Here is a 144179-nt window from a genome sequence, read left to right as displayed (position 1 = left end):
AAGTGACTTGCATCTCAATGTACAGTCTTCCACAGAGCAATGAGTTACCTTACGCACATGTAGAGTTTCTCAATTTGAATATTATCACGCCGTTGCTTTAGAAAAATCTTGACATTATACGTACATAGATATTTACCTTTTGATGAAAGTAAATGTAAATTAATTCAATCTGAACTTGAACAATATTGACTCAGGACAAATAAATTGATATTTTGAAGATAACTTTACCCCAGTCCATTATTTCTTCCCCTTCCATTACAATAAACGTCCTCAGAGGATTCTAGGGCACTGAATTGCACTCTCACTGTGACTGTTTCTAATGAAACACAGGTACCGTTAAGAGAAACATATTCTTTCCTTTTAATCTGGAAAGGGAGCGGGATACTTTTCTATTATAAGAATTTAATTGAAATTTATTTAGTTGACAATGAACCTTCAGCTCCATTAGCATTAAGCAGTATGAATAATTATCATTGTAACAATTGTACGATTGCGTTGTTCTCTATCAAGACACAGAAGTGCTTGTTTGGTCATTTGTGTATTGAATTCGCGAGTGTGCCAGCCAGCTCACACGAACGACTGCTGAACTCCACTTGACCCGCACACTGCACAGCACGAACCCAATAAACATATATTATATGACATGCCACACTTGAAAAATTAGTTTATCGTGAAAAAAAATAAAGAAAAAGAACTTTAGCAAGGAATTTAATTAAAACCTGTCTCTTTCCCAGCAATGTGTGTTCAGTGTCACTTAGCTATTATGTGTCGACCATTTATTGTCACAAGGGGTACGGGTTTTCTGAGAACTACTGGAATTTATAAAATCCCAGACTGAAACGTCGCAATTCTTACCAAACTGGAAAAGAGAAATCCCATCACAGATCTGTTGGAAACTAATCTGTACATAAACGAACGAGTCCATATGAATAAAAATGTGCCATTTATTTCGACTTAAGCCAAGCTCCACAAGTTAAACAGTGAGCTTGAAAAGCATCAAAGAAACTCCTAGGTGAATTGTAAGTCGGTAAAACTGCTTATACAGAAAAATAGAAGTCATCAACTCGAGGGAAATACGGAAAAAGAAAATTGATCTAGAGCATAATTTTCACCTCTATAAAGATAAATTTTATTCCAAAAAATTAACAGACCCATTCACAAGCAATAGATAATCAGAACTTATGTAACGCAATAAGAACAAACGAAAAATTCCATTTCCAATTCTCCTAAAATGAAGAACTCAGAGATCAGAAACTCATTGTATCTGAAAAAATTTTTCGCTGAAAAAATTTAAAAAATAGATTTTGGAACTAAATGAGTGTAAGAAGGTCCTGAAAAATCTGAATAGAAGGGGGTTGAAAGTGGTGTTTCAATAAAAACGATTATTTTGTGAATTTAAATTCCCTGTAGCTATATTGGGAGACACATGCTGAAACTCAAATCTAAAAATTTGATATGTTTAACTTAAATCAGTGGATCAGTATTTCTAGGGAAATAAGAACTCAACACTTTACATGGCATCTCAAAACAAACTCTCAAAAATCCAACAAGGATCTGCTTTAGTAAAGAAAACCTGTAGGCAGCTATAAATAACAGGGAAGAAGTAAAATGGTAGTCGAATATTTCGGCCATATTTTAAACTATGTAAAAACAGTCGAAAGGTTCACAGACAAAACTTTCAATATAAAGCATTCTGACTCAAATCAGCGAGATAGATAATAACTACAAGAAATGATTCACATTATCAAACCTATTAAAGCAGCTAGTGGAGATGAAACAGTCGATAGGCAATGCATAAAGACTAACTTATACTTGTTGCTGACGTCAAAGAGAAATTTCGGCAGCACCTAAAACACAAAGTTAAGACATGAAGACTCTGAGTGCGGATACACTCCCGCGATGCAAAAGCGTCCCGAGATAGATGACAAACAGCATACCAAAATAGCGCAAAGCTCATACCGAGCAAACAATAGAAGTCATACCGAGCAAACAATAGAAGTCTCCAAGGAAAAAGAAACGCATGATATCTATTGGTTTATAGAAATAATGGAAACTGTCACAATAGCAATAGCAGAAGACGAGGGAGAGCAATCGCGAATGTAAGCCTAATAATCTGACTGGCACACAAACCCCAAAAAAGGAGATTCGAAAGAAAGCTAAACGCGGCAAATTGGAGTTCTGCACGACTGGTCGACTGTATGATTAGGGCAGTCAAATTGGAGGACTGTCTGGAATTAAAGTTTGAAAATAATGCGATAGAGTTTACGTTTCTCATAGCAGAGGATCTGTTGGTTGGGTGCATTGTTACTGGGAGTAGATATTCTGACAGAGAAAATTTTACAAACTGACGGGCAGGAAGTGATAGTGAGTTAATTACGTCTGGTACAGGTTATAGTAGATCGTGCAGACTTTTAAAGACAAGTGGCAGGGTTTTGGTCCACATTATTACACCACGCCAACAGAGATGATGGCATAAATGTGAAATTATCAACAGAAGAAAACATAAGCGATTGAGCTTGTTTGGATGTAAAATAGAATTAAAAGAAATGTATGCTGATGTATTTGAAGAAAAATCCGACGACAAAATGATGTAAACAATGATGACAACAAACATGATGTAAATCCTCATTAACTATCTTGCCTTCGAACCTACTCTATTCGACGGTCCAAAAGAACAGCTGATAGTAAGGAAATTTGGTAAATGCAAGTAGGGGCAGTCATTGAAGAATTATGAAGTCTCCATAACACTCCATTACTTGCAGCGATAAAATCAGAAGGAGGAGTAACATTAACACTCGATGCATGGGTGATCAAGGACGTGTTGGTTTCAGAGAATGCTTAGGAACAGCTAATGTGTTATCATGGTGCAAAACATCTTACCTCAGTACGTCGTATTGGAATCATATTCCTTAGCTAGGGACTCACACTAATACAAAACATATACCTACGCTAACGTTGAAGAAAACTTCGGATAATATAATGGAGACAATGTCAAGCACACGACAATCTAAGTGTCGATCAGTCCACTCCTGAAAAAGAAAGGCGAGGCAGACATAGAACTCGTTAATACTCGCATACTAGCCCTTTTCAAATATGTAGTGTAAATAAAAAAATTGAAAACATCGGGCTGAATTTAAATGGAAACATACATATGCATCTTGACGCAATAATAAGAAACAGAACTCCATGGAAAGCGCCCTAATATTCTGTGTCTAAGATCGACTCAGCTGATGGATTTTCTATGTTTCAGATATTCTAATTGTTTTCCGTGTACAATAAAACTAGTAATACGACCCAGCAAACGGCAGTAAGTGCAAAACACAAAGTGCAAATGTTAGAAGAAACATCTGTGGGTTTTACAATTGGAATATGTGCCCGACAAGGCGAATGCTATCCCTATCCGCATTACCTGAAGGATGATTCGGAAACTGGAGACAGAACTGGAAATCTGAGTCTGCCACATCCGTAAAAATCAAAACTTTGAAATGAATTCTTTGAATTTTACTGCTATGTTGCATTATTTCCTATAAAGAAAAATAACAGCAGTAAAAGAGAAAACGACGGTAGTCAATTGCTCTCAGTTGACTATCGTCATTCAGTGGTTCCTGTTCCATACGTAGCGATTGTCCATCAAAATGGCTGTAGGTCTGAAGATGATCATGTGATGATGGAAACTGGTCACCTTTTAATAAATTTGCCTTGCGATCTAGGCTGCCATAATTATTTTCAAAGACTGTGTTCGGATCACTGATATCTCCAGTAACGTTATCAAAACTAATTTATAAAAATCGTTAGTATTTTTCCAGCCGTTCACAAGTAATTTACGTTAAGAGGAAGCACAAGAAGGCTAAAGCTAAGTAATAGTTCTATGTGCTCTTAAAGAGCCAAAGAAAGTAATATTAATAATAAAAGCCCCTTCGTCGAGAGAAGCAACATTGAGTGGACAGTATGTTCCACCTGGTGTAATTCACTTGTCCAGATATAGGCCGAACTGATAAAAGGAATAATAAATACCTCAGACTTTGCCTTCCCGTATCGCAATATCCTACTGTATGTGCTGTTTGATATTTTCTATTTTCTGTAGTTCCTCTTTTGATGATTTTTTCGAGGCAGGCGTAGCTATAACGATGTGCTATTTTCCACCTTGTCGTACAGAAGCACTCTCGGATCCTCCTCTCTGCCGGTTGGGAAGTCTCGAATTCCAGCTGCGCGGCAGATTTGCTACGGCTATGAGCGCGCTGCGGGTTGCCTGCGCTACCGTCTCGCGGGGGTCGTCCAGGACCGAGCTCCGTACAGCAAACGACCAAAGACTATCAGAGCGTAGTCTGATTCACAGCAGCTTACACTTCTGAAAGAACAACGTGAGACATATCTGACATCATATTAAACAACGACAATAATGAACACATGGTTGGAAGGTGTCGATGTCGTGCTTCATGAAACGCAGCTATACAGTCGCAACAGTCGGATTATGGAACTTAGGATCCTTTCGCCAACATCAACTGTACTACTGATTCTACAGTTTGATCTCCACTATTATTCTCCCACATTACAGTGAAGGAGATTCAGCTCACTTGCAAGCGAAAACATTAACAGTGTTGCTCAGTGGCTCATTTATTTTACTTATTGATTTATTCATGATGATTAATTTATCTCTTACAGCTAATCATGTATTCGTCATATATTACCTTATTTTCATAACTACACATATGGAATGAGTTATGTTTAAAATGGGATAGACACACGAATTTTGCCATGCTGTGCCATCATTGACTTGTTTTTAAAGTGAGTGTTATCAGATAGTGTAGAGTATTATCTTTTATGTTTATGTTGTATATAAACTATGAAAATGTTTCTACTGATCTTGTAATATATTTCAAACTTATGGCGAAAACATTGGCACAATAGGACCTGTTCCGAATGAATTTTCACTCCGTAGTGGAATATGTGCTCTCTTGAAACTTCCTGGCAGATGACAACTTTTTGCCGGACCAGGACTCGAAACAGAGACCTCTGCTTTTCAAGGGAGAGTGCTCTGCCGACTGAGCTGTTCAAGAACGATTCATAACTCTCCCCTTTCATATCTTTATTTCTGCCCGTTTAGCTTGATGTCGACGGGACGTTAAACCCAATCTTCCTTCCTTCATCTCCTACTTTCTAAACTTCGTAGAAGTTCTTCTGCAACCTTACGGTACTAGCATACCTGGAAGAAAGCATATTGTGGAGACATCGCTGGATAACTCTGTCGGTAGAACACTTGTTCTGTTCGAGTTCTGGTCCGGCATACAGTTTTAATCCACCAGGAAGTTTCAGATCAGCGTACACTAGACTGCAGAGTGAAAATTCGATCTGGAAACAGTCCCTCAGACCATGGCTAAACCATCTCGCCGCAATATCCCTTCTTCCAGAAGTTCTAGTTCCACAAGGTTGCAGGAGAACTTCTGTGAAGTTTGGAAGGTTAGAGATGAGATACTGACGGGCGTAAATCTGTGAGAGTGGTTGACGATCGTGAATCGTGCTCGGATAGCTCAGTTGGTAGAACAGTTGTCGCCAAAAGACAAACGTCCCAGCTTTCAGTCCTGGTTTGGCATATAGTTTTAATCTGCCGGGAAGTTTCAAATCAGCACATATTCATATTTTCGTAATAAACGAAAGCAAAAGCATTATCTCAAAATGACTGGAAAACCATTAGTATGAAGATTTTTTTATGAGGTCATCTTCGACGTTTGATATGCACTGCGCAACAAAATTAAAGGATCACTTTTTCGAAATCCCGTAATTGACTCCGTTTCTGGCGCGTAGGTTTGGAATTTGGCCCAACGGTGCAAAAGCGTGGAGCCCTGCAACGTCATCCTTGGGTTCGAAGACACTTCATACAGCAAGGCGTCAAAGTATCCGGAAAAAAAATCCACAGCTCAGAAGCTCATGTGAGCTTTAAGGGGAGTTATTCACATTGGCAGAAAATTTTACCATAAGTCTGCCGAACACCTTGAGACATGTCATACGATGGAAAGGCCGTGAAACCCTATCTTATCCATATTTCACTGGGACGGACGTCAGAACCGCGATACACAGCGTTGATATGACGTGGTTTTCTTATGGGTGGCCGAGGAAAACATTTCAGACACTCCGCCGCTCAGAATCGGCACGAAAAGGCCTAAGTGGATGACATAAAAGGTATCAATGGAACCCCCCCTTTCCCAGGGACGTTAATTTTCAGATTTTTAGCTGTAGAAAACCACAGTTTGCAGTGTGATGGGCGACAGGAGGACGTTATTGACAATTTTCGTAACTGCTTCCAGGCTCTGGGGTTTTCAGCCCTACTCTAAGGACATCGTGGGTCTGCAACCCTATTGAACGTGATCTGACCTCTGTGGAGCGTAGCAATTTTTGCTATGGTATACAGGGTGGAATCACTAGGGACCATTCATAACCATTCGAAGAAATCTTAACTGTATCCAAAGTAGTAAAGGAGGTTTATGCTTTTTCAGCGCTCCTGTTTCGTGCATTCCTGCGGTGTGATCGTGCAGGGAAGTGGGGAGATGCAGCATTAACATGTGCTTGAGTAAGACGGCAAAGGGTCCCTCTAAGAAACCCCACCCTCCACCCCCTAGTTCCGAAATATCATCGGTGGCTCCCATGCACCTTTGTTGAACACTTTCAAAATGTACCTGTCGGAAACTTCGACACCGATTCAGTCTCGTGGCGCCTGAAGGTTAGGCAACTCCTTCGTCACCCCTCAGGTGCGGTTTGCCTATCTTCAGGCGCTAGAGCAGCAGCGAGACTGAACTGGTTTGAACTGAGAATCTGCCCAAATCATGAGGAACATACCCTTACTTAGTTTCCTGTTTCATCCACAAGTTTTGAGACTTCCTGGCAGGTTAAAACTGTGCACTGAACCGGGACTCGAAAATGGAAGCTTGCATTTCATAGCCAATGCTCTTACCAACTGAACCTTCCAGACGGACACGGTTTGTAATGAAGACAGCAAACACACAAACAAACACTTCATCCGTCGAAACAGCTGCTGTGTTTACTATCATAATTATCTCTCGGAGCATAACGTAGTTCACATAGAACAGGGCCTGGAAATCCAAGAAATAGAAAATTATGGACGATAATGTAAGTAAGTCTAAGACGTCTTTCATCTTGTGGTCACATGAGAGGAAGCAGAGATATCATATGACGACCAAAAGACAATTTTATTTACGGAAAAATAAAAAAAACATGAGCGAATTGAAACCATTGGTTAATATTGAGAGGCACCCACATGCCACTGTGGCATCAAGCAGTCAGGCCTGCAAGATGAGTGGTCTGCCAAGCGAGTGGATTCATTCTTATTTATCGAGTAACATGAGCTCTAGTACTCACAATTAAGTTACAAATTATTCTCCTGTATGAATATTACGCAACGGAGACGGATAACCCACATCTGACTATTAGTAATTTACACAACTCTGTTCACTACACACTGACAATACCACATTTTCTTTCTTACCCAACGGCTTTGATAAACACGTGGCCTTCGCACTGAATATGAATGGCGCACACATTATAAATTCTGGATATCATGACAACATACTATTCGAAGGAAAAGGCCACCAATCTTTTTCTTTTCACTATCTTTTTTATTCCGATAAATTCTATAACCTAAACACACCATTACATTTTCTACAACAATTGCACATGAGAAACTCCGCCCAGTGGGCATGGCTTTACATTGGTGATTCTCTATCTTATGGTCTCGTAATTATCTAACACTACAGTGCACTTTCTGGATAGGATGGTGGATCTTTTGCTATATCTCACACTTCGACTCTCACACCCATCATCACGAAAATTTCCTCCAGACCGAGCGGTACAAAAAGGAACATGCATAACCCACTGCCTCTGAACCTATCTTGCTACTCTCCCATGCAAACCACACATACTTAAATTACATGAAATACACCACACTGGCAACATGGGATACAACACAAGGAATAGTCACAACGTTCTAATTACATCACTCTCAGCTTTCCCACTTCAATTAGTATTCATCCAAGTTTCACACGACACTGCCCCACTTCGTAACTTTTCTTTCCTACTATGAACTCTGGAGGATATATGCACGTCTACCTGTGCAATGCAAGCCAAGAGGCGTTGCTGGATAGACGGCTGACTCACCTTGCTTAACTCTCAGAGTATTATAGTTTGAATCAAGCGTCACACGGAAACATAACACGCAAAGTAATATCAAGAACATATTCATCACACACGCGAGTCCCCAGTTGATACCATGGACGTTTACTTCTCCTTATCCTTTGTCTCATACACAGATTGAGACTCACACGGTACTCACCACGTGGAAGTACTCGTCTCTAACTTCAAGTGCTGCACACGCCATTTCTTAAATATTTCCAACTTATAGTACATACGCCAGTAATTCAGCTTAACTTATGCACTCGTAAGTATTTCAACTTATTGCTACACGTGGTTTCATTGTGACCGTTGGTCACTTCCGACGATTACTACCTGCCTGACATTTAATTCTCCCCATAAAAGTTCCTGAAATAGAGAAATTATTATTCGAAACTACTCTTAAGTATTCCACATGCATACCATTCTCTCCACTCTTTTGTCTTTATGGAGCACACCTAAGACAGGTCTTACCATCACAAGATCCAGCGCCGGAGTGATGAAACATGGCCGTCCTTCAGGTCATCTCGCACCTCCCTCAAGGTGGGGGAGCACCATGCTACCGTATTGGCCAGCACAAAGCTCAGGTAAATTTCATCTCTTTGGTTCCACCAAAGGTGACCAAAGGACCGTCTCAAAGATGATCAAATATTGCACATTCACTATCTGCTGTTAGCAGACGACCATACATTCATTCATTTCACAGATCTCACCAAATTGGCTGTAGGGATTTATTTTGTGGGAGTGCACATGTGATCAATGAAATAAATAGTCATTCTTTCCTACAGTGGTATCCAGCTTCGGTGTATTAAGTGAAATTGAGTTATTATTACAAAAAATATGTTGTTCTGACAAGAATAACGAAGAATATTGTACCTATTTTCAATGTCGGGCGGTACTGTACGCTTTCAATATGTGGGGTGAGGCAGTTAAGACCAGCCATACAAAATACATCCACAATGAGTAAATAAGTGGAAGTGCTGTTTTTTCTTGGTTATAACAGACAGTATCCTCACATCTGGACTTTTACTAGCAGTGAAATTAAAACAAGAGGTCTAGGGTATGTGGAAGTTTGGCTGTCGGCAGTAGGATGCAGTAGGATGGTATAACCGATGTTAGTAATCCACTTTCCACCTTCCCGAACATGGATGCGTAAAGATTCTAAGTCCTTGACCGTGTGCAGCACCAATTAAAGGGGCCTAAAGTAAATGTCATGAGAGTAGGCAAGGAACAGTAGGTAGAAGAACACTGATAAGAATATTCAACTAACTGCCTGAGATTCACGTAAAAGTTCATAACGGCTCACAGTGGGTTAAAGTTCAGTCTACAGAGATTATATAAATATGTAAGATAATTATTGCACTACAAAATTCACGTAATTAATCTCACTCGAAACTGAATTAAAAGGCTTCAGAGTAACTTATTTTCTTCGGCAATCACAGATAACGACATTCACTTCTAAGGACCAACTAAAAATCACAACAATGAGAACTTTAGCAATGCACAACAATTATATTCTTGATTCAAATGTTACGAGATATGTGCCGTAAAATTTCCTGTCTAACTTTAAGTATTTTCGACTGAGACAAATACAATGTTCACCCAGTTAAACAGTCTTACATGGAGCATCGATTTTTACTGTACACAAAAAAATTCAGAACTAAAATCTCACGATCGCCATTTCGAGGCCATCAAAACGCTGCACTGGCGCCTGGCTCTCGATGGTGGCTGACATATTGCTGGCCAGCTGTCGCTTCTACATCTACATCTACATCTACATCTACATCTATACTCTAAGAACCACTGTGAAGCGCATGGCAAGACTGATGTCCCACAGTAACAGTTATTAGGGCTTTTTCTTGTGCCATTAATGTACGGAGCGCGGGAAAAATGGTTGTTTAAATGCCTCTGTGCATGCTGCGAGTAATCTAATCTAATCTTATCGCCGGCCGCGGTGGCCGTGCGGTTCTAGGCGCTCCAGTCCGGAGCCGCGCTGCTGCTACAGTCGCAGGTTCGAATCCTGCCTCGGGCATGGATGTGTGTGATGTCCTTAGGTTAGTTAGGTTTAAGTAGTTCTAAGTTCTAGGGGACTGATGACCACAGCAGTTGAGTCCCATAGTGCTCAGAGCCATTTGAACCATTTTTCTAATCTTATCCTCTCGATCTCAATGGGAGTAATATTTAGGGGGTAGTAGGATATTCTTAGAGTTATCATTTAAATCCATTTCTGGGAAACTTTCTTACTAGACTTTCTCAGGATAGTTTCCGTCTATCTTCACAAGTGCACCAGTTTAGTTCTTTCAACATCTCAGTGACACTCTCCCGCGGATCAGACAAACGTGTAGGCAGTAGTGCTACCCTTCTGTGTTTACGTTCAATATCCTCTGTAAGTCCTATTTGGTACAGGTCCGGCACGCTTGAGCAGTATTCTAGGACGGGTCGCATGAATGATTTGCAAGCGACTCCATTTGTAGACTGGTTGCATTTTCCTAGTATTCAGCCAATAAAGCTAGCCTGCTACCTGCTTTACTCACCACTGAGCCTATATGATCGTTTCATTTCATGTCCCTACGAAGTGCTGCACCCAGGTCTTTGTATGAGTTTACCGATTCCAGTGTGACTCACTAATGTAGCACTCATAGGATACTACGTTTTTTGTTTTTTAAAGTGCATAATTTTACATTTACAAACATTTAAAGCAAGTTGCTAATCATTTGCACCACTTTGAAGTCTTATGAAGATCTGACAGAATATTTGTGAAGCTTCACTCCGATTGTACTTCGTTGTAGAGAACTACATCACTCGCGAAAAGCCTGAGGTTAATATTAATTTTGTCCACAAAATCATTAATATACAACATTAACAACACGGGACACAACATACTTCCATGGGATACACCTGAAGTTACTTCTACATCTGTCGATGACTCTTCATCCCAGGTAACACGCTGCGTTCTTCCTGCGAAAAAATCCTTAATTTAGTTACATATTTCATATGACGCAACCTTGGCTAGATGCTCTTAATTCCTTCAGCTCCTCATGGTATAGTGTGGCGTCACAATAAAAATATTTTTGTGACCTTGTTAGCAGAGACATTAGTACAAATACAACACCTTGCCAGTAGCATGCTTGTCCGCTCAGGAGTAACAACTGCTTCAACGTTCCTACACTTAAACCAATTTTGGGACTTAGAAATGAACATTTACGATATTTCCATCACAAGCGAAATAGGGACACGCCCCAAAACGTGAAATGCCCTATACCACAGGCCAGTGCTACGGTAAGATCAGATGAAATTCAACGTGCGGTATTGTCTGTCCAGAATCGCTTTGTTGCATGTATGAATACTCACTGTCCACATTTGGAACCACCGATATTTACTACAACCGTTATAATACTACTATGTAAATTGTAGGTCTAGCGGAGAGAAAGGAAACCAGGAAACCAAAGTGAACGAACGGATGATATCAGTTGCACTGGGACTTAATGCAGAAACAGCAGTGTCGAGTGAAAATGTGAGGCGGACTGGGACTCGAAACTGGAATCTCCTGCATACTAGGCAGTTATGGTAGCCAGTGCGCCACCTAGGCGCAGTATTCACCGCAAATGTGCGAACTATCTCAGCACGCTCCTCGGCTGTTCACACTCACACCTTGCGCCACTACTTACCCGTAGGCCCCGACCATGTTTTCGGAACTCGTTAATTTTAGATTCCTGCTAGGGGTCGAACTTAAACGCGCAACCACACTGATGATGGTGAATTCATAGCCTATCGAGGCGTATTAATTATGTGAATGTGTGTTCTTTCGGGAATGTCCTCTAACATTCTGCGTGGTGTCTGTTCGTTCTAAGTCGTCTCCTCCTACCACTTTCGCGCAACGACGCTCTGAGCGTGTTTTTTAGGGAATTGACTAGTTTGAATGTGGGACCTGTTGCTGGTAAGGAGACGCCAGACCACACATGACATGTAGAATTCGGAACAGTTCAGTGAGACTAGCGATGATATAATCAAATACTTAATTATTTCAGCGTCAGCTCCACTGCACTCCCTGTAAAAGAATCTTAGTACTAACTAAATTTAGTGCAAGGGGTTCAAGGCTTTTCTATTTTTAGTTAGCTGGTAGAATAACGTCGAAGAAGCAGTTAAGTTTACCATTGGAATTTTTATTCTACTCACAAAACATTGTTTATAAATTGCACTGTTGATAAAAGGAAATATTTTAATACAGGATGATAAAAACCAACTGCGTTCAACAAACATGTGAACGAATATTCCCTGAATGGGTTTCCAAGTTCTACAATGGATCGAAGGATGACCTATGCCATATCACGTCTATAATCTAGATTTAAGTTAAGTTTCATAAAAGAGAAAACTATCAAAATGGTCTACAGTGACCCTCAATTATCTTTAATTACTTATCTAACTTTTCGTAAATTACAGTGGCTGATGTGGCTTCTCAATAATTATATAACAGAAAAATCATTGCGTTTCAGATTTTAACTTCTCGTAGCAACTGTGAATGCCATGAGCTTTAATTGACGATCGACACTAGTATTACGCAAAAAGGGGATGTAACAGATGAGACTTCTGCAGTTCTGAGTGAAGCCTTATGCGCTCAAAAATGCGGCATCGCGTGCGTTCATTACCTTGTCGGTGGTTAGGCAGCGTCAGCAGGTGACGGGCGGCGCAGCTCCATACACCTCGCCGACTCGGAAGCAACTCCTCTCTAACTTCTCCTTACTACAATTTACCGAAGTTGGTTTAAGAAAAGCTATCTGGCTGTGTTTTCAACTGACCAATCAGGGTCTCAATGTTAACCTTAAGCTCCGCCTACAAAACTTCTGTCTATCCAATGAGTAACTTTATACTTTTCATGGTAGGGCAATGATTTTATTGTTTGCAACGTAACAGAGTTACACACATGTGTCAGTAAACCCCGCTTCGAAGACTTTTTACAGTGGCGCAGCTGTGGCTGTTGTTGTACTTTTCAGTCCGAAGGCTGGTTTTATGCAGTTTTCCACGCAAGTGTGCCCTGTGCAAGCCTCTTCATCTCTGAATAATTACTCTAACATACAGGGGCTACAAAAAAGTATGGAAATACATGCTTGAACATAAATGTAGATGCTAGCGAAGCCTGCGGGGTACTCCGTTGTATTTGACGATGGACGGCACTTGTCCAGTGTCCTCAATACTTTGCAAGTGTCATTCGTGGTCAGAATAGTTTTCTACACTACTGGCCATTAAAACTGCTACACCAAGAAGAAATGAAGATGATAAAAGGGTATTCATTGGACAAATATATTGTACTAGAACTGACATTTGATTACATTTTCACGCAATTTGGGTGCATAGGTCCTGAGAAATCAGTCTCCAGAACAACCACCTCTGGCCGTAATAACGGCCTTGATACGCCTGTGCACTGTGTCAAACAGAGCTTGGATGGCGTGTACAGGTACAGCTGCTCATGCAGCTTCAACACGATACCACAGTTCATCGAGAGTAGTGACAGGCGTATTGTGACGAACCAGTTGCTCAGCCAGCATTGATCAGACGTTTCCAATTGGTGATAGATCTGGAGAATGTGCTGGCCAAGGCCCGTACAGGACATGCAACATGCGGTCGTGCATTATCCTGCTGAAATGTAGGGTTTCACAGGGATCGAATGAAGGGTACAGCCACGGGTCGTAAGACATCTGAAATGTAACGTCAATGCGAACAAGAGGTGATCGAGACGTGTAACCGATGGCACCCCATACCATCACGCCGGGTGATACGCCAGTATGGCGATGACGAATACACGCTTCCAATGTGCGTTCACCGCGATGTCGCCAAACAGGGATCCGACCATCGTGATGCTGTAAACAGAACCTGGATCCATCCGAAAAATTGACGTTTTGCCATTCATGAACCCAGGTTCGACGTTGAGTACACCATCGCAGGCGCTCCTGTCTGTGATGCAGCGTCAAGGGTAACCGCAGCCATGATCTCCGAGCTGATAGTCCATACTGCTGCAAACGTCGTCGAACTGGTCGTGCAGATGGTTGTCTTGTAAACGTCTCCATCTGTTGACACAGGGATCGAGACGTGGCTGCACGATCCGTTACAGCCATGCGGGTAAGATGCCTGTCATCTCGACTGTTAGTGATACGTGGCCGTTGGAATCCAGCACGGCGTTCCGTATTACGCTCCTGAACCCACCGATTCCATAGTCTGCTAACAGTCATTGGATCTCGACCAACGCGAACAGCAATGCCGCGATACAATAAACCGCACTCGCGATAAGCTACAATCCGACCTTTACCAAAGGCGGAAACGTAAAGGTACGCATTTCTCCTCCTTACACAAGGCATCACAACAACATTTCACCAGGCAACGCCGGTCAACTGCTGTTTGTGTATGAGAAATCGGTTGGAAACTTTCCTCACGTCAGCGTGTTGTAGGTGTCGCCACCGGCGCCAACCTTTTGTGAATGCTCTGAAAAACTAATCATTTGCGTATCACAGCATCTTCTTCCTGTCGGTTAAATTTCGCGTCTGTAGCACGTCATCTTCGTGTTGTAGCAATTTTAATGGCCAGTAGTGTATGTAACTGTGAGTGCGTTATGTCAGAGTTAAGTGAATTAGAACGTGGGACAATTGTTGGTGCTCGTAAGGTGGTTGCTTCCATAACCAAAGGAGCCTAAGTATTTGGTATTGCATTGAAGATTTATACCGCATACAGGGAACACACTGAATCATCATCCGCTTAGATACAAGGCGGAGAAGGTGTGTGTTGTCTGATCGCGGCACTGAATGTCCCACTCGCGAACCCTATTAGCAAAAAAAAAAAAAAAAAAAAAAAAAAAAAAAAAAAACAAAAAACACCAAAGGTGCTCCATAATAAAAGAATTGCAGGGCGAGCTGGATTCCCAAAACTATTCAGTGATGCAAATGCCCATAAAAGGAAACGTAGTGCTGAAGTAATAAAACGTCGACTATGGAGCAGTGGAAGAATGTCACTTGGTCGGATAAGTCCTGTTTTACACAATTGCCAACTTTTGGCTGAGTTTACGTCCCAAGAGTGAAACATGTCAGAGGTTCGATAATTATTTGGGCAGCCATATCGTGATATTCCATTGGTCCCATAGTTACTCCGCAAGGTCGTACTATGTGATCATTATGGCTGTTCGGATCCATCCCATCATATTACATTCGTTCACCAAAGGTGATGTTGTGTCCCAAAACGACAGAGCCCCTATTTACAAAGCTCGCATCGTCCAGTACCAGTTTTGTGTGTACGAGGATGACCCGCCGCCTCTCCACTGACCACCACAGTCCCCAGATCTCAATATAACTGAACCTTCGTGGTGTACTTTGGAGAGAAAGGTGTGTGATTGGCACCCACCTTCATCGTCGTTACCTGAATTTGTCACAATTTTTCGGGAAGAAGGGTGTAAAGTTCCTTTCTAACATTCTGCGTGGTGTCTGTTTGTTCTAAGTCGTGTCTCCCTACCACTTTCGCGCAACGACGATCTGAGCGTGTTTTTTAGGGAATTGACTAGTTTGAACCTGGGACCTGTTGCTGGTAAGAAGACGCCAGACCACACATGACATGTAGAATTCAGAAGAGTTCAGTGAGACTAGCGATGATATAACCAAATACTTAATGATTTCAGCGTCAGCTCCACTGCACTCCCTGTAAAAGAATCTTAATACTAACTAAATTTAGTGCAAGGGGTTCAAGGCTTTCCTATTTTTAGTTAGCTGGTAAAATAACGTCGAAAAAGCAGTTAAGTTTACCATTGGAATTTTTATTCAACTCACAAAACATTGTTTATAAACTGCACTATTGATAAAAGGAAATGTTTTAATACAGGATGATAAAAACCAACTGCGTTCAACAAAAATGTGAACGAATATTCCCTGAATGGGTTTCCAAGTTCTACAATGGATCGAAGGATGACCTATGCCATATCACATCTATAATCTAGATTTAAGTTAAGTTTCATAAAAGAGAAAACTATCAAAATGGTCTACAGTGACTCCAATTATCTTTAATTACTTATCTAACTTGTCGTAAATTACAGTGGCTGATGTGGCTTCTCAATAATTATATAACAGAAAAATCATCGCGTTTCAGATTTTTACTTCTCGTAGCAAATGTGAATACCATGAACTTAAATTGACGATCGACACTAGTATTACGTAAATAGGGGATGTAACAGATGAGACTTCTGCCGTTCTGAGTGAAGCCTTATGCGCTCAAAAATGCGGCATCGCGTGCGTTCATTACCTTGTCGGTGGTTAGGCAGCTCCTCACAGCTCGCCGTCTCGGAAGCAACTCTCTCCTAACTTCTCCTTACTACAATTTACCGAAGTTGGTTTAAAAAAGCTATCTGGTTGTGTTTTCAACTGACCAATCAGGGTCTCAATGTTAACCTTAAGCTCCGCCTACAAAAATTCTGTCTATCCAATGAGAAACGTTATACTTTCCGTGGTGGGGAAATGTTTTTAACGTTTGCAACGTAAGAGAGACGCGAAAAAGTCTCACGCTAAAACTTGCAGCTGGTGTGGCCCTTTTAGTGTTATCGTAAGATCTATACTGTTCTTCTGGAGGGCTTTATCTTTTAACATGGGCTGGGGCGTGGTTTTGGCAATCGGCTAGCGACGTGGGTGTCCGTCCCTTATCGTAGGGCCTCCTAGCCTACACGATTCTCCTCTCGGCTTCTGTTCTCGTTTCGTCCCTCGGAACTGCGTCTGTTTCACGGTGGGAAGGTATGACATGCCTTTAGGCGTTCTTGTTTTAGTCTGTGGTATTCCATTTGCTCACTCGTTACTCGTATTACTTTGGTTAATTTAATGTCAGGATTTATTCGGAGCTATGTGACATACTGCCGGATTTGCTTATCATGTCAGGGTTTTCATGGAAGGTGTTGGATTTGCCTGACACCTTACACCTTCGAAAATCAAGTAGGACCTGTATTGATTCATTACGAGACGACCTGAAGCTGTTTTGAATGCCAAATGGTTTCCTACACCGTATTAAGTGTGCAAAGGTATTGCGTTTTTGGTGTCTCCATGTTTTTGACCAACCACTGTAGATCCTTTTGAAATTGCCTACTATGTTCCTGCCTAGGTGTCCCTCGGTTTTACACTTTGCACTTCCTTCTATTACCAAATATACTATTCATCAGTGTGTGGCATATCAAGTAGGACATGTATTGATTCATTACGAGACGACCTGAAGCTGTTTTGATTGGCAAATGGTTTCCTACACCGTATTAAGTGTGCAAATGTGTTGCTATTTTGGTGACTCCATGTTTTTGACCACCTGCTGTAGATCCTTTTGAAATTGCGTTCTGTATTCCTGCCTAGGTGTCCCTAGGTTTTACACTTTGCACTTCCTTCTATTACCAAATATACAATCATCAGTGTGTGGCATATCAACATATCCCTTCTTTTAGTCAACTGGCGCCAAAAATTTCTTTTCTACTCAGTTTGGATCAGTACTTCCTCATCTATTTTTCCATCTACCCACTTAATCATCACTATTCTCCTATAGCAGCACGTTTGAATAGTTTCTATTTTCTTCTTGTTTGATCTGCTTACTGTCCACTTTTCTCTTCCGTTCAAGGCTACACTCTAGACAAACCCTACATGGATATTAAGGAATTTCCATTTTTCAGAATGTCTTTTCTTCACATTGGCAGTCTGCACTGAACATTCTCCATAACCCGCCTACCGTCAGTTATTTTGTTTCGTAAGTGGTGAAACTCATCTACTCCTTTTAGTGCCTCATTTCCTAATCTAATTCTCTCTAACATCTTCTGTAGATACTATTCATTCCGTTCAACTGCTTATCCAAGTCCTTTGCCGTCTCAACAGACCGAAAATGTCATCGGCAAATCCCAAACCTTTTATTTCTTTTACCTGAAAATTAATTCCTTTTCCAACTATTTCTTTGGTTTCATTTATGGACTGCTCAGTGTACAGATTGAATAACATCGGAGACAGGCTACAAGCCTGTCTCACCGCCTTACCAGCCACTGCTTCTCTTTCGTGCTCTTCGACACTTATAACTAGAGTCTGGTTTTTATACAAGTTGTAAGTAACCTTTTGCTACATGTACTTTATACTTGCTACCTTCAAAACTTCAAAGAATGAAGTTAGCAGTGTCAAAAGCTTTCTGTAAATATACAAATGCTATGGACATAGGTTTACCTTTCTTCAAGTCATCTTCTAAGATAAGTTGTAGGGTCAAAATTGCCTCGCTTGTTCCAAATTTGTCATACTGTTCTTCCTCAAATGCTAGCTCTACCAGTTTCTTCATACTTCTGTACATAATTCGTGTTAGTGTTTTGCAACCATGCCTTCTTAAACTAATGGTTCGGAGGTATCCATGCTTGTAAGCACTTGCGTTTTTGGAACTGGAATTATTACATTAATCTTAAAGTCTGAGGGCATGTCACCTGTCTCGTATATCTAGCAAACCAAGTGGAACACGTTTGTCGTGGATGCCACATATAAGAGTTTACAATTCCACCTATAAAATCCAAGTGTTTGTCATAATTTGGTAGGTATAAACGTTAAAAATTACTTGCATCCGTTCAGACAATTAGCCGCATTGTCCGCTACGACTTAGAGAAAACGGAGCCTATATATATTTACTTGTTCTGGTTAGATTTTGCTTGGAGTATCTCAGTTGCTTCAGCATCTATGTAAAACTATAACTACATAAACTCTAAGGAGGAAAAATAAGGAAGGAAATCGCTAAATGTCATGTGCATGTACAGACAAACAAATGATCACAATTTTAGAAAAATTGGATGAAGGAAATGGCACCTCAGACTATCCCGCCTGGTTGTGGCGGACGACGTTTGTGCTGGTATCCTAACGCTGTCCAGGGCGTCTCCTGACACTTCTTCGCTAGTCATCGTGACTCAGTTCGAAGCGGGACTCATCTTTGAGAACAATTCTTCTCCAGACAACGAGATTCCATGCCGAAGATATGTCTGGTGACGCCCTGGGCAGTGATGGGATACCAACCTGACTGTCACCGGCCATACAGCCTGACAGCTAGGAGTGATACTCTGGAGTGGTATTTCTTTTCATAGCATGACCCTTTGGTTATCACTCGTGACATCCTTACAGTACAGCGGTAGGTCGACGGTATTCTACTCCTCGTTTTGTTGTCCTTCATGGTAAGCCATCCTGGGCTTACATTTCAGAACATGACAGCCACCCGCGCCGGCAAGTGTTTCTACTGCTTGTCTCTGTGCTTGCCAACATTATGGTCATGGCCATCCAACCATATCTGGATTTTGACGATATAACGAGCCAGCTGAAGAGAATTTAACACGGTATCCTTCAGGAGGACATCAAACAACTAATATCAATGAATGCCAAACCGAATAACTGCTTGTATAAGGGCCGGAGGTAGAGCAACGCGCTATTCACTTGGTCAGTTTATGAAACTCTTTCTCTTGAAGAACTCAGGCAATTTTTCCGAAATTGTTATCAGTTGTTTGTCTTTACATCTACATTACATCTACCGATTTCTGTCCTATTCGGACAACTCCTTCGTGGGGCCTCGTTTTCTTTTTGTCTTACTGCGTACTACTCCAGAGAGTTCATTAAATATGTCTTTCAGGTAAAAGGCGAAACTCGTCTGGGAAATTAATTACCAGTACTGCAGCTAGAAAAAATGCGTTTACTTTATAAATGGATATTTATACATCATTAGCCTTTTCTGGAAAACATAAGGGAAACGTGGGAGCGAATATAGAAGAGTTTTGTGGTCACAGAATCTAGACCGGTTAACATTTCGGACATCAAATCTCGCTTAGAACAGCTGTAGAGAGAGAAGAAGACTCCGTGATGGTTACCAACCTTGTGTAAGGAGACGTGGTCAAAGAACAGGTGGACTTTTTCTGGAAAGCTGCGCATGATCTTGCGGTACCGTAGTCGTGATGTACAAGCGTACGTGAGGCGACTGGGGAGTGATCGGAAAGCTTCGGTTTCAGTCGGTGTGTGCTTTCCGCGTCGCGTCGTCTGTCGGGTGGACTGTGCGGGTGGTCCCTCCACTGTCCTTCGCGGGCAGGAAGCCGTGCCGCGCCGCGCCGTAAAGGAGTCTCCTGGAGAGATATGTACACTCACGCTCACGCCCGTTCCCGCCCCAGTCGGGCCACCAGCTGGAGAGCCAAAGGGCGCCGTGCATCAGCGCGCCCCACGTTCAGGTCTGTGTCCGGTCGACGAGTCTCGACATCAGTGGGTGTCACACCGACCCCACAACAAGAGGGCCACAACATCACTGGGCGTACGGCGGACGTTTAAGGGCTTTTGTGACAGCTAGTTAAAAGGGGCATTGTCTCAAAGCACGTTCCCTCTGAATAAAGGTACCGTCAAGTGGGGCTTTTTTGCCACGCGAGACAAATTGGCCAGTTTTTGAAAACGATGGTATCAGGCGCTCTGCAAGTTGCTGAGCTAACCAACTGTGGCACCACTGTTTTTATGGCACTCATAAAACATTTAACGATCACTATTTTGGACGTTTTCAGCACTTCACACACTGACGGAAAAAAACCGCAGCAGCAAGAAGAGGTTGTGTGACATAAACGAAAGTTGGTAGGGGTGTCTCTAAAGTTGAAAAATGATACCTATTAAAATATTGAGCCAGTGGCATAAGAGTGGCACTAGTAGCGATACTACATGGGTGCAAATGAGATTTTCTCTAAATTCACGTTGTAACGGTCGTGAGCGTTAGTTACCTTTGAGATTGAACATGGTGAAATGATGTTAGCTAAGAACGCCTTTATGGCGTCAAAGACGCCATTGGCACCTCGCTGAGTTTGAACGAGATCGTGTAACAGGGCTACGAGAATCTGGATGTTCCTTCTGCGATATTGCAGAAAGACTTGGCAAGAATGTAGCCACTGTACATGATTGCTGGCATAGTTGTTCAAGAGAACGTATGATCACAAGAAGACCGGGGCTATGGACGCCCACATGGCATTACCGAGAGGGAAGACCACCGTGTTTGGTGTATGGCTCTGGTGAATCGTTCAGCATCTGCAGCAGCAATTTGAGCCGCAGCTGGCACTTGACACAACGAACTGTTAAAAGTCGGCTACTTCAAGGACATCTCTGAGGTAGACACCCTCACGTGTGCATTCATTGACCCAAACCACCACCATTTGCGACTTCAATGGTGTCTAACGCGAGCTCACTGGATTGCTAGGTGGAAGTATATTGCGTTTTCTGTCGAAAGCTGATTCTGTCTGGTTGCCAATGAAGGAGTCCAGTTGAAGGCCTGCTATCTACCTGTCTCTATGCTGGCCACTTGGACACAGTGGATATGCACATGGAATTATGTTCTGGAGTGTGATTTCGAATGACAGCAGGAATATCCTCGTGCTTATCGCATGCACCCTGTCTGCAGATCTGTACGTCAGTGCGGTTACTGGACCCGTTGTTGTGGCATTCATGAACAACATTCCATGGGATGTTTTCCAACAAGTTAAAGCTCGCTAGTATGCCGCTTTTGTAACCCAAATGTTCTACAATTGTCGACATGTTGCTTTGGCCTGCTCGATCACCAGATCTCCAGTCGAGCACATTTGGGACACCATCGGACGGCAACTGCCGCGTCATCCACACGCCGCATTAACCGTTTCTGTATTTATCCCCCAAGAACAACAGGCATGGAACTCCATCCCACAAACTGACATTCGGCACCTGCACAACACAATGCATCCACGTTTGCATGCTTGCATTCAACATTCTGGCAGTTACACTGGCTATTTGTGTACCAGCATTTCACATTTGCAACGGTTTACCTCACGCTTATATTAACCTATCATCTTGTAACGTTACATATATTATCTAGACAAACGTATTCCCGAAATTTCATTACTCTACATTAATCATTTTTGGATGCTGCGATTTTTTTCTGTCAGTGTTTGTCTACTAGACTTTATCGGTATTTTTGCTTTCGTCTTGCAGGAGATGGTTTGTTTGTATTTTACCAAAATGTTTCGCCCTGCTCATTCATCCAGCATCTCAGAAAGAAACATTTATTTTTCTTAATAGAGCATTATCACTTGGCAATGTTGCACTGGGGAGCCTGGGGGTAACGGGACAATTGTGCGAGTCTAAAATTTCGTGATTTTCTGGATATTTGTCGTACTCGTTTCCAGATTTTGTGTTTTTCGTTTTGTTTTATGTACTGTTAAAAAGTCAGAACGTTGAGAGACGCGGGTATAAAAGTTATAACGATATTATTCTGCGACGTGCTATTTCTGCAGTAGTTAATAAGCAAATGAGCAATGGAACTAGCTGATACGTATAACATTACATTTAAAAACACAGAAAACGTTTTACAGATGATGCTGTTGCCTATAATGAAGTGCATCTAAAAGAAACTGCACGGATGTTGTCATATCTTGATAATATTTGAAAGTGGTATAAAGATTGGCAGCTTTCTTTACCTATTCATAAATGTAAAGCTGTGCACTCAAAAAACGAAAAAAAACGTAGTATCCTGACTATAGCATGAGCGAGCCACAACTGTAATCGTAAACCCTTATAAATATCTGGGTGTAATACATTGTAGGGACATGAAATGGAACGATCACATAAGCTGAGTCATGGGTAAATCAGATAGCATGGTGTGAACGTAGATGTAGGTGTAAAATGTCTTCTGACGACCCACACCAGCTTGAGATACAACTTGTGTAGGATGGCTTGGCTATGAGAGTCACAAGGTTGCGATTTCTGTAGCTCAGCTTCCATAAGCCAGTTCGTGTGAGAAGAACAGTACTGACACGCAAGTATTTCCTCCATAACCGTCTCTTAGAATATATTTAATGAAATCGAAGCTCACAAACTTTTATCTCCCATAAAACTGGACACAAACAGCAAGAAAAATGTGCAGTGTATTCTTTGCCGATCTGTGGTTACCTTACTAAGCGTAATTGCTTGAGAATTCATGTAAAGTACGTAATCAAACATAAACTGAATTTTCTTTTACTTGTCGTAACTCAGTGAAATTAATCCAATTATTATTCATCTTTTATACTTTTAGTTCCTCAATGTACGTTTCAGAGTAATTGTCACGTCAAAGCCAACAACTTGTTTGTTTTACTGAAATGGAATATAATTCGAAGAAAAGTGCCAGGCAGTTTCTTTTTAAATTTCGTCACAAAATCGTTGAACGGTTGTGAGTGGGAAAGTCTTGATCCAGTGAGAATTCCGGACTGTCTCTTAATTCACCAAAGAAATCGGCACCCGTCGTAGTAATGTTATAATCTAGCACAGCGGTTCCCAACCGTTTTCGACTCGCGAATCCCTTCTACAACGATCTGATTTGGGTGATCCACTGACTTTTCAATATAAAACAGTAGACATGCACAAAATTGAATTCCAAAAGCTTTAATAACCTTAAATTAACTTAATCCTTAAAACCTAAGTTACTCTAGTTACGGCTTAAGATTTACACAACATGTAAGCATAATTGTAATAATAAATACAAATTTTCATTGTAATTACTCACCTCTTCCTTGGAATGCAATGAGAAGGTTTATCTTACAGAAGGTAAATAAAGTCTCAAATCACTTTCAGCACAAAGACTGTTTCTGCATTTATTTTTTAAATAGGCATATGAAGTTGTAACGCTACCGCCCTTTAACGGACGTGCGTTAGCTGTATAAAGCCTGTACTGTAATAAGTTCACGGGCTTCACCTTATAAACAAGGATTTTAGTACATAAGTTGACCGTGTGTACCTAATAGAAGCAAGATCGGACTTGTAATCAGTCAATAACTACAGTGATTCATCAAGCATATGTAAAGTATAATTGCTCGTTCGCATGGACAAGAAGTATACACAGTAGATGCTACCTATAATTAATGATTCGGTCGCCAGCCTACTTAGGCAATGAGTGAGCTTTTCCTTGTACAAGTGGGTGTATGTACAAGCATATTAACACGTAGTAATGATGCTTTATATGGCAAAGTTTAGACCCGGAAAAATCCACTGAACTAAAGCTTTCTCTTATTGTACTAATTTGGACGAGCTAAATTCACACAACACCACACAGCAATGATTATTACGAACTGCATTTCGTATATTGATCAGACTGAAATCGGGCATAGATTTTCCTAGAGTGCACAGTTTTGAAAGCACACATACAATGTTACTATTAAAATTGGAAAACAACACTAATACACTTAGGATTTAAAAGTACCTTGACTTTACTGGTTAAATCTGATCAGCACATTTCAAGGTTTGAAAGAATGAACAAGAAAAGAGGGGGGGGGGGGGCTGAAACTATTATGGTCGTTATACTGAAACTGTTAAGTACTAAAAGGCAAATTAACACTCAAATTTATCAATCAATGGATAACTACTCTTTTGTCTTACTTCTGAATAATTTAACTGTCATTAGTTCTGTCTCAAGTTAATTAAATTGCATCGCTAACTCAATTCAAAAAACTCTCTTTCAGTTTAGTCATACTTTTGTCCTTTACCAACATTTGCAATAATTCACAGAACTTTTAAATTTCTTTATAGCAAAAGTTTGACTGCTGATAATTCTCATTTACACTAATTATAAACTTTCAGTTCAGGATACTCGGGTTGCACAATACGAGGTAAGGATCCTGTCTAGGTCAGTGATCAGGAAAAGTCATGGCTAAGGCAATTCTGGTAAAAGTCACGTTATTATTGAACAGTTAGAAACATTTCGACACTGGTCCACACAGATACACTTCTAAAGATGAAATAAATGTTTGACCTGTGCAAGTCGTTGCGGCGGTTGGCGGGCAGCGAGGTAGCGGGCAGCACGGCACACATACAAGCGCGGCTAAGGCTCACGCTACATAGGCACTTTCCATCTTCTTAGCGTCGTAATCTTTCCAATTTTGTGCCTCAGAATATAGCCATGCCAAGTAGTCGTCGGAATCGGTTCATCCGAGGCTCAATGGAATCCACTTTTCCTGGGTAGCCGCCTCGGTACAGTACGTGTTCCTCTGACCGATTCACAACTCCGACTCTTACTGATGCTCGCCTCCGACTGACTACTGAGCCCGTTGTGCCGAACCGCGCCCAGTGTGCGTTTTCCCGCGCTCGCCTGCCTCCACCTTTTCCCGCTCCCCTACAGGTAGGGTATTCACCACAGGTTTTCTATTACATATATTCTAATGCATTACCTACGTATGGACCAAGTGTTTAAATTACAATTTCCACATTTTACAATAGTTTTAACATTAAGTACACTTTCTTTTGATTATCACATCATTTGAAATCTAACATAATTAATAATATTCATTTCAAAAGTTACTCACAGTTTCTTTAACATCACGAAAAGAGCAAGAAATTAAATCAACCATTTTTCACACTAATTTAGAGAAATTCATAAAGAAAAAAATTATTATATGTACAGTTGTCGTTACACATGCCCCTGTTTCCAGAAATTTTTGCTTAAGTCCAAATTTTATGGGAACACTTAATCTTACAATTATACAGTGGTTCTGAATCTTTACTTAAATGTCCAAAAGGTTTACACTACATATGTCCTTCTACTCCCTGTATATAAATTTACACTCTCTTAACACTTCCAGAATAATTATTTATCATTTACTCAAGTGCCTTTTGCACAGTCCAACTTCTCATCATAACATTACTAAAATAGTAATTTAATTAATTCTTCTAATTTTCTCAAAGAAATAATTTAAATTTTGGAATACAAACATATAACTACAAAAACAATTGCATATTTTGTACACACTATTAGATAATTTGTCGCTGCTTGCTTTGAATAGCAGTCTATTTCCTTACTTACTAAACAAAATACACACACATATATTCAAAAAAAAAAATTAACTACACATATTTGCTGCCTATTGTGCGGATTTGGGCAGTCCTTTTCACTTCATATTATCACATCTCCTGGATCATATTTACAATTTTCCATCGACTATTTATCTGCCCTCATTGGTATTTGGCAGTCCTTCATATCATGGTTCATACACTGCCCATTTTCATTTTTGACAGTCTCATCTTTTATCTGGCTGATAGCATTTATCCTTTCATTTCAGTCCCTTTCTCCATATAATTTTACAGTTACAGTACAATTGGTAATCTGAAACTCACATAACTACATTAGCACACTTTCAAGGGTATACAGACATTTACAAAGATTAGTTATATTTAGAATAACTTGGGTTCAGCATAAGATACAGCACAATTACTCGTTTCTAGGAACATACAGTTTCAGGTCCACAATATTTCTTACACCTAAAGGTCTTTTGGATTTTGGGTAGATCAGGTAGTAAGCATTGTCGTGTGGAATATTCTGTATTATATATGGTCCATTATAAATATATTTAAATTTGGAAATTTCATGGTTTAGTTCACTAGACTTTTCGTGGGTTTTTAAAAGAACATAATCTCCAATTTTAAATTTCGAAACTTTTAAATTTTTATTGTGTCTTTTAGATCTAGATTCAGCTTTTTGCTTTGCCCTTTTTATCACCAATTCTTTCTTTTGATCCAATCCCAAACTTGTACAAGGTGGAAACTCTAGTTTTTCTTCAATTGAACTTTTACTACTTCTGTCTAACAAAATTTCTTCCGGTGGAAATCCTGTAGTTTCATGATGTAATGTGTTCATGACATTCTCAAAAGCCGATATAAATCTGCCCCAGACTCCAAATCAACAAAACAATAATTCACTTTCAGGTAACACTGAGATATAGTAATAATAAAGTCATGCATAATACTAATAATATATACAAATACAGTATCCTGCCCCCAGTCTCTTTATTAACAAGGCAGTCTTTTAGTGTTCATAAAACAGTCACTTAAGTCTGGTGGCTTTTAGGCTTCCTATTTTCTACATCTTTCACTAAACCATTCAGATCTTGCCAACGTTTCGTTTCATCAGGTGGCTTTTTAGGTTTTGAAATTTCAAAGTCTTTAGCAAGGTACAAAATTTCCTGTTCTGCTATCATTTTATCAGGTGGTTCTTTTTGTTCCTGTAATTCACATTCCTTCAAAACATTTATTAAGGCGTGCCCCAGTATAGTATCATCTGGAGGTTCCTGCAAATTATGCCCCTGTATTACATTACTAAATAATTCATTCGGTTTTGGCCCAGTTCTACTTTCTGTATCTTTCTTTGGAAAAATGTCACTAATTTTCTCATACCCTCTTTCAGTAAAAGAATATTTACTTTCGTCTACACCTAAAAATTCATCTTCACTAGAATCATCACTACTATCGTCCTCAACATCAGATTCACTTAAGTACGCTACTTTTGAACAATAGGGAAAGTTAGTATATTCATTTTCGTCTGTATTTGCGTATCTTTCTTCATCCGAACTATCGTCGGAATCCGACCATTCCGGATCGCTTTCAGGTTCTAACATAAAAGCTTTTCTGAGACAGGCACTAAGTTCCTCCTCTGTATTGTCGTCAGCTTGGATTTCAATTCAATCTCCTCTTTTGGCAATACGGCCTCATCCTCAGCTTTATTCACTTCCACTGTGACTTCATATTCGGTGTAATCCTCGTGGACTTTGATTACTTTCAGGTAATCATCTGCCCCTTCTCCACGGTGCCTCTCGGTAGCAGCTTGTACCATTGGCGGACTGTTAGCAGAAGCTATTTCTTCGTCAATGCTGAGGATTTCATCCTCCAAATCCTTCCTATCCTTAATCTGCATCCTATTGCCGGCACGCGTACTTTGCGCGGCGCTATTTATTCTCTCCTCTTCCAATTCGGGCCACGTCACCTTATCGACGTCCCTATCATTTCCTTTCCTATTAACTACCTTCTTCGCCTCATACTCCTTAGAATCCTCCCACTCACATTGCTTTAGGCCCTTGTACAGATTATCGATCTGCACACGCCAATCAGTTACTTCTGCTAATTCATCCTCGCCTTTAATTTCATTGCAAACACTGCTAACCGCATCTCTCTGTGTATTCACAGTTTCCTTTATCGTTTCCTTTGCCACGGAATTATTACTCGTAAAGTTTTCATTAGCTCTGACGGCTATATTCGTATCTACTGCTGCCGTATTTCTAGCGGCTTCTTTCTTAACAGATGTTCTACTAGGCTGGGCCGTTGCCCTCTGATGCTCCACTCGCCTGTTAACCTGTAGCGTTCTGTGCGGCAGAAATGACTCATTCTGGCTCGCAGCTGACGCTTGTTTCGCCACCACACGCCGCGGCGTTCCATTCCTGTCCCTAGCCTGTCTCATTACATTACGGTCGGTCCGGTATCTTTTTTCAAATCGGGGCCGGTATGTATTGTCCGCTTCCGTTTGGCCCGCAACGTTCGCGGAAATTAGTTTCCCGCGTCGTTATTATTTTGCGCGGTATACTCTCTACCGCGACCTGAATAATTTCCTCTGCCTCTTCCTCTGCCTCTTCCTCTTTGTATTATATTGACGCGAAATCCATCGCCGTCGTTTCGTTCGTCATTGTATCGGTTATTATGGTTACCAAAGTTTTGATAATTGGCACGACTTGCGCGCCAATGGTCTTCGTCTTCGACCCTTTCTAGAAATGCTTGGAAGCTACGATGATTGCTTCCTACATACCTCTTTGAATCTTCTGGAAGCTTTTTATATAACTCCCAGATAATTTCTGAATCTGATCTTCGGCCTCTTAAATGCGTCAATTTCCGGTACCAATGCTCACAGAAATCTTTCAAAGAATTTCTGCCCCTGTTATCATGAAGCTTGGCCATGATAAATTCGCGCCATAAATGAACCTGCTTTTGTTCGGACCAATATTCTTCCGTAAATCTTTGCCTAAATTCTTCGAACGTCATTCGTTCGGTATTTAAATTTATTCCCCAGCGCTTAGCATCACCTGCTAAGGCGCTAATTACAACGTTTATCTTTTCCTGATCAGACAAGTGCTCAGGAAATACTCTCTCGCAATTTTTGATAAAATCTAACGGATGCCACCCGTTATGTTTCTTGGCGGGATCGAAGCGTTCCTCGCCTTCTAACAGCTTCGTAATCGGTGTGCCATTACAGACAACACCAGGCCTATCTTAAATTTTGCTCTCCAGATCGAAAATTCTGTCTTGAATTTTCGTAGTATTTTGTTCACAGTTTTGAACACATCCGGTTACTTTTTTATCTAAATCCATTTCAGTTTCTAAAACTACCTTTTCCAACCGTGATATTCCGTGTTGACATTCGTTTACGATCTCAGTTTTAAGACCGAAAACTTTTTCGTCTATCTTAGATTCAACCAGAGGTTCTACTTTCTCTTGGATGTTGAGAATTTCAACATCGAATCTACTATTAATGTTTCCAATTTCCCCCTGCATAGTATCCATATTCTTGTTAATGGTATCAATTTCAAATTTCAGAGTATTTACCACAGAACTTAAATTACCCACTTTCTGTTCTACTTGTTCTATTTGTTTACTAATTTTAATTCCCTGTCCTTCGACCTGTGCTTTAATTTGATCCACCTGTGTTTTGAGTTGCTCGTCAACGTGTGTTTTGAGCTGTTCATTCTGTGTTTTGAGCTGTTCATTCTGTATTTTGAGCTGACGTCCCTGTGTTTTGAGTTGCTCGTCAACGTGTGTTTTAAGCTGATTAACCTGATTGCCGACTTGTTTTTGGAGCTGATCATTCTGTGTTTTGATCTGCTCGCTCTGTTCTACAATTTGTTTTTGAAGTTGATCATTCTGTCCTGCAATTTGTTTAGTTAATTGTTCAAATAAATCGTTCATGCTTAATATGTTCACTCTGTTTTGTTCTACGGAATCGGTGTTCCGATCCTACTTCAAAAGTTTCTTTCGGTTCTTTCTTTATCTGTGGTGACTCAAACATGTCAGTGGATTCATTCACATACCCACTATCACTACAAAGTCACCCTCTACTTCCTGTTTCATTCCTTGCTGCGTTCGAGGCGATCTCGCCATTTCAATCTGTTCGTTAACGTGTTCGTGGTATTGTATGTACGCCAATTGTCTTCTGCTAATGCCATCTGTTATCTGGCCGCGTAAACTCCGGCTACTGCCAGCCGCATTCTCCATTTCGCTCGGCGCATCTACCCTGCCTACATTCCCGTCCATATCGAATGCCAACTACAACACACTGTCGTACTTGACGTTCACTGCAGTTTACTTTACTGACTTTTATTGCTATTCGTGCCACTGGACATCCACTGATCGATCTTTACGTTAATTTGTAACCGACAACAACTGGAAGTCCTGTCACCGGGAAGCCACGTGTAACGCTACCGCCCTTTAACGGACGTGCGTTAGCTGTATAAAGCCTGTACTGTAATAAGTTCACGGGCTTCACCTTATAAACAAGGATTTTAGTACATAAGTTGACCGCGTGTACCTAATAGAAGCAAGATCGGACTTGTAATCAGTCAATAACTACAGTGATTCATCAAGCATATGTAAAGTATAATTGCTCGTTCGCATGGACAAGAAGTATACACAGTAGATGCTACCTATAATTAATGATTCGGTCGCCAGCCTACTTAGGCAATGAGTGAGCTTTTCCTTGTACAAGTGGGTGTATGTACAAGCATATTAACACGTAGTAATGATGCGTTATATGGCAAAGTTTGGACCCGGAAAAATCCACTGAACTAAAGCTTTCTCTTATTGTACTAATTTGGACGAGCTAAATTCACACAACACCACACAGCAATGATTATTACGAACTGCATTTCGTATATTGATCAGACTGAAATCGGGCATAGATTTTCCTAGAGTGCACAGTTTTGAAAGCACACATACAATGTTACTATTAAAATTGGAAAACAACACTAATACACTTAGGATTTAAAAGTACCTTGACTTTACTGGTTAAATCTGATCAGCACATTTCAAGGTTTGAAAGAATGAACAAGAAAAGAGGGGGGGGGGGGGGGGGCTGAAACTGTTATGGTCGTTATACTGAAACTGTTAAGTACTAAAAGGCAAATTAACACTCAAATTTATCAATCAATGGATAACTACTCTTTTGTCTTACTTCTGAATAATTTAACTGTCATTAGTTCTGTCTCAAGTTAATTAAATTGCATCGCTAACTCAATTCAAAAAACTCTCTTTCAGTTTAGTCATACTTTTGTCCTTTACCAACATTTGCAATAATTCACAGAACTTTTAAATTTCTTTATAGCAAAAGTTTGACTGCTGATAATTCTCATTTACACTAATTATAAACTTTCAGTTCAGGATACTCGGGTTGCACAATACGAGGTAAGGATCCTGTCTAGGTCAGTGATCAGGAAAAGTCATGGCTAAGGCAATTCTGGTAAAAGTCACGTTATTATTGAACAGTTAGAAACATTTCGACACTGGTCCACACAGATACACTTCTAAAGATGAAATAAATGTTTGACCTGTGCAAGTCGTTGCGGCGGTTGGCGGGCAGCGAGGTAGCGGGCAGCACGGCACACATACAAGCGCGGCTAAGGCTCACGCTACATAGGCACTTTCCATCTTCTTAGCGTCGTAATCTTTCCAATTTTGTGCCTCAGAATATAGCCATGCCAAGTAGTCGTCGGAATCGGTTCATCCGAGGCTCAATGGAATCCACTTTTCCTGGGTAGCCGCCTCGGTACAGTACGTGTTCCTCTGACCGATTCACAACTCCGACTCTTACTGATGCTCGCCTCCGACTGACTACTGAGCCCGTTGTGCCGAACCGCGCCCAGTGTGCGTTTTCCCGCGCTCGCCTGCCTCCACCTTTTCCCGCTCCCCTACAGGTAGGGTATTCACCACAGGTTTTCTATTACACATATTCTAATGCATTACCTACGTATGGACCAAGTGTTTAAATTACAATTTCCACATTTTACAATAGTTTTAACATTAAGTACACTTTCTTTTGATTATCACATCATTTGAAATCTAACATAATTAATAATATTCATTTCAAAAGTTACTCACAGTTTCTTTAACATCACGAAAAGAGCAAGAAATTAAATCAACCATTTTTCACACTAATTTAGAGAAATTCATAAAGAAAAAAATTATTATATGTACAGTTGTCGTTACAAAGTAAACTAGTTTTCTCACAAATATGTGGATGAAAAGGATATTAATGCCATTATGGCTTTATTCGCTAGCGCTGGGAACTCCTTTAAACTTAACCAAGAGCAAAAATGACAAAGATCTGTAACTTTTATAAATTTTAAGAAGCTGCTCTTTTTTATTTACGCTTAATTTGGATTCTAAAATTGTCGACTCTTCGGGGGGATTGCGAATCCAGTTGTTATCGTTGGACGATGCAGGGAAATAGTCTCTGGAGGTTTTCTCAAGTCCCTTCAAATGTTCTTTAACCATGCTCTAGACATTTTTGTCCAGAGAAAGAAGGTTTTTCCACTAGGAAGTAGTGAAGGGTATCAGAGGACTCTACTTGATTCCTATTGAAACACGTTCCCCAAAACTTAGGTTTTTAATGAATGATTCGATGTGATCTTTCACAGTATAAACATTTATATTCGACCCCTGGACTGATAAGTTAGAACTGTTGATCTTTTAGAAAATGTCTTCCAAATAAACTAAAATCTGAAGCCAGATTTCATCTACCATGCAGTTCGCCTCGTGAACGTCATGACTGGCGAGAAAAAACGCTCATAATGGAAATAGCTCTACCTCGAGGTATCCACCTAACTTCAGTGTGAGACAATAAACACTTATGAATGTTCCCCATTTACTCACAAAGCATTGCAAAGATCCGGAAATTTGTAGAGGGAACCTTAAAAAATTAATTATTTTCCCTGCATCTTCCAGCACAGATTTCAATCCATCGTGTATGCGGTTAGAAAGAAGAGCCTGCTATTAAGGCAACAATGTGTTCAAGAAGTTTTCGGCGCTACCGATTTCACTTAAGCAACAAACCTAGCATAACACCTTGCTATAGATTTCGCACCATCTGAACATATGCCTACACAGCGAGTCCCGTCTATTGAATTTTTGCGTAAGCATTCGTCGGGTAACTGAAATATATCTCCGCCCGCAGTTCTCTCTTTTAAGGGTAAGCAGAATAGTAGCTCCTCTTCTAGAGACGAACAGTATCAAAATGGCTAAATTGACAATGTCAGTCGATTCGTCAAGTTGAACTGCAAAGTTAGGACTGTCAAGAACTCTTTCAAAATTTTCATTTCCGACATAGTTTGACATGTTTTTGATCCGGCAGTTGATCATATTTTCGGACAGTGGTACCATGTTGACTTTTATGTGAACGATTTTCCAAACACTGTACTGCGTCTTTTATACATGATCGCATTAAATCTTCAGCTATAGAATGAGGTTTCGCATTTTTAGCAATTCTGTGGCTAACGTGATAAGACGCTTCAAGACCATTCTCATTTCCATGATTTGCATTGGCTACAAAAGTAGTTAAGTCGTTTTTCCACTCGTTAGCTTTTCGTGTGAAAAAATCAACAGATTTCTTTACGTGGTTGTGGTGTTTAGTTTCTAAATGGCGTAGAAAGGGTTTCAGATATCTGTTAGCAGGAACGTCGCCGTAAACAACACACTGTGGTCTTGAACAGTCGTTGTCAACTATATATGAAAACGCAAACATAATCTAATTATCATCGTACTTTTTTTTCTTTATACACGGTTCATTTTTGTCGGATTGACACACTTTACTAGAAATTGAATGACCTGTTGACACAACACCACCTTGCGATTTTGTTAAATCCTTTTTCCCTATCAAATGTACACTTTTCAACCAGTTATCCATTTTAATGTGAACAGAAACGATTCTAATACACAATTGACAACTTACTGCATTTACCACAAGGAAAATCAAAAGCCTGACCGCCATGTAACCATTCCTTATTGGGGTTGGGGTAAAGTTGTTAGTACTGTTAGAACGCAAAGAAGCTGGCAGACTAAATTTCCACTGTAGCGAAATCAAATGCCTTCCTAATGTTGTTACATAACTGTAAACCAAACATTTACTATAAACAATTGTTGTTGTTGTTATGAAATGCCGCAGAAACGAAGGAAACAGTAATAGGCCGAACCGCGAAACTCGCCATTATGGTTCAAATGGTTCAAATGGCTCTGAGCACTATGGGACTTAACATCTATGGTCATCAGTCCTCTAGAACTTAGAACTACTTAAACCTAACTAACCTAAGGACATCACACAACACCCAGTCATCACGAGGCAGAGAAAATCCCTGACCCCGCCGGGAATCGAACCCGGGAACCCGGGCGTGGGAAGCGAGAACGCTACCGCACGACCACGAGCTGCGGACTCGCCATTATGGAAAAGAGTCTTGGCAAACAGCTTGAAATGTTTTTGCCGCTCACACGAGACACGGATCGCTTACAATCCGTCACTCGCTTCGATCCAGCCACATACGAGCGACTAATCAAACAACACACACTATGCATTTCATTAATGGAAGGCTATAAGTGATTTTATTGTTTTTATTAACTGTACTACGCAGTACAATCATGGTTTCAAATATCATCATCATGAAGGCTGTGTTACAAAATTATAGATCATCGTGTGACTGGAAATATTTTCGCAGTTGACACTGTGTGTACAACTTTAACGTTCCCTGGCAACACACACACTATTAATAAACTAAAATTTAATTGTACTATATACGCCGCTATGAAGCAATTTGTGTATACTGTAATTATTTAACAAAAAAGATTATTTAATTTTCTATAAAGGACATTCGTTATTATTGTAATGTTTTCTGTAATTATATTCTCGATGTAATTATGATTGTAATATTTCTATACTCGTAATTACGAAATGTGTCAATATCTGCGATAAGAAAAATGTAAAATACAGCCGCAGATTGCAAAGAGACAATAACGGTTGAGAGTTGTATAAATAGGAATACATAGTGTGCATTCTTTGTCTTCTTCCACGAGAGCTGAGAGAGAGAGGAACCTGTGACGTAGCATTTTATGAATGGGTAGACTTCATTTGTCTGTATCTAGATTTAGCCGCCATTAGAGGAGAAATTACAAACTAATGTAAGTTGAATTATTGTTGTGGTCTAAATACATTATAATTTATCAAGAGTGTGATTTACTAATGTAAATTAGCTTGCCCATGTCATCTATAATATTTCTTTAAAGAATTTTCAGCATTTTTAGCAATTATCGCTGGTGTTGCTGGGCTGTGCCGCGACCGAATGACTTGCAGCGGCGGCACATTTAAAAAATTGTTCCGCTAAGAAAAATTTAACCAAACCCGTAAATCGGGAGCAGATAAAAATTAGCAGTGAATTAAGAAAATGTTTTTCTTTTACAGCGATCCTGAGACTGACGGAATTTATTACTAGTTTCACATTTGTGCATTCATAGGCGGATAGTTAACGTTGAAATTTAACAATTTGTTGGTTCTTTCAAATAACTTAAATGTATAGTGAAGTGTGTTTTATCAATGATAATTAAACGTCGGCTTGGCAATATTTAACCATTTTCTGCTAACAGAGACAGTCTTGTGTTCCATAGCTAACGCCGGGAAAGAATTCAGTAAATATTTAAAAAAAACACTGCATTTAAAAAATGTGTGCCAAGGCCGAAATATGTAAAAGATTTAATTCTCAACTAAATATTCTTAATCAGTTAATGTGAATTTATCAGCATGAGAGGGTTGACTGAGCTCAAGTAATTTTAAGTGTACTTAATTCTGTCTAAATGAGTTTTTATTACCACACGTAAATAAGGGATTCTACAACAAAGTACGTACTGACTGAAAGAAAGAGCAAATAACAAGAAAAAAAAACAATTTAAAAAGTAACATTTACAACCCCCCCCCCCGTACATTTTGCAAAATCAATTCACATTTCATTTCATTTTTTTAAATTTTATTTAATTTCATTAAATTGGCGCCCAGCGTGGGGCTCGAATATGCAGTGGACACAAAATACCCATGAGATAACTAGAGAATTATTGAGTCGAACTTTGTTGGAGAACAATTAATAATTTTTTCATGTATTGAATGTATTGTCTAACCAATATTGTGTGGTAATACCTGTATATGATTTTTTGCATGAGAACACTATATACCCAGAGGCAAGTTGAAGAAGAGAGCTCATTATATCAAAAAATTAATTACCTACTACAACACTAGGGGGCAGCTGCACCCAAGATAGATCACCATAAGGTAAAGCTACAGTGTAGTTGTCCTGTGGGTAGTAAAGTAGCCTCAGTGCAGTGTTCTCGGATCATTAGTGGTGCGCTTGTTGTTAGTGTTCTTTTTTTTAAAAAAATAACAGGACATTTGAGTAGTTAGTCATCGTAGTATATAATAAGTGTGTTTCGACAAACGATCATTTCTTGTGTGATTATGTCAGTGAAACCTGAGTGTTAGGATATTTAGTTCAGATTTTGTTTCTTTTGTTGACTATGGTTAGATTGCGTAGTCAGAAAGATATAAACATGGATAATGAACAACAGTTAGCAAGCAGTGATACCGAGTTAGAAAGTGAGGCACGAAGTAATGTTAGTGGCGTAGTTCAGGAAGTACAATGTGAGAATCTGGGGGCAGAAGGGCAAGAAATGTTGCCACTGCCCGCCAGTGATTCAGTTGAGAGTAGAAATACTGTACCACCCACAAGCACTAGACACGGACGAGAGAGTGGTGAGGTGTCAGAAGTGCAGTCATTAAGGGTTATGTTCGAGCGCATGCTCAATTTCCAAGCTGAATTTGCACGTATGCAAGCAGAACGCGATAGAGAACGTGATGCTAAACAAGTAGAGCGTGATCGACGCCAGCATGAGAGAGATTTGCAGTTAATGCAATCTTTGGAAGCTATGCAAAGTGAGATTGTTAGTTTGAGACAAAACTATGAAACCATTCCCAAAGCGGTGCAAGAACTGAGCGAAAGAGTAGATAATATCCAAGTGGCGAACGCCAGTATCGTGGGTGAAATCAGTGTACTGGCTAACAGGATGGAACAATTAGAAATTGACACGTCAAGTAATTGAGCAGAAAATGTTCGAACAAGTGCAAAAATTTGAAAACCAATTTACAAAAAAAATAGACGAGAAGGTGCACGCCGCGATTGAGGTCAAAGACTTGGGCTCCAATGCGGAAGTGCAGGACCCTAAAAAAAGACGTCGCACACTGATATTCCGCTGTGGCAGCGAAATGTCTACCGTCGTCTCGCGGAGCTGGAAAACAGCTTGCTGCACGGCGACGCACGGGCATGTGTCACGCCAGCCAGGTCCAACAATGATAGGCATATAAGTACAGCAGTGAAAAATTGCGACTGCGAGACAGAACAGGCAACCAATGTTAGCGAAACAAACAAATGTCACTCCAAAATAGTGATTGAAGAAAGCCTGATTAAAAATCGACAGTTTCAGATCTTTACAACGGAGAAGAAATCTGTTCACCCTGTAGTATTTATCAAGGGATTTAGAAACATTTTGCCTAGCGTTTGGAGTCATACACAGAAAATACAGTTCGGTATGTCTTACATACAAGGAAATGCTGCATTATGGGCAACCGAAGCAGCTGACAGTTGCGACACATATGAGCAATTTGAAAAGGCATTCTTGGCCAAATATTGGTCAACATGTATTCAGGAGAGATTACGGAAAGAGGTATATAATCGAGAGCCGTATTCTCCACGATTAGGCAATTTGCGAAAATATTTTGAGAAATACATTAATAAGACCCGTTACTGGGACGAGCAGATTTCATCCCGGGATTTGATCAGGCTTTTGAAATCACACTTGCCGATACACGTAAAGGAAAAACTTATACACATACCGGAGAACGACATGGAACATTTCTTGTCTGTTCTGCACTCAATTGACCTGATTCAGGAGGATGTTAAAGCAGCCTCTGAACAGGCTAGAAGTAACGGAAACGGTTACAGAAATGGTCGAAATAACACGCCTCCACCAAATAATGGAAACGGCGGAGGTAACAATAGGAGACAAGATTATGTACAAAACGGGAATAGAGGTAGAGACCGGAACGGCAATAGTCCGCCGGTGAATAATGACTGGAAAAGGAGGTCAGAGGACCGATATGAAACAGGCCCACCAAGCAATAGAAGATGGAAAAATGCCAGGGGGCCGTGGAAAACTAATACCTATAACGATGCAAACCGAACTTGGCCACAGAACCAGAGGCCCAGTCCGGACCGGCAAAACAGTGAAAGATATGACAATAACCGAGCGCCACCACAAAATGCGCCAATTGCGCAACCGTGGCGGCCGACGCCACACAACTTACACATAGTGGAGATCAGCGACATAGAGCAGCCACACCCATCCACCTGTAATAATCCAACAAACCAGATTGAGCCGAGATACGCTCTCCATCGTCGGCTGAGGTTTGGAGTGAGAGCAGCCCGACACAGAACAAAACATCGGGAATCTGTATCCTCAGGTATAATGACGGGGTACAGATGGGACATGAATTAATAACTGAACCACCCACGTGCATAAAGGAGCACAAAGACAAAGTACAAGCGATAATAGAGATAAAAATTAGCAATATTGATGTGCAAGCAATCGTAGATACAGGTGCTACTGTCAGTGTCATGAGTATGGACTTATTCAGACTACTGGGGAAAGAAAAGCGTATACTGACTTTTCCTGTGAACAATTGCAAAGTCACTGGAGCCATCAGTGCACAGCGACAAATAATTAAACTCCAAGTGCGGGTAGAGATGTATATAGGGGGACAAGCCATAGCGTGCTCGTTCCTGGTAGTAAAGGGTTTAAAGGTAGCCTGCATTTTGGGGGTAGATTTGAGAGAAAGGGACGCAGTAATCGACCTTTCTCGGGGAAAATTAAGTTTGATGAACGCGGGTAGGAGGATGGAATTGTCCATGCTCAGATCTGAAGAGGTACCTGTGCCTAATTGTAATGCTATTAACATAAAATGTAGGAATCAGTGGATACTACATTTAGACAATCATTCTCTAGGACAAAATCTCTATTATCCAGACGTACGAAGTGATCAATTAAAAGCAAATGTGGACGCACTTGTGAACAAAGTATCACAGTCCGAAAATTTGAACTCAATGCAACAGCAGGGTTTGGTACAGTTATTATCTAACTATGCAGATGTATTTTCAGAACGACCAGGAATTGTTAAGGGATATCAATACAATATCGAGGTGATTCCTCACAAAACCTACTGTCGAGCCTCATACTCCATTCCTTAGTCCAAGAAGGAAATAGTAGCTATCTCTTAGCAGATCCCCAATCAGGGAGAGTACGGGGACTGTATCCGCGTAAGGATGTGAAAATATTCCTACAGTAAATGACTAATAGTCCTATGTGTTATGGGTAAAAAAGGTACACCATTCTTTTCAAAATGAATGAATATTAATGATGTGTGATCTGTAGAGATAATGTACTAGTGTAGAAGTATTTAGTTATAAGAATATGATTGACTTTCTCTTTTGTTTATGATTATTTGTGTTATGTCTTCTTTTTAATTAGTGTTAGCTTAAACATGCTCTAAATGTCTGCACAGATAACATGATTAGTGCAATTATTTGTAGTGTTAAATTGTGACAGAGATGAGTCAGGAGGAACATTTTAGTAGTGATTAGTTTGTGTACTGCATAATATTCTATATGTGTGTCAAACTTGAAATATTTCTTGGTACAGTCTTTTCTATTATATATGTATATATGTGTAGCTGTCAGATTGACAGGTTCGAACCCAGAATAATATTAATAATATGAGACCCTGAGAACTTTATTTTCAAACCAGTGTTATCAAAGAGAATAATGCACCCAGTAGTGACCCGAGGGCACCATGGGAGGCAAACTTATTGCAAATTTAAGTAGCGCAAAGTTACGCACAAAGAAGCTTCAATTGAAGCATGTGCAGATCCAATCAGTAAAAAACAGCTAGCCTGATACTGTCCAAGTCAATTTTAGCCTACAGAGACTACACTGTAGTTACGTTATTGAACAATATGCTTGAATCCGGCTGGAATGCACAAATAAAATCTACTCGAACATAAATATAGATGATTTTTGGGCAAACTAATATGAAATTTTAATATTTGTTACCATGTACGCAATTATCACACACCTTGGTAAAGAGCGAACAAAGAAGTTACGAATGTGCCGTTACAAAAAATTGCACAACGGACATTGTAACTGAAAAAACTTAAACAAAAGTGCAGTATTGTGTGGCAGAGACAGACAGTGACTGTTAAACCTGCAGCAATACGTCACGAGGTTGTTTTGAACAAGCAATAAGAAACCGTATCATCGCCGTGTGTGCAAGTGGACAAGGAACTAGCACGACACGAACAGTGAGCCGATAACAGACGGTGGACCAAATTAATGTCAAACTATAACTCTTTGTGTGTCAAGGGACGCCAGGAAAGCGCATTGACTACAGAGATACATTTTGTCCTAAGGTGAAAACTTGCGTGTGACTAATGACAAGTCATGACATGGTGAAAAATATTGTGCGCCCATAAAACGTATTACTGTGACAACGAAACATTGTGCAAACTAGACTAGTGAAGGCCTACTGAATAATAACTGCCAATAACTGTGTGCGTTCTTTCCCACAGCAGGAAAAATGCCCATAAGGATAGTACACTGTTTGTGAACTTGTTGCATGTTTGCTGGAGCACTGCAAGAAGATGTCACACGGGCGAGCTGATATACAACGCGCATCCGGCTACTTCAGCCAAGCAGCGGCCGCAGCAGCCCGTAGCAGACCAGACAGCCACACGCCTCTCCGCGCCGTAGCTGTCAACACCGGGGGCGGTGACCTACACGGAGCCGACGCGCCGCGCCGAGCGCCGCTCAACAATCACTCCGCACCGCTCACCAACTACAGCATTATTGACATATTCCAAAATATTTACACAAACTGCATAACATGTCAATGAACTCGATTTTTGATAAACATTGAACATACGGCAGAAAGGTCACCTTCTCGACAATGGAGGCTGTGGATAGAATACAGCTAAAGTCAATGAATCTCCCCACAGATTTCGGAGCTCTGCGTGACTTGCTCAGAAGGGTTTTTGAGAGAAGAGGTGAGGAATTCAACATGCAAGAAATCTACGTGCAATCTGTACTTGCGAACGGCCGAATTGCCTCAGATTATAACAAACCATGGCCTGATTGCTATTTTCACACCTACTTCCCATAACACCTGAAGTCACAATAGGACAGCTAAACACCCATAACAGTCGGCTGGTTATGCAGGAGCTCCGGAGGGTAGTGGAGGAGAGGAGACTGGATGTAGTCTGTCTGCAGGAGCCATACTCCAGGGCGGGGCAGATCTCCTTCATGTCTGCCTCCTGGCAGACTATCTCTACTGGAGAAGAGCCAAAGGCAGTCATAATAGTTGCAAACAAGGCCCTAAGGGCAACTGTACTAACACAATTATCGAATAGTCATTGCAATGTAGTAGAGTTACAAACACCACTAGGATTAATACACCTCGTAAATATGTATTTTCAATACGGAGGAAATTTCGAAGATTTCTTAGACCATCTTGCAAGAATCATCACGACATTACGCGGGTGCAAAATTATTGTTACAGCAGATATTAATGCAAAGTCCCCTATGTGGTACAGCGGCACAAGGGATGTAAATGGTGAGAAGGCTGAAGAATTAATCATGGCTTCCCAACTTGTAGTGGCAAACAGACCTGGTAATCCCCCCACCTACAGTGGAGGTGGAGGACAGGGAACAAACATCGACGTTACCCTGACAACTGCCAATGCCATCAGCATCATCGAAGGCTGGAAAGTCAGTGAACACGCCACTACAAGTGATCATAACCTAATTACCTTCTGCCTTAAAGAAGAAGGGTGCCGCTGGGACCAAGGATGGGAAATCCAGTTAAACTATAATAAAACCGATTGGGACTGCCTGGCTCGGGAGTGTGACATTCCGCCGTTGCCGGAAGGTGACCTGGACATAGATACATACGCCGAAGAACTGGTAGGGTCGATAGTCAGCGCGGTCAAGGCCGCTGTGCCAACCAGGAGGAGAGCCGTGGCGGCTTCCCCATCGCCATGGTCTGCCGATCTTGAGCGCATGCGTCAGTCTGTAAGACGGGCGAGGAGGTACTACCAGCGAAGTGCCGTCTGGCAAGAAAAACAGTTCTGGCTGCAACAATACAGGGAAGAAAAAGAACAATTCCAAAAAGAACTAAAACAAGTAAGAATGAAAAGTTGGGAGAGATATGTTTTGAGTCAGCTAGCCACAGATCCCTGGGGAATACCCTACAAACTGGTGAGGGAAAAAATCAGGTCCCCTGCGGTTCTTTCCACGATTAGAGATAGAGACAGAATGACAGAGTCGTGGCAGGAAACTGCTGAAGTTCTCCTGCGCACTCTGCTGCCAGATGACGAAGCAACTGAGGAGGATGACCTCCAAAAACAAATTCGCAGGGAAGATCTAAACGAATACACCAACAACACCATGGTGTATCCTTTCTCAGAGGAAGAAGTGGCTGCACAAATTAAAACACTAAAAAAGGGCAAAGCACCAGGGCCAGACGGCATAATCGCGGAGGTGGTGCAGTTCCTCGCCCCCCAGCTGGTGGCGTCTCTTACGGGACTGTACAACGAGTGTTTAAGAACAGGAAGCTTCCCCAAAATCTGGAAAAGGGCCAATGTAATAATCATCAAAAAAGGAAAGGACAAGGACCCCGTAGAACCCAAATCCTATAGGCCAATTTGTCTCCTCGATACTTTAGGAAAACTGTTGGAGAAGCTACTAGCTGACAGACTCGCAGCGCATAGGATACTACACGGGATGAGCGACAGGCAGTTCGGCTTTAGACCGGGGCGATCGGCGTCTGACGCAATCGCCCTGGCAGCTGAGGTCTGCAGCTCAACCCCGTACAAGTATGTGGTAGGCATCATGGTGGACATCAGTGGCGCCTTCGACAACCTGTGGTGGCCCTCGCTCTTCTCTCGCTTGCGAGAGAAGGAGTGTCCAGGGCCCCTCTATGGCTGTCTAAGGAGCTATTGCATGGACAGGGAGGTATGGCTATCGTCGCCTAGCGGAAGAGTAAGTAAAACCATCACGAAGGGGTGTCCCTAGGGATCAGTTCTGGGGCCACTCTTTTGGGACATAAACATAGAGCCCCTTCTAGAGAAACTACAACTAAGTGAGGACGTGCTAGACGTCATAGCCTACGCTGACGACCTCCTCCTGTTGGTAGGCGGCCGCAGCCGAGAGGAACTAGAGCCCAAGGTAGAGCAAGCAATGACAGTACTACAGAAATGGTGCCAAGAAGCAAAAATGAAGGTTGCACCACACAAATCAACATATCTATTATTGAAAGGCAGTCTCGTCAGAAATCCAACTGTTAGAATTGAGGGAACTCCAGTCCTTCGGCGTCGAGAAGCTAGGTATCTAGGAGTAACAATAGATGAAAAATGGAATTACAACACACATATAGAAAATATCACGCATAGAGCATTAGAAATTTTAAACAATCTAATCAGTATAGGCCACAGAAGATTTCACCTACCTCCCAACCTGATCAAACTTTACCATAATAGCATCCTAACATCCTTAGTAGGATATGCGAGCGGGGTTTGGGCACACAGGCTCACGAGGGTGGTGCCCGCAATGACCGTGAGAAGGGTGCAGCGAAACATGCTGTTGCGATCAGTCGGGGCATACCGAACAACACCTGGGGGGGCCCTGTTGACAATAATAGGATTATGTCCTTTAGACATAAAAATTAGAGAACAAGGAGCATGGTACTGGGTGTCAAAAGGAAAGATAGAAAAGACTAGGGAAATCATGGGGGTACAAGTTGGGGATAGATATGCAATAAAAAGAAGGGGCGAAGAACTATGGCAACAGCAATGGGAAACTGAAGAAACGGGAAGAAGGGTATTCCGACTACTACCGAATATCAGAGAAAGGCTTCAGATGAGCCACTTTGAGCCGAGTAGAGGTTTGCTGCACTTTCTTACAGGTCACGGGCCATACCCGACATATTTATGTCGATTTGGGAAACGGGCAACACCAGCGTGCGACTGTGGTGCTCCGGATGGAACACCCGAACATGTCGTCTACGACTGTACGTTGTATGACGATGTGGCGCTCGAACTTAGGAATCAACTGCCAAATAGAGACACATATAACCTACTACGACGTGCCGAGACATTCAATGTCCTCAACAATTTGGCGAATGAAATATCCCAGAAGATCTTGAGGGATTATATTAATCAACACGAATAGACATCAAAATTACCCGATGGAGACTTAGGTGCACTTGCAATTCCGCCGAGCGCGGTACTGGCCGGCTGTCCCACAGCCGGAATCCGCCACGCTGCTGGATTAGGGAAGCAGGGGCACCATTCCCGGACTTGACATGCACTTAGATCAAATAGGCAGTAGTTATTAGAATAACGTAAATTAGAATACTAACACCATTAACATAGGTAGGGACTGCAGCGATTAGAAAGTAGTAGGCCAGCCCAGTGCCAGGGGCAAGCTCACTGGGATTAGCTCAGTGAGCAGGCCAATAAGTAGGTTTGTATTTCATCTGGCACACCTGTAACGCTGCAGATTAGCTAGATTTAGAATAACCAGAGTAGCAAGTAGTTAGATTAACCCTGTCCATAGTGAGTGCCATAAATTAAGTAGTAAAAGCTGCTGTTTAGTATAATATTTGGACCCACTAATTAGATAAGGTGGTGGGTTAGTGCGTAGCATACAATGTTTGTTGTTTTTGAACATTCTGTATCACAATATCTTCTCATTGATTGTTCATAATATTGTTGTTGTATCAATAAAGGATTTAAAAAAAAAACCACATTGAACATTTATTATGTATACCTGTAAATTGACAAGAGAAAATGAACACTAACAAGTGTAGGAGATGGATTCGTAACACGTAGGTAGTGGGAACATTATGAAAAGTGACGCCGTGCTAAATGATTTCAAAAAACTAAGTGATATATCCTAGGACAAGTGACCTTGCAGTATATCGCAAAAATAATAATTACGAGTTGTTAATCACACACAACAACCTTCGTTGAACTGTATGTGACTGTGATATTATGTAACCGTTGATGACAAACTGCTAAATCAATTCAAAAGAATGACTGTTAAAGAGACAAGATTAATCATGAACCAACTGGGATGGCTGGGCTCCGGCACAGTTTTGCCCAGGTTTCCTGTCTGCCTTCGCCCAAATGGGGGAGCCATGAACATATATAACCCTGGGACTAATTAAAAGAGCCATTCCATAAAAAAATACAGAATTGTAAGGAACGTTACTGGCACCATTGTGTCAAAGTATAGAAACTCTTTGCCAAATGCTGCCAGGGGGCAATGTAACGTTCCCTGGCAACACACACACTATTAATAAACTAAAATTTAATTGTACTATATACGCCGCTATGAAGCAATTTGTATATACTGTAATTATTTAACAAAAAATATTATTTAATTTTCTATAAAGGACATTCGTTATTGTTGTAATATTTTCTGTAATTATATTCTCGATGTAATTATGATTGTAATATTTCTATACTCATAATGTAATTACGAAATGTGTCAATATCTGCGATAAGAAAAATGTAAAATACAGCCGCAGATTGCAAAGAGACAATAACGGTTGAGAGTCGTATAAATAGGAATACATAGTGTGCATTCTTTGTCTTCTTCCTCGAGAGCTGAGAGAGAGAGGAACCTGTGACGTAGCATTTTATGAATGGGTAGACTTCATTTGTCTGTATCTAGATTTAGCCGCCATTAGAGGAGAAATTACAAACTAATGTAAGTTGAATTATTGTTGTGGTCTAAATACATTATAATTTATCAAGAGTGTGATTTACTAATGTAAATTAGCTTGCCCATGTCATCTATAATATTTCTTTAAAGAATTTTCAGCATTTTTAGCAATTATCGCTTTTGTTGCTGGGCTGTACCGCGACCGAACGATTTGCAGCGGCGGCACATTTAAAAAATTGTTCCGCTAAGAAAAATTTAACCAAACCCGTAAATCGGGAGCAGATAAAAATTAGCAGTGAATTAAGAAAATGTTTTTCTTTTACAGCGATCCTGAGACTGACGGAATTTATTACTAGTTTCACATTTGTGCATTCATAGGCGGATAGTTAACGTTGAAATTTAACAATTTGTTGGTTGAAACTTCCTGGCAGATTAAAACTGTGTGCCCGACCGAGACTCGAACTCGGGACCTTTGCCTTTCGCGGGCAAGTGCTCTACCAACTGAGCTACCGAAGCACGACTCACGCCCGGTACTCACAGCTTTACTTCTGCCAGTACCTCGTCTCCTACCTTCCAAACTTTACAGAAGCTCTCCTGCGAACCTTGCAGAACTAGCACTCCTGAAAGAAAGGATATTGCGGAGACATGGCTTAGCCACAGCCTAGGGGATGTTTCCAGAATGAGATTTTCACTCTGCAGCGGAGTGTGCGCTGATATGAAACTTCCTGGCAGATTAAAACTGTGTGCCCGACCGAGACTCGAACTCGGGACCTTTGCCTTTCGCGGGCAAGTGCTCTACCAACTGAGCTACCGAAGCACGACTCACGCCCGGTACTCACAGCTTTACTTCTGCCAGTACCTCGTCTCCTACCTTCCAAACTTTACAGAAGCTCTCCTGCGAACCTTGCAGAACTAGCACTCCTGAAAGAAAGGATATTGCGGAGACATGGCTTAGCCACAGCCTAGGGGATGTTTCCAGAATGAGATTTTCACTCTGCAGCGGAGTGTGCGCTGATATGAAACTTCCTGGCAGATTAAAACTGTGTGCCCGACCGAGACTCGAACTCGGGACCTTTGCCTTTCGCGGGCAAGTGCTCTACCAACTGAGCTACCGAAGCACGACTCACGCCCGGTACTCACAGCTTTACTTCTGCCAGTACCTCGTCTCCTACCTTCCAAACTTTACAGAAGCTCATATCAGCGCACACTCCGCTGCAGAGTGAAAATCTCATTCTGGAAACATCCCCTAGGCTGTGGCTAAGCCATGTCTCCGCAATATCCTTTCTTTCAGGAGTGCTAGTTCTGCAAGGTTCGCAGGAGAGCTTCTGTAAAGTTTGGAAGGTAGGAGACGAGGTACTGGCAGAAGTAAAGCTGTGAGTACCGGGCGTGAGTCGTGCTTCGGTAGCTCAGTTGGTAGAGCACTTGCCCGCGAAAGGCAAAGGTCCCGAGTTCGAGTCTCGGTCGGGCACACAGTTTTAATCTGCCAGGAAGTTTCATATCAGCGCACACTCCGCTGCAGAGTGAAAATCTCATTCTGGAAACATCCCCTAGGCTGTGGCTAAGCCATGTCTCCGCAATATCCTTTCTTTCAGGAGTGCTAGTTCTGCAAGGTTCGCAGGAGAGCTTCTGTAAAGTTTGGAAGGTAGGAGACGAGGTACTGGCAGAAGTAAAGCTGTGAGTACCGGGCGTGAGTCGTGCTTCGGTAGCTCAGTTGGTAGAGCACTTGCCCGCGAAAGGCAAAGGTCCCGAGTTCGAGTCTCGGTCGGGCACACAGTTTTAATCTGCCAGGAAGTTTCATATCAGCGCACACTCCGCTGCAGAGTGAAAATCTCATTCGGGAATTTGTTGGTTCTTTCAAATAACTTAAATGTATAGTGAAGTGTGTTTTATCAATGATAATTAAACGTCGGCTTGGCAATATTTAACCATTTTCTGCTAACAGAGACAGTCTTGTGTTCCATAGCTAACGCCGGGAAAGAATTCAGTAAATATTTAAAAAAAAAACACTGCATTTAAAAAATGTGTGCCAAGGCCGAAATATGTAAAAGATTTAATTCTCAACTAAATATTCTTAATCAGTTAATGTGTATTTATCAGCATGAGAGGGTTGACTAAGCTCAAGTAATTTTAAATGTACTTAATTCTGTCTAAATGAATTTTTATTACCACACGTAAATAAGGGGTTCTACAACAAAGTACGTACTGACTGAAAGAAAGAGCAAATAACAACAACAAAAAATTTTAAAAGTAACATTTACAACCCCCCCTCCCCCCTCCGTACATATTGCAAAATCAATTCACATTTCATTTTTTTAAAATTGCATTTCATTAAAAACTGCATTTGTGAAAAACTCTGTGGTACGTGATAGTGAGTACTTTTATTGTTCTGTGTATTAGAGACGCTTTCGGTTAAATTTCCTTCACTTTCTAATGGAAAATGGGACTAAGAAGCGCTCATATTGGGTGCTTCTGAACTGTTGATACAGCCGCCGTGAGGTGATTGTACAAAATGAGGTAGGAAACATTATATGAACTACATCGAATAATAATCAATAATTTTCCCCTACGTGCCAATCTTGATTTCATTGCAAATGGCTTTATAGATTAATTATCTTTTCTGGCCTTATTCTGTAATATCTGGACGCATCCAAAATCATTTAAAAGTGATTACAGATGCTACTACTACCTGTAGTTTTAAAATTCCTCCATGTTTGATCTATGTGTACGGGCCAACATGACCCACACATTGACTGACACATGCAATTAAATTTGCCTGTGGAAGGTTTGTTAGTATTGCGATGTTTCTATACTGTTGTTTCTGCTGTATGCTATGTTTTTTTCAACATATTCTATTTCTTGTGGACAAATTTTTTACTGTATGTTGGTATGTACCATGCGCTGTTCCTCTTAAAGTGTCTCGAAGTCGTAAAGTGAAAGACAATAGACTTCCAGTACAACCCAAGCTTTAAATGATGCGCTTTGAAATCACCAGTCACACCAGAATAGGCGCACGTAGGTCTTCATACATTTGAGTGGGACTCCTTGTACCAGAAATGAATTATAAATAGCTCAGTTCCCTGGTTCCCACCAATATTTTCGGGAGGTTTCCCTTTGTTGTCAGGGAAATGCGAAAGACGCTGACTGTGAGCTATCGGCCACGCAAACACAGGGCTGGAAATATGGTTAAATTATTGTGGAGCAGCCATTATGGGGGCTTTAACACTGTGCGTCCAAAAAGTTACGACACTGATTTCATTCCTGGCGTATAAGCCACTTTAGTGTGGGAACTACTGTCGCAGCTTGAACTAGCAACCATAAACACCAGACGTGTATTCGGCCAGACATTTGTGAGCAGGCAGTGTTAAGTAGTGGACGTGTGACCATAATGCGTCGGTGTTGTTGTATCACAAATCGCAGTCGAACAGCATTTGAAAATTAAGTTTTCAATACATTGTCCACAATGCTTTGAAGAAGAGATAGGTGTGTGCAAAGTTTGTCCCATATAACTTGACTTCCGAACAAAAACGACGCGTAGAAGCCTGCCGCAACCTGATAGAAAGGCAAAGCGTGGACAATTATTTTATGGAAAAAATCATCACGGTTGATGAGATTTGGTGTTACCAATACGAAACTGTGGAACAACGACGAAGTGCAGAAATTTCTACGAACTTTAAAACTTCGACGCCACAATCGGTATAAAAGCCAGTGTGATTCGCGAGATGAAAGACATCCCGGATAAGACTTTTCTGGCAGTTTCATATCGTTGTACGAAAGTTTTGTGCGTTGTACTCAGTTTAGATTATGTAAAAAAGCTGAATAATTAAAACCGCCATCTTAACTTCTCTCTATTTTTTGTTAATCCAATCGCGAAAGTTTTTGGAATGACGGATTATGTCCACCTCCGTCGATGACCATTTCAGCCGGCGGACTGCTAGACATCGGCACATGGGTAAGTACACTGTAATAGGTTTGTATATAAGTAAATTTTTTGCTACCAGTCACGATTTTCTTTTATTCATATTTTACACGAGGCGTTTCGGGAAATGATTCTTATTTTCAAGTGTGTTTCCTCTTTGTACTATACCATTTTTACGATGTGTGAGGCTCTGATTTGTTTTGTTGACTTTACTGCACCCCTTATATAAAAAACGCGCAAGTATTGGTTACATGTGGATTTTTATGTGTAGTTAGTGATGACGTTTGGAAGAACTTGTACTTATGTGTTCTTATGGTCCATTTGTGCAGAGTCTCACTCATCTCAAACATCACACATAATTTTCAGTGCACAGTGTACATCGAGAATAAATTATATAAACATACAATTATAAAGCTGTTTTTAGATGTAGTTGACGGAGTTAACGTTGTTCCACAGAGTAAGATATGTTTTTGTACAGAGGGTTTTTATCTTAATTGTATGGACCATATTTTGCTTATACCTATTTTACAATGGTGCTCATTTCTATGTATTACTATTTTTATTTAAGTGTATTGTCAAAGCATCTGAACAAATTCACTGATTCACTTTCAAGTTTTTCGTTTAACATTTTGTGTGGCCGTGCGGTTCTAGGCGCTACAGTCTGGAACCGAGCGACCGTCACGGTCGCACGCTCGAATCCTGCCTCGGGCATGGATGTGTGTGATGTTCTTAGGTTAGTTAGGTTTAATTAGTTCTAAGTTCTAGGCGACTGATGACCTCAGAAGTTTAGTCACATAGTGCTCAGAGCCATTTGAACCATTTTTAATATTTTCGGCAATGTGAATATATTTCCGATTCTTCTAAAAAGTCCATTTTGTGCCTTTTATTTAGTCGGTGAATGTCTGTGGCCATTGCTGATATTGTGAGTCTGTGTGTGTAGACTTTAATGTGCTCTGTGCACTTGGTGTTGAAATTTCGGCCTCTTTGTCCTAGGCAGAACATGGAGCATTCCTGGCATGTTACTTAGTATATTCCGCAGTCTGAGTATAGGTCATGATTACACTTTATGTTACGTACATCGTACATGTCAAGGAAGGCACAGACTTCGCTAAATTAAACACATACTCCAACACATACACTAAACATTCATGATTTTGTCTAAGAATAAACTAAAAATAGTTCCAGTTTCCTAGTTCTCACCAAGGTTTTCGTGAGATTTCACTTAATTATTTGTAAAATGCTGGAAAATCCCGTCACAGATACTATTAACTGGGACTTCTTCTGCCCAGCTAACAGCTCGCCTGATATTTGGCGAAACAAAATGTTTTCACGATGAAATACTTACATAAAAGTTTTCAGCCCCTTAGAGTTGAAGTTCCAAAAACAATGAAACAGATATTTTTTATTTCTAATCGAGAAGCCAAATACAAATTTTCGTGGCTTTAGCCTCAACAATGCTTGCATAAAACGTTTCACCCTCTGTTTCACCCCAATAGCGGCTGTATTTCCAAATACAATGAAACACGCATTTTCTCATTTCTAGCGGGGACACCAAATATAAATTTTCATAGATTTAGCTTTGAAAATGCTTTCGTAGTAAAATGTTCCTAAAACGATTAATTCCCTATTCCACTCCCTTAGGGAGTTGAATTAAAAAAAAGCACCGAATCACGTATTTTTTTATTCTACTCTAGAAGTCAAATATCAGTTTTCATATATGTAGCTTTAAAAATGCTTTAGTACTTCTTTGAAAGAGAGTTGTTTTCAAAAAATTTCGCTCACTTCTTTACTCCTTTGCGGCTGAGTTTCTAAAAATGCTGAAACACCTCTTTTTTTTTAATTTCTGATTGGAAAATCAGACACCAATTTTCATAGTTCTAGCTTCAAAATTGCCTTAATAGCGCCATATTTAAAAAAAAAAAACTTTTCATCCCCTATTTCACCGACTTAGGGATGGAATATCGAAAAATCCCTTCTTAAACGACGTCTACAGTATAAGACGAGCACCCTCTCCAACTTTCAAATTTCTATCCATAGCAGTTTGTGCTGGTCGATGATGAGTCATTCAGTCAGGACATGGCCTTATATACAGGGTGGTCCATTGATAGTGATCGGGCCAAAAATCTCATGAAATACTCATCAAACGAAAAAACTACAAAGAACGAAACTCGTCTAGCATGAAGGGGAAAACCAGATGGCGCTATGACTGGACCGCTAGATGACGCTGCCATAGGTCAAAAAATGGTTCAAATGGCTCTGAGCACTATGGGACTTAACTTCTGAGGTCATCAGTCCCCTAGAACTTAGAACTACTTAAACCTAACTAACCTAAGGACAGCACACACATCCATGCCCGAGGCCGGATTCGAACCTGCGACCGTAGCGGTCGCGCGGTTCCGGACTGTAGCGCCTAGAACCGCTCGGCCACCTCGGCCGGCGCCATAGGTCAAACGGATATCAACTGCGTTTTTTTTTTAAATAGGAACCCCCATTTTTTTTACATATTCGTGTAATACGTAAATAAATATGAATGTTTTAGTTGGACCACTTTTTTCGCTTTGTGATAGATGGCGCTGTAATAGAAACGTATAAGCACGTGGTATCACGTAACATTCCGCCAGTGCGGACGGTAGTTGCTTCGTGATACATTACCCGTATTAAAATGGACCGTTTACCAATTGCGGAAAAGGTCGATATCGTGTTGATGTATGGCTATTGTGATCAAAATGCCCAACGGGCGTGTGCTGCGTATGCTGCTCGGTATCCTCGGTATTCGCCGGATAGTTACGTTATTTAAGGAAACAGGAAGTGTTCAGCCACATGTGAAACGTAAATCACGACCTGCAACAAATAATGATGCCCAAGTAGGTGTTTTAGCTGCTGTCGCGGCTAAGCCGTACATCAGTAGCAGACAAATTGCGCGAGAATCGGGAATCTCAAAAACGTCGGTGTTGAGAATGCTACATCAACATCGATTGCACCCGTACCATATTTCTATGCACCAGGAATTACATGGCGACGACTTTCAACGTCGTGTACAGTTCTGCCACTGGGCACAAGAGAAATTACGGGATGATGACAGATTTTTTGCACGTGTTCTATTTAGAGACGAAGCGTCATTCACCAATGCATAATATGCATTATTGGGCAATGGAAAATCCACGATGGCTGCGACAAGTGGAACATCAGCGACGCTGGCGGGTTAATGTATGGTGCGGCATTATGGGAGGAAGGATAATTGGCCCCCATTTTATCGATGGCAACCTAAATGGTGCAATGTATGCTGATTTCCTACGTAGTGTTCTACCGATGTTACTACAATATGTTTCACTGCATGACAGAATGGCGATGTACTTCGACCATGATGGATTTCCGGCACATAGCTCGCGGGCGGTTAGCATATTTCATGACAGGTGGATCTGACGTCCCCGGATTTCTTTCTGTGGGGAAAGTTGAAGGATATTTGCTATCGTGATCCACCGACAACGCCTGACAACATGAGTCAGCGCATTGTCAATGCATGTGCGAACATTACGGAAGGCGAACTACTCGCTGTTGAGAGGAATGTCGCTACACGTATTGCCAAATGCACTGAGGTTGACGGACATCATTTTGAGCATTTATTGCATTAATGTGGTATTTACAGGTAATGACGCTGTAACAGCATGCGTTCTCAGAAATGATAAGTTCACAAAGGTACATGTATTACATTGAAACAACCGAAATAAAATGTTCAAACGTACCTACGTTCAGTATTTTAATTTAAAAACCCTACTTCTTACCAACTGTTCGTCTAAAATTGTGAGCCATATGTTTGTGACTATTACAGCGCCATCTATCACAGCGAAAAAAGTGGTCCAACTAAAACATTCATACTTCTTTACGTACTACACGAATATGTAATAAAAAATGGGGGTTCCTATTTTAAAAAACGCAGTTGATATCCGTTTGACCTATGGCAGCGCCATCTAGCGGGCCAACCATAGCGCCATCTGGTTTTCCCCTTCATGCTAGACAAGTTTCGTTCTTTGTAGTTTTTTCGTTTGACGATTATTTCGTGAGATATTTGGCCCAGTCACGATCAATGGATCACCCTGTATATATAAGGCAATGTCCTGACTGAACGACTCATCATCGCCCATATATATATGTTACCGGCCTAACCCGATTTTAGGATGACCTAGTTTCGTGTAGGTCAAACTCGTTCATCCTGTTACCGACAGGATAAAACAGTTTAGCCTAGGTCGAATCGGTTTATCCTAGTTAGAATTTACATGGTTAAGGATAAACTGGTACGTCCTAGTCTGAACTAATTTTGCGTAATCGAAACGCATGCCGCTGCCTGTACGAACGCTGATCCCCGAATCATCTCTGGGTCGCCCCTCGCGACTCTGAACCGCACTGTTCTTTGTTTTGAACGGTATTTTGCATCGACGAGTGCGCGTGTTAAGTTGCTGGTTGCCTTTAAAAGATTTCATTATAATCCTAGTATAATTATTGTGAGGCGTTTCATCATGGATGAGCCTTCGTCTAGTAGACAAGCCAGTCAAAAGCTGTGGAGAGAAAAGTTTCTGGAGAAAATTTTGCAGATTGAAAACAAAAAGTCTTCTCACTATGTGTTATCAATAGGCGAATATGCGGATTTGGTTAAACAAGTAGAAGGCGTGGAAAAGTTGGAAAAAAGAACATCATTACAAAAAAGAAGTTTGAAACGATTTGCTGTTTTGAAAGTTGGCGATGTGAAAAAACTCATTGACAGTGTGAAGGGAATGTAAAATACTTTGTTCCAGCTGATGAACTTTATGATATGACTGACGCAGCTCATGTAGCTGTGGGTCATGGTGGTCGCGATAGGATATTAACCGAGACGTCAAACAAATATGGCAATATCACAATGGAAATGATGTGCCTCTACCTATCAATGTGTGATGTTCGTCTACAAAAGAAGACAAAAAAGAAAAGAGGGCTAGTTACAAAGCCATTTCTCCATTCGGAAATGAATAGCAGATGCCTAGTCGATTTGATTGATTTCCAAGCACAACCATACGGAATTTAAAATTCATTATAGTTTACTAAGACCATCTCACAAAATTTGTTCTCCTTTGCTCGTTAACACCAAAGAGGGCTGCAGAAGTGGCTTATCATTTGAATGACATATTCCTAACGGTAGGGGTGCCTTGCATTCTTCAATCTGATAATGGCAGAGAATTTGTTAATAATGTTGTAAGTGAACTCGGAAAGCTTTGATCAGAACTGAAAATTGTGCATGGAAAACGAAGGCACAGCCAAAGTCAGGGTTCTATTGAACGTGAGAACAAAGACATTGAAAATATGACAAGTTCTTGGTTAAAGGACAACAATTCGACGAAGAGGTCTTAAGGATTAAGGTGTGTCCAGTTCATGGAAAATCGAGCTTACCACTCTGTTATAAAACAATCACCTTACAAAGCATTATGCGGAATCGAACGTAGAGTAGGTCTTTCCACTTCCCCGTTGCCTCAAGAAATCGTAAATGATATTCAGGATGAAGATGACTTAAAGAAGGCAATCGAAGTTGGCAGCAATACTGAACAATACGAAGACAGTGACGATGATATCACTGTGAAAATGGACACAAACGACATTCAAAATGCTAGAAAAATTGCGACATAAAATTTAAAAAAACAAGCTAAAAGAATGAAAACTTCCTCTAACAATACTCGCCATACAGGAGATGAGAAACACAATGCGGGAACCATACGAATCACAGGGATTCAGAATCTACCAAGGAATCCCTGGAAAGAGAGTAATGAAAAATGTACCACAATTCGGAACAGGTTTCATAGTGAAAAACACAATAATAAATTCTGTCAAGGAGTTCAAGGCCTACACGGATAGAATAGCAACTCTGACCATCAGGTCCGCAAACAAGACGTACACGTTAGTCAACGTGCACGCACCCACAAACGAGAAGAACAGAACTGACCCGAAACATGTAGAGGGATTCTGGAATCTGCTAGACCAAGTCCTCACTAATGTTCCATCAAACCACACTAAAATCGTAATGGGAGACTTCAATGCGCAGATAGGAAGAGAGAAAAGGTTCAGGAACATTGTTGGGGACTGGCCGGCACAAAAGAAAACTAGCACGAATGGCAGAAGATTGATAGAAATTTGCAGAGAACACAGAATGGTGATTAAATCGACCAGATTCAAAAGAAGACCACACAAGAAGAAAACGTGGAAACACACTGATTGGAAAAAGGGCGAATACCAACTTGACCATGTCTGTATGGACAAAGACCATCACAGAGAAATCTACAACGTTAAAGTTCTGAGGGGAAAGGACCTGGGCTCTGATCACTACCTGTCCAAAATAAAAATCAAGATAACACCGGCTGGAAAAAAGAAAAAAAGAACCAACCGGTTGAGACGAACCCACGACCAAGCAAAAATACAAAACAACACACAATACGCAATGAAAACAAACACAGTCCAATCAGACACGGAACTGGAAGAACTGACAGAGAAGTTGAAAACAATAGCCGCAGAAATAGCACAACCCGAAAAGAGAAAAAAACACCAGTGGTGGGACAGAGTGTGTGAGGAGGCAGTCGACAAGAGACATGAAGCGTGGAAGAAATTCCAAAATAACAAAACTGACGAAAATTTTGCAACGCTGACCCAACAAAGGAAAATAACTCAAAGAACGTTAAGAAATAGCAAAAGAAAGTATCATCACGGACTGCTGGACCAAATAGAAGATAGCTTTGCCAAAAACAACTCACGGCAATACTATAGAACATTTAGGGAAAAAACCAAAACCTTTACACCACCAACCCTCATGCTCAAAAACAAAGAAGGAGTAACGGCACACAACGAGGAAGAAAATGCCAATATTATGGCGGAAAGCTTCCGAAATCTTCTGAACTGCGAAGACCCGATCAATATACTCGACATAAATACTAACACAGAAGTCAGGACACCGGAAGAGAACATACAAGCACCATCAATATCAGAAGTGGAAATAGCAATTAAACAATTAAAAAACAACAAAGCTAGCGGAGAAGACCAACTAACGGCAGAGCTATGGAAGTACGCCGGAGAAAACGCAGTGGCCAGCCTCCACAAGAACATTCAAAAGATCTGGAAAGAGGAGAAATTACCGACAAGATGGACAACAGCGATAATATGTCCCATCCACAAAAAAGGGAGTAAGACAGACCCAGGCAATTATAGAGGGATCTCCCTACTGGACTGTACGTACAAGATTCTCTCCAAAATAATTTATAACAGGGTCAGAGACCAACTAGAAAAAGAACTGGGAGAGTATCAGGCGGGATTTAGACCGGGAAGAAGCTGCCCAGAACAAATATTAAACCTAAAGCTAATCATCGACTACTACAAATCAAGAAACAAACAACTAGTGATCTCTTTCATCGATTTCCAAAAAGCCTACGACAGCATACATAGAGAATCTTTGAAGAAGATACTGAGAAATTTAGGCTTACACCCCAAACTGATCAAAATGATTGGGCTTACACTGGAGAACACAACCTCTAAAGTCAAATTCAGAGGAGCAACCTCAGACGCGTTCGAAATTAAAACAGGATTAAGACAGGGGGACGGGCTGTCCCCAATTCTGTTTAACTGTGCACTGGAATATCTGATGAGAGAATGGAGGAAGATTAATCCAGAACTAATAAAAGTAGGAACAAAAATCAAAGTAAACTGTTTAGGTTTTGCGGACGACTTAGCGCTATTAGCAAACAACATAAAAGAGGCAAGAACGCAAATTGAGACACTAGAAGAGATAGCTGGGAAAATTGGACTAAAAATCTCGTTCCAAAAGACCAAAATCATGGTCAGGGATCCTCTCTGCGTTGATCACATATCAATTTTCAACACTAAAGTAGAACTGGTGAAAAAATTCAAGTATCTAGGGGAAACAATAACACACAACAATAACGAGAAAATAAACTGGAAAGAAAGAACTGACAAACTGAAGAAGTCTCTATTCACAACTCAGAACATATACAATAAGAGATGCCTATCAACAAAAACCAAAATCAGACATTACCAGACGGTGATTCTCCCGGAAATACAATACGCATGCGAGACAATCTCCGGACCGTACAAAATAGGAGAGATAGAAGCAATAGAAAAAATAGAAAGAAGGATAGTAAGAAAGTGTATAAACAAGAAGAACCTAGTGGAAGGCCAATGGAGAATAATCCCAAACGAAACCGTCTACAAAACAATCACTCCACTAACAGAATTCTTCAGAAGGAAAAGGATATCATTCCTGGGACACATACTGAGAACGGAAGACACTAGACTAGCTAAACGACTGATCGACTTTTATTGGAATAAAAAAATCAAGTCAAACTGGGTGAGAGAAGTGCAGAAGGACATGGAAGAACTAGGAATCTCGAAGGAGGATCTTGTAACAAAATCACAGAAATACAGCGAATGGGTAAAAACAAACACAATAACACTCACGCACAAACCAAGGCAGAGACGAAATGTGGTGTATTCAGAGGAGGAAAGAAAACGAAGATCGGAACGGCTCAAAAAAATATGGGCTAAGAAGAAAGAAGAAACAGCCAAACAAATGAAACGGCTAAGGACGACTACAAGATTTGAACTAAAGTGATCCAATAGGGTCGTAAAAGCAATAAAAAAAAAAAAAAAAAAATCCCATCCACCAGCTGACATTGGAGACAACATCACCATACCTATTCCAGATATAATAAAGGCAGAGGTGACCGTCGAAATATAATTGGAGTAATACTTCAAAGAGACTGATGAGGGCCTCTACAAAGTTGGCACCAAACATGGCGTACTTCAAAAACATTATTACAGGTACAATTTTATTAAAATTTTCGATAGTTTTCTATAATAAATTGTTAAAAATATTTATTTTAACTTCTTTTTTATTTTTTAGAACTGATTTAGATGTCTGTATTTAAAAGTTTTTAGATGTAGGAGGTATTAACTAGAACACTGAAATATCTTTAAGGACTGCAGCCACAAAACATTCTGTCGGATCAGGGCAAGGCTTCGTGAAATGCAGTTGCAGGAAAAACTGTACAACAATAAACGCAATTGTAAGAAAAACTAAGTACCCTGCAATTCTAAGTGTCACCGACGTAAACCTTGCAAAAATGAGTAAATAAGGAAATTGCAGATAAGGTGATTTCTGTGGATAGATATATCTAAGTTGATCTAGTGATAGATGTGAAATTACTGATTAGTTAATCAGAATCATATTGACTATTTTACTTCTATTCTTTTATTCAGTTTACTTTGAAAATCTTATAGAAGATACAAACTAGGTGAAATTAGTTCAGACTAGGACATACCAGTTTATCCTAAAGCATGTAAATTCTAACTAGGATAAACCGATTCGACCTAGGCTAAACTGCTTTATCCTATCGGTAACAGGATGAACGAGTTTGACCTAGGCGAAACTAGTTCATCCTACAATCTGGTTTGGCAGGTAACATATAAATTAATAAGAAAAAGAAAACAATAGCTTGTGTTTTAAAGTATACCGAGTTTCTAAAAAACTGTAGAGTTGACGTTATTTCTTTCATATAGTGAACAAATTCCCGCTTGGCCCAACGGCATTCTGCGCTGACTCTGGTGGCAATGGCCTTGGCCATTTGAGGGGACCGCGGTGCAGCCGGTTAGGGGCGAAGCAGAGAGGCGGGCACGGGAGGAGAGAAATAGGCGGCGGACCCCATCCCTAATTGTGCCATTGCGGGCATCCGTCACGAGCGGCGGCAGCGGGGAGCGCCTCACAGGCCGGACAGTGACGGACGAGGGGGCTGCGGCGGGCCCCCCACAGGGAGCGGGGGCGGGGGCCGCTGTTCTGGGGCGAACTCACCTGGCGGCGGTCCCCGCTTCCCAGGCTGTCTCTCTCCGCAGAAAATGTCTTCATTCACACATGCCCGTCACACTCACTGCCAAAAACCGCTCAGCAACTGAACTGTCTCCGCTCACTGGAAAGATTCGAGGTGACAGACAGCAAAAAAAAAAAAAAAAAAAAAAAAAAAAAAAAAAAAAAAAACGGTAGAAAAACTTATGCACGGAACTATCAGTCAATAGTGTCGCCGTCCTACATCTACATTTATACTCCACAAGCCACCCAACGGTCTGTGGCAGAGGGCACTTTACGTGCCACTGTCATTACCTCAGTTTCCTGTTCCAGTCGCGTATGGTTGGCGGGAAGAACGCCTGCCGGAAAACCTCCGTGCGCGCTCGAATCTCTCTAATTTTACAGTCGTGATCTCCTCGGGAGGTATAAGTAGGGGGAACCAATATATTCTATACCTCATCCAGAAACACACCCTCTCGAATCCTGGACAGCAAGCTACACCGCGATGCAGAGCGCCTCTCTTGCAGAGTCTGCCACTTGAGTTTGCTAAACATCTCCGTAACGCTATCACGCTTACCAAATAACCCTGCGACGAAACGCGCCGGTCTTCTTTGGATCTTCTCTATCTCCTCCGTCAACCCGACCTGGTACGGATCCCACACTGATGAGCAATACTCAAGTGTACGTCGAACGAGTGTTTTGTAAGCCACCTCCTTTGTTGATGGACTACATTCTCTAAGGACTCTCCCAATGAATCTCAACCTGGTACCCGCCTTACCAACAATTAATTTTTATATGATTATTCCACTACAAATCGTTCCGCACGCATATTCCCAGATATATTACAGAAGTAACTGCTACCAGTGTTTGTTCCGCTATCATATAATCATACAATAAAGGATCCTTCTTTCTATGTATTCGCAATACATTACATTTGTCTATGTTAAGGGTCAGTTGCCACTCCCTGCACCAAGTGCCTATCCGCTGCTGATCTTCCTGCATTTCGCTACATTTTTCTAATGCCGCAACTTCTCTGTATACTGGAGCATCATCCGCAAAAAGCCGCCTGGAACTTCCGACACTATCTACTAGGTCGTTTATATATATTGTGAAAAGCAATGGTCCCATAACACTCCCCTGTGGCACGCAGAGGGTAACAGAAGATATTCTCTTATCAAATATCCGGAATAGATTTACCATCATCATAGCTTTCTATCGAGAGAAACCCCTTATGATGTCCCAAGTGCCATGGATGCAAGTGCACTGATGGATTCGGTGATTCTTTCAAAAATTTCGTGGTGTGATATAGTCTGTCCGTAAACTCATGAGTGTACGAGTGAGTCCACACACTGCCTAGCTACGTCACGAGGTGCTTCTACAGGCTGTTTCAAAACGCTGTACCGGCCCTTCCGCGGAGCGCGCTTTGAATCAGTGGCGGCAACGTTCATTTTTGAATAAATGAGTTAATACCACTGGAACACAGAAGACGATCGTCCTCTTCCGAAACACAACATTATAGAGTAAATTACATAAACGTAGAAACAACAGTCAAAAATCAGCGTTCTATATCTATTACAAGTATAGAACCGAATGCCTGTTCATCTGAAGGCATATTCGTCTATTATCTATTCCTAAGTCGACGAATATATTCCTATAGGATTCTAAACACAATATAGTGCAATTATAGTGTACAATTTAAGGCTTATTCTTAAAGTGTGCTGCCCGCATCTCGTGGTCGTGCGGTAGCGTTCTCGCTTCCTACGCCCGAGTTCGGCAGTCTGCCGCCGGCAGTGCTGCGAGGCGGTCGCGCGCCAGAGCGCTGCGGGCGAGGAGCGCACGGTGTGTTTGTGTTTACTTCGGCCGCTGTAAGTGCCGTTTTCCCTTCTAGACCACCATGGCGCACAACTATCGGAAGAAGACATTACGTTTCAACTTTTGTTCCGACTTCGCCCGACCCAAGGCCCTGGAGGTAGAACGATTTATACGCGATGAAGTTAAGATACCACCAACGGATCTAATTGGTATCCACTTGTCCATAGTTAGCAGTACCGTCTACATCAAAATGATCAACGATGCGGCGTGCGACAAGGTGCTTCAAGAGGCAAAACGTGGACTGCGCTTCTGTCATTCCGACGGCAACGTCGGACCCGTTACCGTCGATCACGCAGGTCTCGGCACACGGACGATACGGATCTTCGAACTGCCGTTCGAACTACCTGCAGACGTCGTCATCGAGGCGCTCCGTCCCTATGGCAACGTTCTGGAACATGTTGCCGAACGATGGGTACAATTTCAAACCTATCCCGTTTTAAACGGTGTTAGACAGGTCCGCATCGAGTTGCAGAAACACGTGCCTTCCTATCTACGTATCGGAGGCTGCCGTGCCATTATAATGTACGACGGCCAACCTCGGACCTGTTCCGGTTGCGGGAAAGAAGGTCACCTACGGTCTGAATGCATTCAACGACGTGTCGCGCAGCTCCCGTTGTCGGAAGCGTCCGTCACACCCACGATGACCGCCCTACCGGTCACTTACGCAGCGGCTCTTGCCACGTCTACAGTTTCGTCCAGTCCGTCGCCCGGTCCTTCCGATCGGCACGTCCCACCGTCCCAGTCACCTTTGGACGGTGCGGACGTCCCACCTGACAACCTTGCCGCCGAACAGGCTCCCGCACCGGAAGCTGAGGAGAACAGTACTTCTTCACAACACCTGTTTGACAATTTCATTGTCCCCACCGACGCCTTCGAACCAGGTCGACGCTCCTCCTTGCCGTCGTCCGACACTGAGGAACACGTGCGCAAACAACGCTCGCCACGTAGGCGCAAACGCCGTCGCCGTTCACCCACGGGCTCTCAAAGCGTCGCCACCCGCGACGACGACGACGACGACACCCAGCCAGCCGACATTTCCACACAGAGGTCGGCGGACAACTTTCACGATGAACAAGACGTTTCGCAGGACGGGACCACCATGGAGGTTGCCACGCACAATGTAACGATCGGTGCGCAGGTTGAGACGCCTGTCTCCCCGCCGACAACTACAGATCTCTCTCACCACGACGCCATTCCCATGGACATTGGACAGACCCACGGCACAGGAACATGGGCCGACGACGTTGAGGAAGATACGCCCCCTCCTCCGGATGAGTTGCCTCCGCCGGACAAGGCTGCCTGTTAACATCAAAAGCGAGGCATTGCAGCCGATGGGACGGGACTTCCTGTCGGTGCCCTCCCCTTGGTGATGGTAGATGCGCGTCCACCACCACTGAAACAAACGTACCGGTTTGCCACACTGAACATCAACATGATCGGCACTGCACCCAAGCTGCAACTCCTATGTGACATGCTTCGGGCCTCTGACGTCGACGTCGCCCTTCTTCAGGAAGTACGCGTTGCCACCCTACCACCAGTCTACGGCTACGACTCATACACTTCCACATGTGATCAATCAGGGCGTGGAGTGGCTTTCTACATACGCGAAGGAATCCCACTCAAGGACACGACAATCCTTCCCTGTGGAAGAGGCATGGCTGTTACCATCTTCGACACGCGCGTCATCAATATCTACGCTCCGTCTGGCTCCACGAACCGTCGGCAGCGGTCCACCTTCTTCGGACATGACGTGGCGCCCCTGTTTTCTGGACGATATGATCGCCTTATCATGGGAGGCGATTTTGTGTCCTCCATCCGCAGGACCAAGTGCCTGGTTATTCGCCATGCCCGGCGCTGCTCACCTTAATCGAAGATTTTCATCTAGTGGACGTTTGGGAGAAAATTCATGGCAATACCCCCGGTTTTACGCATTATACAGCACATTCTGCGAGCAGACTGGACCGGTTTTATGTCTCTGCCCACCTTGGCAATGAAGTCGCCCAAGCTGAACGTTGGCCCCTTGCATTTTCGGACCACTGCGCCGTCATTTGCTCCCTGGCTCTGCCACCTCAGTCAGTGTGGCGCGGCAGAGGTTACTGGAAGCTTAATACCTCCCTCCTTAATGATCCACACTGCCGACAATGTATTGCCACTACATGGGCGTCTTGCGAAAGACGCCTTCCGCAGTACACATCCACGTTCCATTGGTGGCTCAAATGTGCCAAACCTGCGATCAGAAAGGCCTTCATACAATGTGGCAAGGAAGCAGCAGCATGGCATCGAGACACCACAAATTTTCACTACGCCGTCCTCCGTGAGCTCGATGCGCTCCCTCCATCACCAGACACCCATAGGGAACGACAGCGTACTAAAGCTCGTCTCCTCTCTCTTCAACGTGCACGACTGCATGGTGTCGTGGTGCGTTCCCGACGACAAGACCTCCTCCACGACGAAACCCCATCCACAATCCATGCCGCCTCCGACCGTAATCGTCGACGTCGACTTTTTGTCCCCAATATCACGACCTCCGATGGTGTTCACCACACAACACAGGCGGCAGTGGTGTCTGCCTTTGCTGATCATTATCGCCAATTTTATGATGATGAACCGATGGCGACGCCCATTCCTGATGATCTCCGTCCTTCCCCTGATCGGACCCTCACTGCAGCGGAGTCAACGTCCATGATGTCTGCAATCACCGCAGAAGAGGTGGTAGATGCGATCAACAAAGGGGCCAAGAACAAATCACCCGGACCCGATGGTCTCCCAGTGGAGTTTTACCGGGCGTTCACCACGTTAATGCTTCCTCGCTGGACGGAAATGATTCAGGAACTCTTTACTCCGTCCTTCCCAATTCCACCTGAATTCGTCACTGGCATTCTTCTACCTGTGCCTAAACCGAAGGGAGGGTCTCATGTCTCTGCATATCGCCCCCTTACACTACTGAATGCAGACTATAAAATCTATGCACGGCTCTTAGCAGCGCGCTTACGTACCGTCTTACCTACGGTCCTTTCACCTGAGCAGACTGCACGTGGTTGTGGGGCCACCTTACAAACAGCCCTAGGAGAATGCCGTGACCTCATTGCACTGGCGTCGGTTTGTCGCCTTCGTGCAGCACTGGTATCCGTCGATTTCACGAGTGCCTTTGATCGCGTTCGACACCCATTCCTCCTCATGGTGGCGACACGTATGGGGTTCCCATTGCCTTTTGTCGATGCCATTCGCCGGTTACTGCTTCCCGCGGTCTCGATGGTACAAGTCAATGGGAGGCTTGTAGGACCGATCCCTATACGCCGCTCTGTGCGTCAAGGATGCCCTATGTCTACTTTATTATATGCCATTGCACTTGAGCCCCTCATCACTGGACTTACCTCTAGACTGCAGGGCCTCACTTTGCGTGACTACACCTTTCGCTGTAGGGCTTATGCGGACGATCTCCTCTTTCTCACCCGCTCCTCCACGGAACTCAATGACGCCATCCATTGGATCCACCAGTATGGACGTCTTTCTGGTAGCATTCTTAACGTCCGTAAATCGACTATGATGCACATTGGGCGCGGCCTCCCGGCTATGGTGCCGACCCCACTCCCAGTCGGTGCCACCCTTCGTTACTTGGGTATCGAATTTACGAGCTCCACACACCGCACAGTGGCCCTGGCTTACCGGCGGCTTTTGCAGTCGATTCGGCACCATGTCCGCGTTCAAGTGCACCGTAACTTAAACCAACTCCAACGTGTGTCCTATGTCAACATGTATGTCGCCCCTAAACTGGTACACGTCGCCCAGATCCTCCCAATGCCGTTACTCCTTGGCCGCCGCATCCAATCAGCCTTTGGATATTTCGTGTCAGCAGGGGCACTTTTCAAAGTCCGCTACAACACTCTAACACTGCCTCCTGCAAAAGGTGGCCTCGGACTCGTCAACGTGCGGGCACGATCTTCTGCACTCTTTGTCCACACTCTGTTGCGGCACTGGCAGGGGCCGGTCCCGTCCTTAACACGCAGTCTCTTAGATATCCTCCGACCAGCTTCTCTCGATCCACCGATCAATGTGGCACCTATTTCTCCATTATTGTACCACGTCGCCAATTGTTTCATAGAACTCAGCTACGTTCGGGCCGATCTTCCAGTCACCCGTCCTCACCGTACCAAAGATTATTATCGTTTGTTTCTGCTGTCCAATCCTTGCGACCCCATGGTGCTACAGCATCCTGACATTAACTGGCGCACGGTTTGGGGGTGTGTGCATGCACCCTTTTTACCGTCGTCTGTGTCTGCACTCTGGTATGTTTTAGTCTATCGAAAATTCCCGACTAATAGCCGACTTTATCGCATAGGACTGGCCACCTCCCCACTCTGCCCTGACTGTTAGCTCGAAGACACTGACGAGCACCGTCTTACGTGCCCCCTGAAACAAAACGTATGGCTCCTCATCCAACGAATCGTGGGCTTTTACCTCCGTGCCCCGCCAACGACGGTAACCCCGGATTTCCTGTTGTTGCCCCAGACATTTCACTACCCTCTTGCTAAGCACCATACCCTAATCTGGTTTCGAGGACAGGCTTTAGAATACCTCTTTCAGAGTGGTCCGCATACAGTCCTTGACTTCTGGTACAAAGTTATGACCGCGCATAGCACCCTCACCCGAAAACCATCTTACCGACAAACTTTTGCCGGTTTTCTCCGCAGCGTCTTCCTTGACCCCCCTCAAAGTTGGGGTGTACCATGCCTACCTGTCACATGATGCAACACCCTTATCCACGTTCTCATGCATCGACCAAAATCAAAAACAAACTTACAAAAAAATGGAAGAAGACGGAATATGTTATATTTTGTTGTATTTAATGGTTTTCATTTTAATATTTTTTTGTTTAACTAACAGTCATTTGTATATGTTTCAATGGTACCTTGAAGAACTCTTGCATAGTAAAAATATATGTACTTTTAGTTTGTTCACTAAAAATTATTTAAAAACAAAAAAAAAAGGAAAACAAGATATGTTATATTTTGTTGTGTTTACTGTTATTCCAATAATTTGTTTACCTAACACTCATTTGTATATGTTTCACTGGTACCTTGAAGAACTTTTGCTTTGTGTGTGTATATATATATGTACTCTACGTTTATTCAATAAAAAAAAAAAAAAGTTGGTAGAGCACTTGCCAAAAAAAAAAAAAAAAAAAAAAAAAAAAAAAAAAAAAAAAAAAAACAAACAAAAGTAAAAAAAAAAAAGTTCCCGGGTTCGATTCCCGGCGGGGTCAAGGATTTTCTCTGCCTCGTGATGGCTGGGTGTTGTGTGCTGTCCTTAGGTTAGTTAGGTTTAAGTAGTTCTAAGTTCTAGGGGACTGATGACCATAGATGTTAAGTCCCATAGTGCTCAGAGCCATTTTTTTTTTTTTAAGTTGTGTTTCCGCTAGGAGATGGAAGTTTCCTTTGAAGGGGTCATTGAAACGCAACAATTCCTGCACCATGAGTAGTTTCAAGGGGAATTCGTAATTACGCAAGACTTTTTTTGTCATTTAGTGAACATGTCTGAAAAGTGTCTGTACGACATAGGTTTATCGAATATTTAGTATGTTGTCACACGTTAAAAAGGTTGTTGGTGTTTTAATAGTTTCAACGATTATTTATTTTGTATTAAAGGGATTAGTGCAGTTTTATTAAATTGTGCTATGAGAACGGAGTAAAGTGCATCAAAGTTCTAGAAATATTAAACATTGATTTTGGTGAGTCATCTGTGAGTATAAAAGTTTCGAAAAGGTGAAGATGACGAAAGTCTTAATAGGGAACGAAATATGTGTAAAGTGGTATAATGCTGAAACTAACGGTCAGTCGTCTCAGTGATAGCATTCCGGATGGCCAAGACCGATAAATGCCCGACAGATGCGGTCAAATGTGAATATTATGTTTCTCACAGCTTTGTTTGGTTTTAACAGAATTTTACAAGATGAAATGATCAGTAAGGAATGCTACTTACAATCTCAATGCCGTTGGAGTGAAGCAATTAGAAAAAGAGTTCGGATTTGTGGCGGAACGGTTCAGGGTTTCTGTACTGCGATAATGCACCTGTCTACATTTCGCTGCATACGTGTCCGTGAAGTTTTGGCAAAAACAGTACTGTTGTGATTCCTTTGCCCCCATGTTCGCCACATGTGACTTTCTGTTCTCAAAAATAACGTTAACCTTAATGGGCTTTAACAAATATATAATAGACTGAAAATGCACTGCTGAGAGAACTAAAGCCTATCCCAAAGATAGAGTTCTAGAAGTGTTCCAGGAATTGGAAGAAGCGCTGGAATAAATGTATAATATGTAATAGGAAATATTTTGATAACGACAACATTAGTAAGAGTAATAAATAAATTTAGTTTTGGGTCCAATATTCACTGCTGTTGCTTCCACTAATTTTGCCCATGTTATTGTTATATCTGTGTATTTCACTATTGTGTATCTTCTTCTTCTTTTGCTTATGCCTTTGTCCAGCGGTTTTGCAGGGTCAACATGGTTAGGGTCGGATATGTCAAGGTTAATTTTAAGGGGTGGCTGCATGCCCTTCCTGTCGCCATCCCAATCCCCTGGGATGGAATTAGTGTACCCCACCTGTCTGCATCTAGTGTAATCCATGGAGGAGTGTGAACGTGTTCATTCAGATGTCTGCGAGTCGTGTAACTGAGGCGGAACATAGGAACCAGCCCAGTATTCACCTAGTGGGGTGTGGAAAACCGCCTAAAAACCACATCCTGGCTGGCTGGCACACCGGCCTTCGTTGGTAATCCGCCGGGACGATTCGATCCGTGGCCGGCGCGTCTCCCCGAGTCTAGGAAGCACGCATTAGCGCACTCGGCTGGCCTGACGGATCATTTCTCCCGCGTGTATATCTGTCCTTTTTACTAAGAACGGATGACATATAAAGAGGTCAGTGATTTTTACCAGTCGAGCTCGTGGAAGGTTTAGTGGTTTGATAATGGATTTCGGAATTAGTGATTTTAATAAAATTTAGTTCACATGGGAGGATCAGATACAAAGAAGCAGCTTAGTTTACCCAAGGGCGTAAATGCGTGGGAGTGGCTGGAAGACCTGTAATCTGATTGATAAAATATAAGCAGTTGTGCCATTGCCTGTTTGACAAAGGAATGCCATGACATGTTATTTGAAACTGAAATAATGACAGAATAATTCGAAGGCATCGTACTTTGAAATCCCTGAAGTAAACGCTCTAGAAGACGAGTTTCTCAAATATTTGGGAAGTGCAATTTGCACTAACAGCAGTGCAGTTTCTGCTGGCCAAAGGCGTCCCTTTGTTGTCAGCATCTGGCGACAGTTCCACAGTCTAAGGCTGCAATGAGAAACGTGGATAATTATTCAATATGGTGGTGATTAAGGTTAATTAAATTATTAGACAACTGATTGAATTAACTTAAATATATTTACCGATATTTAATGTTGGGTATTACGAAATGGTTACCGTACCTGTAATGGAAAAGGCGTCTAGTCATAACTAGAGCTAAAACAGAAGTGAATAAATGATAATTAGTTGAAACCATCAGCTGCCGACAGGTGTGGTGATATACCTCGATAGGGACAGCTGAAAATGTGTGCCCGGCCGGGACTCGAACCCGAGATCTTCTACTTACATGGCAGACGCTCTATCCATGTGAGCCACAGAGGACACAGATGAATAGCACGACCGCAGGGACTTATCCCTTGCACGCTTCCCGTGAGACCCACATTCACAACTGTCCACAATCTACATACGTAACATACCTAATAGATATTTGCCCGTCGGGGCACACATTTTCAGCTGTCCCCATCGAGGTATATCAAAACCACCTGTCGGCAGCCGAGAATTTCAACTAATTATCATTTATTCTAGAGAAGCTGCAAAGTCATCAATGGTATCTATTATTTCGAGAACAGTTACTATCGTCATGTATATAGTTAAAGGCTACCCAGCCATTGACCTTCGTCTGTGCGAATGCGCACAGGTTGCCCGAACTCTTGCGGGAATCATCACCTTAGTGTGCACGAGTGATGAGTGGATGGGCAAAAATCTATTAGGTACATTACGTATGTACATACGAGTTTTCGAACTCCCGTTCGAGCTCCCGGCGGAAGACGTTATCGCGGCTTTCCGCCCATATGGCACTGTACATGGCCACAGTGCCGAACGCTGAGCGCAATTCCAAACGTACCCCGTTCTTAACGGTGTACGGCAGTTCACCATCGATCTCCATCGCCACGTGCCATCTTACCTGCACATTAGCGGGTGCCGCGCGGTTGTCATATACGACGGCCAACCTAAGACCTGTTCTGGGTGCGGCAAAGAAGGCCACCTCAGATCTGAGTGTCTTCAGCGACGAATCACCCAATTGCCAGCCGCTACCGTGGCACCTCCGGCTCCGACGACGGTTTTACCGATCACCTACGCATCGGCGCTCTCTTCTCCTCCCACCGGCCGCCGCCCGTCGGACCATGTACCAGTGACTCTTCCAGCTGCTACGGATACCGCCGGGGCCGACACGTCGCGCTCAAAGCCTGACGCTACTCCGGCGCCACTACCAACAGCGACGACTTCCGACCCCCACCCGTCCGACCATATGGACGTCCCTTCATTTGACGTTCCCGTGACGGCCTTCCTCTCAGAGCGACGCGACTCCCTTCCGTCTTCAGACACGGAGGGACGAACCCGCAAACAACGTTCACCTAAGAGGCGCAAGAGGAGGCGCCGTACGGTCTCGGAACGAGGCGGATCACCTCCCCCTGATGCTCCAAAGGCCGTCCGACCCGACGAGGCCTCGGAGAACCTACACGACGATACGAATGAGGACAACATGACGCCGTCTGTGGCTGTGCCGGTGCCTACTCTACTGGCTCGCCCAGATGCTCCTGAACCAATGGACTCCACCGCTGCGACTGCCGCCGAGACGTCCTCCGCCCCTACGACCGACGTGGAACGTACGACCATCACAACGACAGCGCCTTCAATGGTGTGGAGTGAGGACGTCGATGAGGACCCGGACCACACGCTGGGGACAGAGTTACCCCAGACGGAAGCATCGTTACGCCGCTGATAATGCCGTCAGGTGGCGTACGGCACGACTCGCCGTTGCCTCGCCCCTCTTCATCCTCCGCCGGTGGAGTTCCCCTCCACGGCGGGGTACGGCTCCAAACCTACCGAATAGCGACGATCAACACCAATAGCTCACCCGTGAAACTTCAACTGCTGCGAGAGATGATATGGGCGTCAGACGTCGATATCGCACTACTACAGGAAGTACACTTGGCCACACTTCCAGACGTCGCGGGATATAACACTTATCCTTCTCCTGGTGACCACCTGGGACGCGGCGTAGCCATCTACGCCAGAGAAAGCATTCCAGTGACCGATATCACATACCTTCCATCTGCCAGAGGCATGGCCGTCACCGTCATGGGGACGCGTATCGTCAACATTTACTCTCCGTCAGGCTCCACCCGCAGACGCGACAGGGCACTCTTCTATTCAGAAGAAATCGCTCCTTTGTTTCTTGGACGCTGCGACCATTACTTGCTTGGGGGTGATTTTAATTGTGTCTTGCACCCTAAAGGTCAAGTGCCCCACTACAACAACTGCGTCTTGTCGTCCGAGATCTGTTGCTTCGCGACACTTGGGAAGTTCAGCACGGCGACGCGCCTGGACATGCTTACCAGACGAGTCACTCCGCGAGCCGCCTTCATAGAATTTACGTCTATCGGGAACTCTGAAAGGTGGCTACACTGAGCCACAGCGCCAGAGATCGCTAGAGAGCATTGTTCCGCCGCCTCCACGGGCAGTCATTATTGAGATGTGCTAGAAGGCAGTGCTTGTCGAGGACTCGTGGTAGTCAGTTCGTGTTCAGATGTGCTAGTAGGGAGTGCTTGCTGAGATGTGATACTGAAAGGTTCTTGTTCAGATGTGGTAATAGCGAGGCGGTGTGGAGATATATTGTAATTATGAGAGTGATTTTGGTCAATATATGAAGGTAACGAAACTTGATTTATTTTTCATTATTTCCATGTTTTAAATAATGTGTCATTACAGGTTCAGTCAACAAAGCATCTGGCTTGTGTTCTTGGATTAGAGTGTAATTGTGGTTCTCTTGAGTAATTATGGTATTTGTATTTTCTTTAATTAATTCAGTATAATGTTATTTAAAAATTGTTGTGTTGTTGAAGAAGAACCGTGCCAGATGCGTACGTTGAGTCACACTCCCACACACAGAACAGTTACTCTTGTGCTTGTTGTTGCGTTGGTTTTATAGTTGCTGGGGACTTAATTAATTAACTGTGTTAATGAAAATTTCCATTTCATTCTTTGTTATTGTTCTAAGCAGTCAGATTGCGTAATAATAATAGTCAGGGCCAACCGTTACGAGACTTCGTAATCGGACAGACAGCTACTAAAGCAGAAATTAAAAATTATTTGCATTCAATATTTTTATTAAGCCCCCATGCACGTGGCGACCGCTGCTTCGGATCGTCCCTTGGAATTCTTCTGATTGTAAAAATAGTAGACAGTAGTATTGTTGTAGTAATTGTAGTTTAGTAATTGTAGTCTATATTGCATGTGTAGATTTGGTAATTGGCATTCTTCTGATGGTATTTTTCAAAATTTAATATTGGTTGTCTTGTCTATGGGTTTGACAAATTAGTGCAATTATTTCAATTGTTCGTTAATCGTGTTTGAAGGAAGCGTTTCGTGTGAATGGTATTGTTGGTGATAACGTGTTATATTCTCTGTAATTTTCTTACTGTGACGAGTTTTGTATGTTTTGTAAATGATTACGCGATCGATGAAAAAGGCAAAAATGATGGATAGTCACAATGACGAAATTGTTGACATGGCGAACTCGCCAACACAGGACAACAGTACGATAAATAATGAAGTTGAAAACAATTTAATAAGCAGGGAAAATAGTCCAGAACCCTTTCAAAATTTTTCTCAATCAGAAAATTCAGAGAATACGAGATTACCGATAGAAGATTCTGGAATAGTATCGAACACAGATAGCTTTACAGCTATGACGAAGGAAACTGGTTTTGCGGGAAATGTTAGGGGCGAAAAGAATTTCGAACCGGCTATTATGGAGCAGTTGTTGGGTGCAATATTAAATATGGGATCACAGTTACGATCTGAAATTAAAACTGATATAGCATCTGAATTAAAAACAGTGGCAACACGTTTAGAAACAGATATGGGAACAATGGAATCACGGTTAGACTCACAAATAGGAACAATTAGAACTGAGATGGGAACAATGGAAACACGGTTAGATTCACGAATAGGGACATGTTTCAAAAACATGAAAGATGAATTAAAGAAAGAAATCAGAGAAGTAGTACAACCGATTTTGAATTCTCACAATAATAGATTAATTGCAGTAGAGATTAGACAAAGGAAACAGGATAGAGAACAGGAAGAAAGAGATCGCGTGATAGTACAAAAATTTTCAGAGATGAATTTACAACGTGCAAACGATAAGGAAGAAATAATTGAAAGAATCAAGGAATCCGTACCAAACGACTTAACGCAACAGTGTGAACAGTTAACTACTAAATGTGACAATACCGAAAACCGAGTCGCGACACTTACGGAAGACGTAAATAATCAGAAAGAACAATTAGGTGACTCATCGGAAAGAGTTGAGGAGATTTCAGATAAACTGACAAGTCTTAGTTTAAATGGGGACAGAGATTCAGATGATACAGTACCATTGCCATTTGCGGAAACTGAAGAGTACCAGAACATAAATAAGCATGTTGAAAATCAGGGAAAATTTAATGAACGCGTTAAAAGGGAAGTTGAGGCATTACGAAAGCAAGTCAAACAAATTGAAGGCGAAATCGTAGGAAAAGACAGCAGAAGAAATTTAGAATCACAGATAGCAGAGGGGTTTGAAGAAAGTAATTTATTTCATTTACGGGACGCAACAAGAGAGCGCCAGGCGCGCGAACTTGACAATAATCGACATTCAAACTGGGACAGACGCGGTAGGTCTTTGTCGCCACGAGGCGAAAACTTTGACTATAAACACTTTTTGACTGTTCGGAAATTTAAGATCTTTTGTAATTCTAGGAATGACATACGTCCATGTGCATGGTTAGATCAATTTACGTACGCACTTCCGCCAAATTTGCCAATAAGTCACAAACTGAAATTAATGTGCAGCTATTAATGTCCTCAGGGGATTCACTACACTAAGTGAATATGTGTCGTAGCGCTCACAGGGCCCCGAGCTGTAGTGGTGCTATTTCCCTTTTAGTTTTCTGCACCGCTGCCTACTCTTTCACTATTCTTTGCATCTATAAAAACAATTCTTCTACTATCCATCTATCTAGACAGTAGGTAAAGAATAACTGTTTTACCCAAAAGTGACTTTGGAAATTACCGTTTGGATTTACTATATTTTCTGCAGCATTCATTCGTAGCTTAAATGAAATTTTACCTGTTTATCTTCGTGACAATATTACTTCATATGTTGACGATATTCTTATTGCTAAACGTTCTTGGAGTGAGCATAACAAAATTTTGGATTCATTATTACGTAATTTTGCAAGAGTTGGCATTACAGTGAACTTGGAAAAATATGAATTTGGTCGTTCTCAGGTGAAATTTCTCGGTCACATTATTTCTACAGAAGGTATTCTTCCTGATCCAGAGAAACTAGACGCTATTTGTAATTATGCAGTTCCTTCCACAAAACGTGATGTTCGTAGTTTCCTTGGTGTCTGTAATTTTGTTAGACGCTTTGTTAGATTGGATGATTTGGCCACACCTCGTTTACACATTTCAGTTATGCATATTTTGGTCCCAGAAAATGCTTTTATAAATTACGAGAAAATTGCTACTTCAGTAATATGGAAGAACGTATTCGATCTGTTCTTGCCAAATGCAAATTATGTCAACAGGCTAAGCCGCCAACTGTTTCTCACAGAGCACCGTTGTTTCCTACCATACCAGCGAAATTAAAGGAGATGGCTGCAGTCGATTTGTTCGGTCCAGTGGTTCGTTCTACTAATGGTTTTGCGTACATTTTCGTAGCAGTGGAACTGACATCAAAATATGTGTGTTTTACACCGTTACGCAAAGCAACAGCTCGTTCAGTATCTAACGCTTTCATCAAACATTTTCTTAAAGAAGTTGGTCATGTTGACAAGGTTATATCAGATAATGGATCACAGTTTCGCTCTAAAATTTGGCTTCGTACTCTACGGCGTCGTAAAATTAAACCAATCTTCATTTCACTTTTTCACCCTCAATCTAATGCTTCAGAGAGATGGATGAAGGAAATCAATAAATTGTGCCGTCTTTATTGTCATCAGAATCACAGAACTTGGGATCAGTATCTTCATCTTTTTCAAAACATTCTGAATGAACTTCCTAATGATTCAACTTCTTTACCGCCTATACTGATATTAAAAAATAAAGCACCGATAAATCGCATTTCTGAAATCGTTTCTTTTCCGCCTTCACGGAAACTGCGGCATTCTGAAGTTGTCAACCTGGCTCTACAAAATATTGCATCTGCGGCTGCTAGAAGAGAGAAATCAGCTAAACGTCCTGGTCGTTTAAAAATCTTGTCAGTTGGCCAGAAGGTGTTAATTAAGTCCCACCGTTTATCTCATAAAGGAAAAGGCTTATGTCGCAAATTTTTTCTGCTTTATAACGGTCCGTATAGAGTTCGCAAAATTATTCATGATAACACTGTTGAAGTAGAAACTCTTAAATCTCGGCGCTCTAAGGGAATACATCACATATCTAACGTAAAAATTTTTGTGGAATGACATACTTGTGAGAAACCAACAGTTTACGTAAACATGGAGAGAGTACAAGGATACCGCGCTGTGTTTTGGCGGCGGCACATACTCAAAGCAACAGTCAAGTCGGCGCGCCGCACAAGGCAGTCGTTGACCGCAAACAATCGCTTCCTACGTCACGCGCCTACAGCTGATCGAGCGCTCAGTGCGAATGCACTGACAGACGTAAACAAATACACAGTCTAATTTCTCCGACTAAATTCAGTATAAAGCTATAATGACTTCAAAAATTATGTTATTAACGTTCAGTATTTTTCAGGATACGGTGTGTAAAATATTTAAGACCTTCAGGTAAATTCTGTGTGTGTCCGACGTTAAGAGGACTTACTATCGAGAAAATTTCAGGAAGAATGTAATTTCGAAGATGAAACTAATAAACTAAAAAGGTAACGAATAATTGAGTTTATTTTTCAGGTAACATAATTCCACTTAGGTACGTACTTTAGACGTAATTTTCTGCTTGCGATTACGTGACTCATACTTTGTGCTAATTTCATGTTCTATGAATTTACTTGTGAAGCGACATGCTTGCGCACATTAACTGATTTTGACAATGATTGACTAATGAACAGGGTTGTTATTTGTATATATTATGCATCGCTTGGCTGCTATGCTTTTTCACTGATGATATATTTTTTTATTATGTGCCTGCTGTGCTTATTTATTTAAATTATAATTGTCACCTGATTAATTGTGCTAATGTGGTTAGATATGTAAGTTATACTTTGTGATTTATCTGCTTGCGCCTTCATGGGTACTTATTAAGATTACATATGAACATTTATTTGCTTATGTCGATGTGATGCTAATGACCTGTTTATTGTGTAAGGCATGTTTGCTGCTGTGCGTATGGATTGCATATTTACACATTTCTGTTTTGTTGTCATAACTACTCTTCAATTTAGTATATAGAAATGCTGATATACTGTGTACGAACAGAGTTTAGGTTACACTGTGGTATTAATTATAGATTGTTCGCTTGGCAGAGTCTCGTTGTAGGAATTGTGCTGCATCCACTTGTTGACATTCTGTTCTCTACTGGTATATTTACTCGCTATTGCATGTTTTGCTTACGCTCAGTGCCTTATATTTTTAAGATAAGAAAATGAACTGCTATAATTCGACGAACGACATTAGTACAAGAAAGTCATAGAAGTCACATGAGCTGAGGTTTTATGGAAGCTGTATAAATTTATGCTAATAGGAAGGAAGCTAACGACATGACAGACCAAAACTAGGTTTAGACCATTGACAGTATTACACTGCATTTTCGTGAGCAATTGAAATAGGAAGTGACACTTGACACAAAAAATACTCCACATGTTTGCTTCTGCTATGATTCTTGAAGTGGTGTACACACTGTGAAATATTATGATCATTAACACTTCGTAATCGTACTTAATTACTGAAAGTTATTCGAACTAAGTCTGTTAGAGGTCATGTATGCATTTCTTTTATTTAATGATGGACAAGGAACCAAAATGTATCTTATAATTTATAATGAGTAGAAAATTTGGGTCAGATGGATTACACAGAGGTTGTGTGTGGACCCTGTGTCTTCGGATTGTATGAGATGATGAATTGAAGTTTGCACTAGAATTTTGTCTGTACTTGTTCGAGGAGACTGACTAGAGGAAAGAGTTGTTATGGAAGTAAAATGATATTGGTGCTGAGGTTTATATGTATCAACGTATTGAAGAGGTATGATTATTGGATTGGAGTTTGGTGGATAAGAGGTAAAGTAAGTGAGGAAGATTAAGTGATGATTATTAGAGTTTTCGTGGACAAGAGGTAAGGTAAATGATATTGGTGCTGAGGTTTATATGTATCAACGTATTGAAGAGGTATGATTATTGGATTGGAGTTTGGTGGATAAGAGGTAAATTAAATGAGCAGCATATTGTTTTTGTTGGTTTATATGGAACAAGGAGGATGAAGATGGCAGACTAGAACACTAAAGTGGAAGGAAGATTGTCTACACACACACTTTGTCAAATCACTAAGTAGTATATACTTTTTTGAGAGAGGAAGCATTTGCATATCTTGGTACACTGACAGTTGTTCAGCAACCGTACATTTTGATCTGGCTTGGCAAACATTGCTCTTGACATGATGACTATGACGTTGACTTAACTATTATTGACTGTTATACATTGCTGCCACTAGTACTTGGTACACATGATGAACATCAAATCTTGGACAGAGTTACATTTACACAGTTAACACTATTCAATTACACAGTAGTACTTAATGTGGATGAAAGATGAGTGGATGTGTTTTGTGTGTTTTCCTTTTCTAATCCTACCCACCTATCTCCTAAATATTATTTTATTTGTTGGTAGTGGCTTGCACTGACACCCATAAATATTATAGGTTAACTGTTATTGTGTACTGTAATAGTTAATGTGACAATTAACTGATATCATTTGTGTGTTTATTATGATTTGTATGTTTAGTGTAAGAGCATTGATTATATTTTGTTAAAGAAATTGTATGTGCATTCAAACTATTGTTCATGACTGAACTGTCTCAGTAGTTATGGTGAATAGTATGGACTGTTACTTGCACCTTTTCTACATGATTGGTGCTACAAGGATATGTTTAATTTCTGCTGATGAACTGTGTTATCAGTGATTGTAAAAAAATTATGGACTGTTACTTGTACCTTTTCTACAATATTGGTGCCACTAGGACATGTTTAATTTCTGCTTATAAACTCTGATGAACAGTGTGATCAGTGACAGTGTATTTTATGGAACTGCTTCTGCTGAGAAATGTGACTTGTTGCTGTGTGTACCTGCTCAACATTGCTGGGTACCACTGATGGACTGCTTCTACTGAAATGATGTTGCTTCTTGCTGTCTGCACCTATTCAACATTACTGGGTGCCACTGATGGACTGTTTCTACTAAAAAAATGTCACTTGTTGGTTTTGCACCTGTTGACCATTGCTGGGTGCTACTGCTGGAACTGTCAACTGCTTATTCTTGAGCTATGGAAAGCGTTTATGTGAATATTTGTATAAACTGATTTTTTGTGTATTACTGTTTGTGAAAAGTTATGAGACTCTTACCTGCACATATTCGTCATTGCTGACGCTATTGATTGAACTGTTTAACCACATAATACTTGTGTAAACTGTTATGTAAAGTCACATGTATGAAAAAATTTGTATTGCTTACTGTATTCTATATAATAGGTTATTGAAAGGTCAGTGCAAAGCCAAAATTTTATCTAGTTATATGATATTTACGTATTAATATTATCTTTTATTTTTGTCTGTATTTTTTTGACGAATTTGGTGGTATTTTCACCACCAATGCTGGCAAAAATACCATCAAATTCTAGCCGTGGAGGAAGGGCATATGAAAGGTGGCTACACTGAGCCACAGCGCCAGAGATCGCTAGAGAGCATTGTTCCGCCGCCTCCACGGGCAGTGATTATTGAGATGTCGTAGGGGCAGTGCTTGTCGAGGACTCGTAGTAGTCAGTTCGTGTTGAGATGTGCTAGTAGGGCGTGCTTTCTGAGATGTGATACTGAAAGGTTCTTGTTGAGATGTGGTAATAGCGAGTCGGTGTGGAGATATATTGTAATGATTAGAGTGATTTTGGTCAATATATGAAGGTAACGAAACTTGATTTATTTTTCATTATTTCCATGTTAAATAATGCGTCATTACAGGTTCAGTCAACAAAGCATCTGGCTTGTGTTATTGTATTAGAGGTAATTCTGGTTTTCTTGAGTAATTATGGTATTTTTATTTTCTTTAATTAATTCAGTATGAATGATATTTAAAATTTCTTGTGTTATTGAAGAAGAACCGTGCCAGATGCGTACGTTGAGTCACACTCCCACACACAGAACAGTTACTCTTGTGCTTGTTGTTGCGTTGGTTTTATAGTTGCTGGGGACTTAATTAATTAACTGTGTTAATGAAAATTTCCATTTCATTCTTTGTTATTGTTCTAAGCAGTCAGATTGCGTAATAATAATAGTCAGGGCCAACCGTTACGAGACTTCGTAATCGGACAGACAGCTACTAAAGCAAAAATTAAAATTATTTGCATTCAATATTTTTATTAAGCCCCCATGCAACTCACACCTGCAGTCCAAGGTGCAGAACTTTGGCCCCTGACCTTTTCGGACCACTGCAACATTCTCTTCCCCAAGCAAGTGGTCTGGCGTAGTCGTGCACCGTGGGAGCTAAACACCACCCATCTTCATGATCTCGAATGTCTTCAACGTGTTACCGAGTCATGGGCCACCTGTGAACGTCGCTTATCTACATACTGCACGACCTTGGCCTGGTGACTGGAATGTGCCAAACCTGCCATTCGACGTACTTTGATTCAGTATGGAAAGGAAGTAGCTGCGTGGCGCCGGCACATTACCGACTATTTCTACGCCGTTCTCCGTGACCTGGACGCCCAACCGCCCACCCCCGACACCCAGAGGGAACGCAGCAGGATTAAGGCGCAAATTGTAACGTTGACACGCCGTAGACTGCACGGGGCTATGGTGCGAACCCAATGTCAAGATTCGGTGGAACAAGAACATCCCACCATGCATCATATCGCCTCCGATAGGAAACATCGACGACAACAACTCATCACCGAGATCAAAACCTGTCACGGCCAGCACGTCACTTGCCAGGCTGAAATCGTCAGTGTCTTTGTGGTCCACTACCGTACAATGTACCAGGAGGAGACTACCGACAACCACGCTGAGGAGTCTGCGTTACCACACGTAACTCGCACCCTCACCAACGACGAAGCGGACGAGATGATGGAGCCAATTACGCGTGACGAAGTCCACGATGCAATAAAAAAAGGCGCTCTGAATAAGTCACCTGGTGTCGACGGATTGCCGATAGAATTTTATCGCGCTTTCCTCACACTAATGGCGTCACGGTGGACAACGATGTTTCATGAACTGCTGACGCACGGGAATTATTATATCCATCCACAAACCGACACCAGGTGCGACGACAGCACATTACCGTCCCCTGACTCTGCTTAAAGCAGACTATAAAATTTTTACACGCCTACTGGCAACGCGATGCCGCAAGGTCCTGCCTAGCATTCTATCCCCGGAACAGACAACTCCGGGCGGCTTAGTTAATATACAAACGGCCACAGGAGAATGTCGCGATTTAAGTGCACTGGCAGCGGCGTGCAGACTCCGCGCCGCAGTGGTTGCCATTGATTTTGACAGCGCATTCGACAAAGTGCGGCATCTTTTTTTGTTCTCAGTGATGAACCGCATGGGTTTTCCACCAGCCTTTACCGACGTTATCCGGTGCCTGTACGGCACCGCCGAATCGCTGATTCAGGTTAATGGCCGTGTGGCGCGACCAGTGGCGATCCGGCGTTCCGTACGGCAAGGCTGCCCACTTTCGACCCTACTCTATGCCATAAGCCTGGAGCCACTCATCGGGAGTCTGACGAGCCACCTTTCTGGTCTCACTTTGCGACAGCACAGTTTTCGATGTCGTGCGTATGCGGACGATCTCCTCCTCTTGCTCATCTCACGGAGTGAAGCACACACGGTACTTGATTTGATGTCAACGTACGGCACTGCAGCGGGCAGTAACATGAATGTGGCTTAATCCGCGGCGATGCCCATTGGACGCGGCCTCTCACACGACGACTTAGCACCTCTCCCGCGTGTACAAAAACTACGATACCTTGGTATCATTTTCACCTCCACCGTGAGCCGCTCCGCTGCCATCAATTTTCGGCGTGCACTATCCGCACGACGGTGCGACAAAATCTTCTCCGACGACTCGATTCTTTACAACGTGTCCAATACCTCAATCAACATGTGGCGTCCAGAATGGTCCACATCGCACAGGTCCTCCCGCTGCCATCAACAATTAGACGCAGCCTCCAGGCTGCCTTCGGATACTTTCTTACGGCCGGTACGCTCTTTAAGGTCCGCTACGACACGCTCACCCTTCCCACGCGAGCGGGAGGCCTCGGCCTTGTCAATGTGCGACTCCGAGCGACGTCCTTGTACATGTCCACCATGCACAAGCAGTGGCACGGGGGCACCTCCCTTACGCGCAGCTTGCTGGAAATTCTTGTGCCCGCGACCATAACACCACCAGTACCAGTCGGACACATCAAGCACCATCTGACGCACATTTCTGATTTCATCGTCGACTTCAGTTATGCTCACACACACTTACCGACCACGCGTTCTCCTCGACCTAAAGATTTTTACACCCCACTGCTTCGTTCCACATCCAGCAACAATATCGAACTGAGACATCCGTCCAAGCGGTGGCCCACGGTTTGGCGTCATATCCACCAGCCTTTTCTTCCCTCCAACGTCCAGGCAACGTGGTACCAAGTCGCAATGAAAAATTCGCCACAAATCATCGCCTTCACGCCATCGGACTAATGGACTCTCCACATTGTTGCATTTGCCACATCGTGGATGACGATGTCCATCAACTGACTTGTGCTGCCACCAGTGACGTCTGGAAACTAGCCCGACAGTTCGTTGCCTGTTACCTCCGCGTTCCGCCGGACTCGATTGACCCATGGACTTTTATCCATCCTGAGAATACTTATTTCCCCGCCACCAAAAATCATGCGATTGTATGGGTCAAGGGTTGGACGATCACCTACATGTATAATGATGGCGACAAATCACGCCTTGATTTCTGGCAGTACTTACAAACCGCCCACAGTCAAGTCGAACACCGAACGCGCTACCGCGCCTTCTTCGCCAATTACCTACATGCGATCTTTACGTCAACCCCGCTCAGTTAGATGGTGCCACGCGCCGACAACACTCCCGCCCCCCCCCCCCCCCCTGCTGACATCTGAGACTCCCCGCGCTACTTTTTATATTGTAACCCACAGTGGAGTAGGTGCATGGACACGCGCCTCCTTTCTTTTATGCACTATACCTGAACACTGGTTTTTCCCTCACTCCACTGTATATTGCTTCACACCTCTTAGCTTATATCAGTATTGTTATTCTTTTTTTCCTACACCTTGTTCATAAAAACAAAAAAATTGCTCTCCTTGTACGAGTATAATGTCTTGTGTTATTTCTTCGGAAGGATGGCATTTCTGTTGTATTTAAGTTTGTACCAATAAAGATCTTTTGTTAATTTACCCTGTTCCTGGTAAAAAAAATCATAATAATAAAATAAAAATAAATATAAAAGCTACTTTGAGGGAGTGATTCAGGGACGGGAGGGGGGAGACATCGCGGCCAGGCCTCGGGTTCCGACCCCTGCCCGCCTTGTCTCCACCTACTCATAACTGAACACACTTGTCATAAAATTTTATACCTTAAAAAAAAAAAATGGATAGAGCCTCTGCCATGTAAGCAGGAGATCCCGGGTTCGAGTCCTGGTGGGGGCACACATTTTCAGCTGTCCCTATCGAGGTATGTCAACAACACCTGTCAGCAGCTGAGAGTTTCAACTAATTATCATTTGTTCTAGAGAAGCTGCATGCTCATCAATGGTATCTGTTCTTTCGAGGACAGTTACTATCTTCTTATATAAAACAGAAGTGTGTCTCCTTCGCGGCAGCGAGGCAGAAATAAATTTATTTAAACAAAATATATGACAGAGAACAGTTAAAAGTTCCTAATCGGAGCTTATCGCTGTTTTATCGACATGAGATTGTTACAGCGTCAACGTCAAGATTCCGTCGCATTTTCTAGTAGAAATGTTACTCATCGTGCACCCAGGTTTCGTTGATGTGAAAGAACTTACCGTCTTCATCTCTTAATTTCCCCATTTGTATCAAGTATTTGTACCACGAGTCAGTTACGTCAGTTCTCTCTATCAAAATCTTTGTATTTCAGGTAAAGTGCATTTCACGCAGCCTCTGGTGCAAAATATCTTTCTGCCAAGGAAAACGGATTTTTTGTTTTACAGCAATAAGTAATTTGCATAATGTCAGCATTGATTTTTATCTATATAGGAGTCCCGTATCGGCTGTTGAGTTACCGAGTTTTAACAGCTGTTTACAACGATAGATTTCTTTCCAAATTTCTTAGCACTCCTTCTTGGCGATTGTAGAAAATCATGTGGTTTATTTTGGCGTTCCTGTTGCGGCAAGGCTGACTTTCGTAAAAATTTCAACTCTCTTATCGGGACTGTCAATACCAGCACTCAGTTTTTTTTGTGTCGATTCTTTAATAACAGCTGTAAACGTTAGAGGCGACCGAACACTCTTTACTCCGAAGATATCTCTTCTTTTTATTGTGCAGATTTTCTTGAAGTATAGTACGCTTTTCCATCACTTCTGAATACATAGGTAAATCACAAAATATATTAAGTGGACTGACTGGCGCTGGTAACCAAAATCGCAAGAACAGAACCAACGTAAATCATCGATCGCCGCACTACACTGCTGAACAGGAAACGGACCACTTATTTTGGGTGTGTCTGCAGCGCAGTCGCACGGTTCTTCCGGGCAGAGCCACTTCTCCCACCAAGACAGCTCTCGCTCGTGACTTAATAGATACCTGTTAAAGAAAATACTTTTCTACGAGACGTGTAGACCTAACATAATTCTGTGTACCAACAGTGGAGATATGCACATAATTCCACCACTATTTCAGTTATCAGTAAATCATCTCAATTATCGCCAGCTGTAAAAAAGAAGGTTAGATTATAATTACGTAAAGGAACAAGCTGGCTATGAAGTCACTACTCGCAATAATCCATTCATATCGTGATCGAAATTACTGAACGGAACGATGTTGAGAATTACTGCTTTGTCTCGGACCCCGCTGACAGGAGAAATTTCTACCAGAAGAATTTTCCTCTCATTTCTTTCTGCCAGTTCATGTTCTGTTACTATTTTCCTCCTGTTCATTTTTCCTATTGTCGAATTCGAGTCCCCAATCACAATTAAGTTTTCATCTCCCTTAACTATCTAAATAACATCATTAATGTGATCAGACATTCTTTCAAACTCTAGAACATCTACATAACTAAAAGTCATATCAACTTGTACTAATTTCCTATGAACTGCTAGCATACAGAATTGAAAACTACTGTTGGTTACCGTAGACTACCATAAGTATGCGTAGACTACTTTAGTTTTTGCGGTAGACTTGGTTAGTTAAGATCCCACTCGCATGACCAATACGTTAGGTATGTTGCATACGAGTCAGGCGTTATCTCATAACGAACGCTTTCTTTATGTGCGGTCAGTGTCTTACTAGGTTTCCGTAAAAACTGGAAGAGGTGAACTGTCTAGAAACTGAGTGAGGATGTATAAAGGGCCAGGTAACCTACAGAACATTTTTGTCCATGTACTCTTAGTTATCCTCGAGTCTGTTACTTAGATTCTAAAACTATTGATTTATAACGTAAAACAGAGGAATGTTATACAAAAATGAAGAAAATAATCCAGATCCATGATATAGCGCTAGAAAACGAAATTTCATCAACGAAAAGGTAAAATAAAAAAGTAGTTGCTTTGGTTAAATAAAAGAGTCGAAGATAAGCGATCAACTAATTTTTATCACTTATAAAATGAAATTTATATTTTGTAAGGATATAAAATACACAATGAGCTAACTCTGAATGATGCGCAGTTCTTATTATATACAAATCAAACAAACGAACAAAAACCAAGAGAAGTTCTTGTTTCCAGTTTCTCTCTTAAACATGCATTTATGTTTCTTTCCTTGCCAATGTTACCAGTACTACCGGTAATCCTACCATATACGACGACATTTATGTACTGTACCAAAACTACCGAACCGTAGCTTTGGTGGAACGCAGTGCTACCACCATGTCAAGTGTGACTGAATGAAGTGAATTAATTTTAATTTTAATAATCAACAGCCTCAGTTGCACCGTTTACCTAGAATTTACCTAGGTTTCACTCGGGATAACCCAACCTTCTTCAGAATGACAGTAACTACCGATTGTCCATGGGGGACATCGTCAAGCTAAAACTACAAATCCATAAATTATCGTCAGACCGTAAAACTTATCTGAAACTGCCTCGGCCCCACTTCGCGACCGTGATGCGGCAGCTACGAGTGCTGTACTGGAACTTACAGTAGTTACTGTTATTCTGAAGAAGGCTGGGTTATCCCGACTGAAACCTAGGTAAATTCTAGATAAACCGTGCAACTGAGGCTGTTGATTATTAAAATTAAAATTAATATTCATACAATTGTTGACAGGGCCGCGAAATGTTGAAAATATTTGAATGAAGTGACTTGGTATAAATTCACCCTACCCGTAGCAAAAACAGTCCAACGCTTTGGCACGTCACATTCGCGACAGGAAGCTTTCGTGCAGGTACCTAGTTTCATTAGAACTTGGCGAGGGACTGAGAATACTTTAAATGCAATCACACGGGAACAGTACATGCATTTTTTTACTGTAGTAGTGAAGAGGACGGGGACTGAATTGTGGGAGTAAGTAATTACGATGTTCGGGTGGTTATTATCTGTTTCGATTCAGGGAAGTTACATATTTCTCGTAAATGATCTGTTGAGCATCAGAATATGTTTCTACTAGAATCTGCATCCGTCTTTTTATTGAATTAAAATGTTTCCTCTGTTTGATCTTACGATCACAAGGCGTTATATGCTTACACACGTACTGGATCTCCTCGTGGTATTTGGTCTCTTTTAACTGTTTTGCTTCAGTAAGAAATACGATTGCTTTACTTCCCCACACGCTATTCTACTGTATTTCGTAACTCTTAAAGACATCAGGTAAGCTAACGTGATGCAGTTTCCTGATAACACGCTTTTCGGAGCAGCGACGCTATCAGATCAGTTTCTCCAACATAAATTTCGTCAATGTTTGTTGAGATTTAAAACGTCTTGCTCTTGGAACTTAATTTCATAACACACAGATGGCAAAGACACTATATTGTGCGTGTTTCGTTTACAAGATGAGACTCATTTCATGTCTACTCATCAGTGCAACAGTATTCCAGGTTAAAACCTTTTAAACTGTTTTCCTCAGAAACATTACAATGAACCGTCATCAATAAAATGTCTGTGTCAAATTTGAGTTATCAGAGAATCAGTCCTGAAAATTAACTGAAAGGCAAGGTAAAACTTTTTTCAAAATTTTAATTGAACATTCAGCATAATTTGTAAAACAACAGCAGGCATTCACCTGTCTCACGGGATCCCGAGAACCCAAGATCCAAAACAAACCAATATAACACAATATAATGAGCACGGCGGTAAAATTAGAGGAAGTTTCAGTTCTAAGACTGAAGGAAAATGCAGCTGACATTGCTATGTAGAATCAAGTTTTTAAATATGTAAAATCAAAAACAAATAATCGCATCAGCTGGAACGCTGATACGTTAATGACGTAGAAAGAGCACTATTTATAATCTTCAGTTCGGTTTGGACTTCTCTCTGATTTGCAATTTCAATTTTATTCTATTTTTTGTATTGACTTTTTTTATTGAGAAAAGTGAGTGAGCATAAACATTGATGTCGACAATATTTCGAATGGAGACGCTACTTCTTATGCCCTACGTTTTCTCTTTCCTAATACTTGAGGAATTCTCATTGAAAAATTTTTGCGACAAAAATTATTGAAACTTTTGGCACCTACGCTCACACATGATAAAAATACACTATGCGATCAAAAGTATCAGGACACCCCTAAAAACTCTGATTTCCCTTATATTATTACGGGCCATTCCTCCCTACGTAGGTCGGCGTCAACAAAATATTTTCGCATTCGGATGAGGACGTTGATTGAAACTTCGTGAAGAGCGCCTTTGTTTTATTGATGCCCACCCAAATCCTATATAATGTCCGTGACACTCTCTCCCCTGTTTCTCTATTATACAAAACGTGCTGCCCTTCTTTGAACTTTCTCGATATACTCCGTTAATACTGTTTGATAAGGATCACAGATCGCGCAACAGTACTCCAAAAGATGACAGACAAGCGCTGTGTAGGCAGCCTCTTTCGTAGACCTGTTGCACCATATAAGTGTTCTGCCAATAAAATACAGTCTTTGGTTCGTCTTTACCACAACATTTTCTATGTGTCCTTTCCAATTTAAGTTGTCCGTAATTGTAATTACTAGGTATGTAATTGAATTTACGGCGTTTAGATTTGACTGATTTATCGTGTAACCGAAGTTTAACGGATTCCTTTTAGCACTCATGTGGATGAATTCACACTTTTCGTTATTTAGGGTCAATTGCCAATTTTCACTCCATGCAGATGTCTTATCGCAATCGTTTTGAAATTTGTTTTGATCTACTGATGACTTTAGTAGGCGGTAAATGACAGCACCATCTGCAAACAACATAAGACGACTGCTTACATTGCCTCCTGAATCGTTTACGTAGATAAGAATCAACGGAGGACCTACGACACTATCTTGGGGAACGCCAGAAATCACTTCTGTTTTACTCGATAGTTTTCCGTCAATTACTACGATCTGTGGTCTCTCTGACAGGAAATCACGAATCCACTCGCATAACTGAGACAATATTCCATAAGCACGCAATTTGATCACAAGCCCTTGTGAGGTACGGTGTCAAAAGCCTTCTGGCACTCTAGAAATACGGAACCAATTTGAAATCATTTGTCGATACCACTCAACACTCCGTGTGAGTAAGGAGCTAGTTATGTTTCAAAAAACGGTGTTTTCCAAATCCATGTTGACTCTGTGTCAATAGACCATTCTCTTCGAGGTAATTCATAATGTTCGAACACAAAGTATGTTCCGAAATCCTGCTGCATATCGACGTTAATGATACAGGCCTGTAATTTAGTGGATTAGTGTTATTGCCTTTCTTGAATATTGGTGTGACCTGTGCAACTTCCCAGTCTTTGGATGTGGATCTTTCGTCGAGCGATCGGTTGTATATGATTGTTAACTATGGATCTATTGCATCAGCGAAGTCTGAAAGGAACTTAATTGGTATACAGTTTGGACCAGAAGTCTTGCTTTTATTAAGTGATTTAAGTTGCTTCACTACTCCGAGGATATCTACTTCTACGTTACTAATGTTGGCAGCTGTTCTTGATTCGAATTTTGGAATACTTAGTTCTTCTTTGGTGAAGGAATTTCGGAAAGCTTTGTTTAGTAACTGTTTTAGCAGAACTGTCATCGATAGTATATCCATTGCTATCGCTCAGAGAAGGCTTTGATTGTAGGTTCGTTTGAGCAGTTGCCAGCGGGTTCGTGCGCATGCGCAGAGCTGAATTCGCGTATGAGCAGTGCATTCCTCCCACTTCTGGCTACTTGAAGCTTGGCTGTTTGCCGTATGAGCAGTAGCAGCGAGTAGCCAGATGCTACCCGGAAGAATTTTTCCGGCGCGCCCAAACTACCAGATTCGCGTATGCGCAGAGCAAGCTGAGTTATAGTTGGGGGGGGGGGGGGTGGGAGGGGGGGGGGGTCGTTCTCGCCGTGACCCATGTATATGTTTCGTGATATTGCTGGTCTCTTCGTTTACAGCTCCCATCTCAAATGAAAACAAAACAGATTTGTGTCGCCGGGAGCCATCAAGTGGATTAATATACGTTCTCATAATCATGAAAGACCAAAATAAGTTAGTAGTTTCAATTTTATGATTAATCCCACATGGATTTATATTTATTCATAGAGTGGAATATAAACTGTCAGTTGTAGAGTTTCTTTGCCTCACACACAACCTTGTTAATTTTGTACATTATTGTCCTTTATTCTGTTGTAAGCTACACAAGAAAGTGTTTCTTTTTTTTCTTTTTTTTTTTTGCAAGAAATTTGTTTTCTATCCTACTAGCTTTTTGCAGTGCTGTGTAGATGTAAACCTGATTGGTAATGCTACAGAATAATGTTGCAGAGTAAGAATTAAAAAGACTGTAAAAGTCACCCCATAGCAAAATGTTCTGGTACTTTGAGCTGTGGAGTCTAATTTTGAAATGATATTATGCCAAGAACTGCTTCCTTATTAGCATCCTTTGTCTGGGTGAGATATGATAAAACAATTGCTCTAAGAACAACTCTGTATGTCATCTCGCCATGCCACAGAGCTGCACATGGTCACGTGATGCCCCGCCACTCACTAAATTCCACACAGAAAAGCGTATGAGCACAGCAACCACCAAGCATTGGCTGCTTACGTCATCGTAGCTGCGCATGCGCAGTACAGCCTGTTGTCTGGCGCTGTCTGGTAACTGCTCAAACGAACCTTCTGTCTTGACGCTAGCACATTTTGGTATGAAAGTCGTGTGAGCATTACTTGAAGCTAGCGAGTGTGCAACTGATCAGAGAGCTCATAGAGGGAGGGGTGGAGGGAGGATTCAGAACTCCGGCGCGCTGTGTGCTGAGTTCATCGCCTGAGCCCCGCCCACGCTGCCGGAAACACGGGCGGCCGCGTGTGTGGCGAGTGACGGGCTCAGCGCGTACCCGCGGGCGCCGCGAGACGGCCGCATCCGGCAGCTGCGCGCCAGTGTGTGGCGGGCGCACTCGCTGACCTGCCGCGGCCGCGTTTAAGCCCCCTTTCCTCTTTTTTTTTGGTCATCAGTCTACTGACTGGTTTGATGCGGCCCTCCACGAATTCCTTTCCTGTGCTAACCTCTTCATCTCAGAGTAGTACTTGCAACCTACGTCCTCAATTATTTGCTTGACGTATTCCTATCTCTGTCTTCCTCTACAGTTTTGCCCTCTACAGCTCCCTCTAGTACCATGGAAGTCATTCCCTCATGTCTTAGCAGATGTCCTATCATCCTGTCCCTTCTCCTTATCAGTGTTTTCCACATATTCCTTTCCTCTCCGATTCTGCGTAGAACCTCCTCATTCCTTATCAGTCCACCTAATTTTCAACATTCGTCCATACCACCACATCTCAAATGCTTCGATTCTCTTCTGTTCCGGTTTTCCCGCAGTCCATGTTTCACTAGCATAAAATGCTGTACTCCAGACGTAAATCCTCAGAAATTTCTTCCTCAAATTAAGGCCGGTATTTGATATTAGTAGACTTCTCTTCGCCAGAAATGCCTTTTTTGACATAGCGAGTCTGCTTTTGATGTCCTTCTTGCTCCGTCCGTCATTGGTTATTTTACTGCGTAGTTAGCAGAATTCCTTAACTTCAGTGACTTCGTGACCATCAATCCTGATGTTAAGTTTCTCGCTCTTCTCATTTCTGCTACTTCTCATTACCTTCGTCTTTCTCCGATTTACTCTCAAACCATACTGTGTACTCATTAGACTGTTCATTCCGTTCAGCAGATCATTTAATTCTTCTTCACTTTCACTCAGGATAGCAATGTCATCAGCGAATCGTATCATTGATATCCTTTCACCTTGTATTTTAATTGCACTCCTGAACCTTTCTTTTATTTCCATCATTGCTTCCTCGATGTACAGATTGAAGAGTAGGGGCGAAAGGCTACAGCCTTGTCTTACACCCTTCTTAATACGAGCACTTCGTTCTTGATCGTCCACTCTTATTATTCCCTCTTGGTTGTTGTACATATTGTATATGACCCGTCTCTCCCTATAGCTTACCCCTAGTTTTTTCAGAATCTCGAACAGCTTGCACCATTTTATATTGTCGAGCGCTTTTTCCAGGTCGACAAATCCTATGAAAGTGTCTTGATTTTTCTTTAGCCTTGCTTCCATTATTAGCCGTAACGTCAGAATTGCCTCTCTCGTCCCTTTACTTTTCCTAAAGCCAAACTGATCGTCACCTAGCGCATTCTCAATTTTCTTTTCCATTCTTCTGTATATTATTCTTGTAAGCAGCTTCGATGCATGAGCTGTTAAGCTGGCCGCTACGGTCGCAGGTTCGAATCCTGCCTCGGGCATGGATGTGTGTGTTGTCCTTAGGTTAGTTAGGTTTAAGTAGTTCTAAGTTCTAGGGGACTTATGACCTCAGCAGTTGAGTCCCATAGTGCTCAGAGCCATTTGTTAAGCTGATTGTGCGATAATTCTCGCACTTGTCAGCTCTTGCCGTCTTCGGAATTGTGTGGATGATGCTTTTCCGAAAGTCAGATGGTATGTCGCCAGACTCATATATTCTACACACCAACGTGGATAGTCGTTTTGTTGCCACTTCCCCCAATGATTTTAGAAATTCTCATGGAATGTTATCTATCCCTTCTGCCTTATTTGACCGTAAGTCCTCCAAAGCTCTTTTAAATTCCGATTCTAATACTGGATCCCCTATCTCTTCTAAATCGACTCCTGTTTCTTCTTCTATCACATCAGACAAATCTTCACCCTCATAGAGGCTTTCAATGTATTCTTTCCACCTATCTGCTCTCTCCTCTGCATTTAACAGTGGAATTCCCGTCGCACTCTTAATATTACCACCGTTGCTTTTAATGTCACCAAAGGTTGTTTTGACTTTCCTGTATGCTGAGTCTGTCCTTCCGACAATCATATCTTTTTCGATGTCTTCACATTTTTCCTGCAGCCATTTCGTCTTAGCTTCCCTGCACTTCCTATTTATTTCATTCCTCAGCGACTTGTATTTCTGTGTTCCTGATTTTCCCGGAACATGTTTGTACTTCCTTCTTTCATCAATCAACTGAAGTATTTCTTCTGTTACCCATGGTTTCTTCGCAGCTACCTTCTTTGTACCTATGTTTTCCTTCCCAACTTCTGTGATGGTCCTTTTTAGAGATGTCCATTCCTCTTCAACAGTACTGCCTACTGCGCTATTCCTTATTGCTGTATCTATAGCGTTTCCTCAGGAAACGAAAACTTGCAGCCGCATCCCCCCACCACCAACGCACCTACTGTGAAGAAACCGTACTTGCTGACTGTCATGCCAGCTAACATGACAGCCAGAGAAGCTAAGAGCCGTTTAACCTTCACTGCCTAAACTACGAGGTGCATTCAAGTTCTAAGGCCTCCGATTTTTTTTCTAATTAACTACTCACCCGAAATCGATGAAACTGGCGCTACTTCTCGACGTAATCGCCCTGCAGACGTACACATTTTTCACAACGCTGACGCCATGATTACATGGCAGCGGCGAAGGCTTCTTTAGGAGTCTGTTTTGACCACTGGAAAATCGCTGAGGCAATAGCAGCAAGGCTGGTGAATGTGCGGCCACGGAGAGTGTCTTTCATTGTTGGAAAAAGCCAAAAGTCACTAGGAGCCAGGTCAGGTGAGTAGGGAGCATGAGGAATCACTTCAAAGTTGTTATCACGAAGAAACTGTTGCGTAACGTTAGCTCGATGTGCGGGTGCATTGTCTTGGTGAAAGAGCACACGCGCAGCCCTTCCCGGACGTTTTTGTTGCAGTTCAGGAAGGAATTTGTTCTTCAAAACATTTTCGTAGGATGCACCTGTTACTGTAGTGCCCTTTGGAACGCAATGGGTAAGGATTATGCCCTCCCTGTCCCAGAACATGGACACCATCATTTTTTCAGCACTGACGGTTACCCGAAATTTTTTTGGTGGCGGTGAATCTGTGTGCTTCCATTGAGCTGACTGGCGCTTTGTTTCTGGATTGAAAAGTGGCATACAAGTCTCATCCATTGTCACAACCGACGAAAAGAAAGTCCCATTCATGCTGTCGTTGCGCATCAACATTGCTTGGCAACATGCCACATGGGCAGCCATGTGGTCGTCCGTCAGCATTCGTGGCATCCACCTGGATGACACTTTTCGCATTCTCAGGTCGTCATGCAGGATTGTGTGCACAGAACTCACAGAAATGCCAACTCTGGAGGCGATCTGTTCAACAGTCATTCGGCGATCCCCCAAAACAATTCTCTCCACTTTCTCGATCATGTCGTCAGATCGGCTTGTGCGAGCCCGAGGTTGTTTCGGTTTGTTGTCACACGATGTTCTGCCTTCATGAAACTGTCGCACCCACGAACGCACTTTCGACACATCCGTAACTCCATCACCACATGTCTCCTTCAACTGTCGATGAATTTCAATTGGTTTCACTCCACGCAGATTCAGAAAACGAATGATTGCACGCTGTTCAAGTAAGGAAAACGTCACCATTTTAAGTATTTAAAACAATTCTCATTCTCGCCGCTGACGGTAAAATTCCATCTGCCGCACGGTGCTGCCATCTCTGGGACGTATTGACAATGAACGCGGCCTCATTTGAAAACAATGCGCATGTTTCTATCTCTTTCCAGTCCGGAGAAAAAAAAATCGGAGGCCTTAGAACTTGAATGCACCTCGTATAACAAAAACCACAGAAATTTGCAAGTTTTTCGTGGATAATAGCATCAAATAGTAACAAAACAACAGTGATTTTTTTCTGAATTGTAATTGGAATTTTTTACCATTTTATGAAGGTGGTTCTTTTGAGTACCGTCTAGCGCTCAGTGCTTTGCCACCCAACATTTCTCTCAAGGGATTACTTAACTTTAATAGAGTCCATGTGCTGTGGTACAAGGTTATCAGTAATGGTCCTCTTCCAGAAAATATCGCTAATCTTTCTATGGTCACAATTCGGCCGCCATGTACTGTCGTAGTCTGCGATGTGACCTGACAGACGCCAACTGGAGTATGAGTTAGTGAATCATTAGTCTGTGACGGTGCCTAAATACATGCTGTCGAGATGGCTTTGGCGGATTGTTGCTTGTCGGTATGTCTCTGGCCTCTCTCGTGATAGGTGCACTTGATCCAACACCTACTATCGATCTTCGCGATACGTCTTTGCTGACCGGTGTGCTGCCGACAGCTTACGCCAGCACAGCGGCATTCGATGCCCCATACATTGCCTGTCATGCAAACACAATATTGGCTGCTAATGCAACAGGGAGAGCGACCGAAAGTGTCCAATGGTGAGCACAGCATGAGGCTTTGGAGTGTGGTTGAACTACTTCGTCGGCGAGTAACTCATAACAGTGCTACAGTACTAGTGGTGTTGATACAAATCAGAGCAATGGCGCCGGCCGCTTTGGCCGAGCGGTTCTAAGCGCTTCAGTCCGGAACCGCGCTGCTACTACGGTCGTAGGTTCGAATCCTGCCTCGGGCATAGATGTGTGTCATGTCCTTAGGTTAGTTAGGTTTAAGTAGTTCTAAGTCTAGGGCACCGATGACCACAGATGTTAAGTCCGATAGTGCTTAGAGCCATTTAGAGCAATGGCAACGACAAACAAAGCAAGCACTGCATTATATCTAAAGCAGTAGTTGCCGTAGTTGACATTTCGTCGGAAATGAACTTAACTAATTTCGCTCAGTGATAAAGAATTGGGAGGTGAAATATTACCATTTTTGCAAGATGAGCAGTGGAATGTGTGGTGTCATATACGCTCGACTGTGTGGACAATGCACACGAGGAGTACGACGATACGTGCACAACGGTGAAAGTGATATTAAAACATGTCTCAAGCTATCATCCTTGTGAGACAAGAAGCCACAAATCCCGTCTCCAAGAACCGTAGTGAAGGACAACCGTTATCCAAGGTGCGGGTACTAAACATCTACATCTACATCTACGTGGATACTCCACAAGCCAGCGTACGGAGCGTGTTGGAGGGTACCCTGTACCACTATTTGTCATTTCCTTTCCTGTTCTACTAGCAAATAGAGCGATGGAATAACGACTGTCTATATGCCTTCTTATGAGCCCTAATTTCTCATCTCCTATCTTCACGGTCCTTATGCACAATCTATGCTGGCGGCAAGTTCTTCAATTAACTTCAAATGCCAGTTCTCTAAATTTTCTCAATCATTTTTCTTGAAAAGAACGTCGCATTCCTTCCGGGGATTCCCATCTGAGTTCCTGAAGCATCTCCGTAACACTTACGTCTTGTCCGAACCTACCGGTAATAAATCTGGCAGCTCGCCTCTGAATTGTTTCAATGTTTTCCTTCAATTAAACCTGGTATGGATCGCAAACACTCGAGCATTACGCAAGAATAGATCGCACCAGCGTCCTATGTGCGGTCTGCTTTACAGGCGAATGCTACTCTTTCCTAAAATTCTCCCTATAAACCTGAGTCGACCATTCCCCTTCCCTACCACGGTTCTCACATGCTCGTCCCACTCCATATCGCTTTGCAACATTACGCCCAGATATTTAAATGACTTGACCGTGTCAAGCAGGATACTAGTAATACCGTATCCGAACGTTATAGGTTTGATCCTCCTCCTCATCCGCATCAATTTACATTTTTCCACATTTCGGGCTAGCTGCCATTCATCACACCAACTAGAAATTTTGTCTAAGTCATCCTGTGTCTTGCGACAGTCACTCAACTTCGACATCTTACCATACACCACAGCATCACGAGCAAACAACAGCAGGTTTCTGCTCACCCTATCCGCCAAATCATTTATGCCCTTATCTCTGATGAACACTCGCCGTTGAGGACAATATATTGGTTCTATTATTTAAGAAGTCTTTGAGTCACTCACATATCTGTGAACTTAACCCATACGCTCGTACCTTCGCTAATAGTCTGCAATGAGGCACCGTGTGAAAGAATTTCCGGAAATCTAGTAATATGGAATCTGCCTGTTGGTCTTCATCCATAGTTCTCCGCGTATCATGTGAGAAAAGGGCAAGCTGAGTTTCGCGCGAACGACGCTTTTCATAATCGTGCTGATTCGTGGATATAAGCTTCTCAGACTCAAGAAAGTCTTTTATATTCGAACTGAGAGTATGTTCAAGCATTCCTCAGCAAACAGATGTTAGCAGTATTGGTCTGTAGTTTTGCGGCTCCGTTCTTTTACCCTTCGTATATACTGGTGTCACCTGCACTTTTTTCCAGTCGCTTGGGACTTTGTGCTGGGCGAGAGATTCATGATAAATGCATGCTAGGTAAGGGACCAATGGCGTAGAGTACTCTTTGTCAAATCGAACTGGGATTTCATCTGGAGGTGGTGATTTATTTGCTTTCAAATCATTCAGTTGTTTCTCTGCTTCAGGGATGCTTATTACTGTCGCCCACACGAGGGTCTGTCCGATGGTCAAATGACGGTACGTTTGTACTATTCTCCTGCGTGAAGGACTTCTTGAATGTGAAATTTAAAACTTCAGCTTTCGTTTTGATATCTTCATCTGCCGCACCAGACTGGCCAACAAGGGACGAATGGAAGCCTTAGACCCGCTCAGCGATTTGGCGTATGACCGCTATTTTCTCAGGTTCTCTGCCAGATCTTTTGCTAAGGCGTGACGCTGGTAGTTGTTCGATGCTTTACGCTTAGATTTTTTCACAGATGTGCTAATCTCTACTAACCTTTGCTTTTCGTCATTTATGTGTTGCCTTTTGGTGTGCAACAGCCTCTGCTACCTCAGCATCCTCTGAATTTCGTTATTAAACCATGGTGGGTCTTTTCCATCCTCATCCACTTACTAGGCACATAATTCTCCAGACCAGGATTTGCAATCTGCTTAAACTTTTCCCATAATTCCTCTACATCCATCTTACTGGAACTAAGTGCTGCGAATTCCCTGTCTAAGTGAGACGTTAATAACTGATTATCTGCTCTATCTACCGGAAACACTCTCATAGCTTTTTTGACTGATTTATTAACTTTCGTAATCATAGCTGCTATAAAGACATCATGATCGCTAATCCCCGTTTCTGTACTAACATCGTCGACGAGCTACGGCCTATTTGTAGCGGCAGGGTCTAACATATTTCCAGTGCATGTGGGCCTCAGAGCTTGCAGCTCAAGACAATTTTCAGAAAATGTGTTCAAAAGTATTTCGCATGACTGTCTGCCTGTATCCCAGCAATGAATCCACACACGTACCAGTCTATACTTGGCAGGTTAAAGTCGCCTCTAACTAGTACTGCAAGATCTGGGTATTTACGCGCTATTGATCGCAGACTTTCTTTGAATGGCTCTAGAACTGTTACAGCAGAGTCGGGTGGTAGGTAAAAACATCCAACAGTTAACTTGGTTTGGCCTACCCTTTTATACGCGACCAGATGACTTCACTTCGCACTCAACTTCGACATCAATAGAGACAAATTTTTATCAGCTGCTTGAAAACCCCCTCCTATGGCCCCTAATCTGTCTTTCCGATGTACGTTCCACGACTCGCTTAATATCGCAGAGCTTTCCATTTCGGGTTTCAGCCAGCTTTCGGTCCCAAGAATAAATTGAGCGCGAGAACATAATTGCGTACGTGGAAGATCATCCGCAGCATCATAGAAAAAAATTATGAACAGATTTCGAATAAGTCCGCAGCAGTATGACCGTGTAGGGCATAAGAAAAACCACGGATGTTCAAGGGAGATCAAGGCATAATTGTTACATAAACTGGTGTTCACACGTTTCAAGGATGTTAGCTACAATTTACAGGATGCTTATGGCCTACTAAGTTTTGCACATCAAACAGCGCTTGACATAGATTACAATGATTTCAAGTGAAGCAGTGGATGATTGCACAACAATGATACAGAATTCGAAGACGTAAGATAACGCAGTTTCAAACAAAGCGTCAACTTGACGATACACAGCCAACTGCGGAATCGGCACGAAAATTGGTAGATAAGATAAACAAACTTATCTCACCATTTAGGGTAAGAAATTTGGTTTCAACTCCGACCAATCGGGATATGAAGAGGAAGTGCATATGAAATGAACCATGGACATTAGAGGTACCAAGAGAGTTGTATCAAGATCAGTTAACATGAATGCCTTAAGGCATTCGTATGCAATTGTGCCGATTGTTAATATGGATGGTAAATTGTCTGGTAAGCTATTTATTGTGCTGCCAGAAGTTGAAGGTGCTCTGCTCCCAGTGATTATTTCTAATGTGCGTGATCTAGCAAGGGGAGTATTGAATATTTGCTTCGTGGCAAGCTAGAGAACTACAACTATGGTATGAGCACAGCTTTTGGCCAGTAACTGGTCAAAATAACTTGCTTTTGCTTGATTCTTGATCTGCGCATGAAAATCATACTCCTTTATAGGAAACTATCTCTCCCTGAAAGGTGTATGACATTGCAGTTCATACCATCTGGAACCAATGGACAAATTTAGCCTCTGGATGTTTGTTTTTTCCGTGCATAGAAAACACGTTATCACCCTATCTGCAGCTATGTCTTTGTCATTTGGTTGCATCATACTCCATCAGCGGTTATCACTTCGTTACACCAGTATGACTCTATATGCTTTCCTTAAGAGTGGATACCTAGGTGAGTAGTTTGTAACTCCCTAGGAGTTTGCCTTCGATCTTGATGGTGTGAACATTTGTGCTCACTGTGTCGCGCCATTTTCTGTTCGGTGTTCATGGTGCAAATTATTGGTTTGTTCTGAACACTACTTGAACGTTGCCGATGTCCATTATGTGAAGTGTAATACATACATCCCACAGAAAGTTGATCTCTGCACCTCCTGAACACTCGTCTGCCGCCGCCCTCCTAATGAAAATGGTGAATTATTAGCAACTAATATTATTCCTGTCGTAATTGTTAACACAACAATTTCAAATGTGCCTTACTAAAGATTGAACTTAAGACCTCGTGCTCAAGGGGTTTCTTGTTAGAAGTTGGTTTCAAACCTTAACGTGACAAAGATAGAGGCACACGGGGTCTATGTCATCTGTGGTCTACGGTTCAGTCGTTCGTTTACGAGTCTACGTGACTAGTTAGCATTTTGACGAATAAAGGACACATTTTTGTCTTCAATTAAGTAAATAAAAACTTTGTAAAGTGGCATAGTCTTCTTGTGTCTTGTGATAGGAATGTGATACTCGCCTTCAGCGATTCCTTATAATCACTCATTTGTAATAAAGTAACACAGCACCATTTGAACTGGCCCAACGTTTTCCACAAGTATTGTAACTGACAGTGTAGAGTTACTGAGGTTCACATTACGGCAGAGCAGTAAATATTGTAGAGGTATTTTCTTTTCAGTAAAATGATTTTTTGCTTTAGTTATGCGCCGGCAGAGATTTAAAGATACTCTTGACCTAGGGAAAACCCCATGAAAATACGCGCAGTCACACGATAATGACTGGTTGGTTACGAACTTTAACGAAAGAAAAATTATAATACAGCACTAACACCAGAACCGTGGCCAATCTTAAACATACAAACACCACAGAATTAGGAAACAAAAGTCTAATTTTCTTTCACGGCGCTGTAAACAGCAGTCAGAATTTCACATAAAACTTAGAAATTATTGGTTTTAGGAATGCGTTAAGAACACGACAGTAATAATAAGGAAGTCTGTAGTTGCCAGATACCTTAGTATAACTTGTAATTCAAGGTGATGTGCCTTGTCATCTCGCATACGTGTATCTGAGTTCACTGCATGCCTCGAGATATAGCCCAAAAGAAATTCAAAATAGTTTTACTCAGTAATCTTCGTACGACACTTCATTCTCTCTCAGCAACACTTTTATTAGCGTGTTTGACATATCAAAATTAGTTCTAAGTGCAATCCATTTTTGTACTCTGTGTTTCTGAAACAATATTGTTCTTTTTGTTAACATTTTTCCTGCGAGCTCTTGAGCTGAAATATGCATAAGTTATTTCAGTTTTAACACATCCACAAACTTTTGAGCTAAAATCTGCACAACTTATTTAAGCTGACGCCAGTGGTTTTGTAGCGCCAATAAGAAGACAGGCAAACATGAAGTGACACATTACTTCTAGCGGCAAGACAATGCTGTAACTGACGAGCAATAGTCAACTACTTCTCCTAGTGGACCAGATGACGATCTGATCTCAACGTCAGTAGTATCAGTTTGCACCTGAAGTAGTGTAACACAGTAAAACTGCAAATGAGAAAAGTATGTGGCGTACGTCAACCAATGCAGTCACACCAGTCTTGTGCTTAAACAAGTTTTATGTCTTCGACATTTGTATACATAGTCACACTTACCAACATATTGCGAAAAAGAAGCAGCGTACCCATAAGAATACGAACGTGAACTGAAGTTATTACAGACTATACCAGCATCAACAGTTTGGCCACCTCGACCAAGAGCGTCGTCTGTGTGGGCAATAGTCCAGCTAAAGCTTATTTTTGTAAAAATATCAAGATAGGTGCATGTGATTACATTGAAATTGGCAGATGTAACGTACACTGATAACATTAGAAGCTACCAACTAATTTATAAAAAGTAAATTAACAGTATTAATACAATTACAAAGGCAAGTATGTCAATACTTCGAAATATTTTTCCATTTATTGTGATTTCATTCCCCTGCCGCATATGGACAAGGGAGGGCTGACAGCAGCACAATCCGCAGCTCTTCAGCCGAGTGATACACCAAATAAAAATATGAAAACGATAGATATAAAAGGCGATGAAGGGGGACATAAGAACATAATAAGGGGAGACAGTGGGGGTTAAAATACACACGTACACGGAGACGTTCATTGTGAGATAGTCAAAAAAGTTCACAAAAAGATAAAAAAACACAGTTGGCGATCTGCGGAACACGTAAAATACACTGAAGTCACACCACAAGTTAAAGGTTGGTAACAGTACTAAAACACACTACAACGACGACACTTTAAAACCACTGCGCTAGACAGAGCACATACGACGAAGAGTAAAAACCGCCGGGAGGGACTTGCTGAGGGAGGGGAGGCCTGAGAGGAGGAAAAAGAGGGAAAAGAGAGGACGGAGGGGACAGAGGGAATTCTTCGAATAACCAGTTACAAAAATATGTAAGTGCCATCTACAAATGCCGAGAAGATACATATTGCATATAAAAGCACAAAATTGAAAAAAATACTATAGACGCAATCTTGTAGAAACATAACATATGAAATAATATAAAACAAAAATTTAATTTAAAATATAAAACAGTGATATAGAGAAGGACAAGGATGTGGAAAACATGGCCTTGTATGTAGGATTCAGGAAATGACTATATGTGAATATACGAAAACTGACATATGGTGCTGATAGACAAAGTGCTGTAAAAAGTAACAAACTCTAAATAAGATTTGTATGAAATTAAAATACAAACAATTATAAGGAGCATCTGAAGCAAAAACTTTTGCCTCCCCATCTTGATGTGAATCTAACAACAAGAACGTTGTAATGTAGGGCATATAAGAATTGCAGTCAAAGTAACATGTACAGTTGTGTATAATAAAGCTGCGCACAACCTGGTCTTAGGGCACTTGTTTTTAGGTCACTTGTGTTACTTAAAACTGCTGGGGAAAGGGATGTCTCTCCTCCCGCCCCCTCCATGTCCCAGTAAGATTCAAACACCACCTCCTCAACCTTTATAACTACAGCAATTGTGTAGATCTCTTCATTCAAGTCTGTGCACTATAGGGAGAGGATCAGGTTTGTTATAAACAAATTTTTATTAAGAATAAGTTTTTCAATAGTTCAGTTGTACTCTGTAGTAAAGGATCTAGAAATAATAACACTGATATAACGAATTAATTAATTGCTTACCAACAAATTTACTATTTGCAATACAATAATTGTTGTTGTTAATTATCATTTTTAATTTCTGTTTTGTTTACAAATCTATTTCACAATAAATAACTTTTTCTGGTGATATACACATGTTGCTAATAATATGTGGTACATTTATACACTGGCAAGTAGCAAGTAGACGTAAACTTGTCACTCTTTTACACTCACACACATACATTCTCACATGCATAAGTTTATACAATAAAACACACACACACACACACATACAAAATGTGACTACACATACGATATGTACAATTTCCACACACACATAATGTGCGGTCAGACATACATATTCATACACATACCTACGACAAGTGGTTCATCCAACTATTCCGCATTTACTCACACACATATCCACTGTTTAGGAATAAATAACCATTCACACATGGATAGTGTATGAGAAGGTCTCGATACCATCCCTAGATATGAAGCATTTGTCTTCGTGACATGATAGCCTTTCAGCTGCACAACAGTATGTACTTCATAGCCTCACGATAGAAACACTACTTAGCACATCCTCTATTGATCAGTACCAACGCCCTTGAGCAGGCACCTCTTGTAACCCTCTGTTGTGAGTGCCTTTGAGAGTGCACGATGCACACACTTAGATCGCCTTTGGGTGGGGATTCGACCGTCGATCAATGTAAACGTGTCGGATCTTCGAGCGAATCACATTTTTGCTACACTACGTCGCTGGTCGTCTCCACAAACGCAGTCACCAATGTGAACAGAGGTTCAAAATGTACAGTGGAAGCAGTATTATGCTATGGGCAACATTCTCCTACGCTTGCATGGGACCTGTGGTAGTAATCGAAGACACGCGGACAGCTGGAAACCACCCACGTCCCTTCATGCTTGATGTCTTTCCCGACGGCGATGACATCTTTCAGCAACATAACTGTCCGTGTCTCGGAGCCCGAATCATGCTACAGTTGTTTGAGGAGCATTACAGTGAACTCACGTTGATGTCTCGCCGACAAAATTTGCCTGATGTAAATTCTACGGAACCCATATGGGTCGCTATCGGGTGCCATCACTGCGTACGCAAATCAGCGGCCCGTTATGTACGCGAATTGCATGATCTGTACGTAGACATCTAATACCACATATATTCACAATCCTATCAACAAACTCTCTGATCCCTGATACGCAGAAACAGTGATGTATTTCGTTCCAAAGTCGGACAAACAACCCATTAAGCAGGCTCATCAGTTTCTCTGCATCGGAGTACTGTTGCGCTTTTGAGAAAAGAAAAAAGTCGTAAGTATTCGCAAAAATACACATCTATACAACAAGAGAGAGAGAGAGAGAGAGAGAGAGAAAGTGGATTAATACATTTGAAATTGAAGACTCATACGAGGTGCGGCTAGAAAAAAACCGGACTGATGCTGGAAAAAACATTTATTTACAATTATTTACAATTTCATGTTATCTCCTTCAATGTACTCTCCTCCTCGGTCTCTACACCGCTCCATACGAATTTTCCACTGTTCATAGCAATGCTGCAGACCATTTTCGTTAAGTCCATACATTACTTCCGTCGCTTTTTCTTTTACTGCTTCAACAGTCTCAAATCTAGTTCCTTTCAAAGCTGACTTGACTTTAGGGAAAAGAAAAAAGTCACAGGGGGCCAAATCAGGTGAGTAGGGTGGATGATCTAAGATGGGAATGTTGTGTTTTGCCAAAAACGTCTTCACTGACAACGCACTGTGAGCTGGGGCATTGTCTTGGTGAAGAATCCATGACTTTTTTCTCCACAAATCGTTCCGTTTTCTCCGTAGTAGCTCACGTAGGGTAGCCAGGACGCTAATGTAGTAATGCTGATTCACTGTTTGTCCCTCTGGTACCCAATCAATGTGCACAATCCCTTTGATGTCAAAAAAAACAATCATCATTGCCTTGAATTTCGATTTTGACATTCGTGCTTTTTTTTGTCGTGGAGAACCAGGAGTTTTCCTATGCATCGATTGGCGTTTACTTTCGGGATCGCAAGTAAAAAACCACGATTCATCGCAAGTAATAGCATTTTGTAAGAAGGTGGGATCACTTTCAATGTTTTCCAGGATGTCAGAACAAATCATTCTTCGGCGTTCCTTCTGTTCAATTGTGAGACACTTTGGAACCATTTTTGAACACACTTTGTTCATGTTGAAACTTTCATGAAGAATCTGCCTAACACTTTCCTTGTCAACTCCTGTTAACTCAGACACTGCTCTGATTGTTAAACGGCGATCTTGTCGAACAAGTTTACCGATTTTTTCAATGTTTGCATGAGTTTTTGCTGACAATGGTCTGCCAGTGCGAGTGTCATCACTGGTGTCTTCGCGGCCATCTTTAAATCGTTTAAACCACTCAAACACTTGTGTTCGCGATAAACAATCATCGCCGTACACTTGTTGTAACATTACAAACGTTTCACTTGCAGATTTTCCTAGTTTGAAACAAAATTTGATGTTAACACGCTGTTCTTTCTGTACACTCAACATTTTCCGACGCACGGACAAAACGTCAACTACTTAAAACAGACGTCACGGGCAGACTGAGTGTAGGAGGCAGATGAAACTCGAGCAATAGGCGGAGCGAGAGTCACGTGACAGGCCACGCGACTTTCAGCCTTATTGCATTCGTTTCATTGTTTCACCAGTACTAGTCCGGTTTTTTTCTAGCCACACCTCGTATTATTCTGACTGGCTGTGGTGACTTATTTGTAACGATGCTTTATGATGCTGAAATTTCTACTTGGACGAACAGAACACAACTAACGAGACTCACGCAGTTGGCCTGGGATGATCTTTATGTGGCGGTGACTGGCATGGTCTGGTGCTGAGTTTGGACTAAGTGTCACATTTCACGTTAGTGTTGTCCACTTTATGAGCAACTCACAATTTGTAGGGTTTGCTATGAAACTTGTATTGCCTCTTTACTTGTATTGTTTCATTTATATTGGGCTCATTTACTTTGCATTTGCAAGCTTTATAGATTAGAAAATCTTGTAGCGTTTCCCAACCTGTCTTCCTCATAAATATGGTACTTCCCTGATATGTTAGCGGGACATTCTTGATTAAATTGAGCTTCTACAAAGCTTTGTGTTTCAGTATTTAGGAGAATTTGTGCTCATTGTATTGAAGCAGCTTCTCAGTCAATTTTACAAGATTTTACGTTCATTTCGTTGGAAACTTATTCTCTGTCGTTTTAATGTGGCATGTGTCGAGATAGTAGAGTAAATGAATGACTTATTAACCTCAGACTTGATTTTAATCTCAAAACCAAAGTATTGTCCTACAACTTATCCTGCTTAGGCTGTCCCCTAAAAATAAATATAGCCTGTTTATCCGCATTTCTAATTTGTTTGTCCCGTTGTGGCGTTCCTCCGTCGCAGTACAATGGCCAAATCTTTTAATCATTCAGTTTACACTCGGGCATTGTGATCAGTTGTTTAACTGATGGATAATGAGCACTGTACTACCATATCTAACGTGCTGCAGAGGATATCGTAAATACAGGCAGCCTGCATACAACAAGCAACGGACAGAAACAACGACTCTTGCATTCATTAATGTTTCTAATTTTGATTATTCTTTTTGTGGTATATGTGACTTTTAATATAATACAATGATTCTTTCAGTATTTTATATGAATGTTTGAATAAGTCAGGGTAAAAGGTCTCTTTTTGCCAACGTGCTGCAACTTTTTTTGGCTTCTCTAATGTCATGCTGCGTTACAGTCGCTTGCGTATTTCAGTGTGTACTAGGACTGCATACATGTCTCCACAAACAAATAAAAATTAGCTTCGTAATTACATCTGCTGCGAGAGAACTAAAGCTTTATGAGCATCCCCCGCATTATAACATCGACAGACATTGTTTCTATATGATAAACAGTTTATGAAGAATTAGAGGCGTGCAGTTATGTGATACGCTTTGTCATACTTTGTACAGATTGAATTGAGAGGAAATCAGCAAAACTTCATTGAACTGTTCTTATGTCGACTAGTAGAGTGGTACCATGCGGGCATAGAGGGCCCTTCCTGCAAGGTGGCGTAAGGCCGTCGCATTGAACTGAGAATGTGTTGAAAAATAGGGTTTTGCAGCAAAAGGAGTGGGGAATAATATGGTGTATTGGAATCCCGAATAAAACTGATCTTATTTTAGTAAAAGAAAGTTGCATTAGTTATTGAACGCCCCTCGCATGTTATCATAATGAATTCCCTATGGAGACCATGAGGCAGTGCAGCCATCACGAACGCAGCGTCCATGTTCTTAACGTCCATATAATGTTCCTGTTACTTCTTTATGTAACAGTGAACTCACAGGGGCTTGTGATGAGTCTTGTACCATAGGGATCAAGGGATAGGATGGTGTTTGGTGGCTGATGTCCTCCTTCTACAACACAACTGCACACTTGGATTTAAAGGGTTCTTTATTTAGTTGAACAGAAAACTACTTGTCTTCAATAGAGTCCATGTGTTGTGGTACAAGCACTTCTGTAATAGTCCACGTTAGCCTCAGCTGCTGGTGAAGTACAAGTCCCACTATGCGATGAATGACAGACGCCAAACTGGAGTGTGAGTGCAGGTTAGTGCGTCGGTGACTGAGCTAGTGACTGAGACTGACTGAGGCTGAGCCTGAGCCCTCCGGTCGGCAGCAGTGATCTAAATACCTGCGGAGAGGGCGTTGGCGGCCTGTTGCTTGTGAGTCTGTCTTTGGCCTCCCTCCTGATAGGCGTGCTTGATTCAGCGCCTACTATCGAACTTCTTGCTACATCTTTGCCAACACGTGTGCTGGCGCCAGCAAATTTCCCCCCTCCCCCCTCCCCGAAAATGCTGCACTGTTGTCGTGTAGGGAAGATACGAACGACAATGGGGAGGGAGGCAGAACGCTGGCCATAGAAGTGATCTGGGAGCAGTGACTGTTGCGGACGGATTACTCCTCGCCGTACCCCAGCATCTGGCATGCTAGACAGACTGTCCAGGTCCATCTGGTCGGCGAGCGGGGACCGCAGGGGCGAGGGTGCATCGTCCATCCGCTCCTCCTGGGGTGCCCTGGTGGCACCAGCGGGCGTCTGCGAAGACCGTACGGTACCGTGAGGCCTTGAATCTGGGAGAGGAAAAGCAGCAGAATCATGGGGCATATGACGTGTACGAATTTGGTTCTGGTGGCGACGCTGCCAACCATTGGGACCTGCAATCAAGTACATAAAAGAGCCAATGCGTTCCTGAATCACGCCCCTTTCCCAGCGCCCACAGTTGCCGTAGACCATGAAAGGAACAAGATCACAAGGCGCAAAGAGATACTTGCGGACCGTTGGCGGCGCCGGATGCTGTGGTGGATGTAGCACGTCTAGCAGCGTCAAATGGCGGCATGCCGGTGATGTTCCGTCTTATTGGTGGGAAGGATAGGAGGCGAGAAAGAGTTGGAGCACCTGTTTCCATGTGTGGCTGGTGTGAAGCATGACCATCTATTGTTTAAAAGTGCGTACGAAGCATTCTGCTTCTCCATTGGACTGCGAGTGAAACGGAACACTTGTTAGATGACGAATGCCATTTCTTTCACAAAACTTCAATATACATATGTTGTTGCTTTCGGGAATGTCCCAAAGCGACAAGCATGATCAAACGAAGAAATGAAAACAGTAGAGGCTCGATAGTAGGTTAGGTGAGGACTCAACTTTCATGTCCAAGATCGGTGGGCGACGAACTTCGTTGCACTCGCGAGCACCACCCCACACTCCAACCGCTCATGCACGCCGCCAGCGGTTCCGTTCTGGCCGCGCGCGACTGGGACTTGGTTGCTGCTCCTCGCCAACCGACCGACCTCTCAGGCCGAGAAACGGTGAAAGGACCAAATATACGCCGGACAATAACACGACCAACCGAAAGACCTACCAACGGTCGTCCTGCCCCAATCTCCCTCTGTCGGACAATTCATGTGTGTCGGCAGCGGTCGGCGAGCACTGGCTGTCCGCACCTTACCGGCGCTCCGTCCTCCGACTATACTGCTGCATCCAACTGACTGCCAGGCACACGACGACCCAGAAATACTATCGGTCGCTCCAGAGATGGTACGACAGTGCACTTATCGATAGGCGCTGCTCTTACCGCTCATGGGCGGGATTACTGAGGGCAGTAGATGGAATAAGAAAACGAGGCGGCAGTACCGTAATAGAAGATGGCAAACAATAAATGGCTCAGCCTGTTTATAGGTTTATGGGCTGTCCGCACGGCTGTGTATGCGCTCGTTGTTGTAGCTGCTTGGGGCGGTCGCAAACAAGGAGCGACTCGATCTGACAAATCGGGGCCTGGTCAAACTTATGGCACCCGAATCATATTGTTCTAAGATTTTCAACACCTGAGGAAGTGATAGATCAGAGTACTTTAGAGTCTGTTCCCGTATTCTACACAGAGACATTGAATGTTATAGCATTCCTAATCATTCATTCACTGTAAAAGTTGCCACAGCTACACTTACATTTACGCTTCCTAGTTATGCCCATTAACTGATACCTAGCTGGAGCTATTTGGACTTGCTGGTCATGTTTGATGTTGTGGTCTTCAGTCCTAAGACTGGTTCGATGCAGCTCTCCATGCTACTCTATCCTGTGCAAGCTTCTTCATCTCCCAGTGCCTACTGCAACCTACATCCTTCTGAATCTGTTTAGTGTATTCATCTCTTGGTTTCCCTCTACGATTTTTACCCTCCACACTGCACTCCAATACTAAATTGGTGATCCCTTGATGCCTCAGAATATGCCCTACCAACCGATCCCTTCTTCTAGTCAAGTTGTGCCACGAACTCCTCTTCTCCCCAATTCTATTCAATACCTCCTCATTAGTTATGTGATTACCCATCTAATCTTCAGCATTCTTCTGTAGCACCACATTTCGAAAGCTTCTATTCTCTTCTTGTCTAAAATATTTATCGTCCATGTTTCACTTCCATACATGGCCACACTCCATACAAATACTTTCAGAAACGACTTGCTGACACTTAAATCAATACTCGATGTTAACAGATTTCTCTTCTTCAGAAACGATTTCCTTGCCATTGCCAGTCTACATTTTATATCCTATCTACTTCGACCATCATAAGTTATTTTGCTCCCCAAATAGCAAAACTCCTTTACTACTTTAAGTGTCTCATTTCCTAAACTAATTCTCTCAGCATCACCCGACTTAATTCGACTACATTCCATTATCCTCGTTTTGCTTTTGTTGATGTTCATCTTATACCCTCCTTTCAAGACACTGTCCATTCCGTTCAACTGCTCTTCCAATTCCTTTGCTGTGTCTGACAATTACAATGTCATCGGCGAACCTTAAAGTTTTTATTTCTTCTCCATGGATTTTAATGCCTACTACTAACTTTCCTTTTATTTCCTTTACTGCTTGCTCAATATACAGATTGAATAGTATCGGGGAGAGGCTACAACCCTGTCTCACTCTCTTCCCAACCACTGCTTCCCTTTCATGTACCTCGACTCTTATAACTGCCATCTGCTTTCTATACAAATTGTAAATAGCCTTTCGCTCCATTTTACCCCTGCCACCTTCAGGATTTGAAAGAGAGTATTCCAGTCAACATTGTCAAAAGCTTTCTCTAAGTTTACAAATGATAGAAACGTAAGTTTGCCTTTCCTTAATCTTTCTTCTAAGATAAGTCGTAAGGTCAGTATTGCCTCACGTGTTCCAACATTTCTACGGAATCCAAACTGATCTTCCCCGAGGTCAGCTTCTACCAGTTTTTCCATTCGTCTGTAAAGAATTCGCGTTAGTATTTTGCAGCTGTAACTTATTAAACTGATAGTACGGTGATTTTCACATGTGTCAACACCTGCTTTCTTTGGTGTTGGTATTATTTATTCTTCTTGAAGTCTTGGGTAATTTCGCCGATCTCATACATCTTGCTAATCAGATGGTAGAGTTTTGTTAGGACTGGCTCTCCCAAGGCTGTCAGTAGTTCTAATGGAATGTTGTCTACTCCCAGGGCCTTGTTTCGACTTAGGTCTTTCAGTGCTCTGTCAAACTCTTCACCCAGTATCATGTCTCTTATTTTATCTACATCCTCTTCCATTTCCATAATATTGTCCTCAAGAACATCGCCCTTGTACAGACCCTCTATATACTCCTTCCACCTTTCTGCTTTCCCTTCTTTGCTTAGAGCTGGGTTTCCATCTGAGCTCTTGATATTCATGCAAGTGGTTCTCTTCTCTCCAAAGGTCTCTTTAATTTTCCTGTCGGCAGTATCTCTATTACCCCTCGTGAGATAAGCCTCTACATCCTTACATTTGTCTTCTAGCCATTCCTGTTTAGCCATTTTGCACTTCCTGTCGATCTCATTTTTGAGACGTTTGTATTCCTTTTTGCCTGCTTCATATACTGCGTTTTTATATTTTCTCCTTTCATCAATTAAATGCAGTATCTCTTCTGTTACCCAAGGACTTCTACTAGCCCTCGTCTTTTTACCTACTTGATCCTCTGCTGCCTTCACCATTTCATCCCTCAAAGCAACCCATTCTTCTTCTACTGTATTTCTTTCCCCCATTCCTGTCAATTCCCATATGCTCTCCCTGAAACTCTGTACAACTTCTGGTTCTTTCAGTTTATCCAGGTCCCATCACCTATTTGCACCGAGCGAGGTGGCGCAGTGGTTAAGACACTGGACTCGCATTCGGGAGGACGACGGTTCAATCCCGCGTCCGGCCATCCTGATTTAGGTTTTCCGTGATTTCCCTAGATCGCTCCAGGCAAATGCCGGGATGGTTCCTTTCAAAGGGCACGGCCGACTTCCTTCCCCATCCTTCCCTAATCCGATGAGACCGATGACCTCGCTGTCTGGTCTCCTTCCCCAAACCAACCAACCAACCAACCTATTTGCAGTTTCTTCAGTTTTTAATCTACAGTTTATAACCAATAGATTGTGGTCAGAACCCACATCTGCCCCTGGAAATGTCTTACAATTTAAAACCTGGTTCCTAAATCTCTGTCTTACCATAAAATAATCTATCTGAAACCTTCTAGTATCTCCAGGGTTCTTCCATGTATACAACCTTCTTTCATGATTCTTGAACCAAGTGTTAGCTATGATTAAGTTATGCTATGTGCAAAATTCTACCAGGCTGCTTCCTCTTTCATTTCTTAGCCCTAATCCATATTCACCTATTACGTTTCTTCTCTTTCTATTCCTACTGTTGAGTTCCAGTCACCCATGACTATTAAGTTTTCGTCTCCCTTCACTACCTGAATAATTTCTTTTATCTCATCATACATTTCATCAATTTCTTCATCATCTGCAGAGCTAGTTGGCATATAAACTTGTACTACTGTAGTAGGCGTGGGCTTCGTGTCTATCTTGGCCACAATAATGCGTTCACTATGCTGTTTGTAGTAGCTAACCCGCACTACTATTTTTTTATTCATTATTAAACCTACTCCTGCATTACCCCTATTTGATTTTGTATTTATAACCCTGTATTCGCCTGACCAAAAGTCTTGTTCCTCCTTCCACCGAACTTCACTAATTCCCACTACATCTGACTTTAACCTATCCATTTCCCTTTTTAAATTTTCTAACCTACCTGCCCGATTAAGGAATCCGACATTCCACGCTCCGATTCGTAGAACGCCAGTTTTCTTTCTCCTGATAACGACGTCCTCCTGAGTAGTCCCCGCCCGGAGATCCGAATGGGGGACTATTTTACCTCCGGAATATTTTACCCAAGATGACGCCATCATCATTTAACCATACAGTAAAGCTGCATGCCCTCGGGAAAAATTACGGCCGTAGTTTCCCCTTGCTTTCAGCCGTTCGCAGTACCAGCACAGCAAGGCTGTTTTGGTTAATGTTACAAGGCCAGATCAGTCAATCATCCAGACTGTTGCCCCTGCAACCACTGACAAGGCTGCTGCCCCTCTTCAGGAACCACACGTTTGTCTGGCCTCTCAACAGATACCTCTCTGTTGTGGTTGTACCTACGGTACGGCTATCTGTATCGTTGGGGCACGCAAGCCTCCCCACCAACGGCAAGGTCCATGGTTCATGGAGGGGGGGGGGGTTGCTGGTCATAGTACTTAGTTAATGCAGCAGTTACGTACTTGGTCATAGCTGAGTTCGTCAGGGGACACAGTTGGGAACAGTTTCTGTATTAACCTGAACACTGGGGACCCTGCAATCGAAAGGAAGTATTGTAACTTTTCGATGAACTTGACAGTGTGTTTGGGTCGGGTATTCGTGTCATTCCTCTTCTGTGTCGTTAAATTGCCGGCGTTGGGATGCTCGTTGGCGGCACTTGTTGGGCTGGTTGGTTGGTCGGTTGTGCGGCCGACGCAGCTTGTGCAGCCAGTAGTTGTCGTAATGTCGTTAGTAGTGCAGCAATTTGTTGTTTCTGAAACTGAAAAGATTGTGTTACATCCATCACATTGGCTGTCTGAGACTGAGGCGCTGGGGCAAGGGAGGGGAGGTGGCAGTGCAGCCATGGTTTACACATTACGTTGTAGTAAAAAATCAATCGAAGACTATGAAAAGAGAAATTGGATTAGTTCTGTGGCTGCCCTCCTGGAATACATGCAAGAACACAACATTAATTGAGCAAATAGAAATGAGCACCCCTGCAAGCTTAAACACAAGAGAAGCAAGCAAAATCTTCAGCCAAGTTGATTAACTTCGATCGCTACTGAATTATCCTCGTCGCCACTGACGAATCTTGTACCACAGGATTCGAGGGAGAGGATGTTGTTTGGTGGCCAGTTTGCTCTTTGTAGAACACAACTGCACACATATATTAACAGTGTTCTTTATTTACTTGTACAGAAAGCCACTTATCTTCAATAGAAAGAAATGGTTCAAATGGCTCTGAGCACTGTGGGATTAACTTCTGAGGTCATCAGTCCCCTAGAACTTAGAACTACTTAAACCTAATTAACTTAAGGACATCACACACATCCATGCCCGAGGCAGGATTCGAACCCTCGACCGTAGCGGTTGCGCGGTTCCAGACTGTAGCGCCTAGAACCGCTCGGCCACTCCGGCTGGCTATCTTCAATAGAGTCCATGTGTTGTAGTACAAGCTTTTCCGTATTAATCCACGTTAGCCTCAGCTGCTGGTGAAGTACGGGGTGTTCAAAAAGTCCCCCCGCAGTGCCGTACGATTGTTAGCCGCGCGTGCCTGCCTGGGTTACTTCTCTTCAAGTGGACTCTCCCAACATTCCACTGTTTCGTTTATCTCAGCCAGTGTCAGTAGTATCGTTAGTGTGTGTCGTTACGTGTTGACGTGAACGTTTAAGTTTAGTTCCTTTCTTCGTTTGTGTAAAACGCTAACCATTGAAGAACGTGTGTTTTTAGTCGAACAAATGTTCAAAGCTGGCGGTAAATACACAGTTTCAGTTCGTCAAACATTTAATTTAGTTTTCCCGGAGACAAAACCCCCACATCGCGATACTGTGCGATTTGATTAACAAATTTCGAAGTATGGGTTCAGTGACAAATGCACCGAGAAGCGGTCGTCCTAGCGTTTTGTCTGAGGATAAACTACTTGATATTTCCGATAAAATGTCCATGAGTCCGAACAAGTCAGTAAGAAAATTCGCCCAGGAAATCGATGTTAGCGTCGGAGCGGCCCACACAGATGTAAGGAAAAAATTAGAACTTTACCCATACAAAGTGACAGCCGTGCAAGAACTGAAAAATACTAATCATGGCAAGAGACTGCATTATTGTCAATGGTTCAAAAATTTCGTTCAACAAAATGGAATGGATATTCCTAATGGAGTGTTTTTCACTGATGAGGCGTGGTTTCATTTATCCGGGTACATGAACTCGCAAAATTGTCGTATGTGGAGTACTGCAAATCCATTGTGTATTCATGAGGAACCACTTCATTCTGTGAAAATAGGAGTTTGGATTGTAATTTCTAGACGCCGGATTGTGGATCCTATATTTTTCAACGAAACAATAAACTCACAACGATACTGCCGTGATATTCTGTTCCCATTAATAGGAGAACTTGTGTTAAGTGAAATACTGAACGGTTATTTTCAACAAGATGGTGCAACCGCGCATATAGCACACGTTTCAATGTCACTGCTTGCTGATGTTTTTGGTGATTGCATAATTTCACAGGCCTCCACGATCGCCTGACCTGACACCACCTGACATTTTCTTCTGGGGTGCAGCGAAAGCAATTGTCTGTAAAAACCGTCCAAAATCCATCGATGAATTGAAAACTGCAATATCCACTTTCACTGCTTGTGTTACAGAAAAAATGTTACAGCTTGTGTTTAGAAACATGAGTAGACGAAATGAATTGTGTATTCAACAACAGGGGAGACACTTTCAACATTTAATGTGAAAATTTGTAAGTAAACATGAATATTCAATAAATTAATAACTTGTATTTCGCTGAGTTTCATTTCGGTATATTCATTGCGGCACATGGCACACGCGGCTAACAGTCATACGGCACTGCGGAGAGACTTTTTGAACACCCCGTACAAGTCCCTCTATGTGATGAATGACAGACGTCAAACTGGAGTGCGAGTGCGAATTAATGCGTCGGTGACTGAGCTAGCGACTGAGACTGACTGAGGCTGAGACTGACCCCTCCGGTCCGCGGCAGTGATCTAAATACCTGCCGTCGATAGGACGTTGGTGGCCCGTTGCTTGTGAGTCTGTCTTTGGCCTCCCTCCTGATAGGCCCGTTTGATCCAGCGCCTACTATCGATCTTCTTGCTACATCTTTGCCGATCGGTGTGCTAGCGACAGCTTTCGCCAGCACAGCTCGAAAAATGGTTAAGATACAAGAAAAGTCGTATCAAAATATCAAAGTGCGAAGAAGTTGCGTATTATACCCAAATAAATCACCAATTCCTAGCTGTGAACGTTGCAGTTCATGTCCTCATGTTTGGTAAGTAAAACTGGAGAGGAATTCCGCCTTGCGGCAGTCGCCAATTTGTAGTTTTGTTTTCACCCAGTCATGTTTCAGCACTTTTTGTGCTACCTTCAGTGACTTTAATTGTTTATTTTCCTTCCTACATGAAGCTAATGATTGTTTATGTTTCGTGAACAAATGTTACAAAACACATGTTAACGATAACAGTCGAAGAAGGAAGCGGGTTACCTCCTCACAAACAAAAATAAAAACACCACAACATCAAAAACTATGACAAGCTGTAGAATGTGTATAAACCGACCAGCATCAACAACCAAAACCTTCAAGTGAGAAAAAAATAAACAAATAAAACCACTGAAGACAGCACAAACAGTCCTGAAACACGTCTGGGCGAGAACAAGACTACAAAACTATGTCTTGCGTAAGTCCTCTCCAACACGCCCTAATTGTTTTTCAATAGTGAGGGTGCCTTCATTGTCTATGTGGTTGCCAAACATTGTTAAGGTAGAGTCTTCATCTTCATCTTCTCTTCAGGTATTAGGCAGGAACTGCCTGTTATGGTACCCATCTCTGCCACGGTCTCCCTCTGTCTCTTCTCCCATGGCACTTATAATTTCTTGCCTTTAAGGGAAGTCTCTCACTCTCCATTCTTTGTAGATGTTCATTCTATTTTCTTCTGTAATCTCGAATTTTATCATTGAGGCTAAAGATTTGCAGTTCTTCTCTAATATCTTGATTTCTTACCCTGTCTTCTCTAGTGCAACTTTTAAAACCTCTAAGGAATTTCATTTCATGTGCCTCAATCCGGTTTTCTTGCTTCTCGGTAATCACCCATGTCTCACTTCCACAGAGCAGTGTGGGAACTGCAACAGTTTTGTAAAATTTAATTTGAGTGTCTTTCCTGGTTTTGTATTTCAGGTTCCTATTGATTGTTCCACATACCCGACTGAATTTACTAAGCTTAATTTCAATATCTCTGCTGTAGCCATATGTCATTTCACATTCAAGGTAACTGAAATGGTTTACTTGGTCTAAAATCTTCTGATATATCACTATTTTGGTTCTTCTAGCGTGAATACATTTTTAAATGTGGAATTTATGGACACTATTTTATGTCCACTATTTTCTGTTTCAAAAATGGTTCAAATGGCTCTGAGCACTATGGGACTTAACATCTGTGGTCATCAGTCCCCTAGAACTTAGAACTACTTAAACCTAACTAACCTAAGGACATCACACACATCCATGCCCGAGGCAGGATTCGAACCTGCGACCGTAGATTTTCTGTTTCAACAGCCTCGTTTGAGAACATATGGAATGAATTGGGCACAAACTGGATTAAATCCCACCCACCGCACAATGACAGCACGATACGGGACCCTCGTCCCTCATTTCCAAAGGAAGTAACATCCGGCTCAGGGGTCCGGAGATTTAAGCCCCTGTCCGCTTTCGCGAACCCGGCATTCGCCCGCCACCTGGGCCCGGTGTCGGCCGCCTCTGCCAGGTGCTGCTCGGGACTTCCCCGGGCCTCGCCTCCGCTCGGCTCGCCCTGTCGCAGAGCGGGCGGGGCTGGGCGCGTCACCCGATAGCACCTGTTGCTGTTGCGCTGCGCAGATAAGCCGCAGCTGGGCGCACATCCTGCCGGCCGGCGCGCCTCCACGCCGGTGGTCCGCCTGCTTGCTGCCCGCGCCGCGTGGCGGCGTCACGTCGCGGCCGGCCGCGCCGCCAGCCACACAGAGCCGCCGTCGACGTGCCGGGCAGCCGCAAGTGCCGCATTCGCCTCAGGTATCGCGCGTCACATCGACGCAGATCGCTGATAGGCACACACTGGCCGGAAATCGACCAACAGCTCGAACCGGTGACGTTTGCGCTTGGAGTAACAACCAGTGGCGGCTGCTGTGCAAGAGCACGTCAACACCCAAGCTTTTGACACGTTGCGGACTTATTGCTTATTTTTCCTTGAATCCTATTAAACGTAATGTAGATGCGGTAAGCTGAAATACACGGAACTCAATAAATATACCTCTCCGTGCTCCATATTGCTCCACAAAACTCGGTGAAACTTGGCATCAGGGTCGTGAACACTCCTTCACCTGTGCACGTTTTAAGGAGCTTCTGCACATGCTCAACTGGCATGACGTGATTGCGTTACGGGCCAAATATATACGTATTTGATAAACAATGTGCACCGTTTGTGGCGTGCACAGCTAGCCATCACCACTCAACCTATTAGTTTACGTCAATGCCACCAGGCCATAAATCCCGCAATGTGGTAGCACAGTCCACAGATATGCTGATTCACACACTATGTAAAACTTTGATCGGACATCAGTATGTTTCACACTTATAGAAATACCTATTTTGTGGGATTTTGAATGAGATATGGTTCATAAATTTTTGGATTTTAACACACAGTAATCCACTTGAGGAGCTGAGAACCATAAAGCACTCCATCGTCGATTGTGGGACCGTAGAATTTATAGCATATATTTGTACTTCCGACATCTGTTGATCTTATAATTTACCTGTACTGTAGGCCCACATAAATCTGAACTTTCAAGAAAAGCTCTGTCACTGGCTTCTCTGATATTCACTGAAATTGGGGGAGGGGATCGAAGACTGTGTTCTTTTGGCCTTAATGGCTCTCAGAGCCTCATTCGTATTCTAGTCAAGTGACCTTGTTGGTAGATAGTACTACTTGAATTAAATCATTTGTACAAACGGCAGGTTTGTGTTTTGAGATGGTAGCCTACTGTGCAGCAATCGGCTTTCCTCTGGATTGTCAACATGAACTCTGTTGAACCTGTGTTAAGTGGTAACAGAAAAGGAAATTACCAGGAAAAGTTACCTGCAAAAAAACTGGCGCATTCCAGACCAGATTCATTGTCTGAGAAAGTGACGAAATTAAATAAGTGTAACTAGAAGCGAACATTTAACAAAGAAATGTTTAATAAGCGTAAGTTGTTGTGCGAGTGCAGCGTAAGAATGTCTAATTTCCAGCCCAGAAGTTAGTTCGTTAACTAATATATGAATTAGGGATCTGGTAAATTTTGCTATGATCTTCTGGTCTTAAAAATATTTTTGTTGTGAAACATGTTCATTTATGTTGCATATCACGCCAAGTTGTCATGGGGATAAAAAGTCAGTACATTATAAAAGGTTTGTCGTAACTAAAATGTTTAAAAACATAAAGCACTTTGTAAGTAGGCTGTTTATGTTTTCTTATTGGTAACGCCACGTAGCGCTCTATATGAAAAATCACTGGCTGTGCTGTGTGCAGTCTGTGGGTAGTTTTGCATTGTTGTCTGCCATTGTAGTGTTGGGCAGCGGCAGCTGGATGTGAACAGCGCGTAGCGTTGCGCAGTTGGAGGTGAGCCGCCAGCAGTGGTGGATGTGGGGAGAGAGATGGCGGAGTTTTGAAATCTGTCATGAACTGCTATATATATTATGACTATTGAGGTAAATACATTGGTTGTTCTCTATCAAAATCTTTCATTTGCTAACTATGCCTATCAGTAGTTAGTGCCCTCAGTACTTTGAATCTTTTATTTAGCTGGCAGTAGTGGCGTTCGCTGTATTGCAGTAGCTTGAGTAGCGACGATTTTTGTGAGGTAAGTGATTTGTGAAAGGTATAGGTTAATGTTAGTCAGGGCCATTCTTTTGTAGGGATTTTTGAAATTCAGATTGCGTTGAGCTAAAAATATTGTGTGTCAGTTTAAGCACAGTCGTGTATAATTGTTCAAAGGGGACGTTTCAACTTTGTGCAAATGGTCATATATATTGCTCACAGATGGTTGCTACGTCACAAAAACTCAATACACAGTACACCTCTCTTTACATAAGCTGGACGTAGTCTGAACATAAAAAATCCCCTTTGAACAGTGCGTCAGGTACAACTCTCATTTTAAGTACCCTACCAATAGCGATACGGACTAGTCCTCTGCCTCATGTGGTAGTTATCCCGAAAGCTCGTCTTCAGAGCAATTTTACTACAAATTGTTTTCATATAATGAGGCTCAAAATCTTAATTCCTTACTAGTCCAAGCAATCTGACAATTTTACTTGCCTACTTTGTTATTATTTCTTATTGATTTACTTACCTTATTAACCTTCCTATTTCTATCAGTCCAATACAGAAAAAAATACAAATGAAAAAAAGACACTCCAGGATGCAACTGGGGATTGAACACAAGTTTCTGCTTCAGAGCCAGATGAATTTGACGCTATCCATCTTATGAGTACGTACGTGGAAGTCGGAAAAGTTCTTTTCCTCGATTTTTAGGAACATATACATTTGTGGACCCTACATATGTTGATGAAGAACGCTTAGTTTTCAATTATCTATCGATCCCATCAATTTTGAGTCGATTATACTTCTTGAAATTTAAGGGGTATTTTTCTCAAAAATACAGAAGAGGGGGTGTTAATCGAAAATATTTAAAACCCTTTCATTTTAGGTTGTAAACCGGTGACTTCACAAATATGAGCAGAGCTGGTCGGTCATGTCTGAGGCATTCATATTGTTCGTTATGACTAAATGTTTTAACCAACTCTTAATTACCGTAATTAATGACCCAAAAATTGGCCACCATCACTCCTCTGTTTTGGGAGCATTTCCTATTGGTGGGAAATGATCCACTCCACCAGCCCCCATCAGACACCCCTCTTCCCCCTACCGCTCATTGTAGTATGGTAGCCATCATCACGAAATGGACTCATAATTCGTGTTCTGCACATTGGTCAATCACTATGAAGTGTCAGTAGCAAACAGTAGAGAGCAGAGGTCAGCCACAGCCCCCAGACAGAGTAGTTCAATGTTTAACAGCTAGCACAGAGCATTATTTAAGCTAATACACTCTTGTTACGTACCAAGTCTACTTTTTTTCTGTAAGGAAGTTGTCCTTGAGTTAAAAGTGTGTGACTGACACACTATGACATCTCTATCAGGCTACCTTAGAGGCGCCTGACACTACAACATTTTACTGGTTTTGTGAATAATGGTAGGAAATGAAGAAAAATCCAAGTAAAAACATTTCTGCAGACAACTATGATTATTAAAGTGAATGTCAAATACATGGCACTACAGAGTCAGCAGAACAGTGCATGTGTAAAAAATAGTGGCAAATTTAATGATGGGAAGCCTTCTAGCAGAACCTATGTAGCTGTCAGAACCAGATGACTTGCTTGTTGAAAACAGTGCTTGACACACTATGACGTCACTATCAAACTGTGCTTTTTTTGCTGATTTTCTCCCAGTATTCCAACACAAGCCACATTCAACCACTTTCCAAGAATGACATCCAAAGAGACTTGTAAGATAATCGTAAATGCAAGATTTCCATGTTTAACAATCAGCTCAGGAAAGAACAGAGTTGGAGAGCAAGGTATATTTAACTAAACAACTACCACAAATGGATGGTTATCACCACCTTTGTGTAGGATAGATTCCACACACGTTGAGAATTTTGTGTTGCGCATGAGTGCCACTGAAAATGGTGAAATGTTGGAGCCGCCACGATTTCTGATCAGTTCTGAGATCCCATTTGGCTCATTAAGACCGACAATGTGAAATCCGTGCCAGAACGCACACTAGTACACTACTGGCCATTAAAATTGCTACACCACGAAGATGACGTGCTACAGACGCGAAATTTAACCTACAGGAAGAAGATGCTGTGATATGCAGATGATTAGCTTTCAGACCATTCACACAAGGTTGGCGCCGGTAGCGACACCTACAACGTGCTGACATGCGGACAGTTTCCAACCGATTTCTCATACACAAACAGCAGTTGACCAGCGTTTCCTGGGGAAACGTTGTTGTGATGCCTCGTGTAAGGAGGAGAAATGCGTACCAAAACGTTTCCGACTTTGATAAAGGTCGGATTGTAGCCTATGGCGATTGCGGTTTATCGTATCGAGACATTGCTGCTCGCGTTGGTTGAGATCCAATGACTGTTAGCAGAATATGGAATCGGTGGGTTCAGGAGGGTAATACGGAACGCCGTGCTGGATCCCAACGGCCTCGTATCACTAGCAGTCGAGATGACAGGAATCTTATCCACATGGCTGTAACGGATTGTGCAGCCACGTCTCGATCCCTGAGTCAACAGATGGGGACGTTTGCAAGACAACAACCATCTGCACGAACAGTTCGACGACGTTTGCAGCAGCATGGACCATCAGCTCGGAGACCATGGCTGCGGTTATCCTTGACGCTGCATCACAGACAGGAGCACCTGTGATGGTGTACTCAACGGCGAACCTGGGTGCACGAATGGCAAAAACGTCATTTTTTCGGATGAATCCAGGTTCTGTTTACAGTATCATCATGATCGCATCCGTGTTTGGCGACATCGCGGTGAACGCACATTGGAAGCGTGTATTCTTCATCGCCATACTGGCGTATCACCCGGCGTGATGGTTGTTGTTGTTGTGGTCTTCAGTCCTGAGACTGGTTTGATGCAGCTCTCCATGCTACTCTATCCTGTGCAAGCTTCTTCATCTCCCACTACCTACTGCTACTTACATTCTTCTGAATCTGCTTAGTGTACTGATCTCTTGGTCTCCCTCTACGATTTTTACCCTCCACGCTGCCCTCCAATGCTAAATTTGTGATCCCTTGATGCCTCAAAACATGTCCTACCAACCGATCCCTTCTTCTAGTCAAGTTGTGCCACAAACTTCTCTTCTCCCCAATCCTATTCAATACCTCCTCATTAGTTACGTGATCTACCCACCTTATCTTCAGCATTCTTCTGTAGCACCACATTTCGAAAGCTTCTATTCTCTTCTTGTCCAAACTGGTTATCGTCCATGTTTCACATCCATACATGGCTACACTCCATACAAATACTTTCAGAAACGACTTCCTGACACTTAAATCTATACTCGATGTTAAGAAATTTCTCTTCTTCAGAAACGATTTCCTTGCCATTGCCAGTCTACATTTTATATCCTCTCTACTTCGACCATCATCAGTTATTTTGCTCCCCAAATAGCAAAACTCCTTTACTACTTTAAGTGTCTCATTTCCTAATCTAATGCTCTCAGCATCACCCGATGTAATTTGACTACATCCCATTATCCTCGTTTTGCTTTTGTTGATGTTCATCTTATATCCTCCTTTCAAGACACTGTCCATTCCGTTCAACTGCTCTTCCAAGTCTTTTGCTGTCTCTGATAGAATTACGATGTCATCGGCGAACCTCAAAGTTTTTACTTCTTCTCCATGAATTTTAATACCTACTCCGAATTTTTCTTTTGTTTCCTTTACTGCTTGCTCAATATACAGATTGAATAACATCGGGGAGAGGCTACAACCCTGTCTAACTCCTCTCCCAACCACTGCTTCCCTTTCATGCCCCTCGACTCTTATAACTGCCATCTGGTTTCTGTACAAATTGTAAATAGCCTTTCGCTCCCTGTATTTTACCCCTGCCACCTTCAGAATTTGAAAGAGAGTATTCCAGTTAACGTTGTCAAAAGCTTTCTCTAAGTCTACAAATGCTAGAAACGTAGGTTTGCCTTTTCTTAATCTTTCTTCTAAGATAAGTCGTAAGGTTAGTATTGCCTCACGTGTTCCAACATTCCTACGGAATCCAAACTGATCTTCCCCGAGGTCCGCTTCTACCAGTTTTTCCATTCGTCTGTAAAGAATTCGCGTTAGTATTTTGCAGCTGTGAATTATTAAACTGATAGTTCGGTAATTTTCACATCTGTCAACACCTGCTGTCTTTGGGATTGGAATTATTATATTCTTCTTGAAGTCTGTGGGTATTTCGTCTGTCTCATACATCTTGCTCACCAGATGGTAGAGTTTTGTCATGACTGGCTCTCCCAAGGCCATCAGTAGTTCTAATGGAATGTTGTCTACTCCCGGGGCCTTGTTTCGACTCAGGTCTTCCAGTGCTCTGTCAAACTCTTCACGCAGTATTGTATCTCCCATTTCATCTTCATTTACATCCTCTTCCATTTCCATAATATTGTCCTCAAGTACATCGACCTTGTATAAACCGTCTATATACTCCTTCCACCTTTCTGCCTTCCCTTCTTTGCTTAGAACTGGGTTGCCATCTGAGCTCTTGATATTCATACAAGTGGGGGCAGCCAGTTGTTGGGTCTTAAATTGTGGTACTTAAGATTAGACTAAAAGCATCAGACGCATACATAAACATTAGAGCACGAGTGTGCTACTCAGAGTAGGGTGGCATCTATTTTGGATCATAAATTATGGTAATTAAGTTTAGGTAAAAACATTTAGTCATAAATTAGATCGGCAGAAACATAACTAAGAGCATACATACCTGGTTTGGTTACATTTAGATCATAAATTACACCAGCAAAAGCATAATGACTGAACATTTAATTTACATAGGGATGAAAGGCCACATGGCTAGTTTGTTTACATAAGGATAACAATGGACACTTTTTTTCTGAGCCCGCATCTCGTGGTCGTGCGGTAGCGTTCTCGCTTCCCACGCCCGGGTTCCCGGGTTCGATTCCCGGCGGGGTCAGGGATTTTCTCTGCCTCGTGATGGCTGGGTGTTGTGTGCTGTCCTTAGGTTAGTTAGGTTTAAGTAGTTCTAAGTTCTAGGGGACTGATGACCATAGATGTTTAGTCCCATAGTGCTCAGAGCCATTTTTTTTTTTTTTTTTTTTCTGAACTGGCTCTGTCTCCTTACTGAGTGCTCCAGCTGCCAGTTTTCTCACATAACAGATGAAACTTGTAGTTTCTTCAGGATCGAGTATCTATTTACTTTTAGTACCGTTAGCGATGTGTATATATCACAAAGGGGGACTTATTTGCTTCTTGGGAAGCACACAACCAGCTACAGACTATCTCTCCAAAAGTGTCTGTGCTGATGTGTCAGAGTGCTTCCATTCAAGTCAGCAAACACATTTTGAGGATTATGAGATAAATGAAACACTTCTGGTTATTAAAATTACAGTACTATGAAGGATAGCAAATAACGAAATTTCATGTATTCTGCTTATACAGTACAGTAAGAAAATACACGACTAAATTCGGAGCTGATTAGAGGTATACAGATGCAAAATTTGCTAAACAAAACTGACGCTTACGCCAGCAACAACATTTCTTATCCATCCAGGCAAGAGTCAAACTGAGATTTTATGACAGATTCAGGTAGATAATTCCATACTGCTTCAACTCAGTGCTAGAGTTCATCGACTGTGGTAGCTCGAGAGCATGCGAATCTCGCTACAGCCTGTGACCAGGTGTTTTCAGTGGGCGAGAGACCTGGAGAATATTCTGGCCAGGGCAACAGTCAAACATCCTCTGTATCAAGATAAGTCAGAACAGCAAAAGTAACATGCAGTCTTGCGTTATCTTGATGAAAGAGAACACCATAGAGACCTCTGAAACCAACCAGCTTAAAAACGTCGAAAAGGTAATGACTACTTTTAAAATTACTGACTATGCAGCCATAGGTTATGATGTTGTATACATGATGGCACCCCTGTCATCAAGACAGGCGCTGGGCCTGTATGACGGTGAAGAATGCAAACTGGCAACATTCGTGCCATTCAGAGCCGCCTCACAATGACATATACATCTTGAAGCTATCGACAGGGGATGTCAAATTGATTCCATATTTTTAGATTTCCAGAAGGCTTTCGACAACGTTCCTCACAAGCGTCTTCTAATCAAACTGCGTGCCTACGGAGTATCGCCTCAGTTGTGAGACTGGATTCGTGATTTCCTGTCAGAAAGGTCACATTTCGTAGTAATAGACGGAAAGTCATCGAGTAAAACAGAAGTAATATCCGGCGTTCCCCAAGGAAGTGTTATAGGCCCTCTATTGTTCCTGATCTATGTTAACGACATAGGAGAGAATATGAGTAGCCGTCTTAGATTGCCTGCAGATGATGCAGTCATTTACCGTCTTGTAAAGTCATCAGATGATCAAAACGAGTTGCAAAATGATTTAGATAAGATATCTGTATGGTGCGAAAAGTGGCAATTGACCCTGAATAAAGAAAAGTGCGAAGTTATTCACATGAGTACTGAAAGAAATCAGCTAAATTTCGATTACGCGATAAGTCACACAAATCTGAGGGCTGTAAATTCAACTAAATACTTAGGAATTACAAATAACCTAAATTGGAACGATCGCATAGATAATATTGTGGGTAGAGCAAACCAAAGACTGCGATTCATTGGCAGAATACTGAATGAAATGATCGTATGGCATTATTGGCCGGGAGGCCCCATGCGGGGAAGTTCGGCCGCCGTATTGCAAGTCCTTTTTAGTTGACACCACTTTGGCGACTTGCGAGTCAATGACGATGAAATGATGGTGAAGAACAAACAACACCCAGTCACCACGAGGCAGAGAAAATCCCTGACCCCGCCGGGAATCGAACCCGGGACCCGTGCGCCGGAAGCGAGAACGCTACCGCAAGACCACGAGCTGCGCACTTACAATGCGCAACACGTCTACCAGAGACTGTTTACACTACGCTTGTCTGCCCTATTCTGGACTACTGCTGTGCGGTGTGGGATCCGCATGAGGTGGGACTGACGGATGACATCGAAAAAGTACAAAGAAGGGCAGCTCGTTTTGTATTATCGCGAAATAGGGCAGATAGTGTCACAAACATGATACGTGAATTGGAGTGGCAATCATTAAAACAAAGGCGTTTTTCGTTGCGACGGGATCTTCTCACGAAATTTCCATCACCAGTTTTCTCCTCCGATTGCGAAAACATTCTGTTGGCAGCCACATACATAGGGAGAAATGATCATCACGATAAAATAAGAAAAATCAGGGCTCCCACGGAAAAATTTAAGTGCTCGTTTTTCCCGTGTGCCGGTCGAGAGTGGAACGGTAGAGAGACAGCATGAAGGTGGTTCATTGAACCCCCTGCCAGGCACTTTATTGTGAATAGGAGAGTAATCACGCAGATGTAGATGTAGATGTAAAAGCTACATAGATAATTGCTACTCCTGTGACGAGTGTTGTCGTTGGGCGCACCACTGTCAGCTGGTCTTTCTGTACTGCACTGAAAACCACGTTCTCAGCAGACACCTGCCTAAGAATGATTCATGAAAGAGTAACAGATCCTAAAATACTCTCTATTTGAAAAAAAAAGTTAAAGAACTATTTGATAGAGAAAACTGTACAATTTTCTCTATTTTATATGTTTTTAAAAGCATTTTTTTCATATTAATGGGTACTTCAGGGTCTATTACTCTTTCATGTTTGACTGTTATGCAGATGTCACTTGAGGATGTGATTGTCAGTAGCACGGAGCCGGTTGTGATCTGATAATAAAAATATTAAATAAATCTGAAGCGACGTCCTAATCCCAAGACAATCCCGTAATATTCGAATACAGCATTATTAGTGAGTTGCTTGAAACAGTCACATCCATGAAGTATCTGTTCGTAACGTTGCAGAGCGTTCTGAAATGAAAAGGGGCGTGTAAGGATGGTCGTAGGGATCACGAATAGTCGAATTCAGTCTATTGGGAGAATTTTAGGAAAGTGTGGTTCATCTGTAAAGCAGACAGCCTGTACAACTGTGTGACCCATTCTTACCCAGTGCTCGAGTGTTTCGAATCCCCAACAGGTCGGATTGAAGTTGCGCATCGAAACAATTCAGAGACGCCTGCCAGATTTGTTACCAGTAGGTTAGATCAACACGCGAATATTACGGAGATGCGTCGTGATCTCAAATGGAAATTCCTGGAGGGGAGACGACGTCCTTTTCGCGAAATACACTACTGGCAAAAAAAAAAAAAAAAAAAAAAAAAAGCTACACCAAGAAGAAATGCAGAGGATAAACGGGTATTCATTGGACAAATATATTATACTAGAACTGACATGTGATTACATTTTCACGCAATTTGGGTGCATAGATCCTGAGAAATCAGTACCCAGAACAACCACCTCTGGCCGTAATAGCGGCCTTGATACGCCTGGGCATTGAGTCAAACAGAGCTTGGATGGCGTGTACAGGTACAGCTGCACATGCAGCTTCAACACGATACCACAGTTCATCAAGAGTAGTGATTGGCGTATTGTGACGAGCCAGTTGCTCGGCTACCGTTGACCAGATGTTTTCAGTTGGTGAGAGATCTGGAGAATGTATTTTCCAGGGCAGCAGTCGAACATTTTCTGTATCCAGAAAGGCCCGTACACGACCTGCAACATGCGGTTGTGCGTTATCCTGCTGAAATGTAGGGTTTCGCAGGGATCGAATGAAGGGTAGAGCCACGGGTCGTACCAAATCTGAAATGTAACGTCCACTGTTCAAAGTGCCGTCAATGCGAACAAGAGGTGACCGAGACGTGTAACCAATGGCACCCGATACCATCACGCCGGGTGATAACGATAGTATGGCGTTGACGAATACACGCTTCCAATGTGCGTTCACCGCGGTGTCGCCAAACACGGATGCGACCATCACGATGCTGTAAACAGAACCTGGATTCATCCGAAAAAATGACGTTTTGCCGTTCGTGCACCCAGGTGTGTCGTTGAGTACACCATCGCAGGCGCTCCTGTCTGTGATGCAGCGTCAAGGGTAACCGCAGCTATGGTCTCCGAGCTGATAGTCCATGCTGCTGCAAACGTCGTCGAACTGTTCGTGCAGATGATTATTGTCTTGCAAACGTCCCCATGTATCGACTCAGGGATCGAGACGTTGCTTCACGATCCGTTACAGCCTTGCGGATAAGATGCCTGTCATCTCGTCTGTTAGTGATACGAGGCCGTTGGGATCCAGCACGGCGTTCCGTATTACCCTCCTGAACCCACCGATTCCATATTCTGCTAACAGTCATTGGATCTCGACCAACGCGAGCAGCAATGCCGCGATACGATAAATTGCAATCGCGATAGGCTACAATCCGACCTTTATCAAAGTCGGAAACGTGACGGTACGCATTTCTCCTCCTTACACGAGGCATCACAACAACGTTTCACCAGACAACGCCAGTCAACTGCTGTTTATGTATGAGAAACCGGTGGGAAACTTTCCTCATGTCAGCACGTTGTAGGTGTCGCGACCGGCGCTAACCTTGTGTGAATGCTCTGGAAAGCTAATTATTTGCATATCACAGCAGTAATGTACTACTGAGCAAATTTAGAATACCAGTGTTGGAAGTTGGCTGCGGAACGGATCTACTGCCGCCAACGTATGTTTCGCGTAAGGCCCGCGAAGATAAGAGAAATCAGGGCTCGTACGGAGGCACATAGGTAGCCGTTTTTCCTTCGCTCTGTTTGCAAGTGAAACAGAAAAGGAATTGGGTATTGGTGGTACAAGGTACCCTCCCCTATAAGCCATACGGTGGTTTGCCGAGTACTGTGTAATGTAAATTTAGACGTCGAGGCCCTCTTTAAGAAAGTGGCGATAACTCAGCAGTTTAAGTTTGGATCCCACTCTGGTACAGGTATTTTGCCTGTGTCAGTTTACATTGGTGAAATTGATATATAATCTTGTATTTCCTTTGAAATGTGCGTTTATAGTTTGCTTAACATGATTCATTAACAACTTCAGTATCTGAGGGAAATAGTTCTGGACGTGTTTCAAAAAATTATTGTGTTCAAAATTGAACACAATATTTTTTCGACTTGCTACATGTTTTATACATTAATTAAAATAAAGTACAGTAAGCAGTCATCACAAAATACTGTGTGCTATAGCGTTCTTCTATAGCCCATATTCTGATACTACGTTTGAGCGTCTGCTGACGATTTACTACCGCACTTATCTACACTCCTGGAAATGGAAAAAAGAACACATTGACACCGGTGTGTCAGACCCACCATACTTGCTCCGGACACTGCGAGAGGTCTGTACAAGCAATGATCACACGCACGGCACAGCGGACACACCAGGAACCGCGGTGTTGGCCGTCGAATGGCGCTAGCTGCGCAGCATTTGTGCACCGCCGCCGTCAGTGTCAGCCAGTTTGCCGTGGCATACGGAGCTCCATCGCAGTCTTTAACACTGGTAGCATGCCGCGACAGCGTGGACGTGAACCGTATGTGCAGTTGACGGACTTTGAGCGAGGGCGTATAGTGGGCATGCGGGAGGCCGGGTGGACGTACCGCCGAATTGCTCAACACGTGGGGCGTGAGGTCTCCACAGTACATCGATGTTGTCGCCAGTGGTCGGCGGAAGGTGCACGTGCCCGTCGACGTGGGACCGGACCGCAGCGACGCACGGACGCACGCCAAGACCGTAGGATCCTACGCAGTGCCGTAGGGGACCGCACCGCCACTTCCCAGCAAATTAGGGACACTGTTGCTCCTGGGGTATCGGCGAGGACCATTCGCAACCGTCTCCATGAAGCTGGGCTACGGTCCCGCACACCGTTAGGCCGTCTTCCGCTCACGCCCCAACATCGTGCAGCCCGCCTCCAGTGGTGTCGCGACAGGCGTGAATGGAGGGACGAATGGAGACGTGTCGTCTTCAGCGATGAGAGTCGCTTCTGCCTTGGTGCCAATGATGGTCGTATGCGTGTTTGGCGCCGTGCAGGTGAGCGCCACAATCAGGACTGCATACGACCGAGGCACACAGGGCCAACACCCGGCATCATGGTGTGGGGAGCGATCTCCTACACTGGCCGTACACCACTGGTGATCGTCGAGGGGACACTGAATAGTGCACGGTACATCCAAACCGTCATCGAACCCATCGTTCTACCATTCCTAGACCGGCAAGGGAACTTGCTGTTCCAACAGGACAATGCACGTCCGCATGTATCCCGTGCCACCCAACGTGCTCTAGAAGGTGCAAGTCAACTACCGTGGCCAGCAAGATCTCCGGATCTGTCCCCCATTGAGCATGTTTGGGACTGGATGAAGCGTCGTCTCACGCGGTCTGCACGTCCAGCACGAACGCTGGTCCAACTGAGGCGCCAGGTGGAAATGGCATGGCAAGCCGTTCCACAGGACTACATCCAGCATCTCTACGATCGTCTCCATGGGAGAATAGCAGCCTGCATTGCTGCGAAAGGTGGATATACACTGTACTAGTGCCGACATTGTGCATGCTCTGTTGCCTGTGTCTATGTGCCTGTGGTTCTGTCAGTGTGATCATGTGATGTATCTGACCCCAGGAATGTGTCAATAAAGTTTCCCCTTCCTGGGACAATGAATTCACGGTGTTCTTATTTCAATTTCCAGGAGTGTATAACAGTATAAACACAACACAATGTTTGGTTACTTGATTTTCCACTGACACTACAGCTAATCATTTGAGCTATATTCCTTGACCTTTATGTATTTCATTGAATGATTAAGCGACATGGATTGCACGCCAGGATTTTGTGGAGTAGGCTACAATAACCAGTACCTATAGTATCCGAAAACATTTGGTAAATACAGGGCACACACTGGCTGATTAATGTTCCCATTACATGACAAGCCATAACTTTTATATTGTTTTGTCACACAAAGATTTTTTGAATACCGCAGTATATTAAAGAAAGACTGGAAAACGAGAATCTGTTTGTGTTCTGATCCCCCCAAGGACATAACGTTGAGCATGGGTTTTTGTATTTTGTATTTTAATTAAACTGCGTTCGGTTTCATTGTATTTATTGTAGTCTGTCTACGTGATGTACATTTCAATAAGTCCTTTCAAACAAGTTTTTCGCTATGGATGTTTGCTGTTTCACACCTTGCGAGGAGTATCAGTGGTTACGATCTTGTGTAAACTCTTTGGTGTTGAAATGTAGAAGTTGATTTTTATCTATTCTTGAGATTAATAACGCCAGCAGTGATTATATTAAAACTACTGTATTTTCATTAAATGTACAGCGAGAGCAGTTGTTTTGAAAAAGTTTCAAAATACAGATTCTGTTCCGCTCTATGATGTTTTCACTTAATTACGTAACTTACCTTGACTGTGAAATTGTTTGTAGTAAAGCACGACCATATCGCAAAATGTTGGTGTTATTGGCAAAAATGAAGAGTAACTAGAAAGCAAGCATCACTAACAATTGTTCTAAGAATAATTAGTAATTATATTAACACTAATAGACGAAAGCAGCAATGTCACAGTTTTGGAACACATGCGACTTACAAAATAAAATTGTATAGGATGTTTTTTGAGTATAAGAGTAGTGCTCACTTTCTAAGCGTAGTTATTAACTAGCTTTTGTACGAAATTTTTGCGGAAATCCGGCGACTTGCTGACTAGCAACTACAGAACAAAAGCAAAGCGCTGTGGCTAGGGTATGTAGCAATGCATCCGTCCGTAAACTGACGGTGCGCGGAGCTAAAGAGACTGAAAATGCTCTAAACTTACTACTTACTCCTTGGCGCTACAGCCCATGTAGTGCCTTGACCTCTCTGATGATCACCGCCCAATTCTGACGATTTTTTGCTCGTTTCCTCCATCTCCTGACTGTAACCTTTCTCAAATAATTTTCCACATAGTTTCCGGGGTCTCCCTTTGCTGCTTTTGCTACCTGGATTTCCTGTGTAAACCTTTTTGACAGCTCGATTCTCTGACAGTCGCTTTACATGCCCCAGGCATCTCAATATGTTACACTTAATTTCTGTCACCAAGTCATGATTTCTATACAATTCTTCCGATACCCCTTGTTTCTCCTTTTCCTCCACTGCCCCGCCTCATACAAAGGTCCAAAAATCTTTCTTAATATTTTCGTCTCCCATCTTCTCAAGAGATCTTCTGCTACAGTAATTGTCCATGTTTCTGAGCAATACATTATCACCGTTGTGACTGTTCGATAGACAGTCGCCTTAGGTTTTCTGCTCAGGCTACGTGACTGAAGGATCTTCACCAGGGCCCAGTAAACTCTATTTCCTGCAGCAATCCTAGATTTTATTTCTTCTCTTATTCTGCTATCCTCTGTAACCAGCACTCTCGGGTATTGGAACTTCTCACATCTCTCATAACTGCCTCTGTTCAACTTAATATATTTCTGTTAAACAACAGCATTTTTCCTGGAAGCAAAGAGATACTGTGTTTTTGTGTTGTTTAAATCCAAACTGTTCCACCTCCTTTTCCAGGAGGGAACCGCTGGTCAAGCGAATTCTATTTACGTAACAAGCTCTTGCAAAGTGAAGCCAGGATTTTAGCGCATGTGTTCTATTGCGTGTATGGCGGATGGTTTGAAAAAGAACAATGAAAAAAGGGTAGCAGTAACACATATTGTAACATTAACGTTGCTATGAAGTAATCTGATCATATTTTCCTCTATTTAGAAGCCTTATGTAATGGTCGTTGTATTTATGCCGTCTTTCAGAATGGCTTAATTGCTTTTGCACTGCTGTGAATAAAGTTACGAAATACACTCCTGGAAATTGACATAAGAACACCGTGAATTCATTGTCCCAGGAAGGGGAAACTTTATTGACACATTCCTGGGGTCAGATACATCACATGATCACACTGACAGAACCACAGGCACATAGACACAGGCAACAGAGCATGCACAATGTCGGCACTAGTACAGTGTATATCCACCTTTCGCAGCAATGCAGGCTGCTATTCTCCCATGGAGACGATCGTAGAGATGCTGGATGTAGTCCTGTGGAACGGCTTGCCATGCCATTTCCACCTGGCGCCTCAGTTGGACCAGCGTTCGTGCTGGACGTGCAGACCGCGTGAGACGACGCTTCATCCAGTCCCAAACATGCTCAATGGGGGACAGATCCGGAGATCTTGCTGGCCAGGGTAGTTGACTTACACCTTCTAGAGCACGTTGGGTGGCACGGGATACGTGCGGACGTGCATTGTCCTGTTGGAACAGCAAGTTCCCTTGCCGGTCTAGGAATGGTAGAACGATGGGTTCGATGACGGTTTGGATGTACCGTGCACTATTCAGTGTCCCCTCGACGATCACCAGTGGTGTACGGTCAGTGTAGGAGATCGCTCCCCACACCATGATGCCGGGTGTTGGCCCTGTGTGCCTCGGTCGTATGCAGTCCTGATTGTGGCGCTCACCTGCACGGCGCCAAACACGCATACGACCATCATTGGCACCAAGGCAGAAGCGACTCTCATCGCTGAAGACGACACGTTGAAAGGTGGCTACACTGAGCCACAGCGCCAGAGATCGCGCTAGAGAGTATTGTTCTGCCGCCTCCACTGGCAGTGATTATTGAGAACTCGTAGTGGGCAGTGCTTTGGGAGAACTCGTGGTAGTCAGTGCTGAGATGTCGTAGTGAGGAGTGTTTGTTGAGATGAGCTAGTAGGCAGTGCTTGCTGAGATGTGATACTGAAAAGTTCTTGTTGAGATGTGATAGTAGCGAGTCGGTGTGGAGAGATTGTAATGTCTAGAGTGCTTTTCATCAATATAAATTAAGGTAACAAACTACTTTTCTTTTCTTTCTCATTATTTCAATGTCCTGAATAATGCGTCATTACAGGTTCAGTCAACAAAGCATCTGGCTTGTGTTCTTGTATTAGAGTGTAATTCTGGTTTTCTTGAGTAATTATGGTATTTCTATTTTCTTTAATTAATTCAGTATAAATGATATTTAAAATTTCTTGTGTTGTTGAAGAAGAACCGTGCCAGATGCGTACGTTGAGTCATACTTCCACACACAGAACAGTTACACTTGTGCTTTGGTTTCGTAGGTTTTATAGTTGCTGGGGACTTAATTAATTAATTGTGTTAATGAAAATTTCCATTTCATTCTTTGTTATTGTTCTATGCAGTCAGATAGCGTAATAATACTAGTCGGGGCCAACCGTTTACGAGACTTCGTAATCGGACAGACAGCTACCAAAATTATTTGCATTCTATTTTAATTAAGCCCCCATGCACGTGGCGACCGCTGCTTCGGATCGTCCCTTGGAATTCTTCTGATTGTAGAAATAGTAGACAGTAGGATTGTTGTAGTAATTTGTAGTTTAGTAATTGTAGTCTATATTGCATGTGTAGATTTGGTAATTGTCATTCTTCTAATGGTATTTTTTTTTGCAAAATTTCATTTCTGTTGTCTTGTCTACGGGTTTGACAATTAGTGCAATTATTTCAATTGTTCGATTAATCGTGTTTGAGGGAAACATTTCGTGTGAATGGTATTGTTGGAGATAAAGTGTCATTGTGTGTAATTTTCATATAGTGACGAGTTTTGTATGTTTTGTAAATGATTACGCGACCAATGAAAAAGGCAAAAATGATGGATAGTCAGAATGACGAAATTGTTAACATGGCTAACTCGCCAACAGAGGAAAACAGTATCATGAATAATGAAGTGGAAAACAATTTAATAAGTCGGGAAAATAGTCCGGAACCATTTCAAAATTTTTCTCAATCAGGAAATTCACAGAATACGAGATGAACGATAGAAGATTCTGAAATAGTATCGAACACAGATAGCTTTACAGCTATGACGAAGGAAACTAGTTTTGCGGGAAATGTTAGGGGCGAAAGGAGTTTCGAATCAGTTACTATGGAGCAGTTGATGAGTGCTATATTAAAAATGGAAACACGGTTTGGATCTGAATTAAAAACACAGATGGGAACAATGGAAACACAAATAGGAACAATTAAAACTGAGATGGGAACAATGGGATCACAGTTACGATCTGAACTTAAAACAGAGATAGGAACAATTAAAACTGAGATGGGAACAATGGAAACACGGTTAGACTCACGAATAGGGACATGTTTCAAAAATATGAAAGATGAGTTAAAGAAAGAAATCAGAGAAGAAGTACAACCTATTTTGAATTCTCACAATAATAGATTAATTGCAGTAGAGATTAGACAAAGGGAACAAGATAGAGAACAGGAAGAAAGAGATCGCGTGATAGTACAAAAATTTTCAGAATTAAATTTACAACGTGCACACGATAAGGAAGAAATAATTGAGAGAATCGAGGAATCCGTACCAAATGACAGAATAAATAATTTAACACAACAGTGTGAACAGTTAACTACTAAATGTGACAATACTGAAACCCGAGTCGCGACACTTACGGAAGACGTAAGTAAATAGAAAGAAAAAATAGGTGACTTATCGGAAAGAGTTGAGGAGATTTCAGATAAATTGACAAGTCTTAGTTTACATGGGGACAGAGATTCAGATGATACAGCTCCATTACCATTTGCAGAAACCGAAGAGTACCAGAACATAAATAAGCATGTTGAAAATCAGGAAAAAATTAATGTACGCGTTAAAAGGGAAGTTGAGGCATTACGAAAGCAAGTCAAACAAATCGAAGGCGAAATTATAGGAAAATACAGCAAAAGAAATTTAGAATCACAGATATCAGAGGGCTTTGAAGAAAATAATTTATTTCATTTATGGGATGCAACAAGAGAGCGCCAGGCGCGCGAACTTGACAATAATCGACATTGGGACTGGGACAGACGCGGTAGGTCTTTGTCGCCACGAGGCGAAAACTTTGACTATAAACACTTTTTGACTGTCCGGAAATTTCAGATCTTTCGTAATTCTAAGAATGACATACATCCATGTTCATGGCTTGATCAATTTACGTACGCACTTCCGCCAAATTTGCCACAAAGTCACAAACTGAAATTTATGTGCAGCTATCAAAGTCCTCAGGGGATTCACTACACTAAGTGAATATGTGCCGTAGCGATCACAGGGCCCCGAGCTGTAGTGGTGCTATTTCCCTTTTAGTTTTCTGCACCGCTGCCCACTCTTTCACTATTCTTTGCATCTATAAAAACAACTCTTCTACTATCCATCTATCTAGACAGTAGGTAAAGATTAACCGGATTTGACTGTTTTACCCAAAAGTGTTTGGAAATTACCGTTTTGACTTACTATATTTTCTGCAGCATTAATTCGTAGTTTAAACGAAATTTTACCTGTTTATCTTCGTGACAATATTACTTCTTATGTTGACGATATTCTTATTGCTAAACGTTCTTGGAGTGAGCATAACAAAATTTTGGATTCATTATTACGTATTTTTGCAAGAGTTGGCATTACAGTGAACTTGGAAAAATCTAAATTTGGTCGATCTCAGGCGAAATTTCTCGGTCACATTATTTCTACAGAAGGTATTCTCCCTGATCCAGAGAAACTAGACGCTATTCGCAATTATGCTGTTCCTTCCGCAAAACGTGCTGTTCGTAGTTTCCTTGGTGTCTGTAATTTTCTTAGACGCTTTGTTAGATTGGATGATTTGGCCACACCTCGTTTACGCATTTCAGTTATGCGCTCTTTGGTCCCAGAAAATGCTTTCATAAATTACGAGAAAATTGTTACTTCAGTAATATGGAAAAACGTATTCGATCTGTTCTTGCCAAATGCAAATTATGTCAACAGGATAAGCCGCCAACTGTTTCTCACAGAGCACCGTTGTTTCCTATCATTCCAGCGAAATTAAAGGACATGGCTGCAGTCGATTTGTTCGGTCCAGTGGTTCGTTCTACTAATGGTTTTGCGTACATTTTCGTAGCAGTGGAATTAACATCAAAATATGTGTGTTTTACACCTTTACGCAAAGCAACAGCTCGTTCAGTATCTAACGCTTTCATCAAACATTTTCTTGAAGAAGTGGGTCATGTTGATAAGGTTATATCAGATAATGGATCACAGTTTCGCTCTAAAATTTGGCTTTGTACTCTACGGCGTCGTAAGATTAAACCAATTTTTATTTCACTTTTTCACCCTCAATCTAATGCTTCAGAAAGATGGATGAAGGAAATCAATAAATTGTGCCGTCTTTATTGTCATCAGAATCACAGAACTTGGGATCAGTATCTTCATATTTTTCAAAACATTCTGAATGAACTTCCAAATGACTCAACTTCTTTACCGCCTCTATTGATATTAAAAAATAAAGTACCAACAAATCGCATTTCTGAAATCGTTCCTTTTCCGCCTTCACGGAAACTGCGGCATTCTGAAGTTTTCAACCTGGCTCTACAAAATATTGCATCTGCGGCTGCAAGAAGAGAGAAATCAGCTAAGCGTCCTGGTCGTTTAAAAACTTTGTCAGTTGGTCAAAAGGTATTAATTAAGTCTCATCGTTTGTCTCATAAAGGAAAAGGCTTGTGTCGCAAATTTTTTCTGCTTTATAACGGTCCATATAGAATTCGCAAAATTATTCATGATAACACTGTTGAAGTAGACACTCTTAAATCTCGGCGCTATAAGGGAATACATCATATATCTAACATTAAAATTTTTGTGGAATGACATACTTTTGAGACATCAACAGTTATACGTAAACATGCGGAGAATACAAGGATACCGCGCCGTGTTCCGGCGGCGGCAGATACTCAAAGCAACAGTGAAGTCTGCGTGCCGCACAAGGCTGTCGTTGACCGCAAACAATCACCTTCTACGTCACGCGCCTACAGCTGATCGAGCGCTCAGTGCGAATGCACTGACAGCCGTAAACAAATACACAGTCTTAATTTCTCCGATTAAATTCAGTATAAAGCTATGGTGACTTTATAAATTATGTTATTAACGTTCAGTATTTTTCAGGATACGGTTGTATAAAGTATTTAAGACCTTCAGGTAAATTCTGTGCGTGTCCGACGTTAGGACGACTTACTATGGAGAACATTTCAGGAAGAATGTAATTTCGAAGAAAAAAGTAATAAACTGAAAAAGGTAACTGTTAATTGAGTTTATTTTTCAGGTAACATAATTTCACCTAGGTACGTACTTTAGACGTAATTTGCTGCTCGCGATTACGTGATTCAGACTTTGTGCTAAATTTCATGTTCTATGAATTTACTTGTGAAGCGACGTGCTTGTGTACATTTGCTGATTTTGACAATTATTGATTAATGAACAGTGTTGTTACTTATGTATATTATGCATCGCTTGGCTGCTATGCTTTTTCACTGATGTCATATTTTTTTATTATGTGCCTGCTGTGCTTATTTATTTAAATTGTAATTGTCAACTGATTAATTGTGCTGACTGTGGTTAGGTATGTAAGTTATACTTTCTGATTTATCTGCTTGCGCCTTCATGTTTACTTATTAAGATTACATATGAACATTTATTTGCTTATGTCGATGTGATGCTAATAACCTGTTATTTGTGTAAGACATATGTTTGCTGCTGTGCGTATGGATTGCATATTTACACATTTCTGTTTTGTTGTTATAACTACTCTTCAATTTAGAATATAGCAATGCTGATGTACAGTGTACAAACATGAAGATTAGGTTACACTATTGTATTAATTGTAGATTGTTCGCTTGGCAGAGCCTCGTTATAGGGATTGTGCTGCATCCACTTGTTGACATTCTGTTCGCTACTGGTATATTGTCGCGATATTGCATGTATTGCTTACGCTCAGTGCCTGATATTTTTAAGATAAGAAAATGAACTGCTATAATTCTACGAACGACATTGGTACAAGAAACTGCTTAGAAGTCACATGAGCTGGAGGTTTTATGGAAGCTGTATAAATTTATGCTAATAGGAAGGAAGCTAACGACATGACATACCAACACTATGTTTAGACCATTGACAGTTATTACACTGCATTCTTCGTGAGCAATTGAAATAGGAAGTGACACTTGACACGAGAAATACTCCACATGTTTGATTCTGTTTGCCATAATTTTTGAAGTGGTGTACACACTGAAATATCACGATCATTAACACTTCGTAATCGTACTTAATTACTGAGAGTTATTCGAACTAAGTCTGTTAGAGGTCATGTATGCATTTCTTTTATTTAATGATGGACAAGGAACCAAAATGTATCTTATAATTTATAATGAGTAGAAAATTTGTGTCAGATGGATTACACAGAGGTTGTGGGTGGACACTGTGTCTTCGGATTGTATGGGATGCTAAATTGAAGTTGCACTAGGATTTTGTCTGTACTTGTTCGAGGAGACTGACTAGAGGAAAGAGTTGTTATGGAAGTGAAATGATATTGGTGCTGAGGTTTATATGTATCGACGTATTATTGGGGTATTGAGATTATGTGAAGTTGATGATTATTGGAGTTTCGTGGACAAGAGGTAAGGTAAATGAGGTATTATTGAAGTATTGAGATTATGTAATGCTGATGATTATTGGAGTTTGGTGGATAAGAGGTGAAGTAAGTGAGGAGCATATTTTTTTTGTTGGTCTATATGGAACAAGGAGGATGAAGATGGCAGACTAGAACACTCAAGTACAAAGAAGATTGTCTACACACATACTTTGTTAAATCAATAAGCAGTATATACTTTTTTTTTTTTTTGGAGAGAGGAAGCATTTGCATATCTTGGCTCACTGACAGTTGTTCAGCAACTGTACATTTTGATCTGGCTTGGCAAACATTGGTCTTGACATGATGACTATGACGTTGACTAACTATTATTGACTGTTATACATTGCTGCCACTACCACTTGATACACATGATGAACATAAAATTTTGACAGAATTGCATTTACACAGTTAACACTATTCAACTACACAGTAGCACTAAATGTGGATGAAAGATGAGTGAGTGTGTTTTGTGTGTTTTCCTTTTATAATCCCAGAGAAGTGATCCCAACCTATCTCCTAAATATTATTTTACTTGTTGTTGTGGCTTGCACTGACACCCATAAATATTATAGGTTTACTGGTATTTGTGTATTGTAATAGTTAATAGGACAATTATCTGATATCATTTGTGTGTTTGTTATGATTTGTATGTTTAGTGTAAAAGCATTGTATATGTATTCAAACTATTGTTCATGCCTGTACTGTCTGATTCGTGATGGTGCTGCACTTTTCAACATGGTGGATGCCACCTGGACATGTTTAATTTCTGCTGATGAACTGTGTGATTAGTGATAGGGAATATTATGAACTGTTATTTGCACTTTTTCTACATGATTGGTGCCACTAGGACATGTTTAATTTCTGCTGATGAACAGTGTGATTAGTGATAGTGAATTTTATGGACTGCGGTCAGCACCTGGTCAACATTACTGGGTGCCACTGATGGACTGCTTCTACCGAAATGGTGTTACTTGTTGATGTCTGCACCTGCTCAACATTGCTGGTGCCACTAATGGAACTGCTTATACTGAAATGGTGTTACTTGTTGGTGTCTGCACCTACTCAACATTACTGGGTGCCACTGATGGACTGTTTCTACTGAAAAAATGTCACTTGTTGGTATTTGCACCTGTTGACCATTGCTGTGTGCTACTGCTGGAACTGTCAACTACTTGTTTCTTGGGCTATGGAAAGCGTTTACGTGAATATTTGTATAAAGTGATTTTTTGTGTATTACTGTTTGTGAAAAGTTATGAGACTCTTACCTGCACATATTCGTCATTGCTGACGCTATTGATTGAACTGTTTAACCACATAATACTTGTGTAAACTGTTATGTAAAGTCACATGTATGAAAGAATTTGTATTGCTTACTGTATTTTATATATTAGGTTATTGAAAGGTCAGTGCAAAGCCAAAATTTTATCTAGTTATATGATATTTACGTACTAATATTATCTTTTATTTTTGTCTGTATTTTTTTGACGAATTTGGTGGTATTTTCACCACCAATGCTGGCAAAAATACCATCAAATTCTAGCCGTGGAGGAAGGGCATATGAAAGGTGGCTACACTGAGCCACAGCGCCAGAGATCGCGCTAGAGAGTATTGTTCCGCCGCCTCCACTGGCAGTGATTATTGAGAAATCGTAGTGGGCAGTGCTTTGGGAGAACTCGTGGTAGTCAGTGCTGAGATGTGATACTGAAAAGTTCTTGTTGAGATGTGATAGTAGCGAGTCGGTGTGGAGAGATTGTAATGTCTAGAGTGCTTTTCATCAATATAAATTAAGGTAACAAACTACTTTTCTTTTCTTTCTCATTATTTCAATGTCCTGAATAATGCGTCATTACAGGTTCAGTCAACAAAGCATCTGGCTTGTGTTCTTGTATTAGAGTGTAATTCTGGTTTTCTTGAGTAATTATGGTATTTCTATTTTCTTTAATTAATTCAGTATAAATGATATTTAAAATTTCTTGTGTTGTTGAAGAAGAACCGTGCCAGATGCGTACGTTGAGTCATACTTCCACACACAGAACAGTTACACTTGTGCTTTGGTTTCGTAGGTTTTATAGTTGCTGGGGACTTAATTAATTAATTGTGTTAATGAAAATTTCCATTTCATTCTTTGTTATTGTTCTATGCAGTCAGATAGCGTAATAATACTAGTCAGGGCCAACCGTTTACGAGACTTCGTAATCGGACAGACAGCTACCAAAATTATTTGCATTCTATTTTAATTAAGCCCCCATGCAACGTCTCCATTCGTCCCCCCATTCACGCCTGTCGCGACACCACTGGAGGCGGGCTGCACGATGTTGGGGCGTGAGCGGAAGACGGCCTAACGGTGTGCGGGACCGTTGCCCAGCTTCATGGAGACGGTTGCGAATGGTCCTCGCCGATACCCCAGGAGCAACAGTGTCCCTAATTTGGTGGGAAGTGGCGGTGCGGTCCCCTACGGCACTGCGTAGGATCCTACGGTCTTGGCGTGCATCCGTGCGTCGCTGCGGTCCGGTCCCAGGTCGACGGGCACGTGCACCTTCCGCCGACCACTGGCGACAACATCGATGTACTGTGGAGACCTCTCGCCCCACATGTTGAGCAATTCGGCGGTACGTCCACCCGGCCTTCCGCATGCCCACTATACGCCCTCGCTCAAAGTCCGTCAACTGCACATACGGTTCACGTCCACGCTGTCGCGGCATGCTACCAGTGTTAAAGACTGCGATGGAGCTCCGTATGCCACGGCAAACTGGCTGACACTGACGGCGGCGGTGCACAAATGCTGCGCAGCTAGCGCCATTCGATGGCCAACACCGCGGTTCCTGGTGTGTCCGCTGTGCCGTGCGTGTGATCATTGCTTGTACAGCCCTCTCGCAGTGTCCGGAGCAAGTATGGTGGGTCTGACACACCGGTGTCAATGTGTTCTTTTTTCCATTTCCAGGAGTGTACTTCCGGCTCTGGATTTTGCATGGCAAGCTAATTTAGAAGGAGCATGACATAATTCGTACTCGTTTAATAACAGAAATTATCGATGAGTTTGGATGATGTCTTTGCTTATAACGCAGCAGAAGGATGGTGTAGGATTCGTTGTGCTCAATGTTTTTACTCAGTGGGTTTGAGTATTTGTTCTGAGGATTTGAGGAAAGTACAATTTTGCTAAAGATGCAGCACGATGATGACTCAATTCGTAGTTAAATGCGAGTGTGTAATGCACTTTAACAACAGGCGGATGGATATAAATCTGAAAATTAATGAATCATTAAAAGAAGCGAATTCAGATTAAAGCTGCAGGATTACAGTCCATGCGTTTATTGGACGACTTGACTCGTTAAACTACAATTCATCTGCATAGAGGTTGAGTTAGCAAACTACGGAGTATGAACTGGGATACTGAGACGTTAACCTGTGCTGCCAATGAGTGTGACTCGTGAAATGGTGAGTTAGAGCGAAAATTGGAAACAAACAAACGTAGCACATACTACAATGTTTTTGAAAATTGTTCCTGATCGAAATGAATGATTATCTCAGGTTTCTTTTCAGGGGAAATGTGACGTGGTTCTAATGAGTGGACAAATACGATAGCAATGATAGTATCTATGAAATGAGTAGGTATGATTTCAGTGGGAATTAAGACGAAGCGGCTCTTGAGTAAGAAAATTACAGGATGGACTTAAAAGGATGGGTGGATAGCTTTATCTAAAATGTGATGATAAAGACAATCAAAGTCTGAGAAAGATATGTTCCGTAGTAATACATTTATATTTAAGATTTATTTGTATTTTGTTATTGTTTATATGTTGATATGCATCGACAGTCAATTTTCAGGGAGCTAATGGTCAGAGATTACAGCCAATATTTGTTTATAATTAGTTGTATGAATGTATGTTTGTATCCATCTAACTGTAATTAACACTTTGTTAATGTAGTGAGCTGGAACGTATTCACACCCAGTCAAGGAGAAAGGCGGTAGTGAGGCAGCTACCAACAGCAGTCATTACTGCAAAGAAGAACAAAAAATATTTTCTGTAAAACCATAAAAACTGTTGCTTGAATGAAGTCAGAATTTTGCGTGCGATTGTGTTGTGATGTGAACGTGAAATTTCTGGTTCATTTCAGCGCAGTCGCTGTGAAGACACTAACCGTATCAGTGCCTAGACCACCGCAGAAGTCAGTGGGAGGGTGACGACCTTGTGTTGAGCCGCACTGTACCGTGTGTTTATAGTTTTTTTTTCTCTATATTATCGACAATTGGGCGGGAACAGCAATTTGTAGCAGACTGTGTGATGTAAATTTCAAAAACTCGGTTACGACCAGTTTTTCACTACAGACATTAGCCGTTTTAGTCTTTACACGTTGTGCCTGAAATTATGGGTTTATGCAAACTCTGTTGTTGTTCAAATGGTTCAAATGGCTCAAAGCACTATGGGACTTAACATCTGAGGTCATCAGTACCCTAGGACTTAGAACTACTTAAACCTAACTAACCTAAGGACATCACACACATCCATGCCCGAGGCAGGATTCAAACCTGCGACCGTAGCAGCAGCGCGGTTCCGGACTGAAGCGTCTAGAACCTCTCGGCCAGAAATGGCCGGCTGTTGTTCACGAAGTGTAGGAATAGTAAAGTGTTTGTGCAACTCTTATTGAGGATGGTATCTCGCTGTGTGTGGGATTCTGCATTGACAGCAGGTCTCAATGCATTTCAATGATGTAGGAAAAGAAGCTCTCCGTTAATATTACACACTTTAAGAGCCTGTTTCTGACAAGGGAACCTCCCCATCGCACCCCCCTCAGATTTAGTTATAAGTTGGCACAGTGAATAGGCCTTGAGAAACTGAACACATATCAATCTAGAAAACAGGAAGAAGTTTTATGGAACTATGAAAAAAATAAGCAAAATATACAAACTGAATAGTCCATGCCTAAGATAGGTAACATAATGTAAATAGGTTGAAGGAGCGCCGTGGTCTCAGGGTTAGTGTGCGCACCTGTGGAATAAAAGGTCCTTGGTTCAAGTCTTCCCTGGAGTGAAAATTTTAATTTTTTATTTTCAGTTTATGTGACAAAGTCATATGTTTTCATCACTTTTTTGGGAGTGATTATGACATCCACAAGAAAACCTAAATCTGGCAAGGTAGAACAATCTTTTTACCCATTCGCCAAGTGTAGAAGTTAGGTGGGTCGCCAACATATTCCTGTCATGTGACGCACATGCCGTCACCAGTGTCGTATAGAATATATCAGACGTGTTTTCCTGTGGAGGAATCGGTTGACCTATGACCTTGCGATCAAATGTTTTCGGTTCCCATTGGAGAGGCACGTCCTTTCGTCTACTAATCGCACGGTTTTGCGGTGCGGTCGCAAACCACAGACACTAAACTTATTACAGTGAACAGAGACGTCAATGAACGAACGGACAGATCATAACTTTGCGAAAATAAAATTTTTAGTCAAGGGAAGACTTGAACCAAGGACCCCACCTTCCGCAGCTGCTTACGGTAACCACGGGACCACGGCACTCATGTACTCACATTATCCTTGATTTTGCACATCTTGCGCATGGACTACTCAGTTTGTATATTTTGATTATTTTTTTCATAGTTCCACACAACTTCTTCCTGTTTTCTCGATTGATCTGTGTTCAGTTTTTCAAGGCCTATCCACTGTGCCAACTTACAACT

This window comes from Schistocerca nitens, chromosome 5 (assembly GCF_023898315.1).
Source record: "Schistocerca nitens isolate TAMUIC-IGC-003100 chromosome 5, iqSchNite1.1, whole genome shotgun sequence".
Classification (NCBI taxonomy): domain Eukaryota; kingdom Metazoa; phylum Arthropoda; class Insecta; order Orthoptera; family Acrididae; genus Schistocerca; species Schistocerca nitens.
This window is presented reverse-complemented; position numbering follows the sequence as displayed.